This window comes from Lissotriton helveticus, chromosome 3_1, assembly GCF_964261635.1.
Source record: "Lissotriton helveticus chromosome 3_1, aLisHel1.1, whole genome shotgun sequence".
Lineage (NCBI taxonomy): Eukaryota > Metazoa > Chordata > Amphibia > Caudata > Salamandridae > Lissotriton > Lissotriton helveticus.
Genome location: NC_136061.1, coordinates 370,617,918 through 370,762,096, shown reverse-complemented (window position 1 = coordinate 370,762,096; position 144,179 = coordinate 370,617,918). Strand labels below are relative to the sequence as shown.

Here is a 144,179-nt window from a genome sequence, read left to right as displayed (position 1 = left end):
ACGCTTTGCATCAAAGGTCAGCCGTGGCTGTTTTTAGTAGCTGCTTTACATATAGCGCTGTATATGCTTGTGAATTGTGGATGGCGACGTGGCCTAGTGCCAGTACGAAACTGTGTGAAAAGTGTCTATCAGGTCTAAGCTATATTCGCTTACTCTTCATGGATCAGTGTCAGCACCACTTTATGGAGTAAAAGTTGTGTAAGAAGGTTGAGTACTGCAGGAGTCTGTGAGCTACATTTGTCAGCTTGGCCATTATAGCGTAACCATGATATCACCGAGGCCCTTGCCAATATGGCAGACAGGCCCTACCTTTCTCCTCAACTGTTTGATCAAAGGGGCATGGGTAGACCCAGGACGTGTGGCAAGTTAAGAGTTTCAAGACCAAATATTCCTTATAGTTGTAGGGCATCTGGAGGAGATTACACATATTTCTTTTATCGCATGGGTACACTTTGCCTTCATCTGTGGTGTGCCGGCGGGGGGTGGTGGGGGCTGCAATATTAAGGGCATCCCATTGAATGAAAGCAGGGTTGGACATTGTGTGTTAAGAGCCGACCGGGCCTGAGCTATCCCCGCCCCCCTCTCCTTAAGGCATTCGGCAGGCCTCACCCGCTGCACAGGTCTCGGCATTCAAGCCTCGGCTCAACTGTCTCTTTGAAGCTCAGTCTCACCCACCAGATATGGCAGCTGCAAGTCTGTCGGCCAGGTCTTGTTCTGAGTGTGGCCTATATCAGACGTTCACGGCAGCACCGCCCAGTATCCCAGCTCCCGCCACCGCAGACAAGCACAGCCTCCATGGCACCGCCATGCACACAAGGTGGGTCTTGGACGGCTCTTTCACCAACCAGACCTCCGCTCTGCCTCTGATGTTTTTGTTGGTGTGTCTTCACTGAGAGGCTCATCATGGGTACTGTGCGAGCTTCTTAAACCTGTGAGTTGCCACCCTGAAATGTGAATCAAACTGTGGGATTGCATGCCTGACTGCTGGAACCTCACTATAATGCCGCCATGTCGGCTGTCAGCTCCCTAGCACCCCCAAATTGTTTGTAATTTTTAAGAGTGTGTTGTACTGAAATCAGATTGAGGGGAAAAGATTTTTATTCAAAAAGTAAAGTTTAATTCATGGTATGGAGGAGGCTTGAGAAAATGTTCTGATCTTGGTGCTATCACGGGCGCACAAGGAACTGCATTCAACCTGCAAAAACACACACACACTGATTCTTCACAGAAGTGCTGTAGATCCAAACTGTTGAACAAAATGTTGCAGTTTAAACCACAAGTGATTGAAAAGGGTAATGCCTTTACTGTCCTGACTTCTGTCTGACTTGGGCATCATATCCTGGTGCATAGGAAGACCACCCCTGCACATAGGAAGAACATGGAAGCAGGAGAAGGTGGGCCAGTCAGTAAACATGCGAGTACCAGTGATATAAGATGCTTGCAGATATGCAGAGAACCTCTTATGCTAATCCTTGAGGAAGTGTGAGTCTGTGATCTGTGCTCTGGCCAGAGCTGCCAGGCTGATTGATTGTAACAACCTTGATAAGTCCTCTGATGTGATAATATGGTAATAAAGACTTTGTACATACATCTACCTTCTCAGGTAGTGCCAACTCAACCAGGCCGCTTGTTCTTCATTGATATTCATTCATGATGCTCAAAGTGCTGGCTGCGACCGTTGTAAGTGAATTCTCTAAATTCTTGACCTGATGAGAAGAAATCTGTGGTGAAGCTGAGCCTTGAACTTCGATGATTGTAGATGCTGCCTAAGACTGTGAATACAACCACTGATGCCCTGTCTCTGTGTAACCCTTTGATTTTCAGCCTTTTGGACAGAGACAGTCTTAGCCCTAGGTGGTGCAAATGGGCAAAACAATTTTAAAATCTATTTGGCCACCATAGATTTTGAAAATGTCCAGTGACTGTTCTGCTTTTTGATGGATTGTGTTGGCCCCTACACCAGGAACATAATCTTCCAGTTTGAAGACAGCAAAAGTTGGAAAAAGGGGGAATAAACACTTATCAATGGCACAGGTCCTATTTCCCTCATTCAGACATATACCTTGGCATCAACAATAGAAGGCAAATAATTTGTAGTTTTCAGGGGACTTAGTCACCCTTCTTTTGACGTGAATGGAACACTGAACCTGTGGGAACGTTTTCAGGAATCCCAGGGAAATGGGGGTTACTGGGATCACATTGTGTCAATGACTGCCTATTACCCCTGTGCTCTTGGAACTCAAAGTACACCTCTTAGCACATGGCCTTTGATGGTTAGGCAGGGCGGACCGAGGCTAACTCACGGAAGTTGTTGTTTTTAATCCAAACAAAGGGGGAGCGGTAAGAGTGTGTCTGGATTATTAGGCTTTAAATGACATCAATATAAAGAATAGACACCCTTTACCACTGTTTCCAGTTCAATTAGACCAGATCAGACATGGAAACATATTGACAAAATTTAAGAAGGGCATATCATATGGTCAGAATATGTGAGGGAGACAAATGGAAGACAGCCTTTCTTATTAAACATGGTAATTTGACTACACTGTCAAGCAATTCAGACTCTGTAATGCCCCTGCAGCCTTTAATTTTTTTATTAATAAGCTGTTGCCAAATTGTTTGGGTCAATTAGCTCAACCATATCTTAATGATATCTCTATTTATTCTGGGTCTGAAGAAGAGCATAATCAACATGCGAGGGTAGGACTTGAGAGATCAAGAGCACATACACTAATTGAGACATCTTACACAAAGACACTGTTGAATTGCGGATGTATGACGTTACAACGCATACATTTGCAACGCCTACCTTTACAATGCAATTTTTACAACGCAAGAACCATTACAACGAACTACCATTACAATGCATTTTTTTACAACGCAATAATGTTACAACGCATACCATTACAACGTAAGTATTGGTAAGTATATAGTATTTTTTATAATGTAATTAATTAAAATTAATTTAATTTATTTTAATTTAATATTATTTTTATTTTATTTTTACCCTGTACCCCTGTATCCCAAAATGATAAGTATATAATAATTTTTTTAATTTAATTAATTAAAATTAATTTAATTTATTTTAATTTAATATTATTTTTAATTAATTTTTACCCTGTACCCCTGTACCCCAAAACCCAAACCTAGCCCTGAACCCTAAAAATACCCCTTTACCCCAAAACCCAAACCTAGCCCTGAACCCTAAAATACCCCTTTACCCAAAAACCCAAACCTGGCCCTGAACCCTAAAAATACCCCTTTACCCAAAAACCCAAACCTGGCCCTGAACCCTAAAAATACCCCTTTACCCAAAAACCCAAACCTAGCCCTGAACCCTAAAAATACCCCTTTACCCAAAAACCCAAACCTAGCCCTGAACCCTAGAAATACCCCTTTACCCAAAAACCCAAACCTAGCCCTGAACCCTAAAAATACCCTTTTACCCAAAAAGCCAAACCTAGCCCTGAACCCTAAAAAAAAAACCTTTACCCAAAAACCCAAACCTAGCCCTGAACCCTAAAAATACCTCTTTACCCAAAAACCCAAACCTACCCTGAACCCTAAAAATACCCCTTTACCCAAAAACCCAAACCTAGCCCTGAACCCTAAAAATACTGTTTTACCCAAAAACCCAAACCTAGCCCTGAACCCTAAAAATACTCCTTTACCCAAAAACCCAAACCTAGCCCTGAACCCTAAAAATACCCCTTTACCCAAAAACCCAAACCTAGCCCTGAACCCTAAAAATACCCTTTTACCCAAAAACCCAAACCTAGCCCTGAACCCTAAAAATACCCCTTTACCCAAAAACCCAAACCTAGCCCTGAACCCTAAAAATACCCCTTTACCCAAAAACCCAAACCTAGCCCTGAACCCTAAAAATACCCTTTTACCCAAAAACCCAAACCTAGCCCTGAACCCTAAAAATACCCCTTTACCCAAAAACCCAAACCTAGCCCTGAACCCTAAAAATACCCTTTTACCCAAAAACCCAAACCTAGCCCTGAACCCTAAAAATACCCCTTTACCCAAAAACCCAAACCTAGCCCTGAACCCTAAAAATACCCCTTTACCCCAAAACCCAAACCTAGCCCTGAACCCTAAAAATACCCCTTTACCCAAAAACCCAAACCTAGCCTTGAACCCTAAAAATACCCCTTTACCCAAAAACCCAAACCTAGCCCTGAACCCTAAAAATACCCCTGTACCCAAAAACCCAAAAATAAAACATTTTTACTATAATTATATACTTACCAATACTTACGTTGTAATGGTATGCGTTGTAAAGGTATTGCGTTGTAAAAAATGCGTTGTAATGGTATTTCGTTGTAATGGATCCTGCGTTGTAAAAGTTGCGTTGTAAAAGTAGTCCGTTGTAAAAGTTGCGTTGTAACGGTTGTATACCTTGAATTCCAGGGTATAAACATGAACCCCAAAAAAGCTGAAGCAGTGATTTCCTGACCCTCTCCAAAAACCGTGCAAGAAATATAATGTTTTAAGGCTTTTCCTAGTTCTATAAGTAAGTCATTCTAAATTTTGTTCCACAATAATACCTCCTCTTACTCAATTACTAATGAAAAGAGTATGTTTGAATGGAAGTAGAGCCAGAGAAAGCCCTTCAGAAGTTGAAGGCCTATTTTACTACTGCTTCCATTCTGCAGCACCCAAGGAAAGAATATCCTTTTGGTGTTGAGGCTTATGCATCAGATTATGCAGTGAGGCAATATTATATCAGAGAAATGAAATCCCAATTTAATTACAAAAAGTAGCATTCTTTTCACGCAAATGTAATCCTGCAGAAAAGAATAATACCATCAGTGAAAACTAATGTTTGGCAATTTAGGGGTCTATTAGGATGCCGGTCAGAAAATCACTCCGACCGCCATGGTAGCGGGAAAACACTGCCCGCTAGGACCGCGGCATAACCGCCGGTCCTATTACTATGCTCAGCAGTTGAAATCCGACTGCGACAGTACGATCGCGGCATTTAACATTGCGGTGGTTGCTGCTGCCAGCAGCACCGCCGCGATGTCCAAAAAGCATGTCCTGCATATCCGTGCACTGCGTGGCAGGCCCTGCACAGTGCCTGCCACCTGGTACAGGAACATGTAGGGGGGTACCATAAGTACCCCCTCCTTTACACCCACACCTCCCCAAACACATTGTGGGCTCGCAATGGGCCCCCGGAGACATTATCCGCATGCCTTTCCATGACGGTTCCACCGCCGCGGAAAGGCTGGCTACCGCAAGCATCATAATCATGCCGGCGGAGCCTGGCCCTGCAGCGGCCCCATTTTAGTAGTCCAGCTCCGCCCCCCAGGCAAGTGTGCGGTATGTTACCGGTGGAAAAGTGGCGGGTGGAAAATCTTACCGCCGCGGCCATCACCGCTATGCTAATGGGACTGGTGGTTTTCTGGGTTGCGATCACGGGTGGATGACCGTCGCCAGTCCATCGGCGGCCATCCGACCGCCATTCTAATAGACCCCCAAGTAAGCCATTTAAGACTATGTCATTATTTGAGGTATTCTTAGCTCCCTTTTGCTGTATTTACTGACCATCATACTTTCACGTTTCTAAAACCTGCATGAGCAGTTTCAGCATGACAATTCAAGAGTGTTTCATTCTATCCAGAATGCAATTTTCTTTTAACTTTTAAATATGGATGTAAAAATGTGAAGGCAATTGCCTCAACCAATCAAGTAGAACGAAAGATTGAAAGAGAGATTGGAGATAAAACTATGATTATTCCAGTTGAAAAAATATCGGCAGTATTAGATAAAGAAGAAGTATCAGGCAGAGTTTGAAATATAATTCCTGTATCCAGAATGGAGAGCTGGCTTAAAGGAAAAGCTGAAAGAGAAATCAAGGATGGACTTCTTTATTTTCAACAGAAACTTTATATTCCTCCCTTGGAGATATGAGGTAAAATCCTCCATGAAATGTATCAATCCTGCTTAGCATGGCATTTTGAGATGGAAAAGATATTAGATTCGCTCTAAAGATATTACTGGCGGGGTGGCAAGAAAAAGGATATTAAGCATTATATTGAAGCTAGTGAGGAATTCATTAATGCTACGTCAGAACACAAGCCACCATTGTGATTATTACCAAATTTTGCTTATTCCTAGCTAGATTTAGCAAGCTATTTCTATTGATTTCATCACAGGAATACCAAAAGATCAAGGATGTGATAACATCTTGCTGGTGGTGGGTTTTTTCTACTAAATGGTATATTTTATTCCCTCTGAGGATTGCCTACTGCTAGTGAGACAGCATCCTTATTTCTAGAATACATTGTCAAATTACATGTGTGATCTGAAAAGGTTATTTGTGATAGAGGATATTAGTTTATACAACATTTCTGAAAGTCTTTTTGTAATTTTTTGAAGATTCGAGTTGCAGTAATCACCCCTCACTATCCTCAAACAGATGTGTTAATCAAAAATGTAAAAAATAGTTAAGCTGTTTTCTAAAAGACCAAGAAAGTTTTATACAGCATTTAAAGTTATCAGCATTTTGTTATAATAATATAAAACATTCAACTTCTGAATACTCACCTTTCTATATATGCTCAGGTTTTTTTAAAGTGCACTTTTTTCACAACAAGTAACTACCTTCTGTTTTATGAGAACACTCCCCGATTAGAAATTACATTCAATTTTGTTGTTTTTTCTTAAAATTGTAATGCAACAAAGATTCCTTAAAATAACAATCACTTTTCCAACCTCACTCACTCTCGTTTTACAATACGTGTTTAGGAATAAAATATATCAAAGTCTCTGAATTGATAATGATCCTTTCTGGTGAACAGAGGAGAAAAGTAGTGGTTTATAATCATTCACTGATTGTTCTGAAACAGCAAAAAGAGTATCTCTCCACAAAAATGAATGGATTCCTAAAAATACTTTTCTGTATTTTGTTCAAACTTCCAGAGATTATCACGAACAGTTGCCATCGTTTATCGTAACTCCGGAATACAGGTCCTGGCTATAGCACCAATAGATCTCATATGTCTGGCAAATACGCTTTTGACCAAGGCAGTTTAACTTCAAAATGCCCATTGCTACTCTGTGACTTCACGGGACTTGTGGTTTCCTTTTACTATATTGAGGCGTCTCGTGTTGTGTGTGGATTGAGAGAATGTTCAATAGGAGTTTGGAATGAGGAATGCTGTGAAGAGGAGGTCATGAAGTGGTAACGCAATAGGAAGAGTTGGAAGGGTGTATCTTTTGGAAGGGGTCTCCTGTATTGCCTTTATCACTTCCAGTTTAGGAATACACTTGTTTCTACCTTCATTGAGCATCTGACTCTCATAGTCTTCTGGCTTAAAACCAGTCTTTGCTATATCCTTTTTGGTATTATAAGATGCAGTTTTTGGCATATTGTGCCCTCATAGGTGCAGCTCTGGAATTGATGTTCTACCTCTGATTGGTATCCTAAAATGCAGGTCTGGGATTAGGGTGTCTGATTGACCTCATAGAATGAAGTACTGGGCCTCTGCTCTAACTGGGTTCAAGATACACTCCCTAGCTTGGTATGATCCCCATGTTCTAATGGTAAATAGCTCTGGCCTAGATGTGTTCTGAAAGGCATCGTGGGATACTCTTCAGGCTTTGGCATGCTATGTTGAGTATGATAATGCGAAACTGTCCTGGGTATGTACACTCTGATTGGTGTAATAAGATACAGTCCTGGGAAAACAGTGTTTTGATGAGATTTATAAGATGCATTACAAATGTGTTTATATATGGCCCTTAGGACTGGTGTTAATTGCTCCACTTTTCGGGAGACAGGAGAAATTCATCAAATTCCAGATTTTCTGGGCTCCGTTTCAGGACCTGGGAGCCAATCAGAAAGGCTCTTCACGGCTCAGGAAATGCAGCTGCTCTGTATGGGCTGCACTCCTGTAAAATCCAACAAGTAAAAGACAGCAGAGTTTCAGAGCGCCTCCTCCCCCACAGGAATGGCTGTGTTTCCCCTAAGGCTTGAACGCTTATTTCCGGCTGGTGGTTCCCCTTACCCGACCCCGCTCAGTCCCGAGTGAGTCACTCCCTGGTTCTGAAGCAGGATCCTCGCCACGGTGAGATCCGAAGGATAAACGGCTGTTAAACCCGGCTATCCCGTTTAGATACACCCTTTCCCTGATTCCTCTCTTCTTTCGTCGTGTTTTTCTGTTTCGTTATTCGTTTTTGTAAAGAATTAAGTTCTGCTATAAATCTGAAAGCACATTCTGTGCCTAAAATATTTTCAAAAGCAAGATACAGATTCTTGGTGTGCTGACCTCAAGTCCCCAAAGTGAAGGCAAAGTTTGAGGTCAGGTTTGTGGATCCATGTCATAATGATGTCAGGTACCTAAATCCAAGCCACAGTGTGATGGTTCCTGCTGTGATGTCGGGACATGATGTCATGATTCACAGAGGGATGCCACAGTTAGATGCCAGGTTCCTGGAGTGCTGTCATAGGCTGATGTCAGGGTCCTGTCGTGATGTTACAGTCTGATGTCAGGTTCTTGGAATGATGTTACAGCCTGATATCCAGTTCCTGCTGTAATGTCACGGTTCAAAGGCAAGTTCCCAGAAAATGTCAACGGTGGACGCACTATCTCTGGAATGACAGCTCCACTCTCCCTCTCCCCCTCTCTCCTCCTCTTCTCTTACTCCTTTTCTTTGCCCAGAACCTCGCCTTACACTCCTATCCTAAGGTCGGTTTGCAGGGATCTTCCCATGCATATCTATTTATTGACTTCTCTTTGTTTCTTCTAAAGTACTGCACACTCCTAAGCCGGCTCGGAGTGCTTGTGGGAATGGTGAGATAACATGTTCCATGTGTGGGGAAGACATGGAGCATGCTTGCCCCCATACCCATTAGCATTCCAAGATGGCTTAACAGCAATGCAGTTCTCTAGAACATCTGGAGAGAAGTACATAGGGTCTGCCAATTATTACAGCAGGTGGCAAAGACTTGACCGTAGTGGCCATTGGAAACCCTCTGATGCCAACTGTATAGCAGGGGTCAGGGCTGGACCCAGGCATATAATCAGCAGGTCCAGAGGGTGGTGGGTAAATACGTTTCTTTTTATTTTGTTGCATATTTATATAGCACAAACTCGACCCGAAGGTATTGGAGCACTTTACATGAGCACCGTATTTACATTACACATTCAGGCACGGGGAGATTAAGTGATTTGCCCAGAATCACAGGATGTGGACGCTACCTCGAGGCTCAAACCCTGGTTTCCAGCACCAGAGTCGGCAGTTTAAGCCGACGGACCACATCCTCTCAATTCGCTTCCAATGTGAGCAGCATCCTGGGTGGATACTAAGTGGTGTAAGGACGATGAACAGGTCCGTCTCCAAGTCATAAGTAAAGAGGAAGAGTGTATTAAGGTCCCTGACAATTTAGGTCTCTCTCTTGGGTCTGCAATGTGCTGGTAGGGTGGCTGAGTGTAGAACTTGTAATATGTAGGTACTTTCCACTGTATCTACCTTATGTGCCTTGGCTAATGGCTGATAGCTTCTGAGCGGTTGGTCCCAGAAAACAGGGTAGATGGTAGGGCTAGAAAACTAAGAAGAGATTTTTAAACTTTTGACATTAGTAGAAAATTCCTAATGTTTCTGGAATTATGAAAAATAGAATTAATAACTAAGACCCATGGACACCTGCTCCAGTGCACCTCAGACACAAACCCAACCCTGAATAGCTTCTCTTCTTTCAGTGATGATGCCCATTGCCAACAGAGCAATGTAACAAGGGTCAGAATGGGATAGAAAATAGGTCCTGGTACCAAAAACCACTTGGCAACCATCAACTAAAAAAAAGTGGCCACATTTACAAATGGATGTTTTGCGAGGTATGGGAGACTGCATGCATTTGTGCCGTGGCCCTCACTCTACTGGATCTTTCCGCAGCCTTAAACACCATCTCCCACTCTATCCTTATATAATGGCTGCACAAACCCAATATTTAAGGACCTGCACTTCATTGGATTTGCTCCTTTCAGACAGGCCGCTCCCAGTCGGTCAGTCTGGCTCCCTTCACGTCAGTTGTCATCAACCTCATCTGTGGAGTTTCAAAAGGATTCTCACTCAGTGCACCCCTGTTCAATGCCTACATGACCACACTGCCAGCATCATCAGCACCCATGGAATCAACATTATATCCTACGCTGTTGACACCCAGCTCATACCCTCCCTCTCCGACAAGGCACAAATGCCCAGAGCAATTTCTCTGTCTGCATGACCAAAGTCACCAGATGGATAACAACTAACTGCCTCAAGCTCAACACGGACAAGACGGAAGTAGTAATCTTTGGCCAATACACCTTGCTCTGGGACTCCACTAAGTGGTGTGTTGAACTCGGACCCATTCCCACAACGGCAACTCACAAAAAGAACCTCGGAATAGCAATCAATATCCAACTCACCATTACCTGATAATAATAATAATAATAATAATAATCCACATTTGTAAAGCGCACAATCACCCGTAAGGGTCTCTAGGCGCTGGGGGCCGTCGGGAAGATTAAGCAAGCTATTGCCCAGAGTCACATGGTGCTGTGCTAATCTGCCACCGGTGCTGGGGATCGAACCATGATCCCCAGAAGCCGGAGTCAGTCGCCCTAGCCGCGCGCCACATCTCTTCCACCTGCCAAGTAAACACGGTGTCAATCTCCTGCTTCCACACACTCAAAATGTTCAAGAAGATCTTCAAATGCTTCCCACCAAAACTAGCAGAACTTACACCCAAACTCTCATCACCAAAAAGCTAGACCACAGCAACGCACTCTATGATGGAATCAACACACAACTGACCAGTAGACTCGAGAGCATACAAAACTCAGCAGCCAAGATCCCCTCAACCTCCCAGCCCGCACCTCAAAAAACTTTGCTGGGTCCCAGTCCACAAATGAGCACTCTTCAAACTACTCACACACACAGACAAAGGCTTACACATCATTGGCTCAACAAATGCATACATTTCCACAAACCTAATCACCAGACACCGCTCAGCCGGACTCCTACTTGCACACACCTCTGCATTTCCAGAACCAGATCCGGCAGTCCTGCCTTCTCTTACCTCGTTCCTAAAGCCTGGAATGACCTGCCCCATCACATCAGAGCTGCCTCTGTTCTTGAATTTTCTACCAAACTGAGAACTTGCTCTTTACCTAGACCCGCCTCTGGCTCTGACCATATAGCTCCTGCTTCAGTGCTAAAACACCCTTTATGGTGAAGAGAACATATAATATAACATAACATAAAATAACATAACATACAAGCCGGCCCAGCAGACCTTAAAACACTCCCACAAACAGCCAGAAAACTACCCCATATGCAAATCAGTCTTGACCCTGTGCCTCATGGGAACAGTCCAGACCGACCTGCCGAGACGTGAGTCCCGTGCTCACTGCGCCACTGGAATTAAGCTATCCTGGCTGAAGACGGCTGATAGCAAGAAACCGGTCCTATGATGCTTGATTCCGGTCCAGGGAAGACATGGCTTGGCAGTTCGGGCTGGACTATTCCCATGAGGCACAGGGTCAAGACTGATTTGCATATGGTCACGTCTGAACTGGGGTGGCTTAGTGAGCAAAATAACGATGGATTAAACCCAGATCTGTGACTGGGGATGAATGTTTTACCATTGTGCAACATTCCGTCCATCATCTTGTTTGTTTTGTTGTTCACCCTATGTGGGAAGGGTATGCCCAGACGTGGGTTCCATGCTCACAGCGCCACAGGAATCAAGCTATCCTGGCTGAAGGCAGCTGATAGCCAGAAACCGGTCCTAGGATGCTTGATTCCAGTCCATGGAAGACATGGCTTGGCAGTTCGGGCTGGACTGTTCCCATGAGGCACAGGGTCAAAACTGATTTGCATATGACCATGTCTGAACTGGAGTGGCTTGGTGAGCAAAATAACGATGGATTAAACCCAGATCTGTGACTGGGGTGAATGTTTTGCCATTGTGCAACATTCCGTCCATCATCTTGTTTGTATTTCTGTTCACCCTATGTGGGAAGGGTATGCCCAGACATGGTGGGTCCCGTGCACAATGCACCACTGGAATCAAGCTATCCTGGCTGAAGACGGCTGATAGCCAGAAACCGGTCCAAGGATGCTTGATTCTGGTCCAGGGAAAACATGGCTTGGCAGTTCGGGCTGGACTGTTCCCATGAGGCACAGGGTCAAAACTGATTTGCATATGGCCATGTCTGAACTGGGGTGGCTTGGTGAGCAAAATAACAATGGATTAAACACAGATCTGTGACTGAGGGTGAATGTTTTGTCATTGTGCAACATTCCGTCCATCATCTTGTTTGTTTTGCTGTTCACTCTATGTTGGAAGGGTATGCCCAGACGTGGTCGGTCCCGTGCTCACTGCGCCACTGGAATCAAGCTATCCTGGCTGAAGATGGCTGATAGCCAGAAACCGGTCCTAGGATGCTTGATTCCGGTACAGGGAAGACATGGCTTGGCAGTGCGGGCTGGATTGTTCCCATGAGGCACAGGGTCAAGACTGATTTGCATATGGCCATGTCTGAACTGGGGTGGCTTGATGAGCAAAATAACGCTGGATTAAACTCAGATCTGTGACTGGGGGTGAATGTTTTGCCATTGTGCAACATTCCGTCCATCATCTTGTTTGTTTTGCTGTTCACCCTATGTGGGAAGGGTATGCCCAGACGTGGGTCCCATCCTCACTGAGCCACTGGAATCAAGCTATCCTGGCTGAAGACTGCTGATAGCCAGAAACCGGTCCTTTGAGGCTTGATTCTAGTCCAGGGAAGACATGGCTTGGCAGTTCGGGCTGGACTGTTTCCATGAGGCACAGGGTCAAGACTGATTTGCATATGGCCATGTCTGAACTGGGTGGCTTAGTGAGCAAAATAACACTGGATTAAACCCAGATCTGTGACTGGAGGTGAATGTTTTGCCATTGTGCAACATTCCGTCCATCATCTTGTTTGTTTTGTTGTTCACCCTATGAGGGAAGGGTATGCCCAGACGTGGGTCCCGTGCTCACTGCGCTACTGGAATCAAGCTATCCTGGCTAAACACGGCTGATAGCCAGAAACCGGTCCTAGGATGCTTGATTCCGGTCCATGGAAGACATGGCTTGGCAGTTCGGGCTGGACTGTTCCCATAAGGCACAGGGTCAAGACTGATTTGCATATGGCCATGTCTGAACTGGAGTGGCTTGGTGAGCAAAATAACGATGGATTAAACCCAGATCTGTGACTGGGGGTGAATGTTTTGCCATTGTGCAGCATTCCGTCCATCATCTTGTTTGTATTTCTGTTCACCCTATGTGGGAAGGGTATGCCCAGACATGGTGAGTCCCGTGCACAATGCGTCACTGGAATCAAGCTATCCTGGCTAAAGACGGCTGATTGCCAGAAACCGGTCCTAGGATGCTTGATTCTGGTCCCGGGAAAACATGGCTTTGTAGTTCGGGCTGGACTGTTCCCATGAGGCACAGGGTCAAGACTGATTTGCATATGGCCATGTCTGAACTGGGGTGGCTTGGTGAGCAAAATAACGCTGGATTAAACCCGGGTCTGTGACTGGGGGTGAATGTTTTGCCATTGTGAAACATTCCGTCCATCATCTTGTTTGTTTTGCTGTTCACCCTATGTGGGAAGGGTATGCCCAGACGTGGGTCCCGTCCTCACTGAGACACTGAAATCAAGCTATCCTGGCTGAAGACGGCTGATAGCCAGAAACAGGTCCTAGGGTGCTTGATTCTGGTCCAGGGAAGACATGGCTTGGCAGGTCAGGCTGGACTGTTCCCATGAGGCACAGGGTCAAGACTGATTTGCATATGGCCATGTCTGAACTGGGTGACTTGGTGAGCAAAATAAGGATGGATTAAACCCAGATCTGTGACTGGGGGTGAATGTTTTGCCATTGGGCAACATTCCACCCATCATCTTGTATGTTTTGCTCTTCACCCTATGTGGGAAGGGTATGCCCAGACGTGGGTCCCGTCCTCACTGCGTCACTGGAATCAAGCTATCCTGGCTGAACATGGCTGATAGCCAGAAACTGGTCCCAGGATGCTTGATTCCGGTCCAGGGAAGACATGGCTTGGCAGTTCGGGCTGGACTGTTCCCATGAGGCACACGGTCAAGACTGATTTGCATATGGCCATGTCTGAACTGGGGTGGCTTGGTGAGCAAAATAACGATGGATTAAACCCAGATCTGTGACTGGGGGTGAATGTTTTGCCATTGTGCAACATTCCGTCCATCATCTTGTTTGTCTTGCTGTTCACCCTATGTGGGAAGGGTATGCCCAGACGTGGGTTCCGTCCTCACTGCATCACTGGAATCAAGCTATCCTGGCTGAAGATGGCTGATAGCCAGAAACTGGTCCCAGGATGCTTGATTCCGGTCCAGGGAAGACATGGCTTGGCCGTTCGGGCTGGACTGTTCCCATGAGGCACACGGTCAAGACTGATTTGCACATGGCCATGTCTGAACTGGGTGGCTTGGTGAGCAAAATAACAATGGATTAAACCCAGATCTGTGACTGGGGGTGAATGTTTTGCCATTGTGCAACATTCCACCCATCATCTTGTTTGTTTTGCTGTTCACCCTATGTGGGAAGGGTATGCCCAGACGTGGGTCCCGTGCTCAATGTGCCACTGGAATCCAGCTATCCTGGCTGAAGACGGCTGATAGCCAGAAACCGGTCCTAGGATGCTGGATTCCGGTCCAGGGAAGACATGGCATGGCAGTTGGGGCTGGACTGTTCCCATGAGGCACAGGGTCAAGACTGATTTGCATAGGGCCATGTCTGAACTGGGTGGCTTGGTGAGCAAAATAACGATGGATTAAACCCAGATCTGTGACTGGGAGTGAATGTTTTGCCATTGTGCAACATTCCGTCCATCATCTTGTTTGTTTTGCTGTTCACCCTATGTGGGAAGGGTATGCCCAGACGTGGGTTCCGTCCTCACTGCGTCACTGGAATCAAGCTATCCTGGCTGAAGATGGCTGATAGCCAGAAACTGGTCCCAGGATGCTTGATTCCGGTCCAGGGAAGACATGGCTTGGCAGTTCGGGCTGGACTGTTCCCATGAGGCACAAGGTCAAGACTGATTTGCATATGGCCATGTCTGAACTGGGGTGGCTTGGTGAGCAAAATAACGATGGATTAAACCCAGATCTTTGACTGGGGGTGAATGTTTTGCCATTGTGCAACATTCCGTCCATCATCTTGTTTGTTTTGCTGTTTACCCTGTGTGGGAAGGGTATGCCCAGACGTGGGTCTCGTCCTCACTCCGTCACTGGAATCAAGCTATCCTGGCTGAAGATGGCTGATAGCCAGAAACTGGTGCCAGGATGCTTGATTCCGGTCCAGGGAAGACATGGCTTGGCAGTTCGGGCTGGACTGTTCCCATGAGGCACAGGATCAAGACTGATTTGCATATGGCCATGTCTGAACTGGGGTGGCTTGGTGAGCAAAATAACGATGGATTAAACCCAGATCTGTGAGGGGGTGAATGTTTTGCCATTGTGCAACATTCCGTCCATCATCTTGTTTGTTTTACAAAAGCAGTACTGTACATGTTCTTTTCAGCAGGCATATTAACCCTCTGTGCTATATGAGTGGAAACTGCCACTAGACAAAACTCGATCTTTCTCCAGCAGGAACATTCGTCACCATTTATCTTGACATTTGTATCGCTGACTCCAAACCTGCCGGCCGCATAAGGAACTCTGTAGAAGGTGCTTTTTTAAAACCGCGTTATTTCACAACAGGTCCCCCACACCCGAAGTCAGCGGCAGCCTTGTATGATATGATGCAGAGGTGCTGACTTAGTAAAGGAAGGGGGCGCTCTCGCAAAGCCAAAACATGAGGCAATCGTAACACAAGGTACAAAATGGAGGACAGGCAGCCATGATATATCGTGACGATTACAGGAAACTCGTAAAAGCACTTTGTCCAGATCCAATCAAGTAGGGGCCCGCTGTTCTCTGTAAGGAAGTGCCCAGGGCCAGCTTCCAGTGTGCCCCACAGTGACCGGCCACATACCTGTGCGAACAAGATCAGAACATCTTTGGGTAGAAAAATCAATTCTATTTGCAGTGAATAATTATCATTGCAACGCTTTTTTTCTGCATCCTGTCTGTTTTGAAACTTGCATTGTTCTTTTTTGTGTATGCATTTTTATATGTTTGTAAAGTTGCTTTGGTTCACAGGATGGTCCTAAATAATGTCAATTGTCCCTAAAAGTGTTATTTTAAACACAGTAGTGGAAATGTGTTAAGATGTCAAATTGAATTAAAACGAGTGGAAGCAAAAGGTGGTGTTTGGAGGGAGCATGTAACCTCATGGGGTGCCCTGACAGGCCTTGTTAACAGTGTGAATTCCCCTCCCCGCTGAGACAGCAATGTTGTGCTAACACGAGCTGACACCCAGAATGCCTTGTTGTTATTGGAACAGCTGGGAGCCCAGCAGAAGGGACTGAGAACAAAGACAGACCCTGGGAAAAGTTGAGGTTTGTACAAGGTCCGGTGGGTGTGACCTTGGCAAAGTGTACGGGTGGATTCACACTGCAGCGCACAGGGAGGGACGGCGTGGGGGGGCGGGGCACTGGGTGGTTGATAATATGGGAGGTGTTGTTGGGTGGTCTGGGCCTTCGAAGGACAGGCAGGTTTTGGGGCACAGTCACTCAGACGTCAGAAGGAAGCTTGGCATGTGACTGGCTTCGTGGCAGGCATAAGAGATGTTTCTGACCCAGGCATAGCTGGTGTTTACATCTGCAGGGCTGCCAGGACACCCTCCACATTCTCTGTAACCTGGCATGTGATTGACTCGTTCCGTTCCAAAAGACTGTCACATACCTGTGCTTGACAGGGTCCTGGCCTTGCCAGTCCTACTCTGCTCTGATAGGTTGTCAGAAGCGAGTAGGCAGCTCGTGCTGACTCCGTCCAGCCCCTCGTGGCCTTTGTGGTAAAATTACATAGACTTATTATTTCTCATCTTCCAGGGCTTCCCTATCAGAGCCTGCAGGCTCTTGCCTCTGTCAGAACCCTAACAACCTATTGTAGTTTGGTTCGGCAGATATCTGACTCTGCCCCAACCCTAACGGCCTCTTAATGTCGAGCCTGTCATGCAACTGACTGTGCCTCAACCCGAGCCGCCCTTCCAGGTTGGGCCAAGCCTGTGACTGAGTGTCCAACCTTGTCGCCTGAGGTGTTTTTTTGGAGGAGGGACTGATCTGAGGATAATCACCCAACACCTGTGTAGTCAGGCCCAGCTCTGCTCCAACAGCTCTTCGCATCCCGTTTACCTTGGGAACTTCAGGCCTTGGGCGGACCACCAGAGTGAACTCATAACTAACTTGACCCCAAATGGTGAAACATCGTGAGGTACGTATGCTCGGGAGAACTGATGGGGTGCACATGCCTGACCAAACAGGAGGTTGTGTCATCCGTGTGCCCAGCATTAGAAAGGCCTCATCTAGAGTTCTGTCCATTTCAGAAGGTTTTATCTGTAATATTGTGTCCAGTTCTTGATGCCTCATTTACATATTGTGTTTATTTCCAGAAAGTTCACTTGGATTATTGTGTCCGGCACCGGAGACCGTGAGAAATGGTCACGGACCAGACCTACAGTACTGTGTTCAATTCTGGAGGACTCACTTGGAATATTGTGTCCAGTTCAGACGGTCACATCTGAGCACTGTGCCTACTTCTAGAGCTTTCATGTGGACTATTGTGGCAACTTCTAAAACTCTCATCAAGAGATTTGTGTCCAGGCTTGAAGATTTAATCTGGAGGCTAGTATTTTGTCTTATTCTGAAGGCATCACTTAGAGTACCGTGGCCACGTGAGGAGGATTAATTTGGAGTAAAGTGCTCCCGTTTTGGAGTTTTCATATAGAGGTCTGAACCCATTATTTAAATGTTCATCTCTGAGTAGTGTGCCTAGTGCTTGGGCCCTTGTCTAGAATATGGTGACTATTTCTGGATGTTTAATTTGGAATATTGTGTCCAGTATTCATCCTCATCCTGAGAAATGGTCAGTGAAGCCACACCAGTCCTGGAGGTCCCACACACACTATTGTGCCCAGTTCCTGGCGCCACATCTTGAATACTTTGTTTAGTTCTGGAGGCTTCATTTGGAGTATTTTAACAGTTTCTGAAGGAGCCCTCTACAGCGACATGCCAAGTATTGATGACGTAATTTGGACACCAGTATTGTCTCATGTTCTAGAAATATTGTTTGGAATCGGGAGGCCTGATCTCGAGGTTTCATTTGGAGTATTGTAAACTCTTATGGACATCATATCTGGAGTGTTGTGCCCGGGAAACATCCTTTACAACGAAACTTTTACAACGCACTACCATTACGATGCAACTTTTACAACGCAAACCATTACAACGCATAGCGCTGGGGGGCGCTCTAGGATAGGGAATGTATTTAATATACTATCCAACACCTTCCCTACTATCCACGGGGACTGGAGTTGGAATAGTAAATTAAATAAATCACTATCCAGTGCCTAAAAGCACTATGCGTTGTAATGGTATGCGATGTAAAAACCGCATTGTAAAGGCATGCGATGTAAAAGTATGCGTTGTAACGTCATACATCCGTTGTGCCCAGTTTTGAAGACCTCGGTGTGTCCTGTTTTAGGAGCATGATTTGGAGATTTGTAGCAGTTTATGTTACAGAATCAAATAATCAATAGAGTCAGGCTTCCCCTTTCCAAGAGGACATCAATTCATGTTCTTATTCCCAGGTCATGAAATGCATATTATTTTGCTTTTTTTTTTTATTTTGGAGTTTTGTAAAGTGTTACTAATCATCGTGCAATGGCCTTGGGATGCTTGGAATATGGAGATGAATAGGAGATAGTGGTGGATAATGTTATAGTACACTTGCAAAAACCAGTGGTGGCAACCATGGATCAACCAGCTGCAAGTGATAGAGCCTAGAGATAATCCACTGTGACATATCTACCCAAGATGAGGACAATGCCTTGATTGTAAAGGCGTCAGAGTGGCATCCAACTTTTTTCATACCCGATCAAATCTGAAACCCCAAGATTTGGAATTCATTGGATGTGATAAACTGGACATATTCGGAGTGTTGCCCAGAAAATGGATGATAACCTGTTGGTTTTGGTCAGGGCCGGACTGGGAACGCAAACCGGCCCTGGCAATTGAGTTGGACCGGCCGTGGGGGTAGGTTTGCTCGTGAAAAACACTGCAGCTGCTTTTGTTACATGGGCCGATAAAACCGCCCCTTGTAACAAAAATTGCCCTTACCCTGGCGGCCCACGGAGAAAACGCCCGGTGCCCGCTTCAGCCAGTCCGGCCCCGATTTTGGTGATTGCTACACCAAAATCTGAGGTCCCTGTATTTACTGGCCTGTTTCACAAGATAAATTCTGGCAGGTTTGACCTGCTGAAATGTTTCCAGAGGATGCAGGCTTCATCACACCTAGTAACAATTGTAGGAAACTCTGATAAATTCACTATCCTATTTCAGCAATGATCAAAGATAAAACCTTGAAGTTTAGGAGTCTGGCGAGCCTTGTCGGAGTAGCAAAGAGGTCCTCAGCATCTGATCAAGCATGACTAATAGACAAATGAGAGGGCTGTCATAGAGAGGGTGTAAAAAAAGGGTCAGCCCCGATCGCACCCGATGCCCAGGCTGCTGGTGCAGGGCGACTCTTTGTTTCCTTCTTGAGTAGTTACCAAATAAAGAGACGGGCACTGGAAGTAGGAAGACAAGGAAAAAGGTTTATTACTCATGAGGAGAGCATGTCCTTTGGGACACTCGCATGGTGTCTTCGGGAGGTGCTCTAACAAGTTTCTCTGAGGCTTCGTCCTTTATACACAGGTTTATGACACACACACATCCTTCATTATAATCAAGGCATTGTAAAGCATGGAGGTATTCCAACACATGGCTACAGTAGGCCCTTATTCTCCATGCAATGGGAGGGGGCCGTCATGCGGCTGAGTGTTCTGCTGATTCCATTGGAATGTGTGCTCCTGATCGAATCTCTGGGGTGGGGGTGGTCATGATCAATAGCGGCTCCTTTCAAGAGAGACGAGTGCATACAGTAGTGGACAATGAACTGTATCCTCAGGCTAAGGGATGACCAGCGGTCCGTGCAGACATTCAGGCTCAGAGGAAGAGGTCATCAAAGGAGGGGTATTCATGGAGGGACAGGAGGTGTTGGTCAGGCGCGGGGTGCGATTCTTTAGGGACAGAGTCATGCGGGAGGGGGGAGGGCTCATGACTCGCGCATGTGGGAGAGGGGGCAGTCAGGGGCATGGGGAAGCTTGCAGGGTCAGGGAAGGGGCGCTGGCGATCGACCGCAAACTGAGAGACCATGGTACCTAAAATGGCTGTCGTGTACGTGTGTGCATGGGTCTATGCTAGTGGGACAACACAGTCAGAGTTTTAGCGATACCTATTCTGTTTACACCAAGGGGTACTGTGAACATAAATGAACGCCGCTTATGTACATACACATTGCTATTTTTAACAGTCGCCACTTTTTACATAAGCACGTTCAATTTCTACACAGTCGAGGTGATAGGCAAAATATAATACATGTTAATTTACATTTGTTGAGTTCTAAATACAAGCCTAAAGATGGGCATAATATTTAGTCAGGGTTTAAAAGGACTTTTTCTCCGACGACATCAATATACAGTAAAGTGCCGTATGTGACCTTTGGGCTTGAGTGATCGATGAAACATTTTTGTAAGCAATAAAATTGAGGGAGAAATGCAATTTGATGTAAACAACTAGTCAAGGGGTGAGTAGAAAGTTCTGGAAGGGGGGGTCTTTAGCGAAAATGTCTTTTTCAACGACGAGCTACCACTGGTAGACTCTGTTAGTCCGTTTTTCTTTTCGTTGGCGCTTTTGAGCACCGGCGGTGGAGCTATAAATCCAGCTCGGAATCATCCCTACGCGTTGCAGGGTGCGATCAGTCCTCTGCTGTTAGATCACAGTCCTGTTTCCTAACTCATTTTCTTAGGGGTGCCTCATGCTGGGCACCTGCGTGTCTTTCTGTTTTTCCGTGGCAAAATCCCAGTCCATAGTCAAAGTTTATATGAAAAAGTTTGTTGAATAACCGAGGGAAGAGAGGGCGGAGTGGGGCCAGATCTTCGAACACACCAAGGGACCAAGGGAGCAAAGGATGATGAGCAAGCAAGCCCAACAGTCGGACTCGAAAAAGGGGACGGGGACTTTCAGGCACAAGTGGGTCAGCAAGTCGAGGGCTTCAAGACAGCCCTTCATTCTTTCATCTGCCGAGATTGAGAGTTGTGCCTCGTCCCGCGTCTCGTTGCTCTGCGGCTCCACCTTTAGTTGCGGTCACGTGTGCTTCATGATCTGTGGCCAGGCTGTGCGTCGCGTCCAGCTCCTCTCCTCCGGTTATTATATCTTTAAATGAGTAGAAAACAAGTTTTTAGAACAACTGGCAGGAGAAGACATTTATACATCTTAATTCCGTCCCCAATCCTGTGTAGGTGGGGGATAAGTTCATCGGTCACAGTCAGAGGTCGTTATTTATGGAGACTGTAGGAGTGCATTGCTATGGAATTCATCAATGTACAGTGCTCATTCGTGGCGTTCGTGGAGAGAAATTGGACCTTTACACACAGTGCAACATTATAGACAATTCAAAGTCGAGTCCTTATGTAGAGACTCGTTCTTCCCTGTAACCCAAGTATCGACAATCTTACATTTCCCTTCGGGGTTGGCTAACTCTTGTATGTGGGGCGTTATCGTCATGAAGAAAGGGGGTGGACGTAAGACATGCTCTTCTTGGGGAGTGAACGTTAATCTGAGTCATTAAATTCGCTTTCGAGGGTAGATGACATGAAGCTGGGGTTAATCGGGGGAATGGGGACGTTTGGACAGGGAGCTGGGGTCGATCGGGAGAAGTGGGGTACTCTGGACATCCATGCTTAGGTGCAAGGGGTGGGGCAATCGAGGCATTGGGGATCGCATTTTCTAACGAGCTGAGAGACAGAAGACCATTGACGTTATAGTTTCCTTAAGAAGGCCAGATTAGGGGACATCCGTCGTCTTACCCGTCCTTTCCTTCATTACCAACTCGGGTTCTATTGTTTGCAGAAGGGAGAGGTAGTAATATGGCAAGTCTCAATCGTTTTGGGTTTGGTCAATTTTGCTGAACACCTTTGCGTTCGAGGGAACCCAATTATGTTTTGTGCCGGAGGGGCACAATGTCCTTGCATAGGGGGGGGCTTTAGAGAGAGAGAGAGAGTGAGAGAGAGAGAGAGAGAGAGAGAGAGAGAGAGAGAGAGAGAGAGAGAGAGAGAGAGAGAGCGAGCCTAAATGGTCCATTCAGTACACGTATGACATAGAGAGAGAGAGAGAGAGAGAGAGAGAGAGAGAGAGAGAGAGACGTGTACAATAATGGGCCGTTCAGTGCGCACACAACACAGAACAACAGGGGTTAAGTAACACAAAAACACGGGCAGAGGGGTGACGTATATTCATGCATCATGTACACACAAATTCAGACGGGGGAGACAGCACATGTATCACACACAAAGATCCAAGACAAGACATAAAACAGTTATTGGCCAAAATTATCCTTTCCTGTACGTTTGTGCGCCTCTTAACATCCTAAGCTCTTTTTACCTTTTGTTCTTCTCTTTTATCGTTCGCTGTCTTCACTAGTGGCTTTCTTTGTACACACTCACGCCGTTGGCAATTGGTCACGAACTAACCTGGTCGGGCTAATGCTCACGGTGGTTTATCCGAGTCATTTTTAGCAAGTGCGTTTCCAGGCTGAGACAACAGTTGGTGTCAATTGGAGAGCAAGGGGGCAGCTTTTAGTTATATGCCTATGTGGATGCGAAAAAGGCGATAGTAGGTTTTCAAATATTGGCAATATCCCTAGTCTTCTCGGCGGGGGATACTTGTGTAACCCCTACCTCGAAATACCCTAAACTTTTCCCTACTTAGTTTAAAACGTAAGAATGCTTAATCATGCGTGTACATTATTCTTTTTGTTTTATTCGGGGTTTGTCGCGGTCAGGTACTATAATCAGACTCTTTTTCCCGTCTCTTCGTCCGCTGGATCACCATTTTCGTCGGCATTTCCGAGGTGACCTGCAGAGAGAGGGAAAAGAAGGGAGGGGAGAGCATGCTACATTGATATGCACTCGCGCGCATAAACCCAGAAAGGTTTTTACTTACTGCGTACTCGGCCTATTTCCACAGGATGCTGTCACTGCCAACTGGGGCGTTTAAGCCCAGGTGGACCGTTAGTGTGATTTTTCTTTATACAGGTAGCATATAAAGTGTGGGCTAAATACCTGGATCTTCAGCGGTTGCCTTTGGCTGTATAAAAAGGAAAAATACACAACTAAAATTCGACCCTTCATATTTGCAATATTTCTACGTGTTATACCTTTTCAACCCTTTATGTAATCGAGCTTGGTCATTCCACCTACATTTCAGTTATATCGAAAAATAGGGGTTATTCATTCAAGACTTTATCAATTTACACGGACAATTATAGTTGTTTTCTCAAAAAATCTTTAATAAGAATGTCGATGCATAAATACGGGCCTACAACCCCGTGGACCGGCCACGGAGCAGGCTGGAGCGGAGTCGGTGGTCGTTTATTTCACATAAAAGGTGCAATAAAATCATATCGAGACTTCAGTGTGAGCGAGTGTCGTAAGTGTTGGGCTTCCAACTTTCAGTAATCATGATGTGCAAAATTCAAACAACAGTTCATTGTCCGAATGTTCAATTCATACCCATCTGATGTCAATTTACCGTCTGAACACATAATCAGTACCCATCCAATATCAATTCATTGTCCGAACCTATAACCAGTACCCATCCCATATCAATTCATTTCCCGAACTGACAGTACACATCTTGAATCCCTTAATTACCCGAACACGTAATCAGTGCACATCCTATATCAATTCATGCGGTTAAAAAAAAACCTTCATACATAACTCATGACACCAGGGCCGAACAATCGGGGTACAACAAGGAGTTGAAAGTTTCATTTGCATCGGCGCCATTTTGAGTGCAGTCAGGCAGAACCAGGCATAGTCTAAATGTCTATTAACTCGTGGTTGGCCCAGAGCTTCCTTTGTTAGTCCAAAAGTTCCGTTAAAGGGCAAAAGAATGGATCGGTGGTTCGAACCATCAGTCAAAAAGGGGAGGGAGGCAACAATGTTCCTACCGGGTCATACTGTGCTTTCACCGGAACTGATCCGAATTGTGGTCTATAGGACTCTAGTCATTCAAACTGAGGCTGGCGCCAGCATGGGAGCGCCGACGTCCTGCGGCTACATTTCCATCGTTCCGTGGGCAATCATGGCAGTCACTCCCCATCGGGGGTATTTGCGGGAGTCGGGGACTCCCGCGGCTCCTCTAGAATCTTCAAGGTTGTGGAGAACTATGACGGTGGAGTCAGTAAGTGACCGGGCCATTCCTTCATGCTGGGCCCGCTCTTGCCAGGTCGATCGCCATTTTAAGAGTTCGGCAGCTACCGGCGATCGCGGGGTAAAGTGAGCGGACGGGCTCCACCCTGCCGGGCAAGGCGCCGCAGCATCGCCACAGTGGAAGAACCCTTTTCCGGGCGCCTGGAACGTTGAGGGTGCAGTTGGGAAGCCTCCACCTGAGGAGGCGGGAGAGGCCTGTTCGCACCGTCTCTCCCTCCCAGTGCACCCCACGGCGTCTTGCTTGACATTTGTTATGGCCGGACCAGGCGATGAGGACGGGGGGGGGTCGGAGGCATGTGCAAGACATCCCCCCCAGTGTTGTCGCAGCCATTATAAAAGAAAGAAGTGGTGTCTGGCGTGTTGTCGCCGCCATTACGAAGGAGAAAAGAAAGAATGTCCCGTCCGTCTTTGGGCCGGGCTTCCGGTGGATGTCGGCCGGACGTCCTTTGCTCTGGCCCCATGAACGGGTTCCTTGGCTTATCGGCTGCTGCCGGATCCATCGGCCCCAGCCCCCGGCCGTTGGTGGCCGGACCGGAAGAGCATGTGGCGGGACTACCTGCAACTCTCAAGGGCCACCACGGCCGGACTGGGAGAGAGAGGGGAGGGTCGAAGACATTCCCCCCCCTGCAACTCTCCGGTGTTGTCAAGGCAATCCCCTGGCCGGATCCCGCTGGCCTCGGCCTCTCCTCCGGCTACACCCTACGTTAGGATCTCCTGGCCAACTGTTGGCAGCAGGACCCGCCTTATATGGGTTGCTTTCGGCTGGGCGTGGCCGCAACTCTGCTCCACTTTGGAAGGTTCCAGAGTGGGGGCGGATGTTCTGTTGACTTGCATTTTCCCCAGTTTATCGTTCTTATTGTTTTCCGGTTTCTCATTACGGGTTACTAAATAGGTTTTACCATTAAGTATTGGCATCGTTTTCCTTGTTCGTTATTTAATAAAAAGTTCATTTTTCATCAGTGGCCTACTGAATTCGTTTTCCTATTCCCTTCTTCCCAGGTTGTTTCATGCTAAAGTTTTTCTGTTAACAGGTTACAGTGATCACTTTATTATCTCATATGTCCTTTTCACTAGGGGTGCTCTCTGGTCGGGCCAGATGATCTTCCTCTAGTAAATGGTCCGGGTGAAACTGGCGTATCAGTCAGTGGGGAGTAGATAGGCATGACAGATTACAACGGGGGACAAAGGTCCGCATTACCTACACTTCACTATTTGCAAAGACTAGAGTATGGCGACTTCTGTGCTTGTTTGCGAAATAGAGAATACCTCCAAAAAGAACCAATTCCCAAACAGTCAATGTTCAGGCAAACAATCAATCAATGAGGAACGAAATAGGTACGACGTGTTAAAGGTTTGCGTTACCCACCCTTCGCTCTCTGCAAAGGGAGAGAGAATATTCCTATTCTTCCCCGTTTGCAGGCAGAGAAGATTCCTAAGAGAACCAACTTCGAACAATTCAATGCTCGATTCAATCAATCAATCAATGGGGAGAAAAAAATAGGCACGACGTGTTAAAGTTTTGCGTTGCCTACCCTTCACTATCTGCAAGGACTAAACAGAGTCTGGCGACTCTGTGTTTGTTTGCAAATAGAGAATCTCCCAGAAGCAATCAATAGGCAATACTAGTATTTTCAAACAATCAATCAATCAATCAATTTCGCAATTTGTGGTGTGTCACGACCTTACCCGGACCGGACCATGTGGGCAGTTCTTCGCCTTCCTTTTTCCAGCGCCCGATCGTTCTCTTTCTCCATGTTTTTACCGCAGCATTCCTGTGGGATTCCAGTCAGGACAATAGGTCACTCGAGAGAGGTCCGTTCGGAATCGGTGAAGCTCATTCAATCGGCAGCCGGACGAGGGCCCTCTCAAGGCAGGTATACTCCAATCATTTAGATGTTCACCCCATCGTCTGGACCTCTCTTACCGGATCTTATGTCGCTGATGGACCCCGCGTTTGGGGCGCCAATTGTAAAAAAAGGGTCAGCCCCGATCGCACCCGATGCCCAGGCTGCTGGTGCAGGGCGACTCTTTGTTTCCTTCTTCAGTAGTTACCAAATAAAGAGACGGGCACTGGAAGTAGGAAGACAAGGAAAAAGGTTTATTACTCATGAGGAGAGCATGTCCTTTGGGACACTCGCATGGTGTCTTCGGGAGGTGCTCTAACAAGTTTCTCTGAGGCTTCGTCCTTTATACACAGGTTTATGACACACACACATCCTTCATTATAATCAAGGCATTGTAAAGCATGGAGGTATTCCAACACATGGCTACAGTAGGCCCTTATTCTCCATGCAATGGGAGGGGGCCGTCATGCGGCTGAGTGTTCTGCTGATTCCATTGGAATGTGTGCTCCAGATCGAATCTCTGGGGTGGGGGTGGTCATGATCAATAGCGGCTCCTTTCAAGAGAGACGAGTGCATACAGTAGTGGACAATGAACTGTATCCTCAGGCTAAGGGATGACCAGCGGTCCGTGCAGACATTCAGGTTCAGAGGAAGAGGTCATCAAAGGAGGGGTATTCATGGAGGGACAGGAGGTGTTGGTCAGGCGCGGGGTGCGATTCTTTAGGGACAGAGTCATGCGGGAGGGGAGGGCTCATGACTCGCGCATGTGGGAGAGGGGGCAGTCAGGGGCATGGGGAAGCTTGCAGGGTCAGGGAAGGGGCGCTGGCGATCGACCGCAAACTGAGAGACCATGGTACCTAAAATGGCTGTCGTGTACGTGTGTGCATGGGTCTATGCTAGTGGGACAACACAGTCAGAGTTTTAGCGATACCTATTCTGTTTACACCAAGGGGTACTGTGAACATAAATGAACGCCGCTTATGTACATACACATTGCTATTTTTAACAAGGGTATGATTATCAAAATGCCAGGGTGAAGAGGTGGTTCTTTATTGTATTGTACTTGTATTCCATACCCCTTGTGAGATATAAAGCATGGCGAGTCTTTATAGAAATAAACTGGTAGCCCCATATACCTGCATTGTTCACATTACAGTTCTGGAGGCCTCACCTAGAGTGTTGTGGCCAGTTGCAGAGGCCTCACCAGGACATAGAGCCTAACGGCTGGAGCTGTGGACCTTGAAGTTGGGGAACCCGGTCCGAGTATCAGCAGGGACACTCAACATCCTGTTATTCTGGCAAATCACATAATCTCCCTGTGCCAACCAAAATGTATGTGTCCATCTGTAACGCAACTGGTGCTCATGTACAGTGCTCTGATACCTTCAGGTTGAATTTGTGCTATATAAAACTCCCCAAAATATATATATAAATGTATACATCCCACTTTTGGTTTCAAAGTATTTCCCTCGAGCAACCTGAGTGTCCGTGGTGCTCTGTATAAAATCTCACAAATTTACGGTTTCCTTTACATGCAAAGGACTCCACGGCAGTCTGGTGCAAGTTGACATAAATCCAATTTATTGGCTTTTGGCAGAAATTAACATCAACACATTTCGATACAAGCACCTTGGCCGTGACTACTAAATTAGAAACATTTGCTATGTTGAATAAATATATAAATGCCTAAACTGTAAAGTGTCTATTCGGAATTGAAATCTGAGTGCTTTAAAAACATATTAGCTAATATTTGGAGAAAAATGGTTACATTTCCAAAATATATTTAAATCTAATATTTGAGTAATAAATCATGTGGCCTTGGCCAGACATTACATATATATTAATTTGGTGCCTGGGGAATTGCAGCTATCAGTGTTAATATATTACCCTTGTAGAGGCATTCCCACTTCCCAGCCTTTTTACAATAGTGCCAGCAACCCTGCTTAATGCACTGAGGTGATCTCTGCAATGTTATCTTGTCTGATGTGGTCACTAATACAACACTAATAATTTCAGTAGCTCGGGAGGATTTCATTCAACAACATAAGTAGCTCTTATTATAGAAAAGGTTGGAGAACCCCTGGTCTAGAACCACATAGTGCATTGTGGTCATTTTGTTTCCCACGGAAAGGGGTTTACTGTCTAAAGCCAGTTTTCTCTCTGCAGTTTACTCTGGGTGTCTATTTTCTTTGTGATTGTGGAAATGTTTATTATTGTTCTGTTACAGTTCAGAATACCTATGTCTGAAGAAGAGATACGTGTTGCCTCTAAAGTGCATGTTTATTTACCTCATCAGTTTTTTTTTTTTACTTAAGTTGCTCCTATATTATTATTATGATGCCATAACCTAACAGAGCAGCTGATACTAAATCAAGTCACGAGTTTATCAGAGTGTACTTGCTAAATTAGTCCAGCAGAGAGAGCCCTTAGCCAAGCCACGGACTACTTTATCGCCGATGTGACTGTATTTGCAAACAGCACATGGGTAACGTAATGGATTTTACTGTCACCCAATTTGATGGTACTCAGTTAACGAACTCAAAAGAATAAACCCATCTGAGAGATATGAAAGCACCCACGATATTTAATTTGAAGCGAAACTGTCACTGCACAAATTAGTTTATTTTTTATTGAGGCTTAATGGCGTTTCGTCGTCTTCATAATAATGAAAGTGATTTATGATTTTCACTGTGGCTTATGGGTTTCACAGTGGCTCGTTGTTTGCCCAGCGGTGTAGATTTTCATGGTGGTTCGTGGTTTTTAACTGTCGCTTATGATTTTCACAACGGCTTATATTTTTTTTGACAGTAGCTTGGGTTTTAGAAGTAGCTCGTGATTTTCATATTTGTTTTTTTTTCTAGGTGCCGGTAGTTCCTTGTTTTTCACTGTGGCTATTAGTTTTCTCAAAGGCTTATGGTTTTCACTCGGTTTGGAAGGGAGACTTTTGATTTTAAAGTTGGCTTACGGTTTTTAACGTAACTTTATTTTTTTGTTACTGAGGATTATGGTTTTCAAAGTGGCTCATGTTTTTCACTGCGGATTATGGTCTCAGGGTGGGTCGTGGTTTTCGAGGTGGACCTTGGTTTCCAAGGAGGCTCGTGGTTTTCAGAATGGCTTATGAATTCTTGTGAAGATTCCTGCTTTTTTCACGGTTGTTCATGTTGTTATTGATAATTGTGGTTCGTAATTTTCCGTGGTGGCTGTCAGTTTTTATGATACTAGTTCATTAATGTTACAGTGGGTCAAAGTTTTCATGCTGCCTCAGTACAGGGTTGATAGCATGCCAATGAAATAGCACCTTGCCAGCACTAACTCTCAAAAAATGACAGTGCGGACAATGTTAAAGTGACAGCGCGTGGACACAGATAGCAGCGAGCTCCATCCAAGCATGGACAAAGATGGCGGTCGCGCGGCCCTCCACGTGATCGATGTTCATGAGCCGTCAGCCGTGTAACCAATCTTCCAGCAATCTGGGTGTGCCGGCTTGGGTTCAGAAGAAATGGCTTAGGATCAGAGGTGTTCCATAATTAGGAATTAGCCATGCGTAGGAGCTATGTCTAAGGTGACCGCAGATGGGCAGGCGGAACAGTCGTGGGCACGCTTTCCAATCTCTCTAGCCCCTTCCGGTACTCCTTTCCCCAAGGTGAGGCAGGAGTCAGGCATCCCTGCCAGCTAACTAAATAGATCTGTGAATTTAAAGTATCCACCGCCATACAGGCCAAAACTGGGAAATTGGATTATACATGTTCCGGGGGCACTGGGGTAGTTGGCACCATACCCACAAACAAGGGAGCAAAGGGCATCATGTCCAATTATAAACTCAAGATTGATAGAGCCTACTGTCATAAATACAAGGAGAGGGCCAACGGGTGCCCCAGACAGTACAAATAATATACCCACTATGAATAGATAGATTTCTGAGTGAGGCAAACATTTTTTTAGTAACGTTTGGTGCCGATTGGTTAAAGTGGTCAAAGTTCTAGGTCATCACTTTACCTCTGACAGAGGATCACTACTGCAGACGGTGTATGTAGCTGGTGCAAAGCTACTCCAATACCACCTCAGGGGGCTGCTGATGTGCACGTAGAACAGGTCTTCGGAGATGCTTCATGTCACCAGTCATGGCATTATAGTAACTTTGTAGGTGGTAACTCGCTCGCGTTTGTTTTGACAGAGTATGGTGTGGTGCCTTTTACAAGCATATAGCATAGGTTGCTCTCGAACATGGGAACCCAGTTTACCCAGCCCTATCCAAGAGCACCAAGGATCCCCTGGGCATCAACTATCTTCAGAGAAAAACCTCAAAAAAGTCGATTCCAGATAGGCAGAGACTCCCTGAACTCAGGGGTACCTGTGACAGGTAAGCAATCCTTATGGCAGTTTACAAATACAAATCTCTCTTAACCCGTTTGCTGCTGCCGTCGGCCGTTGGATGTCACGCGAGCTACCTCCCTGGTGCTGCGCACGTCCAACGGCCGACGCGGACCCACCCGTTTCTTCGAACGTTCAGCACTGGCGCTGAACGTTCGAAGCAGCAAACGGGTTAAATGGACACATCTGTATACAGTTTCGCTGAAACTGATTAAGAGACAACAAAAGTCCCAGCTATGGGTACAATTACATGGATGTATGATGTTACAACGAAAGTGGGTACAACGAGTACAATTACATCGCGGTCGTTACAACGACTGCGATGTTACCACGCTATGCCATTACAACGCAAGTCTATACATCGACTTGCGCTAGATGGCGTGCTAACATTAGAAAAGTGTAATTTACTATTCCAACTCCAGTCCACTTAACAGTATGGAAGGTGTTGGGATAGTAAACTACACTATTTGTAATGTTAGCACGCCATCTAGCGCAAGTCGATGTAAAGACTTGCGTTGTAATGGCATAGCGTGATTACATCGCGTTAGTTTTAACGACCACAATGTAACAACATCGCAGTGTACTGACCGTGATGTTGAGGATGTTTCCCCAATTACATCACACATCCCTCAAACGGATGCAATTACATCAAATCTTCATGTCAAATGTAATTTCTTCAAAACTGGCTTAAAAGGATATGGTTACAACAAACATTTGTGATTTGAGCATAGTTCACCTATAAATCAATGCAATGGATGCTTGTTATGTTATGTTACTGCAGGCTATAGAGCGCACATTCACCAAACGGTCTCTTGGTGCTGGTGCTTAGACATGCTTTCTCTCTGAAATGGGTAGAGCTAAGGACATCCACTTCCCAAAATCGACATAGCGGTATGAAATACATCTGAAATTTCAACAATTACCTCAGAGCTCCCATACACGGATGCAGTTATTGAGAAACCTAAGTTGAATATATTTGGAAAAGACCTACCTGTAATTTAAGATCACCACCTCCAACACTACCCCCTCCCAGTGCAATACATAAAAAAGAGTGATAGTACTGATGTCTTTCTCAATTTTCATTGTTCGACTTGTGCAAGGTGAAGATTCTGTCCCAGGATGACGCAAGGCGTATTTTATGTGAGCTGCATGTTTAAAATAAAACCTAACTCAATGGGGCCAATTCTGATCTGGATCTGAAAGCTCACCGACCAAGCAGGATCCAGAGTGTTTTCCGACCGAGTCAGACTCCTGCAGTCCGACCGAGCGAGTTCGATGCGGCCGGATGCTGCCTGACTCGGTTCGGTCAGACTCCCATAGAAGTCAACGGGAGTCGGTCGTACAACACGTACATGGGCTCCCATTGACTAAATCGGTATGTCTCGCAGAAGGGTGCCCTCTACAGTGGGTACGCATCGGTGCCATCCGCATCGTACATGCCTGTGTTGGGGAGACGCTTGGGTCTCCCCCTGTGTCCGAGTCGTAAGGCTGCGGGTGATGGGGTGTCCGACCCCCAAAGGAAGCTATCCGGATATTTTCCAAGCAGGAAACTTCGGCTCGATCCGGCTGTCCGACACGTGCATCGTACTGGCTCGGTAGGAATTCGCCTCCATTTCATGGCACGGTTTGTTTACGGACAAGGCTTATGGAGCGGTTTGGACCCGAAACGATTCGGTCGGCGATTTTGCGTTTCTCGCATCGTATGTGCTCGCTCGTACAGCTGTACGAGTCGGACAGAGAACACGCGTGAGGCTTGTACTATTTACGGCCGGATCGCGTTCGGGGGCCTTCTGAGCGAGATCGGAATCGGCCCCAATGTGGTAAGCAGGAGAGGTGGAGATGGAGGGAGCCACTCTCACATAGAAATGCATTGTCGTGGCCGGCGGCCACCCCTAAGAGTTGTACGAAGTAGTTAAAGTGTATGGGGAATAAACCCCAAGCATGTTTTAGAAAACTGAGCTGGAAATCTCAAGTACCCTGGTGTCCTGCTACTTCAGGTATGATGCTGCACGCCATGGGACTGAAAAACCTGACATGCTTACGTCAGCTTTGATGGACTGATACTTCCGACATGATGCTGAAGGTTATGGTGGTAAAGGGGTTGTAATCCAGACATGTCTCGGAATAAGAGACTGCCACTGCTGGTAAGTTTGCACAGATCTTGGTGTCTGAATGCTCAGGTAGTCTCAGTCCCATGTGGCTCAAATCCAGATTTTCAGGTGATGTGGGACTGGTACTCTGACTTGTATCGGGTCATCAGGTCCTGGGGCACGTCACAGGACCTGGAGGCTGAAAACCAAATCATGTCTCGGATCAAAGAAGCTGAAATCACAGGTGTGGTACATTTCACGCCATGGAGGCTGAAATACCAGCCATGTGTCAAGTAACAGAGTCTGAAATTCAACCCATAAATTCATCCAGGCCACAAGACTGAAATCCAAGCTATGTCTCAAATTATCATGGGGCAGCCATTGAAGCCAAGGGGAAGGCTCTGTGGGCTGAAACCCTGTGCATGGCATATCACAGACCATAGAATTGAAATCCCTTGCATGATTCCACCTCCTGACCAAGGCGTCGCTGTTTCTTTCTGGTGTAAGAAGTAGGCAGGAAGGGGAGGGTGTTTTTGGGAGACAAGCTGGGCTGACATTGGGGGACACTGCATTCATCCACCCGTGCACCCCCACCCACCCATTACTCAATGTCAGAGGCGTAGCAATGGTACCATGGGCCTTAATGCAAACAAAGTTTAATGATAGAATTATTGCTTGAGGGAGTCACAGTTCCTAAGAAGAGGTGGTAGAAGAGGTTGTTCTCTTAAAGTAGTGACAGGGAACAGTGTGTCCTTGCCTTGATGCCCTCACATACCCCGAAGGATGACATGCTTCATCATTAGGTGATGCCCCTCATCGGGCCAGCACTGCAATGCCCTACAGATCCCCCGAAGGGTCGCTTTTTCAAAGATCTTTTAAATGATTAAGCTGTAAAGGTGGGTGCGGGGCTGAGTTGGAGCGCTGTCCAGTGCAGTGTTAGAAGATGGCTGGAGGGGGGTAGAAGTAGTGTTTTAATAAGAAAAAGACCTCTGTCATCAGTAAAAAAAAAAAAAAGGTTGTGCTGCTCGAAGGTGATAATGGCCCTCAGTAGCTAGGCAGGTGTAAGTCCATTCTGGACATGGAGAAGGTTGACATGTTTTGCGCAGTGTAGTGGTCTCAGGGGGAGATCCTATGCGCTTCTTCAGGACCACGATAGACAGTGAGGTGAATATTAGTGCAGTGTAGGGACATAGTGGATTGTTGTAGTGCCACTCTTATTGGTTGGAGATTGATACGATCTAGAACGACAAAAGAAAATGACAAGAGAAACAGAGAACATAGCTCTGTGGGTAAACAACGTTTACCATGAAACGTTTTCCCCACAGGGAATCACAACGCAGTTGCTACAATGACCGCGTTGTAACCACGCACACCATTACTCCGCAAGTCAGAACAACGACTTGCGGAGGGGTTAGAAGGTATTGGATTTAAAATCCAACATCTTCCCTACTGTCCTCACAGACTGGAGTTGGAATACTAAATTATACTATTCCAATATCCAGCGCCCCCCCCCTTCGCAAGTCGCTGTTACGACTTGCGGGGAATGGTATGCGTGGGTACAACGCGGTCGTTATAACAGCTGCATTGCAGTTGCCTGAAGGGAAAAATAATGCGGTAAAAAAGAGGTAATTCAGCTCTGTGTGCAGCTGCGGTCCCCGATGGGTCGACCGTGTGCTCGTAATATAGCCGACTACTCTTCTCATCCAGTAATGCTGTTGACGGGTGGCAGGAGTGGGCTTTATGTGGTAAAAATGTTGTGATAGTATTCTAGGCAGACGAACAAACATATAAAAACATCTTGTTAAAAAGCTAAATTGAGCTAGCATCATTTTGATGGAGTCCAAACGACCCCACCATGAAAGAAAGAGGGGATGCCATCTAGTAATAGAGTCACTCAATTTTTTTGTAATATAATCAAAATTAGCCTTCAAAGTGTCTGATATGGAAGGGGAAAACCATAATCCTAAATATTTTACCTTAGTTGACTGCCAAGAGAAACCAGTATGATCGAAATAATGACGTTGACATAAAACATTAAGGGGTAAAACTTCACATTTGTCACGGTTAAGACGATATCCCGAAACCTGTGAGAAGGCGTCAACTTGGAGTGAAAAGGCAGGAAGAGTGGACTCAGGGTTAGAGCAATAAAAAAGAATGTCGTCTGCATAAACCGACAATTTAACTTGATGGGGACCAGGGTTGAAACCGGTAATGCTTGCTGTCTATCACACATTGTTTTATTTACATTCATTATTTGCATACAATGTTACGTTTTATGAATTGTCATGCTCCATTCCCCCTTTTATTTTGTTTTCTTTTTCCCTTCCTTGCTATTTCTTTTTCATGATTTAGCTATAGGTGTTTATTGATTCCGTTTTATTATACCTCCTTAAATTTCATTTGTATATCTCTTATGCCTCTCATTGATTGACTGTATTACATTTTGTATTTATGCTATGTTTTTGGTTTCAATAAACTTGAACTTAAAAAAAAGCTAAATTGAGGGCATGATCACTAAGGAGTATCACAGTACATTTCTCTATGAGCGGTTCAGAGGCTGTCATATGAGCGTCAAAGGGTGCAGAAAAAGACCACACTGGGGTTGTGGTTGCGTCATGGGTAGATACACATATAAGGTTGACCATTGATGGCAAGACCGCTGGTCGCACTGTGCTGACAGGAGGTTGTTCTATTCAAAGAGGGTGCAATGAATAGGTAAGCGCAAGCCACGATAACAACCTCCTGTCAGCCCAGAGCGACCCCAGGTCTTGCCATCAATGGTCTCGGAAATCAACACAGAAATGAACGATTATACACAGAAGCTTTCTCGCCCTTCTGGTCGCCGTGCCACTGCACCCTGCTCCACCATATATAGCAACGCTTCTGCTCAACACCCCTCTTTCCTAGCACTATATTCTAATACAAACCCCTATTCAGAGCGCTTTATATTAAAGGTTGTGTATGTACATAAAGTGAAATGCGTTTACGAAATATATAAGTCAGAACCCTTGATCTCCCCAAACCTCCTGAGGACATAGTGTTACTACCGCGTCCGCGATTGCTTCACTGCCAAACCCTTAAAGGGACGCCACTGAAAATAGGTGATATTGCCTTATTATAGCGCCCACTGAGAACCTTCTGTGGGTATTTGCAATGTAAAGAAGAGGTGCTGTTATTGCACAACTCGAGAAAACCCAATTAACAATAGCAAAAGTACTTACCAAACGACACAATTGTGTAATTTTTAACGCACTGTTTGTGACTCGTTCAGTTCGCTATTATATATATATATATATATATATATATATATATATATATATATATATATATATATATATATACATATACACACACACACACACACACACATCTGTGTTGTTATGCTATTAAACCAAATAGTTTCTAAATGTCACAAAAAAACCTATGACATAATCGTATACGTCATGAATATTTAATTAAGGTGCATTAATAAATACTGCAACTCTTCCATTGGTTGCAATCAGTAATTTATACTTTACACCATGAATTATGCGAAAATAAATTCATGGGTATGACATCATTCACCACTGGGGATTCGTGCTTTGGAAGTCGGCGCTCTACCTAGTGACATTGCCTGCATCTTCCCTCCATTCAGACAAAGAGAGCGGCGGCGCTAGGACCCTGCGCCCCGCCCGGTGTCTGCCAGGGGGCGGGGCCAGCTCCTGTCCTGAGTCTCGAGCAGCCGGGCAGGGCCGGTAGCTCAGTCTGAGCGCTGGAGCCGGCGGAGGCTGGGTGCAGGGGGGGAGGAGCAGTAAAGCCCGGCAGGAGGAGGGGACCCAGGGCTGCCAGTGACACCCCGAGAGAGGAGACCCCTGTGCACAGAGCCGGAGAGGCCCCCACCCGCAGCACGCACCCCCTGAGCAGAGGGAGGGCTGGGCAGAGAGCGCCTGCAGCCGGAGGGGCAGGACTCAGCCCTGAGAACAAGAGGGAGCCAGGGGACGGACGGGCGGGGGAGTCTCTCTGGGACAAGGAGACCGGTGCAAGCGCGGTGGAGGGAGCCCCGAAACAAGGGAGTGCACCGGGAGCAGCTGCGGGTCTAGGCGAGAGCCCCCGGGGCGGGGAGAGAGGCACGGACCCGGGCAGAGGAGCCCAGGGACAAAAGGACTGGAAGCGACCTCGGGAGGACTGAGCCCCCAGGAGTCTAAGACACCCCTCCGTGCCGGACCCGGCGCCCCCCAAGATGCCCGGCTATGACTACAAGTTCCTGGAGAAGCCGAAGCGGCGGCTGCTGTGCCCGCTGTGCACCAAGGCCATGCGCGAGCCCGTGCAGGTGTCCACCTGTGGGCACCGCTTCTGCGACACCTGCCTGCAGGAGTTCCTCAGGTGAGAGCCCTCTGTTCTTGTTCCCTGGTTCACAGGTGGTGGGGGCAAGCCAGGGCAAGTGCGGCGACGAGCCCTGACTGTCCTTGAGCAGTGGGGGCCCTGCAGAATGTGGGAAGGGTCTCTTGATACCCTGACAACTCAGCATCGATAGGCTTTCGGTTTAAGTGCGTGCCCCTCCTGCACCGCCAGGGTTGCAGGGACATGGCTGCACCAGCCTCCATGCACTCGGACAACTTAATCATGTGGGCATGGTATGGTGGTGCAGAGATGCCCCTGCACGTGTTGCGTGGCATAGAGCACCTCCAAGGCAGGGGATGGGGGGGGGGGGGAGGGGTCAACAAACCCCTGCAGGTGCCCTTCACGCTGCCACAAACGCGCGATGTTGCATTGTTGCATTCTAGGCGTATATCCCACCACTCTGGACAGTGTATGGAATAGTTGAACAATTCGCCCTCACTTCAGAATAGAGACAGACGTGCTATTCCTCTCTCGATACTCGCCCCCAATTCTTTATATAAGTGCACCCCAACATCTCCCTTTCCCCACTCGGGTGTCTGTGTTTCTTTCTGGAGACCATGCACAGCTCCGCCGGTGCGCCTCTTTTGTAGCCTGCAACGTCTTTATTCCAGAACTGTATCCATGCACAGCTCAACCAATCACCGATCACAGCGCTCTTTCCTAAAAGCACTGGAGACTACACTCCGCTCGGGTAATAATGTACCTCAGTCACGTTTGCAGCGACCCTCTTCCCCACCATACACCCTCTAACGCAGTGCTGGCCGCACACACGGTGCCTACAGACCCCTTCGCCGTTAAATTGCCACTGGTGACCAAACATTGCGCTCCAGTGCACCCCGATCTTGCCCACAAGCACCCTTTTCTAGATACTGGAGACTACACACAGATCTGTCTGTGCGCCCACCTCTTGTCTGCTCTGCCGCGTCATTCAAATGTCCCAACATAAACCCTCCACCCTGCCACAGAGGCCCTCGGTTTATTCCATTATAGGTTCCACGTATAGCGCTCTGCCCAGTGCCTATGCACCCTAATCACGAGTCACGACTTCCTGGGGCCTTGCCTGGATATTCCCGTCTTGAGTCCACAGTATAGCGCTGCCGATGCACCTCGACCCGGCCATCTGCATTTCATTATGCAGCACCGGGGCCGGCCGCCGCAGCTGTGTCCGAGCCGCTCAGCCCTCGGGAGCAGAGTACAGTGAAGCACAATTGCTTTCAGATGACAGTCCCGGGACAGGATGTGAGCGGGGGTGGGGGTCGCGGGGAGACACAGGCCACATTGTACATTTTGCCGATCATTAACGCATTAGTAAGCTACTCATTTGTCTGGGTGGGGGAGGGGAGGGGCGGCTCTGCTGTGAAACTTGGGACGGGGAAGTAATGGTGACTGCGCTCTCGAGACAGTCGGCTTAATGTTCTGGTACGTTTCAGTGGTCCACAGTGTTTGTCCTCATTTACTGTTTGTTGCACTTCATCCGATGCCTCTTAGTGTAATATTATCTGTTACTACATAAGCCCCCTCTACTCTATGCACGTTTTTGTCTCGGCATCACTTCTTCGGTGCACACAAGTTTCTTGTTTTGACCCTCTCGTCGGTTTCTTCCCTTTCCCTGAATTGTTACTCTCTGGCAGATATGACCCGGAGGTAGGTTGGTTCAGTCCTCCGGGGCTGGGCACAGCATGCCTGCATTGGATAGTGTTCCAGGGCTGGACACTTGTAGGGGGCCTTCAGAACGGGACACGCCGTTTTAGTGGCAGAATCAACAGGTGTGGTCTCCAGTGCGGGTCACAGCGCTTCAAATGTGGCCTCCAGAACTGACATCATCTTTTCTATGTGACTTCCAGCTCTGTACATGGAATACATAGAGAGAAATAACTTTGTTTTTCTCCATTCATTGCCTTTTTTGCGATGTAAACAAAGTGTTGTTTTATTTTTAAGGTGGAAATGGTCCAGATATCTTAGGCGGGCCAGGAGGGTCACCCCAGCGTCTCCCAGTGCAAGGGGTGCTGCCATTGTCGATCGCTCCAAGGGACAGGCACGAGCGCTCTCTCTGTATCGATCGCCTGCTGTAGTTCGGGCATGTTCTGTGGCCCAACCCCCCCCCCCCCATCCTCCCGGTCGGAGGGCGTAAGGCAGCTCCCTGCGGTGTAAAGGCCTCGTTCCGCCCAGGGCCAATTAATACACCTGTGAAATGTGCGGGAGTCATGCCCCCCCCCTTCATGTTCTGCATCGCCCGCGCTTAACTTTACACCACTGCACTGCCTTAGTCTCCGGCAACAACCACCCACCACCAGGCCAGGGAGAGACGGGGTGAGGTGTAACATTAGAGTGTTTAGAAGTTTTGTAGAGTGGTGGTCGCAATCTTGCCAAAATGTCATAGTACATTTCATAGTTGGAAAGTGTGTGTGTGTGTGTGGGGGGGGGGGTGAGGGGTGTGTTGCTGACTGCGGTCCACAGGAGAAGGAACAGCAGTGAAAGGGGCGGTTTGTGTACCATAAGCTCACGTTACCAGTTGCTTGTACTTCACTGGTTTTTCCAAACGTCTCTCCCCCTCCCCCATACACACCGCGTTTAAGCGCTGCCAGGCAATCTGACGTGACAGGCCCAGTGACCCTCTTCAGAAGGGTGCCCTTTAAACCTTCCCCTATCACCGTGTCCTTACTAGAATCATTTGCTACTCTTTGTTCCTGCCCCCTTTGGCTGCATTGACCTGCGGTGCCCTCTTCTCGTTCGCCTGGTCAGTTTCTTAAAGTTAATCCAAGGAAGTTTTTTTAATCCTCTACATCTGGACAGCGCTCTCCTCCAAACTCCCTCAATGTGCTGCAGCGCCACGCATGGGTGCTTTGAGGCGCATTGGTCCGTGTCACCGGTACCCAATAGACTTTGCTCCATAAGACGCTGACACGACTTCCGTGTGTGTGTGATGTTTGAGGGAGGGTTCGTGCTTGACGGGGCATCTCTCACCTGTTGCCAGCAACCCCCCCGTTCCCCGATTTCCACTTGTAAAATTACCGTCGAACCAAAAGGTACCCCAAAAGCAGGACAGGGGTACCCTGGGTCGGCGGAACTCTGCACATTTCTGCGATATTACGTGTCATTTTGATTATGTTTGATGTACTTATGGAGTCTTCGCTACAACTTGCAGTTGTACAGATGCTGAGTAACTGCTTCAGTTTCACGGGAACCAATGCTAAAATGCTTTACGTTTGTTGTGAGTCCGGATCGGGAGAAAGCTCCAGCGAGAGTCCCCGGGACTCAGGAAGGCTGTTGCTGCCCGGGGCTCCGCCGGCGGAGGCTGGAGGCTCGGCGGGCTGACTCAGCTGCTTGCCCAACCCGTGGCCCGTGTCACGGGCACCGCCTCTCCCCGCTGATGTCTCACGCTGAGCTGCCCCAGCCCGAGCCAACACTACCAGCTTTGCACCGTGGCCTGCCTGACACGCCCCCACCCCGGCTGTCCCGGAGATCCCTCCCATAGTATGGTGCAGAGCATCAGACCCTTGCCCTCCCCGCTGCTGCCAGGCTCGGTCCTGCAGTGCCCCCGGACCCCTGCAAGCCCGACCCTGCTCTGTTATCCTGCAAAGCCCCGAGACCCTATCCCCGCCAGATGTCCAATGGGCCCTAAGGGGGTGTTTGACAGGTGAGGGCCAGCGTCTGCTTTAAATGAGCCGTCATCTGGAGGATTTGCATCTGACGTGGCTGCTCTCGGCCCAGGGTATTCAAATATTAATATCTTTCAGTGAATATCTCTCCGCCCCCTCCCTGCCTACCCGGCTTCCGTATTTACCCAAGTCAACCCTCCTTCCCCCTTCTTTGTTTCCCTTTCCCGATGTCTTTCATCGCTTTCTTTTGGCTTGTGTTTGCACCTGGGGTCATTTCTAGGCCTACTTTGTCACAGGCGGTAATTAGAAGGGACCGGGCGTGTATGCAGCGTTTGTCACAGTGCCAGCCAGGAGTGTACACAATGTTTAGTGGCAGCACACACGTTGTCGGGCTTTGGTGTACGCAGCAGTGTTTACCAGTGGGATACAGGGCCGGCACTGGGTTTACTGTTTTTACCCGCAGTGCATGCCATGACCTGACACCGAGTTTAACAAGGGCGCATGGTGAGTGGACCGGACGTGTGTACACATTGATTCTCAGCAGCGGGACCAGGAGTGTACACAGTGATTGCAATGAATTCAGTGTGAGCTGGGAGCATGCGCAGTGTTTAACAACAGTGCATACCACGTGGCCTGGTATGCACACAGTGAATGCCAGCAGCGCTTTCAGTGTCAGCCGGTAGTGTGCTGTGTTTAACTACTGTACAGGGTGTGCCAGGCAGGCACGCGGTGTTTGCCGAATGTGCACACCGCACATTTTGTCTGGGCCAGGAGTCGGCACCGGCACATGGCGCTGCAGACGTTTAAAGCAAGCACAAGAAGATGATGGACGGAGAGCTGAAACTTTTCAGACACTCACTCCCAGTCAAGAGATCTGGGTTGAATCCACCATCCTTCTACCAGTTCAGACACAGCCAGCAAAACGAAAAAGTTTCAGCGCTCTATTCATAGTCTCCTTGTGTTTTGCTTTGTTCGCCCTAAGTTGGCAGGGTATGCCCAGACGTGGGTCCCTTGCTCGCTTTGCCACTGGATTCAAGCTAGCCTGGTGTTACCCTGAAACAGGTCCCAGGATGCTTGTTTCCGGTCCAGGGAAGACCTTGCTTGGCATTTCGGTCTGGACTGTGCCCATGAGGAACAGTCCAGACTGATTTGCATATGGCTGGGTCTGAACTGGGGCAGCATAGTAAGCTAAAGACCGATGAGGGATTCGACCCTAGTCTGTGACTGGGGGTGAGTGTCTGAATAGTTTCAGTGCTCCGTCCATCATCTCTTTGTGGCTCCAGATGTGTACACAGTATGGGCAGCTTGTGTTGATGCATGACTAGCTAGTGTACCCGGTGGGGACTGCAGATGTATACACTGTGGGCTAGTGGTGTATACCGTGCACTGTGGCATGTATAGGTGAATTGTGGGCAACAACGCTCCCACAGCTCACATCTTGCTTCAAATAAAAGGGCTTGTGTTGTGTGTCGGGCTGGATGTGGTACTGAGGAAGCGGTGTGTGGCAAGATATATTCGCAATGCCCGAGGGGACGAGAGCACGGGACACCTTCACTCGGTTCTCAGGGCTGCTGTTGTAGTGGTGACTTCTTCCATAGAGGCAACAGTGGCTACGGTGATAGGACACATGCTTACAAAGCACAGTGGTGAGGCCAGCTCCTCTCCGGTGCCCCGTGAGGTCTTAGCTGTGACAGTGAGTGTGATACAGCGTTGTCCACTATAGTAGTACAGGCAGCTGTGGCCAGGGACATCTTAAAAATGTTGGGGGCCTGTTCAAACCAGCTTTGAATTTATGATCCAATTTCAGCTTTTTTCACGCCCTCTTTAGCCAGGTGCCCTGACAGGGCCCAGGCACACGCCTCCAAATGTTAAATTTACTACTAATATTCAAGGATAGTGACTTGCGTTTTCAATATTTAACACAGCAGCAGCTCACTAATATTACTGCAAATAATTTCTGTGACGCCCTCCCATTTTTAATATGTGAGGTTCTGTTTTGATCTACAAAAAAATTTAATGGATGTTACATGTAACATTAACACGTAATTTCTCTTAAAAATGTCTCTTATAGACTCTCACACATCATCCACATTAAAGGCAAACTGTATTTAAAATAATTAGTTTAAGACTTACTGAAGGTCATTTGGGGAAGTGTCTCTGCAAAATAGAGCTGGCTTTATATTGGGCCCCCCGAAAGGCTTAAAGCTCAATCCGGACAAGACCAAACTTATTCTTAAAGGGGGCACTAAGAACCCAAGCAGCTCCCATTTTTGGAGAGCTGAGTTTGGCTCCCCCCCCCTCCATCCCCTTCATCCAAGAGCCTCGGGGTGGTTATTAACAGCGACCTTACCATGAAAACCCAGATCGGATTGGTTACCTCGACCTGCTTCCTTTAGTTAAGAAAGATATGGAAGATCAGTAGATTCCTTACTAGAGAAGCACTGATACAGGTTGTCTTAGCCATGACCATATCACATATAGACTGTGCCAATTCTCTAAATGTTGGCATACCATTATATCTCACTAAAAGACTGCATTTGGTGCAGAACCAGGCAGCTAGATTGATCTTCCAGCAGCCCAGATGGCAACACGTCTCCCCATCCCACACCGATCAGCATTCACAGTTGGTTGCCTTATCTTCAAGGCCTTCATCTCTAGCCTTATTCAAAGGCATATACCCACCTACAACCTACGCTCATCCCACAAGAATCTCATGGTCACACCCTCCTACAAACTGAAGCGACAAGGTGGATGCAGGTTTGCACTGTGGCACCCAGATTCTGGAACTCACCTTCCATCTGACATTTTGAGATTCCGAAGGCTCCTCATGACATGGCTATTACCCAAGGTGATGACTGAAACTCAAGCATAAGATAAACCAACAGGGCCTGGCATATCCTAGAATCAGTGCCACGAAACCAAACTGGGTACGTACGCTCTACAAGAAATTTTAACATAACATATATTGCAGGGGGCGGGGCGTACGTTTTGTCACGCTACTGCCTGGATATCGTATCAGCACTCTCCTCAGTGTTCTTGTGCTTTTCTATAGGGTGCAGCAGTGCCTCTACTTTAGTGTACATGTCATGTAGGTCTGTTTTAACGTGTGGCATCTCTCCTACTTGTTTACACTGATACTGTCCCTGGCTAGCACTTCACACCATAGCGCAAAGGGCATCCTTTTCACAAAGAGGTATCCCTTTCCAAGATGGCTGCGTTCTTATCAGTGAGACAATCTATTTATCAAAAGTACTGGCGAGAATGTCCTTACATCAGAGTGCAGAAGTCCCGAACGCGTACATGTTGCTGGGTGTCTCTGTGTGTCTGCCTGTCACCCTCCCCCCCCATTCTATTCCTGAGGTTCTAGTTCCATAACATTACATCATTACAACTCTGATCTGTCTGTTTCCATGGCCAGGTGTGTTTGTCTCTCGCGGTTTCTTTTTCCATCGCGGTGCCCTTCTTTGTGTGTCTCTCGCTTTCTTTTAACGCTTTCAGTGTAATCCCTCAGTGGTTGGTTTAAAAGTGTTCAACGCTCTGTAGGCTCCTGGGTACTGTAGATTAGTTTTCCACTGATTGTGGTACGGGGTGACAGCTGTCCTGGTGCCCCTCTGCTGTACTGGTTCTTCTTCAGCTTTGAGCTATGCGGAGTCACTGCCCTTGCAGGTCAAATCACCCTGTTTCCTTCTTCCCCGTTCCCACTATCAGCGTTATCTCTGTATTTCTCTTTGTCTCTGAGGATCTCTTTAGCCGAGTCTGTACCTCAACGTCTCCCACAGTCTCTCTCGTTCTCTGTGTACACCTGCCTGTCTCCTGTCTCTCCGATTCTGTCTGTCTGTGTATGTACCTCTGTCACCTTCTGTATGTCTCCACGTCTCTCTCTATATCGTCTTTGACCTTCTCTCACATTCCGTGGCTCTGTGCATCCTCTTCGGTCTGCACGCCTCTCCTCGCCTGCTCCTCGCCTGCCTCTCGTCTGCCTCTCTTGCCTGCCTCTCCTCGCCTGCCTCTCGTTCGTAGCTCAGTGTCGCTTCGTGTGTCTGTCTTGCTTTCTCTTTAGACCCACCCCGCGCTCCCTCAGCCGCCCTGTCAGCTCAGATTACACTTTGTATATGTTTACTGCTGGTAAGGGAAGGGATTGCCCTCTGTAACTCGCTTTTATACAGGCAGACACATTCAATAAACCACTCAACGCGAGGATCCGCCGGCGCCACGTCATCGAGAATACATCAATGTCACGCAGGGCTGTAAAATCGGCACTGTTTTACATGAGTGACACCAGCAGAGGCCAATTACATCTTGTAAAAGTGTCCACAGAGGCAGCTCCCTTGACAACTCCATGGCAATCTGAAGTATGCCATTGACCTAACACGCGCATTCATTGTGGTGGCAAACAAAGGCATTCACAAGAGTCCACACTCTCGGATGGTCACACGGTCTCGTGACGACACAGCTCCAGATGCAAACAGTTGAGCCCAGAGCCTATCCCCAAGTGAACACTGGGCCTTCTTGTGACAACAAGGCCTTATCTGTGGATTGATGCTGTCTTTTTGGGCACGAGTATCTCTTCCCCATTGTACATAGTGCATGACTAGTGCGTTCATGCATAGGTCAGCAACTTTTCATTACTATTTGTTTGAGTCCCGGGTACATTTTTGTGAAGGTATCTAGTCAGATCAGAACTGAACAGAGTTTTGGCCCAGGCCTCTACGTTGGCACCTAAAACCAAGGATAACTGATAGAAAGAAACGAAGAAAGTGGGCAACATGCTTGACCACTGGTGAAAAGTCCCCCATCAGAAGATGGTTTCAAGACCTTGTGTCCGTCAAGATGCTGTGATTGTGAATCTTGGTGCTACAAAAACAACCACCATTGTTAGGCTGATGAGGCCCTCTGGGGTATAACCGCAGATGGAAGAAGGCAGTGGTTGAGATCAAACAAATTGTGTGCAAACTGTCTGTTACAGTTGGCGATATGTAGGTGCTTTGCCCACGCTAAGTTATCAGCATTAATATAGCGCGTCTCTAAAGTTAGCATGGCTTCGGTGGCCCTTCAATAGATTTCAGGGGGTTTTCATGGATGGGAGTCATGGTTATCTAGTGTCATTGTGTTTGGTCAGTGCTGATTGGTTGCATACCTATATTGTTTAGTAATTACCTGTGGTGGATAAAGGGAAGTATGTGGTATATCCGACTCGATCGAGGGTGAATTGCATGCATGGATGCTTGTTAAGGTAGGACTTTATCTTTGTTTTTTCCCCTCCTTTTTCTCCTTCTCCTTTCTCCTTGAATAATTGTTCATTGCTTGGCCTGAGGTGACTGTTTTGTTGAGCATCATCCTTTCTGACATCTGTGGCTTTGATGCAATGTTGTGCACCAGTGGGTGTGATGTAGACACAGTGATGTGTTCTGAATGGCAGTGGGATGTAGGTTATTGTGAAGAGAAGTGTGTGCTGTTGAGGTATCGACGGTTTTCCGAATATATGGATTTGGTGCTGTTTTATGCACATGGACATGTGAGCAGGCCCAGCGTGCTCGCTTGGTAGATGTTGTATTTTGTACAGATTTCTACACAGAACTACACTCTATCCAGTCCTACATTGTAAGTGGTGTGGGAGTCCTGCAACGGCTGACTTTGTGGCTATCATAGCTGCTGTTTTATCTGAATATGTTGATATATTTGGTTGGCTGTTTGTGTGGAATTTCTGGGTCTTGGATGCTGTTGGGTTGTCTTAAAGTATATCCATGCCGTGTTGAATGTATGTTGGAGGTTCTGTCTACTGTGTTTAGGGTTATCCCGTGAAAGCAATGCCAGCCACACACTGCAAATTGCGCTTCTTGATGAAGACTGCCTGCTGTTTCTTCCCAGACCCTTTGCACCACTTGGTCTTGGGTGCATTCTGTACATTAATTGCCCTGAATGATTATTTAGGACTCCCCCCTACTCGGCAGGCAAAACATATGGCTTGTGTATTAAAGTGAGTGGGGAGTGGGATGCAGAAATGGTGGGCAATGACAAGTTAAGAAAACAATTTTCATTGCTCATAATTTGGATATTAAAACGAACATTCAGACATTTGTACTCACTTCTCTGTGGTGAACATATACGATTAAAACCCTGTAACCTTTTCAGCTAAGCTGGGTTGTCAGCGAATAAACAATTTACAAAGAATATTTTAAAAGATTTGAAGACTCACATTCTGTACTGTTTGGACTCTGTTTATCTTTGGACCGCCTTCATTAGGATCATGACCCTTCAGACATTAGACTGATAATACTTGGGTGTGATTTAATTCACCTACATATTCATTAAATCAGGCCAACCGAACCTCCTTTACTGCTGTCAGAAATCCTGTTTTTTCTATGTTTAGTAAAGTACAACTGTTCTTCAGTTCTTGGCTTCCTGCTTTTATTTCTTACAATGTTCCTAGAGTTGCCATCCTTTGTTATTGTTCGCAATAAGGCTTAAAATGCAGTACTTTTTCTAGGTTATTTTATATATTTATTTTTCTGTGTCACTTGTTCTCACAGTTTGAAGCAAGTGAATTCAGTGCCATGTATTCTTTTCTTTACACTCCATTCTTACCTACAGGTTGATGTACAGCACACTGACCTATGCATGCCATGCCTACACAATACAGGATACAACACTTCTCCCATCTTGCCCCGGGAACAGTGCTCTACCAAAGAACATGTGTGCAGTGCTGCACGGGTACTCGCATAAGTCACAACACGCTCCTCTCTTAGGGTACTGCTGGACCCCTTCTCTCTACAAATATGGTGGTTGTTCATTTTAGGTGACCGAAGGGGCCTGGTGTATCCTGGTGTGCCTCAGAGACACCTCTTCTCTTTTACCCCCGCCTGTCTGAATGCCTGTGATCATTGTCGGGGAGGGGCGGAGGGGAGATGGAAGTGGTTTATTCTTCAAAGTTCAGAATTTGAGACCATTTCCTCCAAACCCTGCAGGCGGGTTCTTGAATGAACCCCGCCACCCCCTCCCAGGGGAGGAGGCACAGTGACAAATGAGCTTCTTAAAGCCTGCTCTGAGGTGGGGTGAAAGGTCAAGTTTAACTCCAGGAATCGGCTTGTTTGCTCTCTTCCCCGTTCTCTGGGCTCAGGTTTCCTGCTGTAAACATCTCCAGGCCTGCTGTGGTTAACGTCAGCGTGCTCCAGGGCTGAGTGGCTCCCTGTGGCTCGCATAGGATGCTTCTAGGTAGATTGGCATACAGGCACGACCAGTACTGGGTGGCAGAGGAGGGCGTGGGTGTATTTGTTTATTATATTAGTGTGGTTCTCTGAGAGGTCACCGGGATGGCAGAGAGGGTGATGTGAGGCAGGAGTGTGGCCTGTGGAGGTTCCGTTCTTGAATAAAATGGGGCAAGGGAGTGAGAGTTGAATACAGGGCAGGGGCGCGGAGGGTTGGCTCGGATAGCTGCAGCGGTTGAGAGGCAGTGATGAAAGGGTAAAGGAGAACAGCTTCTAGGGTGAAGGGTGATAGCCCAGGGGGATGGCAGAGAGAGTCGGGTGAGTTTAGGGGGTGCTGAAGGAGGGATGGATGAAAGGGCAGGGGTGAAAAAATTCGAAATGGGGGAAATGCATATAAAGGCGACGGTAGAGTAAACGTTTGGGCAGAGGAGAGAGACATTGAGGATTGCGAGTCCCTGCCAGCGCCACACTGGAACCCACAAACCGGTATCTCTGAAGAGCTGGAACGGGCCCTAGAGAGGCCTTCATGCTGGGATGGTGCTGGAGAAAGCGATGGAGGGTGAGAAAGGGACGTAGAGGGGAGATAGGTGAAGGGGGGCAGAAGCGCATTGGACAGCGGTAGAGTAGTGATAGGGAGAGATGCTGGGGTCGCAGCTGGAAGGGTGCAGAGATGAAAGGCCTGCTGAGATAGTTGAAGAGGGTCCTATAAGGGGGAGAAGCAGAGAGGGAGGTGGAAGGTGATTGGGAAGATGGTGTGGAGAAAGGATGCTGATGAAGCCAGTGCTGGAAGGTTGAGGAGTCGGGAGGCAGGGAGGGATGGAGGAAAGGGGCGGCATGGAACAGGGAGTGGATTGGATGCTAAAGGGGGGAAGCGAAGGGAGGGGGCATGGGCCGGGCTGCGTTACCTGGGCTTGCTGGTGCAGGCAGGTGCAGGATGTTGTCACTGAGGCGTCTCCGTTCTTCCTCCCAGGCATCTCCTGCCATCTCCCTGGCGAGCGTGCCCGGGCCTGCAGCTCGGAAAGATCCCGTTTCACTTTGGATTGAAATATCTAAAGTTACAGAATGTTTTTCCTAGAAACTAGCTTCATAGAAGACACGTACAGTGCCCCTATCCCTGTGGGCTCTATTGTCTCCGATGGCCTCGGTCCTGGGTGCGTGACAGACCTTTTACTGAATTTGTTTTCTGACTTCCCACAAACACCCTCAGTACTGGGTGGCCCTTGACTGCAGGGGGGTAGCTGGGCGGAGGTATGAATGCCAGAGCCGGGGAGCTTGTATGATCTGAGAAGAGCCATTGTGTGTTATTGTCTGACATGGGCTTCAGGCTCTTAATATTTTAAGAGATGTCTTGGTACACGTGCTTGTTCTTTGATATTGGTTGGTAGAAGGTGCAGCCTGTTTACGTAGTGACCCCTTGGATAGTCAAGAAAGAGGTGAGGTCTAGTTGCAGAGCGGCTGGCCTTCCAGTCTGGGGTGCTTGTTCCAGTCTCGAGGGTGGACTCGCTTGGGGCTCTGAGCAGTCTCTGGTGGTTGAGATTAGTTTAAGCTCAGGCCCTCTTTCCATCAGGTTGTTGTTGGTTGGAGTAGACTCCCTAAGCATGGCCTGTAGGCCCAGCCTTAGGTCCTGTGATTACTGCCATTTGTTCCAATTGGAACAAAATCACCACCGACCAGCTCTTTACATCGCTTCTCCAGAACCCCCCTGCCATTTCATCCGACCCTAACCAAGCAGCCACCAACTTCACTCAGTGGATCACCCACAGCGCTGACGAACTAGCACCCCTGAAAAACCATCTAATCAAGCAAGGCAGCAAAAAAGCCCCCTGGTTCAACGATGACCTTAAAAAATCCAAGAAGTTCTGTCGTACTCTCGAGAACCTGGAGAAAAAACCCAACCAATGACAACCTAGCCACCTTCAAGAACGCCACCCGCAAACACCATCGACTGATCCGATTCACCAAGAAATCTGCATTCAAGGATCGACTTGACAACAATGCCCAAAACAGCAAGGAACTATTCAACATCGTCAAAGAATTCACTAACCCCACCGCCGGCACAAACGACATTTCTCCCTCCCAAGACCTCTGCGACTCTCTTTCCTCATTCTTCCACAACAAAATCGCCGAAATACATACCAGCTTCGACAACCAGTCCGACGACATGCCCACTCCACCCATTTCCGAACCAACACCGCCCTCTAACATCCTTTCCGCGTGGAACACAATCACCACTGAAGACGCCATCCGACTGATGAACTCCATCCACTCAGGATCGCCTACCGACCCATGCCCCCACCACATTTTCAACAAAGCAGACTCCATCATCGCACCCCATCTCCGCGACGTCATCAACAGTTCTTTCAACTCCGCTACCTTCCCGGCAAGCTGGAAACATGCCGAACTCAGCGCCCTTCTGAAGAAACCCACAGCAGACCCCACTGAACTTAAGAACTACCGTCCCATCTCGCTCCTCCCATTCCCTGCCAAAGTCATTGAGAAAGCCGTCAATAATCAGCTCGCCGCCTTCCTCGAATCCAACAAATCCCTCGACCCTTCACAATCCGGCTTCCGAGCCAAACACAGCACCGACCGCCCTCATCGCAGCAACAGACGACATCCGAACACTACTGGACAACGGAGAAACAGTTGCCCTCATCTTACTTGACCTCTCCGCAGCCTTCGACACAGTCTGTCATAACACCCTTATACAACGCCTCCGCGACATCGGAATACAAGGAATTGCCTTGGACTGGATCATCTCATTCCTCACCGGAAGAACCCAGAGAGTTCGCCTTCCCCCCTTCAAATCAGAAGCCAAAGAAGTCATCTGTGGCGTACCACAAGGATCATCACTCAGTCCCACCCTCTTCAACGTCTACATGAGTCCCCTCGCATCCATTGCGCGCTAACACAACCTCAACATCATCTCCTACGCAGACGACACCCAGCTGATCCTCACCAAAGACCCGAACACAGCCAAAACCAACCTACACGATGGAATGAAAGAAGTAGCCGAGTGGATGAAGAACAGCCGTTTAAAACTGAATTCGGACAAAACGGAAGTCCTCATCTTAGGGTCATCCCCCTCGGCCTGGGATGACTCTTGGTGGCCACCAGCCCTGGGAACCGCACCCATTCCAACGGATCACGCACGTAACCTGGGCTTCATCCTGGACTCCTCCCTCTCGATGACCAGACAAGCCAATGCCGTCACATCATCCTGCTTCAACATCCTACGCATGCTCAAAAAAGTCTTCCGCTGGATCCCCACCGAAACAAGAAAGACGGTCACCCACGCACTGGTCACCAGCCGACTGGATTACGGAAACACCCTTTACGCCGGAACCACAGCCAAACTACAGAAACTCCAACGCATCCAAAACGCATCAGCAAGGCTCGTATTGGACATCCCTCGGCAAGCTCACATTTCCTATCACCTGAAAGATCTCCACTGGCTCCCCGTCAACAAGAGAATAACGTTCCGTCTCCTCACCCACGCACACAAAGCCCTCTATAACCTAGGACCCGAATGCCTCAACACGAGACTGTCCTTCTACACCCCCACCCGCCAACTACGTTCATCCAACCAAGCCCTCACCGCCATCCCACGCATCCACAGATCCACCATGGGGGGGAAGATCCTTCTCCTACCTAGCAGCCAAGACCTGGAATTCTCTCCCCACCCACCTCCGCCTAACTCAGAACCACCTCTCCTTCAGAAAGCAATTAAAAACTTGGATATTCGATAAGTAAATACTCCCGCCTCCTCAAGCGCCTTGAGACCCTCTGGGTGAGTAGTGCGCTATATACATTTTTGAACTTGAACTGCCACAGTGATCAGCTACACCTCACCGTAGAGGCCTAAATAGGAGAACGGGTCTGGCTTTGCTTGTGTTCTTATCTGGAGGGGACTCTAGCAGGTAGGGGTGGACTGTTCTTGTTGGACTGATTTGCATATAGCTGGGCTCTGTCTAGAGTGGCACGGTGGGTGAAAACGATGGCCACGATCACTGGTGCTGAGATTAACCGCATGCGTGCGGGCGGAATTCCGCCCGTACGCTGGGTTTTGCGAAACCGCACTTTACGTGACGAGCTGGGCTCGTCATGAGCGTGCGAGGAGGCTACGCCATGACGAGCCCAGCTCGTCATGAGCGTCGAAGGGGTTAATCCAAGCTAATTTAAGATCCCTTATCTTGTTGTTTGTTCCAATCTCAGCCTCCACATTCAAACAAAAATCGTCTAATTATGAACAGTATCACTTTATCTCTTTGTCTCAAGCTGTAAATCTATGTCATGTTAATATATAAAACCCAGCGTATGTCTTGCAATAGAAAAGAGAACAGTGTTTGCTGGTTATGTAAGTTAATGAGTTCACTGGGCTTGGCTCTTCCACAGAGACATCTAAAGGATTTTGGGTGCCCTGGGCCAAACATCATTTGGGGGCCCCTTACTCGGAACAAGTCTGAATTTATTATGCATCTTCTGCTCATTCACACCCTTTGCAACTGTTGTGGGACCCTCTTCCTTGGCCAGTCTACGCCTGGGCCTAACGTTGCAACAAATATCTCTCTCTCTGGCCGGCCAGCACTAGAGAACCGGAAAAACTAGTTGCGTAAGCAAGCCTACTGCATGTGGTGCAAAAGACTGCCGTCTCACCTTTCGGGCCTGTGCATACGGAGGGCGCAGTTTTTATATAATGCACTCCAGGCCTTGCTCTGTGAGGGACCGGGGTTCCGAGACAGTTGGCACTAGGCTGTGATCGCCCCAGTCAAGCAGCAGTTCAACATGGATGGTGCAGTCATGAAGGGAACATATAATGCTACTCTGCATCATTAAAAGGTGGCCTATCCAGGGACCCTACTACAGCACAAGCAGTCTCCAGCTGCACTGTGCCAGAAAAGCGGAAATGTGTGTTGTAGTTTGTAAGCACCATTCGGGTAAGCAGGGGTGATATGTTAAAGGGTGCTTTTGTGTACTGCGCTGCCTCTACTGCGTCTGACTGGTATTCAGAGTCAGGTGGCACTGGGCTGGAATCACACTGGTCATGCAGCAGCTCCATAGGAGTGATGCCGTCACAGAGGGAGCACACAATGCCAGTCTTTACTGCACTGTAAGTGGCACATACTGCATAAAGGCAAAGGCTTGTGCAGTGGGCTGGGCCTATGCACTTGAAATCCTTAAACGCTTACTGAAGCTACCCAGCATCTAATAGGTGTTTTTCTGTAATCCACATTGTCCCTTGCGCAAGGGCCTGAATAGCTCTAAAGTCTGCGCTGGTTAAAAAAACCAAAAAAACAGCTAGGTATGTAAACCAACTGGTCATTTAGAAACTTTAGACCATTTATGACAGTTATTTAAGCATAAATAGGGGGCCCTGGGCCAGAGCCCACCTTGCAGATGCCTTAAAACTTCTCTGCTCTTCCAGGATACCAGATTCATCAATCTGGTTGAGACCGGATCCCACACCCTTCTCTTCTTTGCAGCACCTCTTTCTTGAGGTGCTCCTCCTGCAATAACCACCACATTCCCCACCAAGGCCTCCTCTGGTCTTCGCAGCTAGAGTTACCTGGTATCAAATAAAAAAAATAGTTCCAGCTCCGTAGGTTCCGTGTGCTCTTTAATGGTCTGAGGTTTCACTGCGCCCTCCCTGTGTGTCGATGGGTGGGCCCGGCGCTTAACCTATAGTAGGTCTTACCATGCTCAGGTAATAAGTTAGAGGTACCCGCGTTAGAGATGTATGCTGGCCATAAGATAATGGGTGCGGTGAAGCTTTCTATTGTAGTGTAGAAGTTAGGGGTGTCTGTTGGCTGTAGGTTGATGGGTGCTGTGCGTCTGTCTCTTCTGGTGTACGAGATGCCACTGAGTGTTGGACAGAAGTGATCACATGCAGTGAGACTCTTGTGTATGAGATGCCTCTGTGTGCAGTGTACAAGTCGTATGAGGCAGTCTGCTGTGGTGTGGGCACTCTGTGTGTTGGCTCTATGTTAGTAAGTGCAGTGGGATAGTCTCCTATGGGGCGGGAGGTGCCGTTGGGTGTTGGCTATATCCTAATATGTGCTTGCAGACTGTCTCGTGGTGTCTGGTGTCTTCGTGTGCTCTCTGCATGCTATGAGATGCTGTCTGTCTGTTTCTCGTGGTGTCTGGTGTCTGCGTGTGCTCTCTGCATGTTATGAGATGCTGTCTGTCTGTCTCTCGTGGTGTCTGATGTGTCTGCGTGTGCTCTCTGCATGCTATGAGATGCTGTCTGTTTCTCGTGGTGTCTGATGTGTCTGCGTGTGCTCTCTGCATGTTATGAGATGCTGCCAGTCTGTCTCTCGTGGTGTCTGATGTGTCTGCGTGTGCTCTCTGCATGTTATGAGATGCTGCCAGTCTGTCTCTCGTGGTGTCTGATGTGTCTGCGTGTGCTCTCTGCATGTTATGAGATGCTGTCTGTCTGTCTCTCGTGGTGTCTGATGTGTGCGTGTGCTCTCTGCATGTTATGAGATGCTGTCTGTCTCTCGTGGTGTCTGATGTGTCTGCGTGTGCTCTCTGCATGTTATGAGATGATGTCTGTCTGTCTGTCTCTCGTGGTGTCTGATGTGTCTGCGTGTGCTCTCTGCATGCTATGAGATGATGTCTGTCTGTCTCTCGTGGTGTCTGATGTGTCTGCGTGTGCTCTCTGCATGCTATGAGATGCTGTCTGTCTGTCTCTCGTGGTGTCTGATGTGTGCGTGTGCTCTCTGCATGTTATGAGATGCTCTCTGTCTGTCTCGTGGTGTCTGATGTGTCTGCGTGTGCTCTCTGCATGCTATGAGATGCTGTCTGTCTGTCTCTCGTGGTGTCTGATGTGTCTGCGTGTGCTCTCTGCATGCTATGAGATGCTGTCTGTCTGTCTCTCGTGGTGTCTGATGTGTGCGTTTGCTCTCTGCATGTTATGAGATGCTCTCTGTCTGTCTCGTGGTGTCTGATGTGTCTGCGTGTGCTCTCTGTCTGTTATGAGATGCTGTCTGTCTGTCTCTCGTGGTGTCTGATGTGTCTGCGTGTGCTCTCTGCATGCTATGAGATGCTGTCTGTCTGTCTCTCGTGGTGTCTGATGTGTCTGCGTGTGCTCTCTGCATGTTATGAGATGCTGTCTGTCTGTCTCTCGTGGTGTCTGATGTGTCTGCGTGTGCTCTCTGCATGTTATGAGATGCTGTCTGTCTCTCGTGGTGTCTGATGTGTCTGCGTGTGCTCTCTGCATGTTATGAGATGCTGCCAGTCTGTCTCTCGTGGTGTCTGATGTGTCTGCGTGTGCTCTCTGCATGTTATGAGATGCTGCCAGTCTGTCTCTCGTGGTGTCTGATGTGTCTGCGTGTGCTCTCTGCATGTTATGAGATGCTGCCAGTCTGTCTCTCGTGGTGTCTGATGTGTGCGTGTGCTCTCTGCATGTTATGAGATGCTGTCAGTCTGTCTCTCGTGGTGTCTGATGTGTCTGCGTGTGCTCTCTGCATGTTATGAGATGCTGCCAGTCTGTCTCTCGTGGTGTCTGATGTGTCTGCGTGTGCTCTCTGCATGTTATGAGATGCTGCCAGTCTGTCTCTCGTGGTGTCTGATGTGTCTGCGTGTGCTCTCTGCATGTTATGAGATGCTGCCAGTCTGTCTCTCGTGGTGTCTGATGTGTCTGCGTGTGCTCTCTGCATGTTATGAGATGCTGTCTGTCTGTCTCTCGTGGTGTCTGATGTGTGCGTGTGCTCTCTGCATGCTATGAGATGCTGCCAGTCTGTCTCTCGTGGTGTCTGATGTGTCTGCGTGTGCTCTCTGCATGTTATGAGATGCTGCCAGTCTGTCTCTCGTGGTGTCTGATGTGTCTGCGTGTGCTCTCTGCATGTTATGAGATGCTGTCAGTCTGTCTCTCGTGGTGTCCGATGTGTCTGCGTGTGCTCTCTGCATGTTATGAGATGCTGCCAGTCTGTCTCTCGTGGTGTCTGATGTGTCTGCGTGTGCTCTCTGCATGCTATGAGATGCTGTCTGTCTGTCTCTCGTGGTGTCTGATGTGTCTGCGTGTGCTCTCTGCATGCTATGAGATGCTGTCTGTCTGTCTCTCGTGGTGTCTGATGTGTGCGTGTGCTCTCTGCATGTTATGAGATGCTCTCTGTCTGTCTCTCGTGGTGTCTGATGTGTCTGCGTGTGCTCTCTGTCTGTTATGAGATGCTGTCTGTCTGTCTCTCGTGGTGTCTGATGTGTGCGTGTGCTCTCTGCATGTTATGAGATGCTCTCTGTCTGTCTCTCGTGGTGTCTGATGTGTCTGCGTGTGCTCTCTGTCTGTTATGAGATGCTGTCTGTCTGTCTCTCGTGGTGTCTGATGTGTCTGCGTGTGCTCTCTGCATGTTATGAGATGCTGCCAGTCTGTCTCTCGTGGTGTCTGATGTGTCTGCGTGTGCTCTCTGCATGTTATGAGATGCTGCCAGTCTGTCTCTCGTGGTGTCTGATGTGTCTGCGTGTGCTCTCTGCATGTTATGAGATGCTGCCAGTCTGTCTCTCGTGGTGTCTGATGTGTCTGCGTGTGCTCTCTGCATGTTATGAGATGCTGTCTGTCTCTCGTGGTGTCTGATGTGTGCGTGTGCTCTCTGCATGCTATGAGATGCTGCCAGTCTGTCTCTCGTGGTGTCTGATGTGTCTGCGTGTGCTCTCTGCATGTTATGAGATGCTGCCAGTCTGTCTCTCGTGGTGTCTGATGTGTCTGCGTGTGCTCTCTGCGTGTTATGAGATGCTGTCTGTCTCTCGTGGTGTCTGATGTGTGCGTGTGCTCTCTGCATGCTATGAGATGCTGCCAGTCTGTCTCTCGTGGTGTCTGATGTGTCTGCGTGTGCTCTCTGCATGTTATGAGATGCTGCCAGTCTGTCTCTCGTGGTGTCTGATGTGTCTGCGTGTGCTCTCTGCATGTTATGAGATGCTGTCAGTCTGTCTCTCGTGGTGTCCGATGTGTCTGCGTGTGCTCTCTGCATGTTATGAGATGCTGCCAGTCTGTCTCTCGTGGTGTCTGATGTGTCTGCGTGTGCTCTCTGCATGTTATGAGATGCTGCCAGTCTGTCTCTCGTGGTGTCTGATGTGTCTGCGTGTGCTCTCTGCATGTTATGAGATGCTGCCAGTCTGTCTGCTGTTGCGAGGGAGATGGTGTCGTGTGTTGATTTCCAGTTATTAAGGTGCAGTGGGGCTGTCACATGTAGTGTCAGAGATGTCATTGTGTGTTGGCTGCTTGTTAGTGGGCGCGTGGGGATCTATACTCCCCACGCGTTGACGTCATTTGGTGCTTGTTACTGAGGGGCCGCGTCTCCTGCGGTGTTAAAGTTGGCCTCTCACTCTTTAAGTGCATGGTAACGGGCACTGCTCGTGTGTGGTGCGCGAGGGGTCACTGCATGCTTGTGTCCCCTCCCATGCCATGTGTGGTATGGGAGACCTCCCTGTCCGCTGCAGGGCTAGGGCCGGGCGGTCATACCTGCACTAACCCCCATGGAAGGCTGCAGACGGCTGGTCTCCCTGCAGGGCGAGCTGTTGACACAGCCCTAGACTGTGACCCTTCACCCCTCCCCTGCTCCCTCCAACCTCCCTTCCCAAGGTGACCCTGCCCCGTGGGCCCCCTGGCAGCGCACACCGAAGGTTACCGTCAAGGAGAGCTCCCCAGAACTCCCCAAAGCACCTTACTCAGCACATTCCTTGCCCAGCCAGCTGGGGATAATGGTCCAGGCATTCAGTGGGATTACAGCGCGAGCGCAGCCCGACACCCCGCGCGCCTCCCCCTGCTCCCCACCCCCGCCACTCCTTCGTCGCTCAGCTGTGGAAGGAGCGCCGACCCCCTCTTTGTTTGGGTCTGGCTGCGCGGGCACTGTGCCAGCAAACCTCGGCGAGGCTTTGTCCTGCAGCTGTGTCGGTATGCACATCTCCAAGAGGCTTGTGGACGGCTGTGTGGTTGTGTAGGTCTGTCCCTTTGTCCTGCAGCTGTGTCGGTATGCACATCTCCAAGAGGCCTGTGGAAGGCTGTGTATTTGCACATCTCCAAGAAGCCTGTGTACGGCTGTGTGGTTGTGTAGGGCTGTCCCTTTGTCCTGCAGCTGTGTCGGTATGCACATATCCAAGAGGCCTGTGGAAGGCTGTGTGGTTGTGTAGGTCTGTCCCTTTGTCCTGCAGCTGTGTCGGTATGCACATCTCCAAGAGGCCTGTGGAAGGCTGTGTGGTTGCGTAGGTCTGTCCCTTTGTCCTGCAGCTGTGTCGGTATGCACATCTCCAAGAGGCCTATGGAAGGCTGTGTGGTTGTGTAGGTCTGTCCCTTTGTACTGCAGCTGTGTGCGCCTCCTAGGGGGTGTGTCTGGTATATACTGTACCTCTTTATGTAGGAGTATGTCGGTGTGCTCTACCAGTGCCTCTCCAAGATGGATGCCTCTGGTAGGGTCATTGGGGTTTTGGCTGCCTCTCTCTGCCTTCAAGAAACCTCTGCCTGGTGTTGTACTGCAGCTGGGTCTGCCTCTCTAAAGCGAAGGCTGGGCCTGGCTTTGTACCACAGCTCTGCATGTTTCCATTGTAGTTCTAGCAAACACAACAAGATGATGGACGGAGCGCTGGAACTTTTCAACCACTCACCCCCAGTCAAGAGATGTAGGTTTAATCCGTTGTTCTTTTGCTCACGATGGCATCCCAGTTCACACCCAGCCATATGCAAATCAGTCTGGACTCAGTGCCTCATGGGAGCAGTTCAGCCCGAACTGCCAGGCCAGGTTCTCACTGGACTTGAATCGAGCATCCTGGGACCGGTTTCGGGGTATGTCACCCCTCATCAGCCAGGCTAGCTTGAATCCAGTGGCACAGCAAGCAAGGGACCCACGTCTGGGCATACCACTGGCTACTGGCGAACATAGCCCACGAGGAGCAGGGTCGACGCTGTTTCCATTGTAGTTCTGGCTGCATCTCTTCGGTGACCTGTTTCAAGCTGGGTACCACTCCTCTGTCTGTGTATCCCCACTGAGACCAGTGTCCGGCTGTGTGGGACGCTCTCCTGGCGCCTCTCCTTTGAACCTGTGTCTGGCTCGGTCCTGCAGCTCTCCTTGTATTTACAACAGTTCTCTGCCCGTGTCTCTACAGCCGCGATGCGTCTGGTTTTGTCCTCTGCGACTCTCTGTGCATCTCTGCCCGCCAAGGCCTTTCTCTGGCTCCTCTCCGCCTTGGGTGTGTCCTGCATACTGATGTCATCCAAGAAGGCATCACACCTGACCTGCAGGTCTGTATCACTCCCCAGGGTGGCTCTTCTGATGCGGCCTGTGGCATTGGCCTGAGTGAGGCTTCTGATTCTTGTGGCTGATTTACAGTCTGCATTATATAGTTGTGCCGAACTCCTGGGTGTGTCGTCTGACCTCCGCTGCCCTGGGAGTTTTTCCGTACATGCAAGCCTGTCCTCGGTGTGTTGGTATGTAGGTAGCACGAAATCGTGGCTCTACCACAGTGTAAAACAATAGTTCTGCGAGCTGCCAGGTTTGATCCACCTGACCTCTGTGTCTCAAGCAGGGCACAAGTCCTAAAAAAAGAAGTGGGGGGACGCTGACGTCACAACAGGAAGTTACGTCATGAAAGGTGGCTTGCACTCAGTTGCAGTTTATAGTTATCGATCTACCGGTAAAATAAGTGGGGGGACGCCGTCCACCCGCGTGGTACCCCGACTCGAGCCCTGGTCTCAAGCCTGAGAATAAATGGAAGAAAGCAACCAGTCTGATCTGTAAGAGGCTTCCGGGGTGGCAAGGGATAGGAGGGACGGTCCAGGCAAATGTAGACACACTTTGGGGCTTGAAACAGGGAACTTTTTAAATACTCGTCCAGTTTTGAAGGTGTTTTATTTCCTGTCTACTATTCGATTTCCCCCCCCAGCCTTTTGCCCAAGAGTGCTTAAATTGAATTATTTCTTATTACTTTCTGAAATAAAACGAGCCATTTCTTTTTAATTAAAAAAGAAAAAGTTTCTTGGGGGAAGGAGGCTGAGTGTGAGGTCCTTTGGCCCCTACCAGGCTCCAGCGAGTGATGGAGTGGACGTGAGTGAACACAGAAGTCACAGAACAGACCCTCTGGAGACCCGGTGGGCGTTGATGGGGACGGGAGGAGGCGGCACAGGTCTGATCCGGGTGACTAGTCCCTTTTAAGAAGGACTGTGCTCTAATTCAAACTCACCTGCACCCTCGTTCATTAAAGTTTGGCGTGCCCTTCTGATGCAGACATTAGACCCCCGCCTCGGAACTCTCAAGCCCGAGGGGGTGTGCTTACTGGCAGGCCCGGACTGGCCGTTGTGGGCACCGGGCAATCCCCCGGTCGGCTGCATGGGTGGGGGCCGGTTTTGGGCCCCAGGGGGCCGTTTTTGTTACAGGGTCGTTTTTTGCAGCATAACAAAATCGGCCGAAAACCGGCCCTGGCAAAGAGTGCGGTCGCACCCCCAGGGGAGAGGGGGGGGGGGGGGGGGGGGGCTGAGCACTTTGCCAGGGCCGATTTCGGTTCCCAGTCCGGCCCTGCTTACTGGGCTCATGTTACACTCCTGGTGAAGCAGTACAAGTTGTCTCCAAGGATGGAGCGAGTTTATTTTGTATATCTCGAACAGCAGAATTAATAATCTGAAGGTGCTGGGCAGAATCAAAGGCGTGAGCCTCGTGCTCTTGAAAGGCGGTATCCGGATTCAATCAACCAATCATAGCATTTGTAGAGCGCACTACTTACCCGTGAGGGTCTCAAGGCGCTGGGGGTGAGTGGTGCTGCTTTTGCTCGAAGAGCCAGGTCTTGAGGATTCTACTGAAGGTCAGCAGGTCTTGGGTCTGCCGTAGGTGGGTGGTGTTCCAGGTCTTGGCAACGAGGTGGGAGAATGATCTGCCATCAAGGGCAGTTGTTGTGCGTGTTCACGCTCTGGGCTCCCTGGACCCTGGCCACGGCGGCCCGACAGCCAGGACGGTAACAGCAGCGGACATGGGTGTTTGGGGCTGCCTGCCCTGGTACTTCTTCTGCCTGCAACCGCAGGCTCTTGTGCTATAGCGCAGATTTTTAAGACCCTGAGACTTGCAATCCTTGTTGGAATGAATGCAGTGCCACCCGCCTGTTCCCCAACCAATCTGCGTCCTTGAAGTGCAGTTCTGTTGGATTGACTGCTTGCTGTGTGAGCAGTTGGAGACCTCCTTATATCCCGGTTATGGTGACTGCTGCAAGCCTTTCTCTTGACCAGGCGGGGGCCTCCCTTCCGATCCTGTGGAGAGGTGCTGCTGCCTGCCTGTTGCCTGACTCAGCCTGCCGCACCCTCTCTGCCATCTCTAGCACCTTGGCTTCAAGTGTACTCTTGAGGGCTCGCCGGGTGTTAGTTGAAGGAGGTTTGCTGGGAGGCGCGTGCACTCATGTTCCTTATCCTTTCTCGGTGTGGTTCCCTTGTTCTTGTGTGTCCTGTTAGTACGTCGATGCCAGCAGCCCCGGTGTTATACTAAGGGCAACAGACCCAAGTGTACTCAATGTAGGTGATGGCAGAGTGAGTAGTGTTAAAGAACACTACATCGGCTCGCAAACCTTTATAACTCGCTGGCTTTACGCTTGTATTTGACCCTGTGCATCGCTCTGCTGCCATGTGGCTAAGCTGGCCCTATAGAAATGCACAGATACATAGTCTCCAGGGGGGCCATAGGGCATGCATGGTGAGGTGGCGTCTTGCTGGAGACTGGTAGGCCAGCGGCTGGTCCTTGTGAGGCAGATCCTGGATGTGCAAAGTGGGGTGGGTCCTGTTTGAGTCTCCTGTAGTCCAGTTAGTGAGTGCAGTGAGGCTCTCTGGAATCTGACAGGTGTGTGACTGGGTGGAGTGAGGTATGGTAAGTGGTGAATTGATTAATCGCAGTACTCCTTCTTTATGCCAAGTTCACAGAGACCCTAATTTATAAGCAATTTAGCTTTGGGGAGAAACTGACCTGGGAGCTCTCTCCCGAGTCCTGGTCCGCCGCAGCACCAGCGCTGCCTTACCGCCGCCCATACCGGGCTTCCTTGCAGCAGGAGTCCAGGGACTACATCCCCCAGCACCACTAGCGCAGAGGAAGGCGCGCACATCCTGTCCCGCCCCCGGAGGTACTGAGAAAAACAGCGCGAGCCCCGGGGGAGCGGGGGACACTTCAGCTTTGGGGAGAAACTGACCTGGGAGCTCTCTCCCGAGTCCTGGTCCGCCGCAGCACCAGCGCTGCCTTACCGCCGCCCATACCGGGCTTCCTTGCAGCAGGAGTCCAGGGACTACATCCCCCAGCACCACTAGCGCAGAGGAAGGCGCGCACATCCTGTCCTGCCCCCGGAGGTGCTGAGAAAAACAGCGCGAGCCCCCGCGTCGCGGGTACGCGCGCGGATTGGCGCCCGGGGCTAAGCCCGGGCAAAGGGCGGGCCCTCTGTGGCCCTCCGAGGCCTAAGGAGGACGGGACGGGCCACCCCACTTGGCTCCATTGGAGAGGAGGTACCTATATTTTTAACCTTCCTATAATTCCGCCATTTCATTTGTCCATTGTCTCCTATGTAGCAGTGTTTCCCACTAGTCATGTCCATTTGGGAGGAGCTGAATGCCCTGTGTGCCACAAAGTATGTTCCGGAAGCCTTGACTCCTCCTAAATTGGGTAGAGACGCTGACCAACTTAATTGCACTCTATTGGATGTACCTTTATCGCCCAATAAAACTCATGCTCAAACCAACACTCTGTCCCGGGGATCAACCAGCAAAAGGGAGCATGCTGAGGACAAAAATAATGCCAACGATGATAATCTACCTAATGTTGACGTTGAGGTGGACAAAATGTGCATCAGCCCCCATTACCTCATCGTCCCTCCCTCGCTTCCCTTCCTTACGAAATTGAGGCATCCCTGCCTCACCAGACACCCGTACCCACGTGATTTGTCACGTGGGGACTATATATAGCCCCCAGCCCCCTCATACCTCCTGTTTTTTTCTGTCTCACCACTGTGAGACACGCGTCCCACGCGCTGGCCGTTCTGCGGAGCTGCGGTCATTTTCTCTTTCTTGAGGGCTTCTCCCTCACTTGCTATCGCCTTCCTGGGTCTGGCGGCGCCGTCCTGGTGTATGCGAGCCTTCCCCACCGCGTTGATGTTTTTGCGGTGCACTTCTCGGCGGCTGGGCGGTCAGGTTCCGGGTGACGGAGTCACCGGCCCTGAGTGGCTGGGGCTGTGGTTCCGGTTCGGATGACCGGAATGGAGGCGGCGGCTGGCGGATGTGCTGTAGCTTCTCGGCTGGCTGTTTCCGATGCTCCCATGCGGTAGGGGCCTCGTTTGGGGTCGTTTTTTATAAATTTTCATGTTTTTGATGATTGGTTTCATTGTCTGCGAGGCTTCTTTATTGGTTGCCTCGTGTATCCTTTGTTTCTATTGGTTTTCTCCCGGCTGGGGCTGTGTTACACTTTATTTAAGGGCTTGCCTCGGCTTTCTGCCCTGTCAGTTTCACTATGGCTAAACGGACTTCGAAGCGCTTGAGGGTTTTGTCCTCCTCTGAGGAGGATGATGAGGTGCCTGTCCCGGCTCGTAGGACCAGGTCCCAGGGTCCGGTGGATTCTTCTGCCCTCCTATCTGCTTCTGAGGTGCAGTCCATGATTGAGGCTGCTGTGTCTCGTGCTTTGGAGGCGAGGGGTGCTAAGCCACGGCGCAGGTCTTCTCGTGTTGCGGGGGGTCCGGTGGACTCTCCCTCTGAGGACTCGTCTTCTTCTTCGGACTCTGCCATGCCTTCTACATCTTCGGGGAAGTTTGTGCGTAGGGAGGAGGTGCCTGCTATTCTCCAGCACATCAGGGAGAACTTGGGGTTTTCTCCTTTTTCTGCTCCCATGGGGTCCGAGGACATTTTTCCCCAATATGTTAAGCCTCCTGAACTCGCTATGCCCTTTCATGGCCGCATCAAAGACTTGATTTCGGGGGAATGGCGGGACCTTGAGCGCTCCTCTGTTCCTCGCTTTTTACAAAAGCTTTATTCCCTGGAGGAGGGGGAGGTCTCTCTTCCTCACTCTGTGAAGGTGGATGCCATGTTGGCCACTCTTATTGGGCGCACTTCTATTAATCCTGAGGTTGTTCGCCTTCGGATGCCACGGATAAGAAGGTGGATGGTGCGCTGAAGAAGGCCTTTTCCGCTGGGAATTTGTCTTTACGTGCTGGCATCTACTCTGCATATGCGGCGCAGTCTTTGGTGTCTGACTTTGGCAAGCTGGCCACGGCTGTTCAGGAGGAGTCGGACTGCTCTGGCTTGCTTGTCCACATGGAGCAGCAGGCTAAGCTCTTGGCTGACGTCTCTTCGGATGTTCTTCGCTCTGCGGCCATGGCCTCTGGCTCCTTGGTTTTGGCTTGTCGGAACTTGTGGATGCGTGACTGGAAAGCTGATTCTTCGGAGAAGTCCTCACTCCTTAAGATTCCCTTTGATGGCAAATTGCTCTTTGGTGACCAGCTGGATAGTATGGTCACTAAGGCGTTCAAGGACCGTAAGCATGCTCTGCCTTACAAGGGCAAGGCGTCTGCCTCTGGTTCTCGACGTTTTTGGAATCCTGCTCCTTCCTCCTCTGCATCTTTTCAGTCTTCCCGCCAGTCCTCCAGGAACTTTTCTGCTCGTCAACGCCATTTCAGGCCCAGGATATCTTCGGCCTTGCCTGGTCCCAAGCTTCCGGCGGATACCTTCAAGAGGAAGTCCTGACGTCGACTGTGTTTCGCCCTCAGGTCCTGTGGGCGGGAGGCTGATGTCTTTCCTGGACGCTTGGCTGCTGGATGTGAGGGATCGCTGGGCATTGACTATTGTCAGGAGAGGCTATCTTATCGACTTTGTCGCCGTTCCGCCCGGCTGGGGCACCATCCTTACTCCTGTCCCCAAGTCTCCGTCCAAGCGGGAGGCTCTACTGGAAGGGGTTCGGGATCTTCTGTCCAAGAAGGCGATTGTTCCGGTCCCGCTGGCGCAGCGAGGTCTGGGATGTTATTCCATTTTGTTTCTGGTCCAGAAGGTGTCAGGGGGATTCCGGCCGGTTCTGGACCTGAAGAGGGTGAATGGTTGGGTTCGGACCGTTCACTTCAAGATGGTGACTTTGCAGTCCATCATTCCGTTGGTGGGGGTCCGGGACTTCATGACGTCTATCGATTTGCAGGACGCCTACCTTCACGTTCCTGTGGCTCGGACTCGTCAGCAGTTTCTTCGCTTTGCGGTTGGCGGCTTCCACTTCCAGTTTGCGGTTTTGCCATTCGGGCTGAAGTCCGCCCCTCGGGTCTTCACCAAGCTCTTGGCCCCCTTGGTGGCCCTGGTCCACTGTCAGGGGATATTTTTACATCCTTCTCTGGACGACTGGCTGGTTCATGCTCCCTCTTTCCAGTTGACTGTCGATCACACAGACTTGGTGCTGGCCGTTTTGAGGGGGCACGGCTTTCTTGTCAATCTGGGAAAGTCGTTCCTTGTTCCTTCCCTGGATCGTCTCTTCATTGGGGCCAGGTTTCGGACAGATTTGGGAGTGGTCACTCTGCCCGAGGCTCGGGTGGTCAAGATTCAGTCTCACATCCTGTCTCTGCTGTCAGGTCCAGTACAGGTGGCGGCGCGTTGGCTGCAGGTTCAGGGGGATATGGCTGCCACGGTGTTTCTGGTTCCTTGGGCCAGATTTCATTTACACACGCTGTTGGCTCATGTTCTGGCGCATTGGTCTCCCCATTGCCTTCCCCTCTCTTCTCCAATCCCGGTTTCCCCTCAGATCAGATCTTCTCTGGGTTGGTGGCTGGTTCGGGGTAATTTGCTGAAGGGTGTCTCTCTCTCTCTCCTCCGGCTCCGGTTGTGGTGACGACCGATGCCTGCCTCTCGGGTTGGGGGGCATGGCTGGGGGTTCATCAGTCCAGGGGCTTCTGGTCTCCCGCTCAGAGCAGGATGTCATCGAACTGGAGGGAGTTGGAGGCTGTCCGTTTGGCTCTGTTGGCCTTCTCCCAGTTTCTGCAGGGTTCCGTGGTCCTGGTCAGGACGGACACCGTCACGGCCATGGCTTTCGTCAACAGGCAGGGGGGGACGAGGTCCTCTTCTCTGGCCCTAGTGGCGGGGCGGTTGTTTGTTTGGGCGGAATCTCATCTGTTGGCTCTCTCGGCGATCCATATTCGGGGGGTGTCCAATTCCCGGGCGGATGCCCTCAGCAGGGCCATTCCGTCGTCTGTGGATTTCTGCCTTCGTCGGGAGTTGTTTGTGGCTCTGACGTTGCGTTGGGGTGTTCCGGTGGTGGACCTCTTTGCGGATGTGGGAAATGCCTTGGTGTCCCGGTTTGTCTCCCGCTGTCGGGAGGGGTCGGCCTGGGCGGTGGATGCTCTCTCTTGCCCTTGGCCCCGCGGGCTTCTGTATGCGTTTCCTCCTTTCCCCCTTCTTCTCCGCTTCCTGCTGAGGGTCCGGTCCTCGGGGGCTTCTGTGATTCTGGTGGCTCCGGCGTGGCCTCGTGCCTCCTGGTTTCCTCTCCTGGTGGAGTTGAGGTCGGAGGTGGAGTGGTTGCTGCCTCTGTCTCCTCCCCCTTTGGTCTTCCCGGCGTTTCAACAGGATGTTCTGGGCCGGATGCGCTTGGCGGCTTGGAGGTTGAACGCCTAGGTCTTCTGCGACGTGGGGTTCCGGCTGGTTTGACCTCTACTCTGCAGGCGGCTAGACGCGCTTCGACCAACAAGTCTTACCTACGGCACTGGCGTTCTTTCAGTCGGTGGTGTCTTGTCAAGGGTTTGGACCCCTCTTCCTCTTCTTTGTTTGAGGTGATGCTGTTTCTTCAGGAGGGTGCTTCCTTGGGCTTGAAGGTGTCTTCCCTTCGTTTGCAGTGGGCTGCGATTCGGGCGTTTAGGAGCTCTTGGGGCAATCTCTCGGATTCTGAGGGGCTGGTCAGTCGCCTTTTTAAGGGTTTGAATAACGTTCTTCCTGCCCCTCGGCGGCATTTTCCATCCTGGGATCTTTCTCTGGTCTTGGACGCCTTGATGTCGTCTCCCTTTGAGCCGTTGGTTTCTGTGGATCTGCGCCTGTTGTCCTTCAAGACTTTCTTTTTGGTGGCCATTACATCTGCTCGCCGCCTGTGTGAACTGGGTGCTCTTTCTTCCAAACACCCTTTTTGTCGGGTTTTTGATGACAGAATCGTGTTGCGACCTATTCTTTCCTTTCGTCCTAAGGTGGACTCTCAATTCCACAGGGATCAGGAGTTGGTTCTTCCTTCCTTTTTTGGTTCCCCGTCCTCGGAGTCTGAGGTGCGGCTTCACTCTTTGGATGTTAGGAGGGCTCTCCTGGTCTATTTGGAGCGGGTCGCTCCTTTCCGTCTCTCAGATTCCCTTTTTGTTAAATTTGGTCCTGTGAATAGGGGTTTGCGTCCTTCTACTCCTTCCTTGAGTCGTTGGGTTCGTTCTCTGATTTCTTTGGCGTACAAAGAGGGGGGGCACCTTTCTCCTTTGGGGGTTCAGGGTTGTTCCACTCGCTCCATGGCTGCTTCCTGTGCGGAGGTCCAAGGGGCTTCCATTTCGGAGATCTGCCGGGCTGCCACCTGGGCTTCCCCGCTGACCTTTGCCTCTCATTACAGGATTGGCCAGGAGGTTGACTGTGCGGATGTGTTTGGACACAGGGTTCTTTCCACTATGATTCCTGAATAGTGGTTTTTCCCCTGGTCTTCTGTGTTTTTTAATAAACCTGTTTTCTGCATACCTTCTTTGGTTGTCCTGTTTGGCTTTGTACATCTCAATTTCGTAAGGAAGGGAAGCGAGGGAGGGACGATGAGGTAATGCTTCAATTACTTACCGGTAATTGCATTACTCTGAGTCCTACTCCCTCGCTTCCCTTACTTACATCCCTCCCTCCCTCCCTGATGGTCCAGGCCAACCTTTTGGTATGGTTTCGATCTGTGTGGTATTACAGGAGGTATGAGGGGGCTGGGGGCTATATATAGTCCCCACGTGACAAATCACGTGGGTACGGGTGTCTGGTGAGGCAGGGATGCCTCAATTTCGTAAGGAAGGGAAGCGAGGGAGTAGGACTCAGAGTAATGCAATTACCGGTAAGTAATTGAAGCATTATGCCCCTCCAACTCAACTATACTAACACCGGCTAAGAACTTACTGGCTCAGATTGAGCAACTGTTAATCTCGGCTTTATCACCTTTGATCACAAAAATCAACGATCTAGGGGACAGGTTGACCCTTATTGAAAAAACAATAAAAAAGAACTATTCATCAACCGATAAAATTGATACACCTATTTGCCCTACTCCCTCTATCAACTACGAAAAGTCCAAACCCACTGCATGCAGAAAAAATCAAACTCTTGAACCCCCCTTCACTACACTCATTCCAAGAGGCCGGAATGTTACTCTTAACCCCGTACTCGTACCTCATAGAGCACCTAGGACCACACCTGATAGAAGGCATTGCATCAATCTACCTCCCGAAGCCGCCCCATTCGTGACTGTTCTCTCTGGGGTCCCTGCATTGAGTCACGGCAAACTTGAAACACACCAGGATTTGCTTAACAAAGCGATTTTTTGGCTAAAACACAACAGACCGTTGCCACCTGCACTAGATGGCGGAATTCTGAGTGTTAGGAGGGTGGGGTGGCTAGGTACGCTGCCCAAAGACATTTTGGGGGACTTGATTTTAATAAAATTTAAGGATAGGAACATTGTCCCCTACCTCCGTTCCTCCCAGCATAAAGAAGGAGATGGCCCCATTTGCATTTGGGATTTGCATGATTTTTATCCCAGCCCCCGGTACAATTCATTACCAAGACTAATGTCATTGAACCATAATTCTTGGTGAAAGGGAATTCTGGGTACCTTGTGCTATTAATTCTGTACTTTTTGTTTTTGTCTTTGACTATTCACGTATTTTGATTACCTGAGTAGTTAAACTGTTTCTTGTTCATTTTAATAGTTGATTTTCTTTAATCCTGTAAATGATTTGATGAGTTATCTTTGTATATATGTATTTTTCCTTCTTGTTGCTTTTATGGTTTTAAACTAAAAACCGAATAAAGCTTATTTGATTTGATTTGATTTGATATAAGCAATTTAGTTGCCCATCAGGAACTCCACCACTTTCTATCTAAAGCTCAATCAGGCTTCGGCATGGGTCTTCCCACGGAAACCGTTCTAGCAAATGTAGTCCAAGACTTTGGGGATATCCTGCATAGCAGAGGACTCTGGTATTTGTTAGATCTTTCAACTGCTTTTGCCATCCTTTCCCACTCGTTCCTATTGCATAGACTGAAGGCAGTTGACTTAGGGGGCACGGTACTCGTCTGATTTGTCTCCTTACTTTTGGACAGTACTTGAGCTGTAGCCATGGAGAATTTTAGATCCTCCCATAAGAAAACTCCCTCTGAAGTCCCACAGCACTCAATCTTTTCAAATCTTTTCAATCTTTGTATCCTCTTAGGGCAGCCTTATTGAATTGTTCAGCATTACTTTCTGCTTCTATGCCAATGGTGCACAAATAATCCTTAGGCTAGATGTCAACTCAGAGGAAATGGCCAGTAACCTTAGAAACTATTTGCTTCAAGTATCAGCCTGAATGGTAAATTCTGAACCGTGGGGAAACCGAGATTGTGGTATTGAACCGGGGCTGACTGGTCTCAAAAATAGAGATCGGACTCTTTGGTCCCCTAGCTTGGGTATATGGGTGGATTCTGAACTGTTTTTCAAAGAACATATTCCCATCACAATCAGAACAGGTTTTAATCTTATAAGGATCATCAGAAAGATTATTCTCTTTACTCCTGCTTCCTCCAAAAAGATATAATTCAAGCCGGCATCCTCTTTAGAATTTATTATTGTAATTCTCTTTACGTGGGCTTACCCAAATACCTTTTGCACAGACTACAGCTTCTGCCGAAAATGGCAACCAGGTTGATCCTTGGCCGGAAGAAGTTCATGCCCATCTCAAATGAACTGGCCAAATTACACTGACAAACCAGTTTAAAAAGTGTGTCAATTTAAGGCACTGTGTCTCGGCCTGAGAACTTATTTATTTATTTATTTATTTATTTATTTATTAAGCAACTTGTATCGCGCAAACTAAACCCGAAGGTGTCAAGGCGCTACTATCAGATGCAAACGGCTTACATGGTAATGATGTTCTCATGGTACCAACTTGCAGGAGACACAAGTTCACCATATGCTTTTATGGTCAAAGTCCTTAAGTTATGGAAAGCTAGACTGGGTGGACGCCCCTTTGCCATGATCGCAGCCAAACTATGGAGTGCTTTTCCCTTAGCATTGTGCTCAGGAGATCATTGCCTAGAGTTTCAGAAAGAAACTCGAGACATATCTTGCCTTCTGTCCCCCCAGCTGAGGAATGTTAGGGGTCTTACCATTTTGAACCTATAGTTTTTTCTTATTCTATTTCCAGGACACTTTGTGTTCTTCAGTACCTGTAAAAAGTATCACTTTTCAGCGCTCTATACGTTTTCAATCCTATCAAAAAGATTAATCCGGGGTGTACAGAGGAAGTGTTATTGAACCTGTATGTGGTAAGGTAAGTTTAGGGTGTACTGGGTAAAGTAGACTGAGTGTGTGTGGAATGAGGCCGGCTGTGTGTGGGAAGGGGTGAGGCAGGCAGAGGGTGTGTGTGTGTGGGGGGGGGAAGAGTGTGTTGGGGTGAGGTGATGCGCATGTTGTCACATAGGCAAAAGTATGTGGTTGTGTTGAGGAATGTTCTCGAATTCACCAGTGCTTCCCCTGAAGGCAATGGCGTGTGTTTACTTGCGTCCTCACTCTACGACCCTTCTCACTGCTGGGCCCTACGTGTTTCCGGTTCGTTGATGGTTACAAGGAAGTCCTTCCTTCGCCAGGATTAGAAGGGGGCATTCGTTTTTTCTGCCCTGAGTTGCCAGGGCCCTGCTTCCTTCTGGCTTCCTGAGCCCCGCCCTTCGCTACGACTGCGCTTTCCTTGGCTACCAGGCCGTGCCTCCAGGCGCTATTGTTTTCTCCATCGCTATAGAGACTGGGCTGGGCCTGTCAACGGCGACAGAGTCCAGAAAGGTGCGCAGCGCATGCTGGGTAGGAAAAGCTGGAGCCAGGTTAGATCGGTCGGGCATCCACCACCCAGCGAGGGGCAGGCGTCTGCGGGGCAGTTGGTGATGGTGTGTGCCCAGAAAGGGGCAGGTGTTGTGCATGCGGCTGCCGTGCCGACAGAGCACTGGGAGTCTGGGGACGTGGACGTTGTATCAAAACGCTGCGTCATACAAGGGCATTTGTTGAGAGCCCTGAAAGGTTTACATTTGAATGCGTGCCCCCACATGCAGATGCCCCCCCGAGAGGGGTGAACCTAGCTGTGCACGGCATTTTCTGTATCCACACAATCATTCCCCATTCTAACCAGTTCTGTAACCGAAATGTTATGGAAATTCTCGGCTTTCCCTAGCACCACGGTCTCACAGTTATGTCATCAGTCACTCCTACCAGCGGAGATTTTTGTTGCTGTATAGCTTGTCTCGGTGTTGTGTGTGCGAGCGCGCGCGTGTTCCTGGGCGCAGCTGTCCCCGTGCAGCTGTCTATGGAGTCTTATGCATCTCTTGTGGCTGGTGACACCAAGTGTTCTGTTAGACCACCTTCCCCTCCGACAAAACGGGTTAAAGACAGGCAGGTGAGGGGGGGGGGTGGGAGCTAGTGGGAGCGGGCAGAAGTCACAAAGCTGCCCTTTCTGGCCTGGACCCGCCTGGCCTCCCCTCTCTCCTTTACTTTTGTTCACCGGTTCTGCATTCCCAGTTTGCCTCTCTGCGCGCTGGTTGTTCCTCCTCTTTTCACCTCTCTCTGTCCCCGCATTCTGTCTCTGCCCCCATTGCTCTTGAGTTTGTGAATTGGGGGAAATAATTGTAGAATCTTTCTCTTCCGACCTGTATTCTCTTCTGCTGTTTCCCCATCCACGTGCCTCTTCGCCTCCTCCAACACTAGCCTGCCAGTTATGTCGGACCCAATCTTTACCCTCTATAAAGCCCCCACAGGTCTCTGGTGACGGGCCTGCAAATCACCCCTCAATTACACCACTGGGTACCCATCAAACACTCATGCCGCAAAAGCATCTGTGCATAATGTGACCACATCCATCAAAGTAATTACAGACACCATTGCCAGTCTTGGACTTTTGTCTAAGAGCCTACAGCATTCTGGGTATTGTGCTCTTCTTTTGCTTCCATTGTTCTAATTAGACTAACACACCTCACACCAGCGATATGTAGGTGACAAGTTCGGGTCTAGAGACAGTGTCCATAATGTCCTGGAGTGAGGTGCTCAACCTGTCTCTGCATCACGCTTCAAGACCCTTCACCTGGGGTTCTCATACTTTGCAGACAAAGTATCCTGTGCCGGCCAGAGCCAACTCACCAGATCTTCCACCACTTACCACCCCTGGGATCCCTCCCTCGCCCCAAAAGTTCTATACTTCAACTGGGCTAGAGGGCGACCATACAACACCCCATAATCCAACCTACCCCAGGAATGCACCCCCAGTGCAATGAGCCACATCTGTTCATTCTGCTCACCTTAAAGGTGACCGTAAGAGGTTCAGTCAGAGCCACTGTTGTTTGTCTCTAGAGTGCACCACCCCAACACCTCTAGGCCAACACCAAGACTTCAGAAATTAGGTCAAGCGAAGGACTCATCCAGTATCTAAAATATGTGGGTACCCGCTCAAATAGTCCTGTGGCAACACCTCCTAAAGGCTCCCCCCCCCTCCCCCCCCCCCAAATCAAAAAGCGACTGCACGGATCATGGTGCTGGTCCTGTGGCGGCTGCAGTCATGATACTGCTCCGCCATCCTGCATCTCCACCACTGTATGGGCGCGGGCTGAGGGAGGTATGGTGATATTGCACCACATTTCATTTGTCAAAGTACACTTCTATTGCTATGGCCTTCTTGCCTGCACTGTGTCTGTATCAATGAGCTCAGAAGCTTCCACTCTATATCCTACATTAATGGGCCCAGCAACCCCCTCACTGTGGCCTGCAGAGTTGGGCCCATCTGCATCTGACCTGCATCCTCTGTTAATGGAGTCAGCAATACCTGTACACAGTCACACATTGGAGTGGAAAGACAGTAACTTTGTGTTATGGCAAATCACAAAATTGTAATCATGTCCCTCTATGGCACATTTATATTGTCCCACGCTCTTGGATTCCTGGCACACATGCATTTCTTTTGCACCTCATTGACAGCTAACAGTATAATAATTGGTGAGTTTATCTTCTGGATGTATTGCTTCTGTGATGGACTTTAAACAAGGTTTTGTTACCAGTATTTCGACTTGGAAGTTTTTAAGATTAGTCAGTCTTCAGGGACACACCTAAAGTCTTATCTCCTCTTGAGACTGACTGTCCTGGAGAAGCTTTCCCTCCAGGTCGGTCATACTGCTTCTTAATCCTGTTTCAGACCAGTTCCCCTGCTTCGCTTATCCAAGGACAAATCTGCTAAAAGTGTAGAGTCTGGAACACTCCGCATTTCTTTCTCTCCTTAGTGACCGAAAAGCTTCTGTGGCTCTTCCAGTTTTCTGCGAAGAATGCCATAGAGATGCTTGTCCCACTGCGCCTCACAGACCGGTAAGATCCAGCCCTTTATGAAGGAGCTGCACTTTATGAAGGAGCTGCAAATGCAATAAAAAAAAAAAAGCTTTGTGTTTATGATGCATTTATGAGATAAACCATTAAATGCACGATGATTGTGTATTTTTGAGATACAAAATAGTCGCTCATTCAAGCACTCCATTGGCAGTGCACCAAACAGCGTAAAGCATGAGAAATACTCCTCTGAGTGGAGACAAAGCTTACTTTGGAAGAATCTGTAACACTAGGTCTTGCAAACAACTGCGTTGTCAAACCATCCCTCAAAAGGAGGAACACTGTTGGCGGGAGACTATTTCTTTCATATTGTTTGAAGTAGACTACATCAAGCCAAACAAGACGACTGCCTTGAAAATCTCACCAGCGAAGAAAAATGTCTATATGTTCTCTAAATGTAAATGTCTTCCTTGCCCTCAGACCAATTGTTTTATTGCTTAACAAGAGTCCCATGCAGGCCAACCGAAGCCAATTTTCTCAACTTTTAAGCGCAAACAATATGCGCTGTGATCTCAGTGACTGCTGAACTAGACTCAAATGATTCCTCCCTCAATGGTCTCTGTCTGCTCACCTGACTCTAGAATCTAGATCATGGGGGAGGAATCTACCAATCTATTCCGTGGACAAAAACGATCTGATGGTGTGCTGGAGTGATTTCCAGAGCTTGGATGATTAGTCTCTCCACTGTTGTCTGTTTTCTTGTGGGTTTATGGATTAATTATTCTTATCATGCACTCCCATCGATTGCTAAGGGCACAGAGAAGCTGGTAGTTATCTACCCTTGGGAGGTTTGTGGGGGGAACAAGCCCTACTTAATCAGCTGCGGAAGACCCACACCTTTACTAGTTTGACAGAAGACTCATTGGTGATAAGACAAAGATGATAGGGAAGACCAATCCATAGTTTGAATGTAGGAAAAGGAGCTTCCTCCCTGTGTGGCGCGTTTCACATGCGGCCTTGCTAAGTGCTTGTTGGCCGAACTAAGACCGCGAGAGGAATGTATAGCTTGAACTGAGATTGACTGACTGGTGAACCTGTATCATGAAGTGCTGGTGGCACATATAGAGACTTTACAGCTAATCCTTCTAGCGGCTGGCGGCCAGTAAAGTTTCTCCAGGTAGGACTGTTGAGAGTAGTTGTGTAAGACCAAGTTGAGAGAATCAGCAGAATTGAGCGGAACACTAACCCAGGATTGGACAACGTTTTTTTTGGTCTGAGATGAGGAACAAACTTAAGCTGTAAAAAGCAAGCTAAAATCAGTTTGCTAATCTGGGGTTTATATGATATGCCCATATTTGGCAGGATCTTTTGAGATTGTTAACCTTATTCACACACATTTCACAGACTACATTTAGTATTGTTTTATTAGATCACTTTGAGCAGAAAATGTTGGTTTGTGCTTCAAGTTTCCCACTATGGGACACAAAACTTGCGCTTCCAGACCAGAGTGGCCTGGAATGGATGCTTTTTTTCCAATGTTAATCAGTGATTGTTGAATCGTGTAGGAGGCTTGTTGCTGGATAACGACACACCCAAGGGAGGTTACCACATTGCCTCTGGGACAGTATTCTGACGTCGAAGCTCTGGTTGCACTGTTGTCATGGCCTGGTCGAGCTGGTGTACCTGCCCCTTTGGCACTTGTATCGGAGCACTTCTACTGTTGGTATTTGGGCACCGATGATCCTCCCGGTGGCACAGACCCAATGTCATTGGAGCCAAGTTAACAGTGTTGGATAACAGTTTGCGTAAGACTGTTTCACCAGAGAGATAATTAAAGCCTTGATTTGATCTCATTAATTAGTCAGATCCACGCAGAGTATGGCCGCCTCCGCCATTTCTGAAAGCAGATGTTGCACCCTTGCACACAGTACATCGATGTAGGACTGGCATCGCCTGACAATCACCTGCAAATTCAAAAGCCTCCCTTTGAGCCTACTAGATGGAATGAACTTCCTGAAAAGGATGGTGTTGAAGATGAGGTGGTACCGCGATAATACGACAAACTGTTGACTTCAATGTTCTTGAAGAGCCCAGTCTGGCTAGACTTTTTGTGGTAGGATTTCTTGTACGCGACTTGAGCTCGTGGCAGTGATTTTCACATACCTGTCCGACATCCCATCTCTGACCTCGATGTCCCCACCACAGGGAACGCGTGCTCATTAGATGAAATGTACATTTCGCTTTCTCCTCCTCCGCCCTTCCAGCCTCATTACTCACAAGTGTCACTTTCTTTGTAATGTGCAACTCCAAATTTGCCTACGTGGTATGGGGGTACCTCTTTCCTTGCTGGCCCCACCTGTCCTCTCAGCGAGTGGCAGATTTGCTGTGTTTTCTGACACATTTCTGATCTTCAGAGCACATTCCAGCCGGCTCCGCTCCTCACCAAGGGGTTGTTTGGAATGCTCAAAAATTCCGACTTGCAATTTTTACTTGTTCCTACCGCGTTGGAATCCTTTCCAGGGGCTCCTGCCCTGGTCCAGTGGATCCCGCCCACAGCTGTGGAACTGTACTCTCGAGCACTGGAAGGGGCTGCCAGGGGGATACAAAAGGGGATGATGGACGGGGTCCCTGGTGCTTGTGTGAATGAGAGGTGCTTCCTAGCTTTGAGCATCTAAGATCAACCAATGAGAGCCCCGGTACCTTTCAGATGAGAGGTGCCAGATCAGATCTCCTGAGATCAGAGATGTATATCTCACCCTGGAAGTGCTTGGGTATCTCCATCCCTTCCCAGCCTGGAAGCGCCCGGGTGGGGTGGAGGTGGGGGGGTTCCAGCAATTTTGCCCTCCCTAGCCTCCATGCGCACTTAACTGAGCAGTCAGGTAAAACAGACAGGTACCCTGGAACTCCTCTGCTGGCGCTGGTGAACTGAGATGGTTTTGTTATTGTTCACTGGCCCCGTGTAGCTCACACACTGCCATGAATTTGGCATCACAGCGCCTTTACAGAGAGGAATAATGCGGGGTTTGCTTATACCCAGAGATGAGGATACTACCTGACATGGATCCGGCTGTGGGGTGCGCCAGGAGGGCCGTTTGTGCCAGGGCAGGGGGGGAGGGGGCACGGTGCCAGGCGAGGGAGCTGGCGCGTGCTCGGTGCCTCGATAGTGTACTCTGGTTGTACCTTGCGCCAGCAGCGGGATGAATTGTGCTCTCTGTGTCAGGTGCGAGAAAGTCCGTTTTGAGTCAGTCCTTTGTATAACTGTGTTGCCCTGTGCCAACCATGTGCGACTGTTGGTTCGGCTCCATGCCAGGCGGGTGGATCGAACTCTGTGCCAGGCTGTGGGCGGGTTAGTGTTGCCACCAGGCCGCTGCCTCTGCTCCGAGCTGTCTCTTCCAAGTGACGGGTCTTATCTCTTGCTGTGAGTTATCCTGCCGAGATGTCTCGTGTGCCCCTGTGACGCGCGCACTTCGCTGGAGATGGACGGAACTGTTTGAACTTTGCCCAGGCGTGACCCTGGATGCGGGCAGTTAGAGGGGCGGCACGGTTGACCTGCGAGGGGGAGGGATGTACTGTTTGCTCTAAGCCTCGGGCAGTGGTCTTGATCCTGCCCTCCCCGTCCCGTCGCTCCCCGGGGTGGTTGGCGTTGCATTCTATCTGTGTTTGCTTTCCTGCTGCCGGTTTGCACAGTGTTGACTCAGTGGGCCCTTATCAGCAGGGAGTGGGCGTCCTCCCCTGTCCAGGGGGGCTCCCGTCTGCTCCCCGCTGTGCTGCTCTTCCTGTCTCCTACCTCTCGTTATCTCTGGGTTATTGTTTGGTGGTGAAAGCTGTTGCCCCTGCTGCAGCAGAACAAACTTTGGGAGAGTGTTGATCTCTGCCCGCGCACCTATGGCACGGACAGGCACCTACTGACGCGCTTCCGCTCGTACCCTGATGAGTCGGTGTGCGCGGGTTTACTCAATGAGCAAATGAAATGTGTCCTTTTCTATACGAACTGGTCGTACAATCTATAATTCTGCAATAAAAATATGTTTAAAAAAAAAAAATGAAATGTGTCCTTTTGGGAAACAACTGCACATAAAGTTATTGTGAAGCACTTCCGGGGTCCGAGACTAGTATTGATTTCTCCTGGCTCTTAAATGATGCTTGCTATTGCCAGTCGGCGTTACTCATGTTATCGCCCCTTGGACGATGAAAGGCTGAGTTACTCTGAAGGGGTTCGGACTCTTGCAGCACGCAGGCAGCTCACCGGCTGCTGTTCATCACTGGCCCGTTTCTTGATGTTAAATTGACTTATTTCGACAGCTAGAAAGACGTTCTAGTGAATCGGGGATGCGAGCTGAGCATTGCAGCGGAACCTGCAGCCAGGAGCAGGCCAGAGCTGGCATTGCCACCCCCGTGGAAGCATATATTTAACAAGGACCCCCTGAGTACACGGAAATACAGTTCCTAGACCAGGGAAAAATAAGCGAATGATATGTATCCATCTAGGCAACGAAGAGAGTAAGAGTAGTCCCTTCCTACTCTTACTCTCTTCGTTGCCTAGATTGATACATATCACTGCCACCCCTGTGCCCAGGGGGTCTGGGACCGAGGGTGGTCCTCGTGCAGGGCTGCACGCAGGTCACTTTTCCAGGGGACGCCAGATGGAAGAAGTCTAGCACTGCAGGTCTCTCTCCCTCCACCAGGCCCTGCAAGTATTGCCCGAGGCTGGAGGCCGGAAACCACAGAGGCGAGTTTACTCTCTACGTGCCCGGCATGTGGCATTGAGGGGGTGCCAGAGCGAGGCCGGAAACCAGGGAGGGAAGTCTGCTCTCTGTAAGCCTGACACATGGCCTTTCCGGTGCAGAGAATTCCTCACGAGACTCAGTAACGAGGCAGGACCCTAGGAGGGCGAGTCTATGGTGCGCGTTATTTGCTTTTTTGTGTAATTACGCAACATTTTCGCGAGATCACAAGGACTCGCAGGACGTGCAGAAGTGGTTCTTGGGGCTGTATTTTAGTGCAAAATGTTAAATTTGAATGTAAGAGTGCATATCGAGCTAACAAATTAGTGCAAACACAAATGCAACGCAAACAGTAGCAGCTTGTGCTCTGTCCTTCGTGTTCTTTCTGTTTAGTTGTGAACATTTTTACAACGAACAGCGCGTAATTACACAGTGTGGCTTAACGACATAACTGCAGGAATTTTGCAAAATAAAAGCAATATGAAATTATTATACACATGTATCTTGGGCCTGCTCTGTCCATGGCTGGCATATGGCATTTCCTGCCCATCAAAGGCATCCGGAGGGTAGGGTGGTGGACAGGAGGGAGGCCAAATCCCATGGAGCAAGACTCTTGGGATCCATAGTAGCATCATACAGCCCATAAAGGCCGTCAACGCCATGTCGGGGTAAGAGTTATATAAATCCAATAACAAGATAATGCATGTGGCATTTCTTGGGCATGGAAGGCTTCGTAGTGCAGGAGGAGGTGAATCTGCCCAGTGTACACGTGGCGTTTCCTGATGGGCCCAGACCGCAGCAGGTGGAGGCAGTACCCCGCAGCCCGGCTCTGATATTGTACTTGTGCCCAGGGTTCAGTGAAACAGGTTGTTTTGAGCGAGAGCGAGACCTTCTGGGAGGGACCTCAGCTGACATCCAGCCTGGTATACGGGTTACACGGTAAAGAGCACACCGACCTACCCTTCCTGCCCGAGCTATGCCTCCAAACACCTACTCCCTACCTGTGAAATACCTCTGCGCTTAAACAATGAGTGGGCGGGCATTGTGTATATTTAATCCCACCTGTGCCTTTGTTTCCTTGGCATCTTAAACCCCAGTGCTGGCCCCATGTTGAGTTTCGATCCCGGCTCCCACTGGCTCCACTGTGTGATCGCTGTCAGGTTATGCTATCCTCCTCTAAGTCTGTACCAGTTGAATTCAAGTGGAGGCGTCTATATAAAGGGGCCCTGTGCACTGGACCTGTGCTGGTGCCACCGAGAGTCCCCGATGCCCCTCTTGCCCCAGAGGGATGCCAGTCATGGAGTTTGGGCACTTCTGTCACTTTCCATTCCTTCTTTCCCTTTCTAACCAATCCCTCTGTACAAATCAGGACACAGACCACACTATCATCATTTATAAAGCGACCCTCCACTTCCTGGAGAAACAGGGGCCACACCGCCAGAGGGGCACAACGCCATATGTTTATAGCCACCTAGGCCACCCTCTGTACAGCTTCCTACCACCCGTGCCTATATGACCACATACCACCCATTGAAAGTCTTTGGGAAGGCTTCCTTCCGCAGAGTCTGGAGGGCACAGACCACCCCTTATAAAGGCCCTCTCATATAGGCCCTCAGAGCCGCCGCACTGAGGGCAGTGTGACCCCCGTCCACCCCTCAATGTCACTAGAGAGACGTAGGGGCTTCCGTTGCGTCGCCTCTCACATGTTTTGAACACGCTCAAGCGCCTAGAGCCCCCGGGTTGTAGCGTGCGCTCTATGCACATATTCCATCTCTCCTGTGACATGTTTATGACCCCGCCCCCGCCTTTCCCCGCGCAGCTGTGACTCTCTGCTGCTCAGGGACACTTTAACCTAGTTCAGGTTTTATCCTCCGACCTGGCTCTCTGCCCGGGGCTGGAAGGCTGCGCCAGCTGAGCCCCGCTGTTCATTTTGTCCGTCAAATGGGAATGTAGCTCAGTAGGTTAGCGTGCCTGCTGCAGATGCGTGTGTCTGTAATCTCCTGGGCACAGGTTCGAACAGTCTTTGGGCACAGCTCCTGATTTCTCGTTTCTGTGAGAAATTCCATATTTATGATAACATAGATGACAACATAATATTATTCGGGCGCCAAGAATCAGCTGCGTTTGCATGGAAGCGCTCGATGACTGCTTGCTATTGCTAGATTTTGTGTTCCTTGCAGGGGCCTAGTTAGAGCAAAAACTGCCATTTTGTGAGGATCTGAACCCTCGCTTGTTTAAGCAGTTGTCGACTGACCGTCACCATCCGTAGCCTGGGCACATTCTAAGCACTATCCAATTCCAATTTTGTGTTTTTTTCAGTTGGATTGCTGTAATGTAAAGTGAGCCCTGCACTGCTGCACCTTTGTTGCTACTGTTATTCAGGGCCCCTGCTGCGTGGGTCCAGCACCACTTTCTGCACCCTTTGTGCATTACCTTATGCAGGAGTGTAAGCATTCTTTTGTGATGCTATGCACGGAGGCGCCTGTTGTATTAGGATTACTTGTACTGCTAACAAAAGATGCTGCTATCCCAGTAACGTTGCAGAGGTTTTCCGCAAAGACTCACATTAATTTTGGGGGTTTTGCCTGCTGGTCTAATTTTTCATTCACTCATATAGTTTGGGCTTTGTTCGTGGTTTTAGGTTTTCAAGTTGTTCACACAAGTGAGGACAACGATTCGAGTATGTGTTCTGTCACCCACGGGCAACCCCTTCATGTCTGAGGTTCTGGCCAAAAGGGTTGCATAAATGACCAGTTTTAGCTGCCCAAGGAAACGGTGCCCTGGTGCAGTGCAAGGTGGAATGAGCCTGGTTCGGTCCTTGCCAGGTCGGAAGGAGCACATTCCAACCTATTCCAGTTTTGCACCTCAGACAGGGGTGCCAGCGTGGAGCTGGAGGTCTCGGTTCTGCTTAGGAATGCAGCTCTATGGTGCACGCTCTATGGTCAAGAAGACTGGTTTGTGGTCGGCACTTAGCAGAGCCAGCCCCACCAAGGGGGGTCTGTGCCTAGTGCGGTGACGCCAGGGCCCGAACCAGGGGTCGCGGCGACCTTTGGGGCAGGGGCAGGTGCGGGATTGGTTGACCGGGCACGGCACCCAGAAGCACTAGAATGCTTCCGAGGTCTTTCCCAGTAGCGCGGGAGGCCGCAAGGTGGTGGGCAGGTCTCTTTTCCGCTCCCCTCCTCGGACACAACAGCACCTTGTGACCCGCCCGCATGCCCCCAGGAACGGCATGCTCCGCGGCTGCAACTCTGCAGCGACAGCCTTTGCATTCTTTCTGTGATTGGTGCCCACGGGAGCCGCTGGGTTACAGGGTTGTTTCCCCCTCTCACCACCCCAGAGCTGAGGGCACAGGGGTGCTCGGTTCTTGAAGCTCAGCAGGAAGGGCGCATTTAAGGCTTTGCAATCTTGCTTGCTGAAGTCTCCTGGGCTTCATGGGAAATTGTGGTAATTGTTTGTGTCATGTCTAACACAACGTGTTCTCTTGTAGGTCAGTTTGCCGTATTTATGTTCCTCAGATCAATATGTTGTATTTATGTTGGTTAGGGGGTGAGGTTATAACTGGTTGGACGGTTCGGGTCCATGTAAGGCCCCTTTAAGACCAAAGTAACAGCAGCATTGCTGGATCACCCAAGGGGTGCTGGCAGGTTGCAGTGGCGCTGGTGGTGTTGGGCGGTTGTTGACACGCGGCCCTTACCCCACGCCCACCCTCCCACGCATGCGCAGTGGGCGCACGCTAGCCCTGGCCCTTGGGGAGTGGAAGAGGAGTGTGAGGGGTGCCCAAGGGAGGTATCCTAGGGGGCAGGTGGACCCCTTGCACAGGCACTCCCGGTATGGGAGATCGGTTGGTGGAGTCCTCCCAATAGGAGGAACTCATTCACCTCCAATTTGGTATTGGACAAGGGGTTCTAAGAGGAAGGGTCCTGGAACTAGGCATTATGTCACTCAGGGAAGATGTTTGTGATGGTTGCACATGAACAATCTTAGTTATGGTTGGGTAACTCCCTTGCATTAGCGACTCTGTTAAGGCTAGGACGCAACTCTGTAAGCAAAATGTAGAATTATGGGTTACTGTACATAAAAATGCCGATATGTGTTTTCCTATTTATGTTATGTTATGTTACGTGGATTTGTACTGCGCACAGCTGCCCCAGCTAAGGGGCGTCCTGGTGCATGGCAAGGTAACACGCAACAGCCACAAGAAACACAACAGCTAAAAGAAGGAACCAAATTAAAATAGGAAAGTTTTAATGGCCTTACGAAAAGAAAAGAGATCCTCCAACAACCGAATCCCCACCGGAAGGGAGTTCCACAGTTCGGCTGCTTTAACCCGGAAAGAACGACCACCAACACGGCACAGCTTGTATCTGGGAGTAATAGTAAGAGCTTGGCCCAGAGATCTCAAATGCCGAGTGGGGACGTACCAGGACAGGAGGTCCAAAAGAATTTGAGGAGCCGTACCATTTAAAATCTTGAAGGCTAAACACAGTACCTTGAATTGGATTCTGGCCCTGACTGGCAACCAGTGCAGTGCTTTCAAAGTACTGGAAACAGGGCAGGATCGAGGAAGACCAACAATTGCTCTCGCGGCGGCGTTCTGCACCCGCTGGAGGCGGGTGATTTCGGCCAGGTTAGCGCCCACCAGAAGAGAGCTGGCATAGTCCAGGCGCGATATGACAGTCGCCTGTATTACCAGCTGCCGGGTGCGGGGGTCGAAGAACTTCAGGACTGGACGCAGGGCCCGGAGAATTCCAAAACAGCAGGCAGCCGTTTTCTTCGTATGCCCCACAAAACTGAGAGTGGGATCCATCCACACTCCCAAGTTTTTCAATTCCGTCACCGGAAGAGGGGCCGACCCAAGCTCCGAAGGCCACCACCTATCCCCCCAGAGATCCGCCCTTCTGCCGACGATCATGATCTCGGTTTTCTACGCGTTGAGCTGGAGACAGTTGGCCTTCATCCAGCTTGCCACCGCCCTGAGTCCACTCTGAAACCTGGGGGCATCCTGGTCCACATCCCGCTGATCGTAACCGCTAGCTGGGTGTCATCGGCATATGACACCATGGTCATACCCCATTGCCTGACAACCTCAGCCAGCGGTCTCACGTATAGATTAAACAACGTGGGACTCAGCGAGGATCCCTGCGGCACTCCCTGTTTCAGAGGATGGAACTTGGACTGGAACGGTGGCACCGCAACGCTGAAGAAACGACCATCGAGGAAGGACCGGAACCACTGAAGGGCGGATCCCCCCACTCCTATCTCCTCCAGGCGATGCAACAGGATAGGATGAGAGACAGTATCAAAGGCGGCGCTTAGATCTAATAGTACAAGCGCCGCCGTCTGTCCTGCATCCATCACTGTGCGAAGATGTTCAGCCATGGTGAGAAGGGCGGTCTCCGTGCTGTGTCCAGCACGGAACCCGTTCTGGGTGGGGTCTAAGATGTTAATTCGATTAAGGTGGTTGGAAAGAACCTATGTTTTACTAAATACGGCTGGGGGTTTACAATCCCTAACCCAGGGAACTTTAATTCATATCCATGGTCTCTTATAAGGAGTGTGAAGGCAGGTGGGGGCTTTGGGGAGGGGGGTTTCGCCAAGGGACATCGGCATTTACCTGACCATATGTGCCAGTACTCGTTTATGTAGAATGAGGCTGGCTCCACCCTTGCTGGGTTTATTCCACAGATGGTGACCCCTTGGTTTAAAGTGGGCTATCCTTCAGAGAAAAGGTGGTCTTGGGCGCTTGGTTGGGCCCTAGGCAAGCTCAACGCAGCTGGTAGGGGTGACTACAGTTTCTGTTCATGGAGGCGTGTTGCTCCTTTGCTTTTTAAGAATAGAGTAGTATCTGGTAATGGCTAAAGGGTTCAGACGATTCCTTGCTCAGCTGGAGACTGTGCCCACTCTTGACGGAGGGTGGTGTGGGTCTTCTCGGCTCTAGGGAAGCATTGGTGCGCTCCATAGGACAGGGGTGACTAGTCCTGGCTTTGCCAGTGCAGGTGTGACCGTGCATATTGTAGTTTATGAAGACGGGTTACTCCTTGACCACTTAAGAACCAACAGCAGTATATATTTTTAACGGAACGAGATTATACATTAGTTTAATGATGGATGGACTAAAAGTTCAAAATAAAACTTTCTGTACCCTTTACACAGTTTACCTCTGCATACAACATGTATTATTTGTACGTATTTGTTTCATGGTGATCTACTTTCAGTATTAACAATGACTCGATTCTTTTGACACCAACACCCATATTTGAGGGGGGGGAGAGGAACTTTCTTTGTAAACTTACTCCTTCATGAGTTGTATGTTTGGCTTTAAACCGGCCCAAAGAATACACCTTTCTGACTTTGCCAGCACCGATCACGCTGCGGTGCCGACCCTAAAAGGATGGCGGCTCGGCCCAGTCCTGCTAGAGGAGACCGAACTGACCGCCTGATGCCTGGCCAGAGGTGGGTGGTTTAGACTGACCAACTTCTAAGTCAAGATGCGGTCCTGAGGGGAGCTGTTTGTAGGTATTTCCTCGCGTTTTCACGAAGAAGGAACATTGAGTCCATTTGGTGAAAACGAACCCTTAGAGAGACCATGAAGTGCCATTGAGCACAGCATCAATTTTTGGAAAAGCCAAAAAACGTATGTATTCTATTATGAACGCATGCTTTATATTTGTATTATTTTAAGTATCACAGTCTAATTAAAGACCCAGGAGTGGCATATGTAGGGCTGGTCCCTACATGGTCCTGAAGAAATGCTAGGGGTAGCATGAAACATGTCGACCTTTCACTGAACCAATCCCCATTATAGGTTGATTATTAGTGATCTCACCCCACTTTTAATATACCTGACTAAGAGCAAAATAAAGTTATTGAGGCCCACTAATCACGGTATTCTTAATTCACCCACACCCACTCCATCACCTTGCACTACACATAGTCTCTCACATGAAAGTGCTCCTGCGTAGTTCGCGAGTCGTAGCACGCCCCTTTTCGTAGAGAACTGGGATGGCCCCAATGATGAAGCATGTCACCGTGAGGAAACCCCGGTGAGTGAGGGGACACTAGAAAGACATTTTTCTTTCTTGGTAGGCACCACTGACCACACAGGTCAGTTGCCACAACTTGAGCTAGGTCTACGAATTCAGCAACTTGGATTCTTGGTTGTATAGTAAGTCTTTGGAGGACGACCTAGTCTCTCATTCCTCCTTCTCCCCTAGTACTTTACCAACTTCTAAGTAGCACTGGTGCCCGTTTCAAGCCACAGTCGGCGTGCAGGGGGCTTGCAATTTTTGAAAGAGATGTTGTCCACCCTTGGCACAAGGCTTGTTCACAAGTCAGTGTGGCCTGGTGTGTGCTGCCCGCCTTACCACACTCCACTGCATGCAGCGAGCAGCTGCTCCTGTGCCAGCTGTTAGAACTCCCGCAGTGCACAAGGGGCCTCTGTCCTTCGATACCCAGCTCGGGCAGCTGCTGACGATAACACTTGGCAGCAGCTGGCACCAAAAGCGCTAAGAGCTGCAATATTTCCCTCTTCACTGCCTCCCAGGTCATAAGAATTCAGGCAGACGATTGGCCGATTCACGGGGAGTCATTGCCTCCCCGAGACACTTGGCAAGGCGCATCTGTTGAGGACATAAGAAAGTCACCAGGTCAAAGTTTTAATCATGATGGCGCCTTCCTATCTTCCCATCTTCAGAACTATTGGGCTGGGTGGCAACACCCATTATGTAAGTCCCAGGATGGAATACAGCAGTGGCACGCAGAGAGTAATAACCATAATGATAATAGTGCTTATAATAATAGTGCACTGCTAGCCTGGGGCACGGCTGGCTTTCGCTGGAATGAGACACCATGTTCCATCGCCAGTTGATTTACTTGAAAGAGCTGTGATTACATGTGAGAGCCGGGCTTGTTGTGTGATATAATAGATGTATTCCCCACACCGCCCTCTGCCCCAGTCCCCGTAGCTGCTGTGGGAGGAGGTAATGAATGCGAGGCTGAGGTGTGCGCCTTAGTTAGGCCTGGCACCGCTAGGGGGGTGGTCATGGATGGGTGCGAAGGTGGGTTCCTCGCACCAGGAGGAGGTGAGGGGTGTGAGGTGGGTATGTGTAGGAGTAGCTAGGCCTCGCACCGCAGGATGAGGTATCATGAGCGTGTGCAGGAGGCTCTAGGCCTTGTACTACTAGAGGAGGTAGCTAGCGTGACGTCAGCGTGTGCACTGAAAGCTAGGTGTGCACTGCTAGAGGACAGGAGGAGCGTGATGCGATTCGGGCACGAGGAACTAGGCCTCGCCTCCCTGCAGGCGGCGAGCAGTGTGAGGTGAGCCTGTGAATGATGAGCTAGGCTTGTGAGGTGGTGGGCACGAACAGCTGGCCCGCACCCCTGGAGGAGGTGGTGTGCGCTTTGAGCTGTGTTTGAGCTTTTACGACCCCCCCCCTAATCCAAAGCGCTGTGGTGCTTGAATTGTTTGCCTTGGGGGTAAAAGGGACGGGGGGCATGGGAGCCGGGAGGGTGCCCACCGCAAGGGTTGAGGGTGAAGGAGGGGGGCTTTAGGCAGGTACCAGGCCATATTTGGGCTGTGCTAGGAGGCCTCGCACAGTCCCGTGAAGGCCTCGCACATTCTCTAGTTTCAGGCACAGCAGCTCACGAGGAGACTCCAGTCCACGCTGCGGCTCCTGGCAGGGCGTGTGATGCAAGCTGTGGACACGTGGTTGGACCTCCCGGTGACGTTGCTTCATATTCTTGCCGCACGAGTTAGTTACTAAAAGAAGACCGAGACGAGGCACAAGCACACCACAAGACGTTTGCATGAAAGAAGCTCTGTGTTGGCAATAAAACCACGAAAAGTTCTATACAGGGCTAAAACGGGCTTTGGTTACAGCCTTACGGTCTTGGGCAGTAAACCAGCCGCAAGTACGAATGTGTGCTGCAGCTGTCCCGCCTTTCATCCCCACCCTATCTCCAAACCCTGTTCAGTTTAACCCGGTGGTGTCTGCCCACGCAAACCACCCAGGTGCCAGCTGAAGGCATCGACGCTGATTGGCTGCTCACTCAAAGTGCCCTTTGTGTAATCTGGACGAGGACCTTCCCACCTAGAGCGTGTTGTAAGATTGTAATCAAATACAGAGCGCATCCCTCCTCGAAGGCATGCAATTGTAACGCGATGGCGACTGCTCACTAGAGGGTTGTTTTTGGCCGTGACCGGCTGTACCCCAGAGCCATTATCCGCATCCTGAGTGACCATACAAGAGTTGTCACTGACCTCTACCCGGCTTGGGGCTGTTTAGCATTCTGCAGGCCCAAACCATGTTGCCTATGAAGAAAGCCTGTAAAAGCCCTATTAATTGACACTTTCCTCCGGTAAACCCTGAAACCAGACTTCTTGCTGTTTGGGATCTCTGTAGCCTGGTCCCCCACTCCAGAGCTGAACTAATACTGGGTCTCTGCAAAAAGGACTACAGCTGGAAGATCTGAATAGTCCTGAGGACTGCGTCCTGGACCTTGAAACTATGTGCTCACTGCCCTTCCACCCTGCAGCTGGAAAAACATCGACCATGACTATGGCGTGAAATGCCTGACTGACGTACTTCTCTGCAGACCGAGGGTCTCCAGCATTCGGAATACCTCTTTGCCAACCAAGAAAGAGTATGCCAGGTGCCTCAAAACGCAAATTTGCCCTAAGGTAGTGCTACCCACCGTGCCAGGTTGAAGATTCGAAAAGATAAGTGCAAATAAGCAATAACTTTTGTCTGGTGTACATAGTGCCTAATTTGAACCAGTGGTTTCCAGGTGCTCAGGACCGCACTTGACTTAATCATCAACACCAGAGCTTTTCATGAGCACCAGTTAAGAACACATTAATTTACGGGCCGATTAAATGATATGCCCAGAATCACAGCATGTTGAGCTGAGGCCAATACTCTAACCTGGTTCCCCAGCTCCGAAGTCGGAATCTCTGGCCATTACACCACTCCTCTCCTCACTTTCATGGTTAGTAGTTGGTTCTGTTTTAGCCGGTGCTAACAGGAGAAATGGGCTGGTGCAAGGTGCCTCCCGACGAGAACCGAGGCACTTATTTGTTTACAAATTGACCACTGTGTGTACCTGTTCGTTGTACACCACCAAATTATTGTAGCCCTACCCGTCATTTACCCCTCCCCAATTCTTTCACTTTCAAACATCGGGTGCTACTCATTGCTAGATATTTTACAAGCTTTAGCTGGTCGTCTTTCGGTTGTTGAGTGCGGCATTCGTTGCTTTAAACAGGTGACCGTTTTGCCTGGATGGTGTTCCATCCCCACTTGATGGGTGTGGCAGGAACTAACCGTACATGCTGAAGTGTAATTCAAATTGGGTTGAAAGAATGATTGTTTCTTTGCCAAGACATTGTTTTGTACCATTTTTCATGCAAATACATTTTAACACCACATACTCTGTTCTCAAAGCTGAATTCTTTCAAGTGGGCGCCAAGAGTTGAGGAATCGCAAGCATCTTGCGTCTCTGTCTAGACGCTTGAATTGTAAAGGGCTAGAATTATAAAGGTTGATGTTCTAATGAGCCTCTTGGGATCCCAGGTAAGCACTGGAATCACCTTTGTATCCATGTGTCTTACAATGTAAAAATATGTTGATAGTGACACAGAACGTGCCCTGGAATTTGTTTTAGTGAATTAATATGCAAACAATTTTGCCTTTTCTTGAAGGGTGATTTAGTCAACCCTGTCTCATTATATAGACCCGTGTCAAAGTGTATTTCCAATACTCTTGGTTATTTTGCTTTTTTACCACATTTCATACCTCATCCAGAGTAAATATTGACTGCTCAATCACGGCAACCACTCGAGTTAAGAAAACGAATGGAGTGTTAATTGAGCAACGGGGTCGGTTCTATTATCATGAATCCCAGGACAGGAGAACGGGCAGTCTCCGTAATGCTAGGTACTTCCTACGGACCGGGCTCTGGAGTAAAGTTCAGACCCCATGCTAAAGTACAGAGGTTTAGAACCACCACACATTGTGCCATGTGCTCTTTATTATTGGACTGGTAACACTTTACCCTCTCTAGCCAGCATCCTAAGTAGCCTTCTCTGCTAGCCCTCTCTAGTATTCAGATCCACACACTGGTTTCAGAGGGTTCTTAGGAGACAGTAATAATCTCTCTTGGTGTCCTGGGGAATTTGAGCTGGAGAAAGAGGCATGTCTTATTCACAATAGACATGTGGCTCTGATTGGCTGTTTGTTGAACGTGGCACTGAAAGTAAGAGGATAATTGGGTGGCCATCTTTGCACGGTTGCATTACCTAGTTTGAAAACGGTGCCACTGCAGCAAATCGGTATCATCCAGTTCCAAGCCACTCCTGAGGAGAGGGGATGACTGGAGAGGCACTCCTATTAGACAGAGCTTGTGGTCTGCATCATATTGCCTGGCGAGCCAAGGTAGGCCGATGCAATTTCAGGTTGCGTTGATGGGTGTGGTGTGTGACCAGTTCGGAAAGGTGTAGAGGGATGGCTCCTTTGAAGGTTTTAAATATCAGGGTGAGTGTCTTGATGCAGAGCTAAGGGAGGTGGCATAGAGAGTAAAGAATAGAGCTTCCAGGGCACAACTTGGGGTACACCAAGCGGTATGGAGTCAGCGAGGAGAGCAAGGTATGTCAGAAGATGGAGAGCGGATAGAGGGGTGGAAACACGAAGTATTGATTTATCTGTAAATGTGCCCTAGAGGGGCAAGGCTCTGGACCTTGGGAAGGGACTGTGCATTCAATGCAGCAGAGAGTTTAAGGAGCATGAGATTTAAAGGAGAGGGCATTGTAGTGGTCATAGGAGAAAGTTTGTGATGTGGCTGAGCGCTGTTTCTGAGGAGTGGGGCTTGCAATGTCAGATTGTTATGTTTTGTACCTTGATGAGAGTTATTGAGTGAGTAGATTGAACATTAGCTGTTCAGGTCTTCTTTAGAGAAAAATACATTTTGAACATATCTTAAGCACTGCGGAGTAGGCTCCAGAGGAAAAAAAAAAGCAGGGAGATTTATGATACGGTTAGCTGTTTAGCAGTTATAGGGGGGTACGTGCTTTGATGGAGTAAATGAATGGTTGACAGTGAAAATTTAGGTGACCAGATGTTTGGTTGACCAAGTCAATATAGTCGACATGGGTGGCAGGACTTACCTGGATATTGGACAGCAGTTGAGGATGTGCATTTAAACGGGTGCCGTAAAGTGTCTTCTTATGAGCAAAGATTCTTGTTCCAAATTCAAAAGGAGCTTCAACTGTGAAGCCAGTTTGAGTTGCTGCATGGAATGGTACAAAACGATGATGCACTCCGCCTTCCCTCCCTCGTGCGCAGCAAGAATGCATTTCACACACATAGACATGTTGACACCGCCTCATATGTTTTCATCTTAAATATTTTTTCTGTATGGTTCCATCCGGTTAGTCATGGTGGCCTCAAACAGAACGGTCCTTATTTACTAAGGAGTGAGCTTCTGATGAGTCTTTCTTTAATAGGCCAGCTTTTTTTTTTGTTCCTCCTATTTGGACGGTCTGTAGTATTCTTGTGCATGTCTTTTCCAAAGTTTCTTAGCTCCTATCTTTTGAGCTGTTGCTAAGAAAGTTGTGAGTTTGTTAGTCCATTTTTGATAGCAGCAGCAGCATACATTTGATGATAGTAGTGTCTTGAGGGCATGAATGGTTAAGTGTGATCCATGGCTGTTGGAGTGGGGCGGTGTGTTTGAAGGTGTGAGAGACATGGTGACATTGAAAGCTGGTGTAGATGGAGTATTGAAATGGTCGAAAGAGATGTTTTCTAGGCGTGGAGTGAATTTACTGTGTGTGTAGGTCAGGTAATTGGATATTGAAGAGCGCAGATTCCATGCCTGGAGACGGGTTTATAGAGGAGCCTGTTGGTTAAAGTATATGGTCTAATGTGAAGTAAACATTAAACGTGATGCTAGAGAAACTCTAGTTTCATCCCTGAGTAGGCACACATTGATTGTCGACCTCCCTTAAAATGAAGAAAAGACGACTTGAATGAAGTTCCTTATATTTCTCCGTTTTATTATATTTTTTCAAAATATTCTTGTTTGAAAATTTCTTAGAGTACGGCAGATTCACATAACTGAAAATTAAGTCATTTTTCAGCGTTACAGTTCAGGCATTGTCTAATGGGTGTGTCCAATGCATTTCGGGCATTTAGAAACCTGCCCTTCATCAGGGACTTGACACTAGGAGCAAAATGAATATAAACATGATTTAGTAAATTTATAATGATGAGATAGGCATACATATATGATTGTTAGCATTATATCCTAAAAACATTTTGTCCACAAGAAAGATTAAACAGCAAGCGCTATGCAACACAGTAATCGTTACAGTTGGTACAAAGTTGTGCTTCTGACCGTTGGGGCAGAGTTATACATGTGACAAAGAAAGTAGCTCAGTGTATCACTTACATGCCTGTGTTCTAGATGTTAGGTGAAACCTAAAAAAACAAAGGTGGTAGAAAAGCGGGATTAGGACCACTACGCTAGATATAAGGTGGTTCAAGGTGGGTTATTTAACCTCGCAAAGGGATAAGAACTAACCTGTTTGAGATCGGTAAATGCTTTCGATCCGGTACTCGTCTCCGCCAAAACGCCGGCTGAACACTTTGGTTTGCTGCGTTCATTATATTCAAAACAACTAAATCATGTGACTAGTCACATGGGTCTCGAGACACTGTGAAAAGACTATGGTCTAGAAAGGTCTGCTCGTGTTGCAAGAAAACTCGCATATGGAGTTTATTTTAAAAGAGGAAATGTGAACAGCCTGCTTGGTTACAAGTATATATTAAATCCTATTGTCAACGCGGGAACAGCAAACGTATAAACTAATCGTTTGTTTATAAAAAACTAAAAAAACAAAAAAAACTTAAAAAATATATGAGACTGAGGGAAGGTTCGAACTGCAGTAAGAGCAGTCAGAAGTCCTGTGCGCTATTAATGGAGCCATGAGGAGGGTAATGAGAATCGGTTTAAGAAAATCGTGTCAGTGTGTGTGGTGATGGGGAACGAACACAATAACAGGAAGGTATTCAGAGCAATACAATCATAAATCATAAATAACATGAGAATTCAATCCTCTCGTTGAGTCCTGTAGGTTTCTGGGTTGATAATTTATGAATCCAGTAGTTCTCTCTTTGAAGCAAGAATTTGTTGTTGTCTCTACCTTCAGTTTTCAACACAGTTTCAAGAACTATAAACTTGACTTGGGAGACATTATGCTGAGACTCCACAAAATGTGCAGATAAAGCAGATTTTAAGTTTTTCAGGCGAATGTTTGATTTGTGTTCTGTTAGGCGTATTTTCAACTTGCGTTCTGTTTTTCCTACATACAGCTTCCCACAGGGACACTTAATGCCGTAGATCAAATTGCTAGAATCACAGGTTGCACTGACTTTAAGTTTGATAGGGTATCCTTGTGTAGGATGATTAATGATGTTTCCTTTAATGGTGTTATTACAGTTACCGCAGTTTAAACAAGGCTTTGTTCCAGAGAATGAACCTGTCTGTGTTGATTTGAATTGAACTATTTCTCCCAGATTCTTGGCCCTGGTAAATGCAAAGATCGGTGGTTGACAAAATGAATTTCTGAAATCTGGTTCCATATTAAGGATAGCCCAATGTTTGTTGATGATTCGCTTGAATTTTTTACTGCTAGTTGAGTATTTTGAAACAACTACTGTTCGTGTTTGTTCTTTTTTGATGGTAGGTGTTAGGAGTTGGGCTCTATCCATATTTTCAATTCTCTTTTTAGTTGTTTCAACTAGGGTCTTCGGGTAGCCTCTGTTCGTAAATTTGGTTGACATTTCCAAAAGTCTCTGTTGAAGGGTGGTTGAATCTGAGGTGATCCTTTTGACTCTTGCCATCTGAGAATATGGCAAATTACGTATCAAATTTGGTTCGTGAAAGCTGGAATAAAGAAGCATGTTATTCCTATCTGTTGGCTTGACATATAGATCGGTAATGAATCCTTGTGGAGTTACTGTGATTCTGGTATCAAGAAAGTTGACTGAGGTATCCGATATGTTCCAGGTTAGCTGAATACGTGGATCGATTGTATTGAAGTTGTTCAGTTCTTTTTTCAATGATTCCTCCGAATCCGTCCAAATGATGAAAAAATCATCAATATATCTTGCAATCATTTTGAGATGTTTAGTCCAGTTTATGTTGTTGAGAATGTGTTGATTTTCATACCATTCCATGAAAATATTGGCGTATACGGGGGCCGCTGAGTTTCCCATAGCCATCCCGGTAAGCTGTTGGTACCATTCATTTTTGATCTTAAAATAGCTATGGTACAAAGTATAGTACATGAGTTCCATGAGGAATAGTTGAAATCGTTGGTCTAAATCTGTTTTCAGTAACGCTGATTCAATAGCCTCAATCCCCATATCATGGGGTATACTCGTGTATAAACTACAGACATCCGCAGTGCATAGGAGTACTTTTTCTGTGATGTTAAAAGGTATTTTTTGTAGTTTCAGTAAGAAATCTGAAGTGTCCTTGATATAAGTTTGTGCTGCTTGTACTGACGGTTGTAAGTATTTGTCAATAAGTTGACCAATGGGTTGATGGAAACTCCCTAATGTGAAGTAAGCAATGGCTGGAGAGATGCTGTTGATGATAAAGTAGACAGCGGGTGAGTGAATTAGAGGCTAGGATAGGATCCCATGAGCTTTCTTATAAGCATTGCTTGAAATGATTGCGGTGATGGTGTTTATTGAAGCTCAAGTGGAGGACGTCTAGGAAGGTACCAGTGGTAGTTGGAGGGTGGGAGAGTATCTATAAATCAGCACAGCGGTGTTGGTTGTGCTGACGATGCTCTTCAGGGAGAGAGTGGACAGGGCATGAGAGGCTGTTTTAGGCGCTCCCAACTCTGCATCCCTTTTATGATATTTACTGTCCATGGCGATAGGTGATGCAAGTCTGCTGTGTCCTTTTAGACAATACGTTAAAGACACCACAGAGAAGTGAAAAGGGGCTGATTGAGTCCCATAATAAATTAGTTTTTTTTAATCTGAAAACTGGAATGACCGGGAGCCAGTGCTGTGAGTAGACTTTGTTTTCTATGTAGGGTGATGAAGGCTTTGAGGTGCAAGTAGGTAGGGGAAGAGTCTACTGGTGAGCTTAAGGAGGGTGGTGTGGTGACTCGGCAAAGCCATGGTGTCTTGTACCATTTATATAGCGCTTACTAGCCTTGGGTGAAATCCTGAAGCGCTTTCCCTCATGGTTAGCATGCTATAGAGTGTAGAGTATGTGATTGGTAGAGTGTTTTAGTATTAAGTCTATGTGCAAACTATTTCTTTGTTTGGGATGACCACTGAGGTGGGTTATGGGATGCAGCGCTAAGCGTTGAGGTGAATGGGGAAGAGATGCACAATTTATGGTTTGAAGCATGCTGACAGCAGTCGTTTGTTCTACAGGTCTCTTTGTTGTGGTTGAATTTATTGTATAAGAATAATGCCTTTTTCTATACTGGTTACTCTATTAGGGCCTACCACTGCGATTTCAATAGGGCTCTCCGCGGATGATGGAAGGGGGAGGTTGCTGGAGATCTGCCCGGATGGACTGTGATATAATCCTCCTTTATAGCATTATCAGGGTGATGACAGGTGGTGGTGAGGTTCTATAGCTAGTTGGGTCCTGCAATGGTCACCATTGCTTAGCAAATCTTTTTAGAGTGTGGCTGTATCTTCAGAGTCTGCTTGTGCAGTTGAGTGGTTATTTGCAGCGGGCTGGAATAGGTTACTGACTGGTAGATAAGTTCCGCAGCAGTTTTGTCTTATGTCAGTTTATCAGGGCCGATATGCTATAGTTATTTATCGTGTGGCCTGCCTTGGGTAAAATCTGTTGTGGAACCTCTGAGTGTTTGATAAAGCAGCAGGACCGCAAGAAATTAGTGACCCGGAGTGACCATCTCCTCTCAGAAAAAAAAGTCACTACTGTAGCCAGTAGTGTCTATTCATAATATGTGGAGTGGTTGTGGGTTGTGCTAAGGATTGGACACCCTCCATCTTTAGGTTGTGTGCCCAGGTGCATCTGTTTCAGCCCAGGAGTATGCTTTTTAAGCCTTCAGTGGGCTATCAGCGCCTAGTAGGGAGCTGGTAATATGCAAAATCAATGGCACATTGTAACCGTCCACAAAGTGCATTGGTCCTGTATTGGTCACGTAAGTGCTCGTAATGGACATGTATCTTTAGGCAGCTGCTCACAAAGCATTGCAAGCAAGAACATTCCCTCACGTGTACAGGAAGCTGTTGCTTTTCTCATGATTTTGCAGGTGAAGTGGTCTGTTGACATTAGTTAAATTGCTTTATGGTACATATAGTCTAACGGGCTTCTGTTACTATAGTAAGGTAACTGGTTTCTTGGGCGGGTGGTGGGTGTTCTGGATTCAACTGCCCAGTATTTGTTTTTCAAGATGCCTATATGTATAACATATCTTGTTGATGCATTTTTCTATGCCACAACGCAGTTGGTGACTGTCTCTTGTTTTCTCTTTCAGTGAAGGCGTTTTTAAATGCCCAGAGGACCAGCTGCCCCTTGATTACGCCAAGGTAGGTGGTGTGCCAGTTCTTTTTCGTTTTTTTTTTCCATGTCCCCAGATTTCTGGGTGTGCTTTGTGTTCAGAAAGTGACATCAGTGTCTTACAGGAGACCAGTAACTTCCCTCATCCCTGTTCCAAAATGGCGGACTTGTTTGATAGTCCGTAAATAGCAGTCTTGTATGCCCCCTGCCTGTGACCACTCATCAAGTGGGTATCTGTTCTAATGCAGGCCTGCCAGGGAGGCCCGGTGCCAATGCAAACGGACTTCCAAGGGGTCTTTGTGCAAGAGTGCGAGCCGCCACTGCCAGGCCAACAAAGCTCCTTCTGTCCCGGCTCCAGCATGTAGTGACACGCAGGAAAACGGGTCCCTTCGCTGCCAAGCCCCGGGGGGTGTTTGGGCATGGCGAGGAAACCCTGGACACCGAATCTGTACTTATGAACCCTCTATCTGTGCTTGGGAGAAGACCCTTTCTTTCGGAGGGGTCTCACTGTGGGGGCAATTGGCAGGAGGAGGGCACATGGATAGATGACGGTATCCAGAGGGTCGTGGTTTAGCTCAGAAGTCATGCTTTAAAGGAAACTCTGGACACAGAAGGGGTCCTCCATCACTGGAGGCATTGGGCACATTTGGGAGTTAGGGTTGTGGGCCCTAGACATAGTACTAGGGGGGCATAGATGTACCAAACAAGGGAAGGGTTTTTTGTATCTCAGAGTAGCACCTGGGCGCTCTGCCAAAAGTGGACGTAACAAAGGTGTAGGACAAAAATCCTGATGTGGTGCAACTGGGTGAGCGGAAAAAGACCCTCACACCACTCAAGAGTGTGTCAGAAAACTACTAACACACAGGTTCCTTTGGAACACGGTGCCCCGGGAGAGGAGTGAACATGAAACACATTCGCCAAATAAAATATTGAAAAGGAGTTATCCGCTTCTTTATAGCACTCCGCTACTACCGACCTGGGTCTACTGCCTCTTGAAAACGCCTTTGGCGTGATACCTTTCCACCACAATCTTTTTTGAAAAACACAATTTGATATTAGGACAACTGCACCGAGATACCGTTTTACCTGATTTAATGAGACATCTAAGAAGCCATTTCCTTTTGGGCCTTCACTCCCTGGACTACACGAGCTAGGTTACGGGCCCTGCCGGGTCGGAATTATCACCGGCGGAGCGACCTCCTTTTAGAGTCACATTTGAATCACAGCCCTGAAGAGTCGTGGAATTACTTTTCCAAAAGACGAAACACGTGTCGGCTGGCTGGTTTTGAAAAGATTAAAGAATTGAACCGTTGTGATACCATATAGGAATTCCTTTTCTATTCTGTTTGCTCTATTTCTGTTCATACATGTGTCCACACAGACACAACTGTTTCATAATTTCTCTGTTGCGTGCATAGGGTATTTTGTAAACACAGAGGGGGCATAGCACTGAGGGCAATGGACGCAGTGGGTACACCATTTATGGGGCACTGGCCACAGCAGAGAAGTAGCATTAGCACATGACACATGGAGAGTTTAGTGATGCAAGACCACAGTGTTAGTTCCACAGGGCACATGGTGGTTTGGGGGTGGGGGTGATGCTGAGGAAACACTGTGCCGAGTCACTGTAAAAAAGCTTGTCAGTGGCAGTCTGTTTGAGGCACAGGAGAGGGCGGAGTTACTAAGGTGGTTCCAGGGCCGGACTGACTACCGGGCAGTTTGGATTGCCTCCGAGCTGGGGTCTGATTTCGTTCATGGAGACCTGCGTGTGCCTCGAAATAATTAAAGCTAAACGAATTTCGTTTAGCACACGCAGGTCTCCATGAACGAAATCAGCCCCCAGCTCAGCAGCATTCCAAACTGCCCGGTCCAGTCTGGCCCTGGGTGGTTCGGTGCTGAAGCACAGTACACACACAGGGTCAGGGCCGTAACACAAGCCTCTGCAGCACCTGCGGTGCAGGGGGTTTCCACCCCTCAACCCTTCAGGAGGGCCCCATGCAGGCTGTTGGCGATGAATATCTGTGAGATATGGGAGACTAAGGGGCCCCCCTCACATTCTGGAAGGGGCCCCATCACTTTGTGCTACGCTTCTCCATAGGACTTGGCACTGGTATCTTTCTCTGCTTCTGGTGCACGAGTTATTGCCCATCGTGAGGCATGTCTGGCTCTGGTACGATAGTCTATGCTGCTAAGGCAGTTTGTGCCCTAGTCCCGGCCCTTGTCAAGGGCATCAGTGCCTCACCTGTGCCACTGGTAGCACCCGGGCATCTCTCCCCCTTGGCTGTGGCTTCGCTCCATTTCTCGGTGACATGGATACCCTCCAAAGGGAGACCTGTGTTTTGTCTAAATGCGGCTGAGAATTGGAGCCCTTTTATACAAGAAACCGGTCCAGCCACCAGGGCCTCTAGTGCCCTTGCTGAGATGAGGACTTTTGTTCAGTAATTGTGGCACTGCCACACCCTGGTATCGCAGTCTGCACCACCTGACTGCACAGGGTGCTCGGGTGTGTGGGGTACAGTCTGCAGCAGTTATGAGCCCCCTCTCCAAAGAGTGAGGTTTCCAGCACTTGCCTGCTGTTCTACATTTATGAGGCCAACCCCTGCCCATACTGCAGAACCCCCAGCCCGCTAGCTGCACACATTGTGCTTCGTAGAGTAGAATGCAATATTCAGCAGTCCTCCATTTCTATGTGCGCCATGTCGTCTTTTCTAATTTCCTGTCTTGTCACTGTGCTTGGGGTGGGGGCGTGCCCGTGTATGTGTGTGCACGCGTGCACGGTAGAGACTTAATCCATTCCCTCTGTTTCCTGGTTGTATCTGGAATGTGACCTATCTAGTCTGTCCACGTCATGCTTCTTTTGCTCTTGAGAAGCCTCGGGCCATAATTGCCATACAAGTATCTGAGGTGTGAGGGCTCACTTGGCACCATCACTTTTGTAAGTGCATCCAGGCTGTGTCATGCTCTGCCCACTACCAGGTCTCATCTAGTTGGCCGATGTCCAAACTCTGATTATTGTGAAGAATACAAGAAACTCTATGGACTTATTTTAGTGATTTTGACTTCTTCTCTAGTGCACCCTCTACAACGGAAATATCTTTGCTCTGGATGCCAGTGGAGCGTCACTGCGGCAAGCTCTCGAGGTGTATTGCACAGAACTTTCAATATATATTGAATAGAGATTGATGTGCGGAGCGTATGGTCAGCCGCTTACTGGTGCTTTTGTATAGGTCTCCCTCAACATTCTGGGTGTCCCTGGAATATGAGGCAACAACTTGGTCCCTCATTGTTGTAGCTGCACCTGGGGTCAGAGGGTCTCACTTTGTGCCCTCCTTGTTGTAGATGTATCTGATGCGGAGGAGGGGTGGCCTTGCGTGCTCCCCTCACTCGCCTGTGTGTTCTTGTCTCTCTCTCTGCTCTTGCTGTGCTCATTGTCCTGGTGATCTTGGTTGTGAAGCACGCTTTAATGCCCCCTCCTTGCCCCTTTCGCTGTCACAGACGTTCAGGGTGCCATTCTGACCCTCGCTGTCCTGGAACGTGAGGCGCTCACTTGCTGCCCGCACCTCGAGGTGTACATGGGGGTGTGTGACGTTTGAGGGTTTGATTTAGCACCACTTATGGCCCTGATGTTACCCTGCACCTGGATGAATCGGCAGCGCGAAGCTCTCCTGTTCGGGGTACTCCTGTTGTGGGTGTATCTGGGGTGTGACATTTTACCTGTAAGACTTTGTTCTCCTGGGCAAATCTACGGTCCTCACTCGGTACCCAAACTTCACTCTGGTTATCTGGGGACTGAAAGCCTTGCTTTGTTTGTCCTAATAGCCGCTTTGTTCAAGTAAATGTCCAGTATTTATACAGTCGAGGGCAGCCCTTTTCTCATATCTTCCTCGGATGATAGAGGAAGCGAGAAACCTGGAGAAGACGAGCCCAGGATCACACGTGCTGATTCAGAAAAGGGGGTGGTGATGAACAGAGTGCCTGAATTAAGCAGACCACTCTTACCCAGTCCAAAGATCAGGGCTTGATCCATCACCGTTTTTTAGCTCACTGCACCATCCCAGCTCAGAACTTGGCTACATGCAAATTAGTCTGTTCCTGTCCCAGTGCATGATGGGAACAGGGCAAACCAAACTACCAAGCCAATTCTTATACTGGGAAGGAAACAAGCTTCCGGGGACCGGTTTCTGCCATTTCAGGCGTCGTCGGCCCGGCTTGCTTGAATCCTGATGGTGCAATGAGCAAGGGACTCACATCTGAGTATACCCTTCCACGCTTATGGTGGACAAAATGATTCAGAAAAGGGGGTGGTGATGAACAGAGTGCCTGAATTAAGCAGACCACTCTTACCCAGTCCAAAGATCAGGGCTTGATCCATCATCGCTTGGCAGGGTATACTCAGACATGAGTCCCTTGCTCACTGCTCCATCAGGATTCAAGCAAGCCGGGCCGACGAGGCTGAAATGCCAGAAACCGGTCCCCGGTAGCTTGTCTCCTTTCTGGTGAAGAATTGGCTTGGTAGTTTGGTCTGCCCTGTTCCCATGATGCACTGGGCCAGGGACAGACTAATTTGCATATAGCCAGGTTCTGAGCTGGGATGGGGCAGTGAGCTAAATAACGGTGATGGATCAAGCCCTGATCTTTGGACTGGGTAAGAGTGGTCTGCTTAATTCAGACACTCTGTTCATCACCACCCCCTTTTCTGAATCGTTTTTGGCCACTATAGGTGTGGCAGGGTATACTCAGACATGAGTCCCTTGCTCACTGCTCCATCAGGATTCAAGCAAGCCGGGCCGACGAGGCTGAAATGCCAGAAACCGGTCCCCGGTAGCTTGTCTCCTTTCTGGTGAAGAATTGGCTTGGTAGTTTGGTCTGCCCTGTTCCCATGATGCACTGGGCCAGGGACAGACTAATTTGCATATAGCCAGGTTCTGAGCTGGGATGGGGCAGTGAGCTAAATAACGGTGATGGATCAAGCCCTGATCTTTGGACTGGGTAAGAGTGGTCTGCTTAATTCAGACACTCTGTTCATCACCACCCCCTTTTCTGAATCGTTTTTGGCCACTATAGGTGTGGCAGGGTATACTCAGACATGAGTCCCTTGCTCACTGCTCCATCAGGATTCAAGCAAGCCGGGCCGACGAGGCTGAAATGCCAGAAACCGGTCCCCGGTAGCTTGTCTCCTTTCTGGTGAAGAATTGGCTTGGTAGTTTGGTCTGCCCTGTTCCCATGATGCACTGGGCCAGGGACAGACTAATTTGCATATAGCCAGGTTCTGAGCTGGGATGGGGCAGTGAGCTAAATAACGGTGATGGATCAAGCCCTGATCTTCGGACTGGGTAAGAGTGGTCTGCTTAATTCAGACACTCTGTTCATCACCACCCCCTTTTCTGAATCGTTTTTGGCCACTATAGGTGTGGCAGGGTATACTCAGACATGAGTCCCTTGCTCACTGCTCCATCAGGATTCAAGCAAGCCGGGCCGACGAGGCTGAAATGCCAGAAACCGGTCCCCGGTAGCTTGTCTCCTTTCTGGTGAAGAATTGGCTTGGTAGTTTGGTCTGCCCTGTTCCCATGATGCACTGGGCCAGGGACAGACTAATTTGCATATAGCCAGGTTCTGAGCTGGGATGGGGCAGTGAGCTAAATAACGGTGATGGATCAAGCCCTGATCTTTGGACTCTTAATTCAGACACCCTGTTCATCACCACCCCCTTTTCTGGATCACACGTGCAGCCACCTTTCAGGTGATGCTAGGGTTAAAACTCTGACTTTCCTGGAATGGGGATGGGTTAGCTACCTCCTCTCCAAACTCTGAAACACACTTCTTATTCATAATTTAAGATCAGACAGAATTTACTCCGCTTTAAGAAACGGCTGAAAACGTTTTTTTTTCATCCAAACAGAGTAATACTTTCCACATGCCCTCACTGTGTGCTGTTAGCGTCGGGAAGCCCGCATATGGGTAGCTGTGCGCTCTATAAATAGTTTTTATTATAACACTGATTAGATCTGAAGCAAGCTCCCGCGTTGCCAAACTCAGGATTGGCCAATAAGGAGAAAGCTTGCCAGCCAATCAGCTGTTTGTTTTCACCTTACCTGTGCTAGCTTTAAAAGTAAACATTGACGTTGTGCCGCGAGGGGAGAGGCATTCCACCTCCAGTTGTTTCCGACCTTGTATAATGAGTCACACACCCGGCGCACGGTGACTTGCTGATTCGAAAAAAACTCCCGCGCATACTGGTTAGCTTTGTGCAGCTCAGGGACAGCGTGCGACCGAGGCGGGGCCCGCCCCCACGAACACCTCCTGCCAGCCCCCAGCGCCGCACGGCCAGGGCCTGACATGGAAATCCAGAGGATGAGCCCCCCCCCCCCCCCCCCCCCCTCGCTGTCCCTGGCCAGCCCATAGGGGACAGAGCAGACCACAGACACTATTTGTGGAAAAGGGCGCTATATGGACGCCCCGCCCTACTAATATAGTCCAGTCATATAGGTCGCCTGCACCGTAGCAATGGCCCAAAGCTGCCCGGGGCACAGACCCCCCCCCCCCCCCCCCCATCGGCTGCCCCACAGACCCCCATTGTTACTAAGAAGCTGGGGTACTCCTCTATTAAAATAATTGCACCCCTGCTGGTACTCGCCCTTTCGAATGGCGGAGCTGCACGTCATAGAAGAATGTGTCCCCTTCCTGCCTGTCGTCGGCCCTCCCACTCTCACCCGCTCCTCTTAAGCCCCGGTTACAAAGGCTGACGGAAGGTGACCGCCGCTTAAAGTAAACAGTTTTGAGGATAAATAGCAGGTGTTGAACGTTCTTTTGTGCACACTGGGAGCCACGCCTATTATCTGCCGCTAATGCAGCCTGAAGCGTCGAGAACACCACGTCACCTTGCCCGGTTTGTGAGGGTGGGGCGCAGAGGGGGAATTTCCCCGCTAGGGACAAGAATCTCCAAGGCCCGTGTGTTCTGGTGATTGGCAGACGGTGGGCTTTCCTTCTGGTCTCTTTTGCAGCGGGACCGTGTATCTCTTGGCGCTCTTTCGTCCAGCTCTCCGTGACGGGCCCTTGCAGCCTCTACATATGTTGCACCGATGCTGCAGGAATACTTTCCAAAGCAAAGGATCTGAAAGCCACAGCGCATCGCCCACCTCTGCAATCACCCCGACATGCTGAATCCTTGATGGATTCTCATCATCATGTACCATTATGAATCCAGACTGTCTTTGCGGTCAGACCCCCCCCCCCTCCAACTCCCCCCCCCCCCCCCCCCAGAACCGCATTTCTCACTCTGAAGTACCATCACTGATTCTACAAACTTCACTGCTACTACACGTTCGCTCAAGGCTACAAATACATCAACTTCCCCATATAAAGACAATCTCTCCTTTTCAGCAGTTTTTTCAGTGAATCTACTTTATTATACACAGGTTATCTTTGTGAATCTACTCCATCATCATGCAATCGTGGGTTGTCCTCGTGAATCTACTCCATCATGCAAATATGGGTCTTTCCAGTGACTGTTCCATCATGCAGTCATTAGACGACTTTTGCCACAAACTGTATAGCAGCCACCATAATTCGTCCGAGATACCCATGTCGACAGCACAAATTCTACTGTGCCGCTCTTAGAAAAGCAAGAGACTGATCCACCCCCACCCTGTGTCTACGCCATGTACTTGTGGCACCCAACTCGTACTTCAGTGCATAGCCATCTCAATGCGTGCATCTTCAGCAGAGGTGCCACATTCTCCAAAGTTCTTGTGGGAAGGCTGCTATCTGCCTTGTCCTCCTCAACTGCCATCCCTTGAAAGCCGTCCATGTAAGATGAGAGCATGTGCAAAACCTTCCTATAAACAACACTTTAGTTAAAAAAAAAAATACACACTTAAAAACAAAACGACGACATTTTAAATACAGAACATATGAAGGAAACATTTAAGGGTAATACTTGAAGCAACTTGAGAATGTGCAGGCACGTTGCCAAGTGTCTCTTTGGTGCTTGAACTATTTACTAGCTGCCTGGACAAAAAAACAGCAAAAAAAACTTCATGGGCACCCAGCACAAACTTATTTTGCGCCAGGAGCTTCTCTCTGACCAATTTAGTGACAAACTCTAAATGATCCTGCAGGCTTCCTGAAGTTCGAGATCACTTTTAAAACAAACCGTGTCAATAATTAAATAGCTGTTTATTTACAAACACTATCAGAATCTGTATGTAATTGGAGGGAGATACCTGTCTTTAACAACATTCTGCACTGACGGATTATATTGATTTACGGCTCACCTTGTTATCTTTACGCAGCACTGCAAGGAATTGTAGCTGCAGACCATTATGTCTGAGCCTTTTTTGTATTTTTTGATTCTGATATCCCATGCTTGACCCCATGATCGTCAATTGTATCTTAATTTAACAGCTCATACCTTCTTCTTTCCATGTCCAAGCAATGAAGAATGGACCTATTTCCAGTGGTCTGCCATTAACCGCTGCTTCTACTTTCCATGTCTGACACAGACGCTTCACCTTCCCGTCTCATCCTGTCTTCTCCTGTTTTGTATGTCTGTGCCCTTGTGTCTTTTCATATATATGATATTTGACTGATTATGTCCAGCCTCTGGTGTAGTCTCCTCCTTATGTCCAATTAATATCCTTTCCATCACACCTGCAAGTCTGAACGTTGATGTCTGCACCCGTTTTCCACGTCCACTGTCCTCGCCTGTGTCTCCAAGCCTCAATGCCGGCATCTGCTGTCTTTGCTCTTGTCCAACAGCAGATATCATCCCATGTTTTCTTCTCCTGTTTCATCAGATTTACCCTGATCCAGATTTGGAAGCGCAGGTGCTGAGTCTGACCATCCGCTGCATCCACAGCGAGGAGGGCTGCCGATGGAGCGGGCAGGTGAAGCAGCTACAGGTGAGCAGAGCGGGCAGTGCTGGCTAGCTCGCTGGCAAGCTAAGGAAAATGGGCACGAGGGACTCCAAATTTACCGAAAGTAGTAACCGTACAACACATACATCTGCATGCCAGCGAACCAGCAGGCTGTGTGGCCACCCACATACCTGCACTCTGCATTTGGGACACAAGACACACTAACCCCTCCACATACACACCTGCATTCAAGCAGATGTATTAAGTTGCTACGAGACTCTTCTATTTCACATGACTCTCTGACCCTGACACGCTCTCTCAATCCTTGACCAGAGCATGACGTTGCAGAGACCAGCTAGCAGTATCAATGGTGGGAGTGCATGGTTTCCCTACTGCCAAGATGTTGAGTAGTTCACCTGAGACGGGTAGGTGGGCCTCTAAGGTCTCCCTGACCTTCCAAGATATCTTTGGTCAATCAGTCAAGGCCAGGCTGATGGGAGGTGGTGTTAAGGTTCAGCCGGCTAAAGGATAAAATACTCATCACAAGTGCAATAAATCTGTATTACAGTAGGCCTCGCCTCTAGATGCCACAGATTGTGTCGTATCACAAAACAAGTAATCTGCCATCAATATGGCGGACATACATACATTCAGATAAGGGTGGTCACTCGACTGAGAAAGGTAGTCGTAACCAAAGGTCAGAGAAAAATAAGGCCTTATGTGGTATACATCAGAACTTGGCACAGTGCCAGGTCTGTCCGTTTCAGATACATGGGGTCAGGGTTACAATCGATGTGCATCAAACAAGAAAAGTTCAAAAATGTTAGTGACACTTAAGCTAAGCACAGTTTAGGCCTTCAATGTTACCCATATTGACGTATATATCCATCCAGGTCAAGACAGTGGCATACTCGCTTATAACTGTTACATAAATATATGTGCATTAGCAGACTGGGCTCGAGACATAATGCACATACCTTTATCCCCATAAATAGAGAGTGGCAATCCAGTATTCCTGAACCCCCCCCCTTAAATCTCTCATTATTCACATGGTCCCCTCTGCTGACCCAAATTATACTCTACTCATGATCGTCTCTTCTCTCTTGGACTGTTTTCTCTCAGGTGCATCTAAACACATGCAGCTTCAACGTCATCCCCTGCCCAAACCGCTGTGGCGTCAAGTTAAGTCGCCGGGATCTGCCCGACCATCTGCAGCATGACTGCTCCAAGCGCCGCGTCAAGTGCGAATTCTGTGGCAGTGACTTCAGCGGCGAGGCACACGAGGTGAGGAGGGAAAATTAACTTGTTTCTTTTAGAGGGGTTAGAGAGTTGGTCCTAGACATATGCAGTTGACTTCCAGATTTTTGTCCTTTAAACATTTTTTTGCAATTGTTTTTTTTACCACCCACTTCAACTAGGATCCGTAGGTAACCGACGAGTTTAATGGTCTGGACAGGTCTCCGTTGGAGAGGCACTCTGACTCCACTGGCATGCATAGTTCGATAGCCAGTGTTGGGTAGGGAGTAGATTAGGGTTAGGTTGGACTTGGTGTCCTCTTGGGTGGTACAGGCTATAGAAATGATTTCAACAGAGAATTGGGTTGGATATTCACCACAACGTCATTACAGAAAAATCAGCTAAACACAAATTTAGTTTCGAAAATTAATCTCAACAACTATTCTAAAACTTTAACATAAAATGGCAAATGTTTTTATAAAATCACTGCAGTTTGTGGCACAACCTGATAAATATACATACCTGTCGCTAAAGAACTTAAAAATACTAGTAAGGAGTTTGGGAGTTTTTCCTAAACAGGAGAATAATTGAAAGACTGAAAACGCTGTCTGCAAAGTCATTGCAGTTTGTGGCAAAAGAAATAAAAGAAACTCATTGTTAGGTGAAAATTGAGAAAATGATGAGTATTGGGTGGAGTTTTTATTCTTTTTTAAGGTAGAAATATTTTATAGGGGATAACAATTTTGGAGATTTTTCAGCAATGTCCCTTTGAAGGTATTAAAAGAGATATGAATGGAAGAGCGATGTGAGCTTAGTTCTTGTGTGCACGCCACATCTGAAAAATAAATAGTTAGCCAAGTGATTACTCATTTAAAAAAAATTATAGGTGCTATATTCTAAAATGAAGTCTGGCATGTTTTTGCAAAGTCATATTTTAAATGATTTTGAATTAATTGAAAATAGCAATTATGAATTTGACCAGCTTTTGTAAAGTTCACTTTTAGATGACTTTGCAATGACACTCCATAGACACAGGCAGGGCATGATGTCCGGTTGTGCAATTCATAGTGTCAGGTTGGACACTGCCTGATGTCTGATCGGACAAGATGTCCGCTTGTGGATTCTGCTTGGACAGTGCGCGAGGTCAGCTTGTGGAGTCTGATTGGTCAGGTTATGATATTGGATTGAGCATAGTATGGCACCGGGTTGTATTGTTGTCTTACGGGTGCAGTGTAGCATTGGAATGTAATGATTTCAAGTCTTGGGGTGTTTTGGGCAGCGAACATAGGTACAGCAGCTGACATACTGTTTCCCTTGTGTCCAACAGGATCACCAGGGCATCTGCCCTCAGGAGAGTGTGTACTGTGAGAACAAATGTGGTGCCCGCATGATGAGACGGCTGCTGTCCCAGCACTCGCTGGCCGAATGCCCCAAGCGCACCCAGCCCTGCAGCTACTGCACCAAGGAGTTTGTCTTCGACACTATCCAGGTGAGAGAAACGCTCCCAGTACCTTTACCCTGTCTGCACCATTTATGTCTTCTCGATGACGACCGGGGGTCCTTCTCCACACCTTGGTGAATTACCTGCATGTCTCACTTGCTCTCGCGGTCTGTGGGTCTTTCTCCCTCATGGTCTCGGTCTCCACCAGTAGGACTCGCCCTTTCTCAGTGGCTCCCTGGTTTCCTTAGCCTCTTGGTACAATCGTCATGTGGGGTGCAGGAGTTGGGGGGGTGGGGCGCAGAGGGCTGCAAAAAGAATCAGTTGAACTTCCTGCTCTCCTCACGAGGTTCTGTTTGTCAGTGAGTCGTGCACAGTTACACGATTGGCCGCCAGCACTAGACACGGGCTTCTTTGTGAGCCCACCCTGTTTTCAGGGATGTGGGGGGAGAATCTATATGGATGGCCTAGTTTGTCTCTGCTTTCACTCCCATCCTCGCAGGGTTGTAAACATCTTATTAGTAATGTCGTCAATGCGGATGAGAGACACCGCCATGTGATGTGACCATTGACATCACATGATCTTCTCCAATCTGCCCCAGTGCTTGGTTGCCGTATGATGACCCGAGCACTTGTCAACACCTAAAGTTGGACCAGAAGAGACATTCCGGTGGCACATATTCGTAAACCCTCCAGAGCCCCTTGCCAGAGTTAAGTTTTCAGCCACTAGCATGAAAATACCAGGATTGATGGGTGCTCTCAGCACCACTTCCTCTCTCTTTCCTTCAAATCCACAGCCTTACTATTTCCCTTTTGCTTTGTCTTTTTTCTCTTCACTCCTCTTTCATCCTGTTTTCTTAGCTTATAGACTCCTCTCCATGTCTCTCGCCAGTTTGTTTGCTTCATCCGTGATGCCCAGACTGTTAGCTCCCATGCTGTACCAGTGTACCCCAATCTTCCAATGTGATACCCCAACTGTTTTATTTCTCAAAATACTTTCCTCTTTGGACCTAGCACAAGTCCTTAGGCAGAGCCACTGAAGTGTATAAATTCTAATCCTATGCTCCTGTATACCCCCCACAGAATCACCAGTACCAGTGCCCGCGACTCCCAGTTTCATGTCCTAACCAGTGTGGCACACCCAACATTGCCCGCGAAGACCTGACCGGGCACCTGAAGGAAAACTGCAGCACAGCCATGGTGCTGTGCCCCTATAAAGAGGCTGGATGTAAATTCCGGGTGAGTAACACAACATGGGTGCAGAATCAACAGCATACACTGTAAGCCACTGCACCAAACCATCACATTAGCAACTGGGTACTGGGGTTGTTGCAAGTACTGTGCCAATCCTGAAGGTTTATGCAAACAGTCTACTTTCCTCACACACAAACACATGCCACCTAGAGACGCACCACTTCTACACACGCCACCTAGAGATACATAGACGCACCACTTCTGCACAAAAAAAACTATCACCCTGCAAAATCAATAGCCACCATAAACAATCCCTCTATCATGCCCCGGACAGATGTACAGCACATCTGCCATAATCCATATTCTACCACACGCACTGCCCACACACTTCAAGTACTGACATCCATCTCCACAAATATTTGTGTGCACACATACACACCCACATACACACACATGCATGAACACACAAATCCACATACACACACACATGCATGAACACACAAATGTATATTCACACTCATGTTCTCCCTTTGCCCCCTACAGTGCCCCAAGATTGGGATGACCCGGCACTTGGATGACAGCGTGAAGCCCCATCTGAATATGATGTGCGCACTGGTAAGCCGCCAGCGGCAGGAGATCCTGGAACTGCGGCGCGACTTGGAGGAACTCTCGGTGAGCAGTGATGGCGTGCTGATCTGGAAGATTAGTGACTACGCGCGCAAACTGCAAGAGGCCAAGGCAAGGAGCAATCACGAATTCTTTAGCCCAGCCTTCTACACCCACAAGTATGGATACAAGCTGCAGGTGTCGGCCTTCCTGAATGGGAATGGCAGCGGCGAGGGCAGCCACCTGTCCATCTACATCCGTGTCCTGCCTGGCGAGTATGACAACTTGCTGGAGTGGCCCTTTTCCTACCGAGTGACCTTCTCGCTACTGGACCAGAGCGACCCTTCCCTCTCAAAGCCACAGAACGTCACCGAGACCTTTAACCCTGACCCCAACTGGAAGAACTTTCGCAAACCAGGCAGCTCTCGTAACTCCCTAGACGAAAGCACGCTGGGCTTCGGCTACCCTAAGTTCATCTCACAGGAGGAGATCAAGAAGAGGAACTACATCCGTGACAATTCCATCTTCTTGAAGGCCTCAGTTGAGATCCCACAGAAGATCATTGCTTGAAATCAAATAGTTGGGCCCCTAGCCCAATGGGGTGACAAACTCTTGAAATATTATTTCACTTACTCCTTGCTGGAGTGCCACAGCTGTGCCCACAAGAAGGCAGCCTCTGGCTCCTACATTTCATCGTAGAAACCTCTGAAGGAGTCCCTGGAAGAATTTGCCAGTAGACACATGCTGGATAGGAGACAAGTCTTCCGCGCATCGGTTGGTGGTTCCTTCACCTTCCTTGAGTTTTGAACTTTCTATCATCATGTAGGTCACTTTACAGAGGGTCCCTTAGAGCACCGACTCTTATTGGTGGAACTGGAAATTGGAGTTCATCCAGGAGAAAGACCCAGCGCAATCTGTGAATTGGTTTCTTGGTGATTGGACTGATACTAGTGGCCATAAATGGCAGAAGCACTGCTGTCCCAGTTGGGACTTTGGGCCGCCTTCTACCTATGGCGTAGACTGGAGGTGCAGGCACCTGATGCGCAGGGGGAATTGGTTTGGTGGACATAGATGAAGTGAGGCTTACTGCCTTCACTTTCAAAGCATATTGGCTCTTATGGGCATTTTCTAGTGTCTACATCCTCCATTGGTATTTTGGGGAAAGTTGAATTGGCAGAAATGTTTGGGAGTTCCAATACAGGCACTATCGTCATTTGTGACGGGTTGGGAGAAGTGGATAACTCTCAAACTAAGGGCTGGAAGTCGTCGAGCCTAGAACCGGATGGATAGACTTTTAGTGGCCTCCAGAGTCTGAGAATCCTTGCACCAGCCTGAATTTCTCACACTGAAGGTGCAAGTTTCTTGGGCCATTGACTACATGCTCTGGATCCACGGGCACATTAGGCTGTAAGCGGGCCAGTCCTAAGAAAGCCTTGCCAAAAAATACAATAGGAAATTACTTCAGAGGATTTAATGACTATGAACCGAGGGAAGTGGTTTTAATGAAGAGGTCCTGGTGGCCGGACATGCGGTACCAATGTGAGCTCGAGGACCCCAGCAGCTCACACCTCAGGGCTGGCTTCTGTGATGCCAGAAGAAAACAAAAAATGGGCGGCATTTGTGCACCTCAGAACATATGCCTACCAGGTGCTAAAAGAAGATGTGATTGTTTTGTTGCTTAAAGTTTCTATTTGTATTAACTTGCGGAAGGTGGGTGGCATGTTGTCTGCGATGGTCTTGTGAGAAGGAGTGAGGGTGGAGTACCTCCCCCCCCGTGGTCCAGTCTAGGTACACTATTGGACTCCACACTCACATTCCTTCTCCTTTACAGTCCCGGCCGTAATGCAGTTCTGTTTTTAGAACATCATCATCATCATCATCATCATCATCCAGCCAATGTCAGTAAGCAGTTTTCAGGCATCCTCCAACTGGATGAGAGCAGGAGGCGGACTCCATCAATCCTAGCCAATAGACATGGCACAACTTTGTCTTTTGGGAGGCATGGGTCGTTTTTATAATTTATTGCATTTTTTGGTATTCTCTCCTGCTGCACCTACAAAAATACGCTGTTGCTGGTGTAAGGGTGGGTAGCTTTGCTCCGATCCCTGAAAGGTTGTTGCGTCCTTTCGTATAACTCTTACAGCTCACTTTATAACCATCTTAAATCTTCAGCATCACCCTCACTGCTGTCCATTTTGTATGTTCTGTAAGTGATTGTATGTCGTACAGGGTTTTGTAAAAAAAAAAAATATATATATAAGAAATACAGATAATGTAAATTACCTGTCACTTTCACACTTCCATTAGCAAAAAGCGTGGTGATCGTGTGAGCATAAGGGTTCCATCCAGTAGCTGTATCAAGAGGTTCCAAGGGGAATCAGAAAGTGCAGTGGCAGCGCAGCAGCTGTCGGATCTACCTTCCGCTTTCACTGACATCCATCAGCGCACTTACACAACCCAAGAGCCAACCCTAATCATTGCTTCTCTGTGTACCTTGCTCTGCTTGTTGCAGTTGGACTCATGACTACTTCATGAAGGACTGGCAAAACCAATAGGTCGTTATTGACTTTGCCAGTGATTTTTACCCATGCTGTACATCATCCCTGATGCCGTGAGGTATGGCTAAATAAAAAGAAAACTGACCGCGGTTTATTTTTATTTGCTGCTCTGATGTGGATCAGCAAATAGAAATAAAGTGCACCAAATAATTTTTTTAAGCGTGGATGGGGTGAGGGAAGAGGATAATGTCAACCTTAATCATGCTCTATGCCCTAATCTTTCTTCCAGTGACAGTAAATTGCTTAGCGTAGTTTGGAGGTGATTTGAACATGAAGTTGCAAGTTGTTTCAGGCTACAGTTCCTCTTTCTTGCTGCATTATCCAGTCCCGTCGTGGTCTTCCTCAATCCCTTGTCTGACGGAGCCCACATGAGTGGTCTTTGGTGATTTGCAAACCAGACTACGGTAACTCCATCTTTATCCTGTGTTATATTTATCATGGGTTCATTTGTCTTTTAGGCCTATTACTAGTCATCAGATATGCCAGAGTAATTATTTAGTAAAGGGTCAAAAACTGTTGTCACTGCTAAAGAAAGATATTAACATCAAGCTAAAAAAATACTGTCCGTCCAGGCTTTTGTTTCAGGTAAAACACTTGCTTGATGGATGTGATACCCTCCTGTCTGGCATTTAGACCTGTCAGGGGTTACTGGGCAGCATCCGTGGTGGGCACTGTCGTTAACCACTGGTACAACCATTTCTTGGATACTGCCACTCTTCAAATGGATAACCAAGTTACCCCTTTGTAAGCTTGACTTCCAAAATGTAGTGACTAAAACAAGTAGGACTGTAGTGGGATGTACGACATTACAACGCATGCTTTTACATCGCATGCTTTTACAACGCGAGTTTTACAACGCATGCCATTACAACGCATAGCGCTTTGGGGTGCTGGATAGTGAATAGTTTAATTTACTATTCCAACTCCAGTCCCCGTGGACACTAGGGAAGGTGTTGGACAGTAAACTAAACTTATTCCCTATCCTAGAGCGCCCCCCAGCGCAATGCGTTGTAATGGTTTGCGTTGTAAAAGCTGCGTTGTAAAAGCATTGTGTGGTAAAAGTTGCGTTGTAAGTGATGTTTCCCACTACAAGAGATGGTAGAATGTTTGGAATCCTGATATGACAGAAGTAGTTACACTAAGAAAAGCAAATGTGAAGTCTGAGATAGATCTTATAAAACGTGTTGCTGGGCAGTTGCCTTGGGACTGGCATGTGAAGGAGCCTTCACCTTATTTATCCTAGGCTTCTGGATTAAGGGTGGCCTCTCCACACAACTTAGGGAGAGCTAACACTTTGTGTAACGTTCACTGCATGTTTCATAGAACATCACTGAGACCGTCTCGTATCCATGCAAAATATGTAACTTTCCTCACACGCTCCGTACACATGCCAGAGATACAGGTAAAATGTCATGTGTCTCTGAACCTAGAATCCACTTTCATGTCTGCCTCCACCTAACCTGGTTTAAGGGGTCAGCAGCTACAATTGAAGATGGGTGGACGTGTACTTTGGGTACTCTCTCTTGCCAGTAGCTACTTGTCCTCTCTGAGGAAGGCCTTCAAAGCAGGCAGCGCCTTCCATGGACTCGCTGTCTTCTCAACCAGGGGTGGATGGGAGGGAGAGGATTTGAAACTGAATTCCTTTTGTTGAGATGAGTGTACGTTTGGTGTGATGGGGCTTCAATGTAGGAATTCATTTAATTTTCCATAACAAATAAACACTGTCATTGTAAGACCATAAAACCATCCTCTCCCTCTGGGGAATTTGCATCATATTAAAGGATTGTTGGATCATTGAAGACTGTCGTCCTGCAGAACTCAAATTAGCCTATGGATTTTGAGAAGCTCCACCGCACCTCTGTCAGGGAGTGCATCCTAAGAAAGAACTGTCGGCCACCTCCACTATCCATGCTCGCCTTCCCGTTTGAACCAGAACACACTGGAGAAATAATTTTCATTCTTCCCACACCCGCACCCGCACAACCTTCTCCCAAACTTTAATCCAATACAAACACTGTGAATCTGTGCCTATCTAGATCCCTCACCCCTTCATCTAGAGTCCTCGCAGACCTCAAGCGGTGGGAAACAGCCATATGTCGGGAGAGAAGACTGCAAATTACTCTTTCTATACCTGGGGATTTTACACACGATTTATTCATACGTTTTTACATGCAATTATAAAATGTACAAAAGATCCTGGGATATTTTTACTTGTTCATTTCCTTCAGAGTAACAATTGGATTAATTGTGAACAATTGGATTATTTTGTGGCATTTTTAATCTTTCTAATCCCCTATCAATTTTACTCTGTGATCCTCCCTCCCTTTGGAGTTATTTATTTCTGAGCCTCCTCTATTGATTGGGGCCGAGGTAGTGACCGACTGGAAGGATTGCCTGCTACTGAGTCTATTTGCCTTTTTTTTTTTTTTTATTAAAGATTTTAAGTATTTATTACCTGCTTTTGTCTTCGGCTGGTTCATGCTCTTGTTGATGTGCAACTATGCTTATCAGGGCGTGTTGTCTGTGTGGTGCAGTCTTATAACTTTGGCAATACGCGCGCAAGGGCTGGTACAGGAACATCCAAAAATTCATGTAGCCATCGCGAGACTAGCACGTGTTTGGAGCCACGCAAACAATGGCAGGTTCAGACCACCAACGAGCAGGTGGGTATAGTCCTTTGCAGCTGTAGGAGGAGGTGTGGGGCGACTTCGGATTGTGTTACAAACACACAGAGGCTTATGAATGTTAACACGTTAGTTTGAGCACGTGCATGGCAACATCAGTACGTTTAATTGCATGAACACTTCATAACTGCTAAAAGAGTGTTCAACGTATGGGGTCACATGCAAAAGTACACAGAGTAATTAATTGCTTCATACTTAAGGATCTAGGAATAAATCGGCACTATTCACAGCAGGTGTCTGTGCTGGTGTTTTCCTGAACATCAGGATTTAGAAGACGCTGTGTGTTGCCGAATTTGATTTTTATGGTGGTCTGAATCAAAATCAATTTTTTGAGAGTTAATGTATTTATTCTAGAATCGGTATTTGCGAAAAATGTCTTTACATCTGCACATTACTCCTAAAATAATGGCGATAATTAAGTAGCTTCCATGCACCAATAGTTAAGCTAAGTTAAGTTAATAGTCTGGAGTACATCTCCAGTTACTACTGTCAGATAAAGAAGGTAATCTTGATCCTTGCTCCCAATGTGTTATTTTTGGAAGTATTCTTCTCCAGGTTGAGACTGGTCTTAGTAGCATCATTGTAATCAGCTGACAAGCACTGTGGACGTTCCGGCTGGAGAGCAAGCTATAACTCTTTCCTGTAGGTTTTACAGTAGCATAGTGGTGTGCATGAAGGATGTAGCCTTACGGCTAGAGCGGTCGACTTCAAAGCTTGGGACCGGGTTTGACTTTCGGCAACAAAACTCAACATCCTGTGATTCTGGGCCAACCACTTAATCTCCCCGTGCCTAACAAAAATGAATGTGTCCTCATGTAACACAACTGGTGCTCGTGTAAAGCGCTCTGATACCCGATGTCTTGGTTCTAGTTCGCACTATATAAAACTCTGAAGCGCTTAAACCAATATACACAATAGACAATTACCCTACTACGTAGGCTAGGGTTTGCCATCAATGTGCTAAAATCGCAACTCCAACCATTACAGATTCAACTGTATATTTAGGGGCTATACTAATTGCATACTTTGGGTTAGCATCTCAAATACAGCCACAATACAAAACATTCAAACATTAGCCCAACAGTTTTAAACCAGACTCCAAGTCACGGTCAGGACAGTCATGCGCCTTTTAAGCATGACTGCATCCTGTATCGCAATAGTCTCAGATGCCCGCCCACATATGAGACTGCTGCAAGAATGCCTATCACATCAACGGAATCAGTTGCAGGGACCAAATGCACGTTCTAGTGTTGATAGACAGCCGCACACCTCACCCTCCGCAGTGGTGGAACTCACAAAACCTGTCCAAGGTGCGGCCATTTCTGGACCCAGTTCCCCAGGTCATTCTTACAGCAGATGCTTCTTTGGGGGGGGCTCATCTTCTGAATCTAACTATTCAAGGTGTATGGGTTCCCAAACACAAGGGTCTCCATATCAATTACCTTGAGCTCCTAGCTGTTCACCTAGCATTGAAAGTGTTCCTAAATCACCTGATAAACAAGTTTGTACTGATCCGGAGAGACAACATGACAACCATGTACTATTTCTAGAAACAGGGAGGGACCCACTTTCTACGATCATACCTCCTAGGCCAGACCATCTGGCGCTCTGCTTCACATCACAACATTCATCTCCTAGAAGATCACATTCCAGGGACAAGTAATCAAGTTGCAGACCTCAGCAGGACACAGCAACAAGACCACGAATCGGAACCCCACCCCAAAGTTCTCCTACCATACTTTCACAAGTAGAGTTTCTCACAAATTGACCTTTTTGCAACCCCACAAAATGTAAAATGCCCAAACTTCACCTCCAGGTTCTCACATCCAGTATCCAAGGGCAATGCTCTATGGATGAACTGGTCAGGGATATTTGCCTGCACTTCTCCACCTCTCCCATTACTTTTGTTTGTGGTTCGGAAATACAGGCACACCTCCCTCACCCGAATCCTAATAGCTCCAACATGGGCTTATCAAGCATGTATCACCCTACTACTGAAACTCTCAAAAGTTCCACACGAGAAACATCCCCCTCAACCTGGACCTTCTCACACAGAACCATGCTGAAATCAGACATCCCACTCCCAAAGAAATGAATCTTACCATATGGCTTTTGAAGTCGTAGAATTTGAGTATCTAAACCTCCCTTAGCAGTGTGTGGATATTCTTAAAGAAACTAGAAAGCCTACAGCCAGAAAGTGCTATGTAGCCAAATGGAAACGATTTGTCCTCTACTGCCAGCGTCAAAAAGTAATCCCAAAAGATACACCAGTACAAACAATCATTTGTTATCTCCTGCGTGGCCAACACTTCAGTTTAGCCTACACTTCAAAACACTTACACATTGCAGCCTATCTACAAAACAGACAACCATATATATTTCTATTTAAGATACCAGTCATTAAAGTGTTTATGGAAGGACTTAAAAGAGTAATTTCACCCAAACGTGCACCAGCTTGGAATCTTAACATTGTGCTTTTGAGCCACTACATTCCTGCCAACTCCAACACTTATCTTGGAAGGTAGCATTTTTAATAGCTATACCTTCTCTCCGACATGTCAGTGAGGTCCAGGCACTCACTTTAGAAGAACCTTTCTTCCAACTCCACAGTAAACAAAGTAGTGCTCAGAACAAACCCAAAGTTCCTTCCCAAAGTAGTCTCAGCTTTCCATAATAATCAATCAATGGAATTACTGGTCTTCTTTCTGTAACCTGAAACAGTTGCAGTAAGAGCTCTTCATATTCTAGATGTCAAAAGAGCTTTAATTGTACTATATTGACAGAACCAAAACATTTATGAAAACCAAGCAATTATTTATTGCTTTTTCACCTCCCCACACTAGAAACCCAATCTCAAAACTTGGGATTTCTATATGGATAGTCAAATGCATTAAAACTTGTTATGCTAAAGCTAAACAACATGTACATGGTTCCCCTAGGGCTTGCTTATCTTGCAAAATAGGAGCTTCTATGGCATTGGGGTACACATTTGCAAAGCAGCAACATGGTCCACACCGCACATTTTCACAAAGCATTAATGTGTAGAAGTATTAGCACGTCAACAATCCACTGTTGTACAAGCAGTGCTACTTACTCGTTTTCAAACAACTACTACCACCACAGGCTGGCCACCGCTATGAGAGAGGGATTGCTTTACAGTCTATGTTAAGCATGTGTATCTACAGCCACACAGATCTAGAACGGATTATTTTACTTACCCTATAAGCATCTGTTCTTGGCATGTAATGCTGTAGATCACATGCGCCCACCCTCCCTCCCATGCGCCTATGTAGGTCTCCATTTACTTTTATATTCACTTACATTCATATTATTTGCATAGATATCACATTACTAACACTTACTAACTCCATTCTCTCTCGCCTTCAGCAAAACAATCTTAACAATGGAGTCGATACCCATGTGCAATATCACAAAGCCCTGTGACTCGAAAAAACTTCTAACAAAAACAACTTGCAATCTTCCAAGCCCAACATTAGATGACGGACTTTTGCTAAACATATAAATCTACAGCACTGCATGCCAAGGAAAGATGCTTACAGGGTAAGTAACATAACCCTTCTCAACCTCCTTATATCACTTTTGTTACAGTCAAATTGGTGCTGATGACTCGGGCCGCCTTTCTGCCAAAGTGGTGTTGCCCTTTCATGTTCGACAGTTGATTTCCACATCGAACTTCTTCACTTCACCCCACCTCTGTTGATAATAGGAAAGGCTCCATCGACCTGCTCCTAAAAGAGTGTTCTGCTTTTATATTGATCATACAAGCAACCACCAAGTGGACAACCAGCTCTTTGTTGGTTTAGCTGGGACCAGAGCAGTGCAGAAGAGGACTCTTTCTAGATGGATTTTCCTTTGCATTGAGAAATGTTATGTGTTGGCCACGAAAGAGCCCCATGGAGACTTGCGGACCATTCCACCAGGGCAAAGCTTCAAAAACTGCGCTGGCAAAGGGAGTGCCTGTCCTGATAAGGCTGCAACACAGGCATTGATGCATACGTTCACAAAGCATTACTGCCTTGGCAGCCAGGTTCGAAGAGAATGCCATTTTGCCTCAAATGTTATCTGCAGGTAGGAAACAGCAGATACGTGACTTGTTACCCTCCTCCCTTTTCTGTAGAATGAACATCAGCACAGCATAATAAGGTCCCAGTTAGATTTCAGTACACTGTCATCTACAATTTGTTTACAATGATGCCCTTTTGAGAGTACAGAAGGAGAAAGCTGAACAAACTGATGGAGGGGTGACCCCAATATGCGTCCCTCTCCCTTACCTCCAGGGTGGTTTGAGGGGGCCATACTGTGGCATCTATTGGCATGTAGGTGTAATTTCTGGGAGAATTTTTCAGATCCTGTCGGAAGCCTGCGAAGTACCTTTTTTTTGGTGCAGAGACATACAGGGCTTGGCTGCCCCTCCAAAGTAGGATGACACTCTGTTAATGTCCATACACAGGATGCCAATATTGATTATTTTCTTCCCCTTGCAGAAATGTGCAGCAGTAGTCATTAGCCCTCCCTTTAAAGGCTGCATATCTCCTTCTTATGCATTGACTTCAAATGCTGTTTCTCTGTTATATAATTCAATTGCCATAATGACAGTCGCAATCTGGATTTCTGTTCCTTCTGTGATTGGGCCTCTATGTGAACACAGCAATCTGCTGCCCCTCCACTACATTGGGACTGTGTAGATTTAGATAACTATACGTTTTGTTCTTTCCCACAAATCAAAACAACTGCAGTCCAGCTAGTCTTAGTGGACAGAATCACTAGTTCTGTAGTAGGGGATCTCTGTGTATAGTCATAATCATGTGAATAGGCCCGTCCATGTGCCTGGACCCCAGAGCAATCGAAATAGTCTCTTAAGTTGTCCTCTACTGCAGCCCTGCACAGATACTTTCACACATAGAGAAACTCCCCTTCAGAAAAATCATGATAGAGAGGAAGGGTTGGACAGGCAAGCCCCATAGGCTGCCATTATGTGCCTGTAAATGGATACTGTGCCTTTAAGGAACCCTCCAGAGACCCTCGGTATCCCATGATGCACAGCCAAAGGCTAGTTACTTTCAGTTCTTTTTTCCGGCTCCTGCTTGCAGGACCCTGGAGCATTGAGCTCTACCCTTATTGGTATTTCTTCAAATATTTGAGCTTTTTTGATAGTTTAAGTGTTTCATTCGACGTCTGGGGCTTTTTTCTTCCCTTTGCTGTCTTTTTTGGGCAGTTAAGCCACTTCTTTATTGTCAAAATGGCAGCTTTATTTCACAAGTGCCCTGAATGTGGCAGGAAGAAGGCCAAGTCGGACTCTCACAGGGTTTGCATACTCTGTCTTCCATCTTCTCATGTTCCTGACTCCTGTGGCTTCTGCAAGTCATTCTTCAGGAGGACCCTGCGTGACCGGGAGAAGATCCGTCTTCAAGGCCAGGTGCAGAGAAGGCAAGAGACCGCAGGTGGGACCTCTAGGCATGGAGAGAGCTTTTCCTCTTCCACAACCCATGCGTTGGCCTCTGGGGGGCTCCCCAGTCAGAAGAAGGCTTGGAAACGGAGCCTGTCCCGGTCGACGTCGATGGCTACGCCGTCAACGGCAAAATCGGGTATGACGACGATCTGCTCTCTGTCGACCCAGGGCTCTGGGTCGAAACAACGTCATAGATCAGCATTGAGAGTAAGGAGGTCGAGACCTCAGACGAGGTCGACGTCGAGGACATCACAGACGACGCCAACACATCATTGTCTTCGATCTGGGTCCCGAAGGCATCGGCGCTCGCCATCGAGGCAACACCGACGCTTGCCGTCAATGAGGAGATCAACGCCGTCGAGGAGAAAGTCGACGTCGAGGAGGAAGTCTACATCTAGAAGGAAGTCGACGTCCAGAAGCCGTCGTAACACGTCGTCGAGAAGTCTGTCACCCTCTGTGGTCCGCATCTCCACATCGGACAGTCCTAGGTCACGGCAGCACCGGCGTTCGCCTTCAAGGGACACTGCCTCCAGAGCTCCCTCTTCGAGGCCTGCCTGCAAGAGGAGGAGAGTGATCCATACCGCGGACTCAGAGTATTCCAGGACCTATTCACCATCTAGGTCTCCGGTACCAGCCCAGGCTGTGGCTCCTCATCTGTCGTCTCCAGGGCCTCGGATGCCAATGCTCATCCCCCTCCTCCTCCTCCTCCTCCTCCTCCGCCTCCTCCGCCTCCTCCGCCCCCACCACCACCACCAATCATTACCAGTATACAGTACTTCAGTTCAGACTGAAGTCTGTGCCCAGGACTTTTTCAAAGGAAGAACAAGGGGTTCGTTTATCCATACCTGGACGACTAGTTGATCAAAGCATCCACGTTCCAGGAAGCTCAGCTACATTTCAACAGGACAGCCGCTCTGTTGATTCAGTTGGATCTACACATCAACATGTCAAAGTCTGTCTTGACACCTGTTCAGTGTCTGCTGTACCTGGGAGCCTCCATCGATACACTCAAGGCAAGCCTGTGTCCTTTGGAGGAGCGACGCTTATTGGTCCTTCGGAAGGCTCATACTTTCATGTCAGTTGCCCTTACGACGGTGAGGACAGTGTCCTCTCTCCTGGGGTCGATCTTTCTCACTCCTCATGCACGACTCCATATGAGGCTGCTGCAGGAATGTCTGGAGGATCAGTGGGACTAGAAGCAAGGGAGCGAGGAGGACAGGATCCGACTGTCTCAACACGCTCTACCAGTGAATCTCCTCAAAGGAATTCTGTTCAAAAGGAAGGGATCCCGACTCAGACCATTGTGACAGATGCATCTCTCCAGGGCTGGGGAGCGCATTCGGACCACCTTCTGATACAAGGCACGTGGTCTCAGACAGAATTCACGTATCACATCAATTTTCTGGAACTCAGAGCGGTTCATCTGGCGCTGAAAGCCTTCCAGCAGTCCTTTTGGACCAGTTCCCTGCTTGTACAGACGTACAACACAACAACAATGTATTACCTCAACAAGCAGGGGGGCTCGAGATCGCGCACACTGTCTCAGGAAGCACAAGCGATCTGGAACTGGCTGCTGGCCAGAGGACTGACGATAACGGCGACCCATCTGCCAGGTGTGCAGAATGCTCAGGCAGATGCGCTCAGCAGGTTCGTTCAAGAAAATCACGAATGGGTCTTAAACGAGGAGGTGCTAAGACACATCTTTGCAAGATGGGGCACACCAGACATCGATCTGTTTGCCACCGCAGAAAATAGCAAATGCTGAGACTTCGCCTCCATGTTTTACCAACCAGGGACACTGGGGAATGCACTGTTGATCAACTGGTCGAACAGCTTTCTCTACTTTTTTCCACCCATTCCCCTGATCCCAGCAGTGTTGATCAAGCTGCATCAAGTGTTGATCAAGCTGTCCCAGTTCAGGGCTATGATGATCCACATTGCTCCGGAATGGCCTCGGCAGTGGTGGTTCACCAACCTACACCGGTCTCTCCTGCCGCATCTTCAGCTTCCGTGTCGGCAGGACCTTCGCACGAAGTTTGGAGGGCAGATGGTGCATCCCAACCTCTCGTTGTTGAGTTTGGCTGTATGGACATTTAAATATGCCTCAGAACTGCATGGAGATATTGGAAGAGGCAAAACGACCATCTACAAGGACTTCCTATGCATACAAATGGAAGAGATTCTGCATTTGGTGCACGTCTCAGGGTGCAGACCCTACATCCTGCAAGAAGGATGTCATCCTCCCGTACTTAATGCATTCAGCTCAATCTGGCCTTAACTTTCATTCCATTAAGGTTCACCTAGCAGCTTTAACTGCGTATAGGAAATACACTTTACAAACTTCTTTTTTCCAAATCCCAGTCATCAAAGATTTTCTGGAAGGTTTGAAGAAGGTGGTTCCTCTCATTAGGCGTCCTTTGCCTCTGTGGGAGCTTAATGTGGTGCTGTCTAGATTAATGAAGGAGCCTTTTGAGCCTATTCATAAGGGTTCTCTACAGCATTTATCCTGGAAGGCAGCTTTCCTTGTGGCTATAACATCGACTCGCAGGGTAAGTGAGATCCAGGCTCTCTGCTGCCAAGAGCCCTATACTGTATTTCATGCATTTAAGGTTGTGATGAGAACTCACCGGAAGTTCCTTCCTTAGGTGGTGTCAGACTTCCATGTGAATCAAACGATCATGGTACCCACGTATTTTCAGCATCCTTTCTCTCCGGTGGAGAGGTCCCTTCATTCCCTTGATGTGAGAAGGGTGTTGAAATTCTACTTAGATAAGACCAAGGAGATTCGTATATCGATCAATTATTTGTTAATTATGGATCGGTCAGGACTGGTCTTGCCACCTCTAAACAGTCCATCTCTAGGTGGATTGTGTCCTGTATTCAACTGTGTTACCAGAAAGCTAACAAGACTCTTGGGGTAAGCCTAGGGCTCATTCTACCAGAGGCAAGGATGCTACAGCGGCTTTATTGAGCAATGTGCCCATTGCAGACATCTGTAGGGCTGCCACTTGGAAGTCAGTCCATACCTTTGCTAAACACTACTGCCTGGACTCTGATGCCAGGGCAGGTGCTCAGGTTGGGCAGGCTTCGCTGAGAAATTTATTTGCACAGTAGTGGTTCTGTCGGTTTCTTCCACCCCTGGGTTTGGTTTGTTTGGGGTGGACTTCCCATTCTATTCACATGATTATGACTATAGACAGAGATCCCCTACTACAGAAGGAGTAGTTTCTTACCTGTAACTCCAGTTCTGTAGTAGGGGTATCTCTGTTATAGTCATTAGCAACCCACCCTCCTCCCCGGTGGATGAAACGATAATATCCTGAATGCTACAGGCCTGGCTTTATACACCTTCAAAAAGAACTGAAAGTAACTAGCCTTTTGTTGTGCATCATGGGATACCGAGGGTCTCTGGAGGGTTCCTTAAAGGCACGGTATCCATTTACAGACACATAATGGCAGCCTATGGGGCTTGTCTGTCCAACCATTCCTCTCTGTCATGACAAAGGATTTTTGTGAAGGGGAGTTTCTCTATGTGTGAAACTTATTAAAATGTTTACATTTCTGTGTTATCTGGCTATCCTTTTTCACTTCAGGATGACGTGCTGGCTAGTGTAGCCTTGTTAATGTTGGGCTGCATTATTTGTCTTTGATTTTCTCTTAAGTATGCAGGACTGCAGAAGAGGACAAGTTAAGAGACTATTTCGTTTGCTCCACGCACATGGGAGGAACTATTCACATGATTATGACTATAACAGAGATACCCTTACTACAGAACTGGAGTTACAGGTAAGAAACTACTCCTTATTCATCCAGCATGGAAGATTTGACATACTGCACCTCACACCTCTAGCACACTCCATATACACTATATAGTTGGGTATCACCACGCTCACAATCATATACCATACAAACAGCAACACCTAACACAACACAATTGACTGCACTCTGCAATAAACAGCAGATCTCTTTGTGCCTAATTTGTATTAAAAGTGCAGAGCGTCAATAGGTCTCGGACACTGAATTGCAGAGGTAATGAAGACCAAGGCTGCCTTGTTTTGATTTCATCTTGTGTCCTTTTTCTTTCTCCACAGTACAGATCCTGACACTTTATCTCACTCATGAAGGTAATTTTCTTTTAATGAATAATTCTAACTGCTGATTCTTCACCATGCGATTGTCCTCAAGCACCAGGCTGGTACCAGAAACTCAAAAACCAGTACTCTTGAGCTTCACATGTGCATGCTGGCATCTGTTCCTTTTTTCCATGCTTCAAATGTGGACCTGGAGCTCCACTCCTTTCCTTCATGCCTCAAAGAGGTTTTTTTCACACTGATTTTCTCTCCTAAATTCTTCTGTGTGCAAGCACACATGTCACTCCCTAAGACTATAGAGTTTAAACCTTGTAGGGACTCTTGCAAACAGATGTTTGTGATAGATCCCCACCCAGGAGTGCCTCTGGTGTTTGGATTCAGCTCATGACTGCAAGGCGTGTGATGACTGCACCGTGATGAATACATAAAACATGTTATAATGTGAAGCAAAGCTGTATGTGGCAAATCACTGCAAGACTCCATGCAGGTCTCACTCATGGTTGAAGGTCAGCATGCAGAGCTGCCCCTGAAGTTGTTTCCGCACCAAATCTTCATGGTCAAAGTCTTTGGTAAGTCCAAAAAGAACATAAGGTGTCCAGGCTGAATGCAGCCTCTTCCCACCTCTTGTTTTCCAGAGAAGGTTGCCTCCATGTCTCCCATTCCAACAAGGAGCTGATTCCAACCATGGTCCCAATGCACCCCAAGTTTTTGGATGAGGCCGTTACATCGAAGCAGGTTGAAGCTCTTAGCAAGGTCACACTGCACATCTTCAGCACAGTTTTGGTTCTCTGGCATGCCTTCAGACCCCAAAGATCTCCAGGGGCCTCCAGTCAGGTTACCCCCAGCAGACCCATCATCCGCGCAGTCTGTGCCCCTTAACACCTCTGTCAGATTCAGCACCTACATCAGTGCTGGCTTCGAGACCCGGGCCAAAATCTGTACTGGTTCCTTGGACATTGATGCCAGCACTGACAGGGTGGAGCTGGAGGAGGATCCACAGCCTATTGTGGCATCTGACTCTGAGCAAAATTTGTCTTGACATTGATTGAGGCTGCATCTTGATCCCGATGTGGTTGCAACCAATACTGAATCCCTCTGGCTGCAACGCTATACCATTACCAAGCAGGAGCGCACAGACACAGTACCAACTTATTGGCTCTTAAGTCAGCCATATGGAGATGACAATGGGGTGATGGAGAAGAATGTGCCACTCCCTATGCCGAGGATAATTTGCACATAGATCTGCAAGATGCCTGTGGGCTGGATACCTCACCCAATATTTGGCTGGTACCGTCTCCTTGACCAGCAAGTGAGGAAAGCATATCCTTTCAACATTCATTAAGAGAGCTGCTGAAGTCCTTGAGTTGTATCTCCCCACTATGGAGGTAAAAACAAATGTTCTTACACAGGTCCTTCCGTCCGGCCAGGCTCTGACTGAACCTCTTCTACCTTTCAATGAGGCCATCACTGATATGCTTCTGGGCACATGGGCAAAGCCATGTTCTGGTCCTTCGGTCAATTGCCAGGTCGCACACCACCATAGACCAGCTCCAGGCAAGCCTGAATTTTTTAACACAGTATGCAATTCCTGAGAGTTTGATGGTGTAGGTATCCACCAGCATAGGGAATCCTAGCTCCTTTCTGACAACCCCTCCTGAATGAAAGTTCAAACTTATGGCAATGGTTGGCAAAATAATGCTTTCATCAGTTAGCCTTGCCTTGAAGTCGGTCAATGGCATCTGTCATCTCACCAACCATGCCCTAAAGTGCACCAGGACATGGTTGGTGAGATCTTACTGGCATCCCAGAAGACTTGCAGACTTCTTTGGTACAAACTAATCAGAATGGCCGAGATGTGACTAAGTTCATCATTCGCTCGGGCCTAGACGTCACTGATTGTCTAGGAAGGCCTATTGGGACAAGCTTAGTGTTCTGGTGCCATGAATGGTTGAGAGCCACATCCAGGCATACCTAATGTACATGTTCTTTGATGTTTCCAGCCTGTCTTTTGAGAAGGTGGATTCAGCGCTGGAGTGTTTTAAAGAGAACCTAGTCGGAGCACGTACTTTGGGCCTTTCTGCAGCAGTCCAGCAATATTTTTGCTCTTTTTGAGGATATGCCAGGGTCTTTGCATATCAACAATGTAGGGCCAGGGGCACTGCAGATCAACAGCCTCGGGCTCTGCCTCCCACATAACACGCCTGCAAGCCCTTTCAAGGTTGAGTCGTGGGCCCAACAGATAACAACCAAGCTATCGGGGGCAGCGTATGTCCCAACCTCCCTCCCAACAACTTCCAAACCTCTTTAGTGTACCCTTAGAGGCACACAGCCATCTGATAGGAGCCAGGGTCGGCAAATTCCTATAGAGGTAGCAGAGAATCCTATTCGACAGGTGGGTCCTTCAAATTGTCCGATGGGTCTACACCCTGCCATTCCTTTTCAATTTGCCGCATCTGACACCTATATCTGAGCAGCTTTCGGAGGACCAGCTGTCCTTTTTGCACTGGAGGGGCAAGTTCCTTTGGCTAGAGGAACTATAGAGTGGGTATTGGTCTCTGAATTGGGGACTGAATATTATTTTTTCTACTTCCTGGTGACAAAGAAGGACAGAGGCCTTCGTTCAATTTTGGAACTCTGCCCTCTTAATGCCATCCTGCAAAAGGACCTATTCAAGATGCTCATGCTGGTCCTGGCCCTGGATTCCTGGGACTGGATGGTGGTGTTGGACCAACAGGATACTTATTTTCACATATCTGTCCTGCTGGCCCTTGGGCGCTACTTGCGGTTTAAGGTGGGCCACATGCACTTTCAGTTTGCCATGCTCAATTATGGCCAAACCAGTGCCCCTCAGGTGTTCATAAAGGTGATGGCAGTGGTCACTGCGAATCTGCAGAGATCGGGAGTCACAGTCTTCCCCTACCTGTATGACTGGCTGTTGAAGGCAAACTCGCCACAGTCATTCACGGAGCACCTCCAGACGATGGTAGCCTCCTGACATTGCAGTGTTCTCAATCAACTCACCGAAGTCACCCGACTCCTCCGCAGAGGGTAAGCCATCTTGGATACAGTGCACTATTGTGCCTTTCATCCGGACCAAAGAATTTAGAATATTAGAACTATGATCCCAATTTTCCAGCCTCTGTCCTGGGTCTCAGTAAGGATGACTCGGATGCTTCTTGACATACTGGCCACTGGCATCCTGCTCACAGACCAAGCCATATGGCACATGCGAGGCCTGCAGTGAGATCTGAAGATTCAGTGAGCCCAGCACCAGAAGAGCCTGTCGTATCTCATCCAGGTTTCAGATGGGACTGAAAAAGATCTGCAATGGTGGCGGCTGGACTGCAGTTGGACCAGTTGCAGATCCCTTTCCCTAACCCCCCCAGAGCAGACTGATGACTGAAATTTTACTACAGGGCTGGGGAGGCGATCTGGTAGAGGTAAAGATTAGAGGACTCTAGTCTCCATTGAAGGCCCACCCCGCATCAACTTGCAGGATTTGCAAGCAATTCACTTGGTGTTGAAGGCCTTCTGTCAACCATCAATGGGGCACAGGTGCAGCTTCTCATGAACAACATCACCGCCTTGTGGTATTGCAACAAGAATGGCGGGTGGTGTTCTAAGTCCTGTACCAAAAAGCTCTGCATATCAGGAAATGATGGAATCTGCAAAGCATTTCCCTCATTGTAGAGCACCTTGCAGGATCTTTAAACAGCAGTGCGAATGAACTCAGCCGATGATGCCTAGTCACACATGAATAGCAATTATACACAGAAGTGTGCACAGGGTGTCCTCCAATATTCAATCTCTTTGCGACCACTGAAAATGTACAATGTCTATGCTTTTGCGCTCTGGAGTTTTTAAGAAGGACCTCACTCAGAAAAGCATCCTGCACAGAGTGGATTACAGGACTCCTGTACTCCTTCTGAAAACTATCTTCCCTGCTTGCCATTACTTCTCCTGCGTTGAGTTCTTGAAAAGATCAGGACAGGCTGTGCTCAAGTCATCTTAGGGGTTGCAATCTGAGCCTGGAAAATGTGCTACCTGAATTTTCTGGGCCTGTGCATCCATCCTCTGATCAGGCTGCTGCTTTGGGAGGATCTTCTGTAGAAGGGGATAGTCTTGCACACAAATCTGCATAACCTTTACCTCCATTCATGGAGATTGGGAGGCCGCAGATGATCTCCCTTTCAAAGTACTTCACGTAATCCTGGCAGCCAAACCCCCTTCCATCAATCTGGGTACGCTTGGCCTTTGGAAGAACTTAAGAGAGTGGTGCCACATCCACCAAACTGTCAGAAGTTGTTTGGCAAGGCCTCAAGTACTTACTGTTATGGGTTACCTGTCAGCCCTATCAGCCTTTTTATGCTTGCCAGACCAGGCATCCTTGTTCAACTTGCCTTTTGTGATGCATTTTCTTAAAGGTATGTAAATATGTTTCCACCAAAGGCCTTTGTGATACCACGGTGGGACTTAAATTTGGTTTTTACTTTCCTTATGCATACCCTTTTCGAGCCGATGCACAGTTGTCCATTGCACCTCCTGACTTTGAAAAGTTTTTTTCTGATAGCAATTACATCTGCAGACCGTGTGAGTGAGCTTCAGGCTCTCTCGGTCCAGCTACTTTATACTGCTTTTTCTTCTGGACTAACTGGTTTTAAGAACTGTAGCTGCTTCCCTGCCTGAGGTAGTGATGCCATTTCATATCAGACAAACCATCACTCTTCTGACCTTTACTCTGCCACACCCCTCGAAAGAGAAGTAGAGACTCGATCGCTCACACCACAAGAGAGCCATGAGCCTTTGCATCGATAATACCAAGGAGCATCAGGTGCAGGATTAGCTCTTCATGATGGTCTCTTGGGCAAAGCAGGGTGCAGAAGCAGACCATCTTGCAATATATAATCCTCTGTATTAAGATCTGCTACACAGTGGCTAAGAAGCAGCCTCCTGAAAGTCCGAGGGCTCATTCTACCAGAGCTAAGGCTGCTACCAATGCGTTTTAACGCCGAGTGCCTGTCCTAGATATGTCATGCTGCGACGTGTGCATCCGTGCACATGTTTACCAAGCACTATAGCTTTGACAGTTAGGCCTATTAGGGTGGGCAGTTTTTTTTGTTAATATTTTTATTTGCATTTTAATCAAACAAAACAGATTACAATGTGGCTGTGCAGGCAGAAGAAGTAATGCAGTAAAAATTACGGTAAGCGGTACCAGTGGCATAAGGCCTAACAAACTAATAATACTAAAAGAAAAATATGAAAGAAAGGTCAAGTGGTTGGGGGCCTAGTAGATATATTACATTCACAGTGGTAGTGCAGAAGATTCTCAGTCCAACCCAGTGACCCGGGTTCACGCTCACCCATAGCTATCCGAAAGCTTCCTGCCCAGTCTCACCCTCACACTCTAAACTACTCAAGCAGGTTCCTCCATGGTTGGGATCGTCCTTGTGTCGTGGCACCTGGTGAGGGAGCCCCCTAGAGGGGCCCATCCTCCATAACAGGCCCCCGGGGTCCAATTTGGGGCAAGCCCTAGCCTACTCCCTTTGAATCGCCTCCTTCTTGCATTCCGCCCATTTTACCAATTCCACCCCCATCTATACACATCTGGGCCATAAGTCGATTTGAGCTCATTGTTAGTTACCTGCGGGCGAGAATCAATGCTAAATCCATAAATCTATCCGTCACCTTCCGAGTCGCACCACAGTCGTACAGGACCAGCAGACACATTTGGAGGGTGAGCTTGAAATCCCGATCAGTAGACCTGCAAGCCACTTGGAGGCCAGTAGGCCAGTATGGGTGCAACATCGAGATGGACCATACCATGTGGAAAAAACCCTCATTCTGTGCATAGCATCTAGGACAATCTGACACAGCGTTGGGGAGCATGGCTTGTATTCGCGGTGGGTTTAGGTAGGCCAGGTGCAAGTAGTAGAATTGGATGAGCTTGAAGCAAACGTTGCTAGACACCCTGGGGGTGACCTCCAGCACCCCCTCCAGCCGAATCCGATGGAGGTGCCTCCAAGTCCTCCTCCCAACGCAGACTGAGATGCTTCGGGTCAAACTGCGCCCTCTTCAGCAGAGCCCTGTATATCACCATGAACTCCCTCGTCTGTCTCATGAAGAGTCAGAGGTGATGCAAGCATTCATGCTCTGGCTGTTCTGCAACTCAGCAGCCTCACCATGTGCGTATCTCATACATAAGAACTCAGTGAAGAAAAAAGTGCCCCACAGGAAGGTCATATGTCTTCTGGAATTCTGAGGAAGGCACAACCCCCTCCCCAACAAATAAATCACCCAGTATAGTGTTCCCCTCCACAATCCACATGTGAAGCTACAACATCTCCAGGTCGCTGCTAACAGCAGGCAGGCAACAATGGGAGCTTGCACTAGTATGGTAATTTAATGTGCAACCTCTGGGGTGCGCTAGACCAAACTGAGCGTGGCATTCTAATCAAACGATTCATATTTTGCACCATGGAAGCAGAAACGAGCCACACTCACAAGTGACCACGCTGTCCCACAGATAAGACCTCCAGTGAGCCACACACTGCAGTTGTGCCGCCGGATTGTAATGCTCAAGATCGGGTGCCGCCAGGCTACCCTCCGTTACCAGTGAGCGCAGCTTCTGAAGCACCACGCGGTGTCGCAAAGTGCCCTAATTTAGCGTCCACAGCATTCCATCCAGTTCTCCGAAGAACTTCTGCGGCAGTTCCACCAGCAGGGCCGCTAACAAATAAAGGCGGCGAGGCAGCACAACCATTTTCGAAATAGCCACATGGCCACTCACTGACAGCGGTAGCGTGGTCCAGAAGTCCACTGAACATCGTAAGGAGGCTAGTGCACGACATAAATTTCCTTCATACAGCAAATCTGCAGAGCAGTAGATGGCCACTCCCAAATACCCAATAGGGCTCAATTCCCACCGCAGTGTTGGGGCAGTCAGGATAGATCTCCACCCCTCGTCGTTACCCCGGAGGGAATGGACACAAGGCTTGTCCCAGTTTACCTGCAGCCCACAATGGTGGCCAAAATCTTTTAAAGCAGCCACTACTCCCCTAAGATCAGCGCCTTCCCCTCTTATGTACAAGAGCATATAATCTGTGTATAAGGAGAGATAGACACAACCAGCAGAAAGTTGCAAACCCCGCTTGTGCATCCCCCGTCGGCCCGTCGAGAAAATGGCTCCATGGCCAGGGCAAATAACCGCTCCACTGCACACGCCTCGTATACTACCGTGCCCGTGTGAACCCTAGCCAACGGGCTAATGTATAAAAGGTTCATCCATTTGATGAAGGGTAACGCAAAGCCCATGCCAAAGAAAACACCATATACAAACTCAAAATAGAGCGAATCAAATGCCTTCCGGATATTCACAGAGATTACTTAGGCAGCTGGTGGTAACTGCTCCTGCTGGTCCAAAGCCAGAAGCAATTAACGAATGTTGGGAATGGTGCTTCACGTGGGAATAAAACCAGTTTGGTTGGGGTGAACCAGGGAGCACATGTGGGGAGTAGTCGGGTTGCCAGGACTATGATCAGCATCTTGTAGTTAGTGTTGAGCATTGAGAGGGGGTGATACACATCAAGAAGTGTGTCCCAATTCTTCTTAGGCTGGGACACTATATTGGCCTCATATAGTGGATGAGGAAGTACACCCCACTTCAGGGAGTTATTAAATAGGGCTACGAATCTAGGGAGAAGGTCTGTGGCACACAGCGTAGGATTCTATGGGCACTGCTCCGTAATATCCACACCCAATTGATCCACCATTAGGGGATCGAGGGTCATCAGGGAAGAATCCGCAAAGTAGTTTAACATGTCTACCTCACCACACCCCACCTCCATTCCTCATGGAGTACAAATCGCAATAGAAATGGAGAAATGCCGTATTGATCCCCCTCCTGCGTAAAGACATCCTGTCCCGAAGTGTTGAGTATAGTACAACCTCGACCCTCTGCAAGAGCCACACAAGCATTCTACCTGATTTGCCTCCATCAGTGTGGGCCCAGGCCACATAGGTTCTATAATCTTAATTGCTGCAAACGTGCTACCAGATTGAAAATGTAACTTTTATCCATAGTGAACTTCCTACCTTCTGGGGTCCTCTCCAGCTCATGGGGAAAACCATCAAACACTGCTTCCTGCCGCCGTACATCAGGTGCAACTGGGAACGCTCTTCCACTTTGTAATAGATGCAATATCTCGGAATTACCACTTTCATAGCCTCTCATTCCAACCCCACCGACGAGGGAGAGGCTGCGTTATCAAGCCAAAATTGCATGGAATGTTCACCCAACAGAACCCAAAAAGCCTGGTCCTCAAGCATCATGGGATCTAGGTGCCAAGTGGGGACGCTCATTCTAAGTGTGTACCACTGGAAGGAGCACATTATAGGTGATCAGAATATGTTTTCTCCAAATACCCCGCGCTCAGCACTTTGCTGTACAGCGTTTTGCAGGCATAGATTCTGTCGAGCTGGACCTCGAGGCCATGCAATCCAGAGCCATAGGAATACACTTCTCCACACTCCACCAGTCAACAACATTCCACTGTTCAGCCCAAGTGCGGCCGCTTCCACCAACCTACCAACATGCGCGGTACGCAAGAGCGGGTGTGATCTATCCAAACCCAGGTCCAAAACCCAATTGAAATCTCCCCCCGCCCACTATTCTCAGCAAGAGGGCCATCAACGGGAGAAGAGGGGTCGAGCCAGACAGAATGTACATTGGTTCACATTCGGTGTATAAATATTCAGCAGAGAACATCTCTACTGTTCTAGCGACCCAGCACCAATACATAATGACCATCTGGGTCAATAACTGCCCTATGTAAATGAAAGGGAACTCGAGCCTAACCCAAATGAGAGCGTCCTTCAAAAATGCAGAGTAAGTAGTGGTGTATAACTGCCCCCTCCAGCGCTCACGGAGGGCCTGCCCTTCAGATTTCGTAAGATGAGTCTCCTGTAGCAAAGCAATTTGCACCCCACTTCGCATCAAATAAGACAGCACATTATAACATTTGAAGGGGGTGGAAAGGCCCTCACGTTCCATGTGATCAGTTTAACCTGAGCTGGCATCGACATCTTACCAAGTAGGGACGCACAAACTCCCCTCCCACAACCTCCACCAGTTGATCTGCTTCCACCTTACCACTCGGAGCTTGAAAATTCCACACCTGTACACCCTCACTGCAACGGGACAATACAAAAAACGACAAAGAACAAAACTGAATAACAAATCCCCCAAATCCCCTAAGGACTGTGCCATAAAACAATCCATCCAAACCACACCGGGCCCAACAAGGAGCCAACTAAAGTCCAGCAAGGACCAACTAGCTCCATAACGGAAATATATAATCGGGGGGGGGGAAGCTGCCAGCCAAGCGGGAGAAAAGGCAAACAAAAGGACATTCAAATATGTAGGACACACCGCACAAGCTTCCCTCCTAGCCCACACAGCTCAGAAAATAAGGTAAACCAGAAGAAATCGACTACGTTATAAGAGATGCAGCCACCACACCACCACAGAACAGTCAGGACCAACGTGACATCAATATCTATCAGAAAAAGAGAAAAACACTGGATAACTGTGGGTCTAAACAACATAAGATTATGTGAGTGTAGCTGGCAATTGGTCTGTTTCAGAGTGTAAGATAAAAACAGACTAAAGGACAAACAACCATTGTGAAAATATGTCCATCAGTTACGTATTCTGTACCACCCAGTACATCATTTGGTCTACTTCACAGTAGGTAGTCCTTAGTGTATCTCCACAGTTAGTAACAGGAGATAGTTGTTGAAAGTGGATGTCTGGTGGATGTTATTTAGATCGTAACTGAAAGCAGTGCGTTAGTGATAAGTGAAAAAATGAAAATGTGTATAGTAAAATTGGATAGTACATGCAATGTAACTTTATTCTGAAGTCATGTGCCTCCAACGCTAAAATCAAGAGAGTGCAAAAAAGTCAGATGGTTCAAACAAATAACTTCTGACTGGGTAATCTGGTCGACATGTTTCTGCGGACATTTAAAGGCCAAACATTGTACCTGCCGCTTCAATATCTATCGCCATACAGGCAGTTGTTAAACAAGATTGTCAGCCATGCCCGGTGTAGCACCCGGAAGTGTGTTCTCCAGCCCTGGTACAACAGAGTCATCCGAGTCAGAAGCAGAGCTGTGATGGTCCAGGGATGTTCTTTGTGGAGAGCCATCACTTGCTCTGAGAGAGGCAGCGGCCTCCACTGCTCTCATTCATTCTAGTGTAACCTGTGAGTTGGTGGACAGAGACTCCTCCCCCACCCCCTACGCCGAGATCTTCACCACTGACGGTACGGTGGCCTCTGCTGCTCCACCAGTTCTGGCAGCACGGTGCCCTTGTCGTATAACTCGAGCCAATCTGATGCTGCGGCCGGGTCTGTGAAGAAGTGCACTTGATCGTCAGTTTTGACTCTCAGTCAGGCGGGGAACAGTAAGGAGTAAAGCATACCCAGATTGCACAGTTTTTTTCCTAACCGCAACAAACCATGTCCTCTGGGCCTGAACCCTGAGGGTGGCGTAAGGATTTAAAGACAACTTGGCATTGTCCCCCACAAAAGGGCCATGCGCTGCAGCAGATGGTCTCTGTCATGAAAGTGCAGGAAGTGGGCATCCACTGGGCAAGGTGGGGCCACAGGATTTGGCGGTTACGCCGGTACCTGGTGTATCTGTTCCAAAGGCATAGAATCTAGATAGGCCATCCAGTCCTACCATCTCTTGTAACTAATCCTCCAGGTAAGCCAACATAGAGTAGTCTTTAACTCGCTCTGGAAGTCCCATGTATCGGACATTGTTCCGTCGGGCCTGCCCTTCCTGATCATTAAGTTTAGCAGATCAAAACCGGTGGTTAACAAACTGACCAGCTGGAGCCAAGGACTGCACAATGCCCTTTAAAGTATTGATCCTATCAAAAATGTTCAGGGATTCCTCTCAGATAAGGCAAAGTTCCACTGCAATAGATCTAGTCCTACCCACCAATCATTCCTCATGGGAAGCGCTTGTGGAAGCGTCCTCCAAGGTCCACTGTGTACGCCCCATGTTAACCCCAATAGTGGAGGGTGAAGCGTAGGAAAGATGACCAGTCAAGCATCACCACCCAAAAGCAGTCCTAGGACAGTGTGATCCAGCTGTGGGGTCCCAGCAACAGTCAGGGAGGACCCCAGGCAATTGCAGCACAATCCACCAACTTAGATCGGAAGGTAGTAGGTGACAATAGCAGTCATGCCACTATCGCTAGCAGGCCTGTACTGAGGAGAGCAGGGTGGGTATAGGCTTGGAGAAAAAGAACCACTAACTGTAGAGTGACCAGTCGTAGCAGTCTACCCACCAAATCCTGCTGGCACCAGAAAGTTGCAGAAAAGTAGAGCCAGTGATTCTCCAGGCATCCAACAGCACACATACAATAGGCTGGTCACCAGACAGTTAAGAAGCAGTTTATAGTTGCTAATAGCTTCTGTAGTGTCCACTTGGTCTGAAAGCAGCACTCTGCTTCCAGAGGGGTAGGGGGAGGCGTGCAGCAAACTCACTCTCCCAGGGCTACTCGGAGTGCCCCCTGCCAGCGAGAGGCAGAAAATCAGGGCGGGCCCCAGCAGTATCCCCCATTGATAGTGAAGGGCGCAGGAGCTGTGAAAGAAGCCAATGCGTACGGTAGTAAAGAAGCAGCAAAATGGTCAGTGGAGACCCTCACTCAGACTCCACAGATGTAAGGGCCCTCCATGGGGTTAGTCACGCCCTCCTCCTCGTGCAAACTGTCCTCAGGAGCAGTGCTCCACTTGAAGGCTAGATCCGCAAGGTACTCAACCCGCTTATTGCCAGTGGGGCCGCCATCTTTGCCGGAGAGGGCCGATCGCCCGAACAAGGTTTGTCATCAGCCAATGTGGAGGGTCAGCCCCCACCGAATTTAGTGCCCCCACTGGGGCCCAAATACAGGCAACATTCCTCCGGGCCCAGAAGTGTATCATGTAACCATGGTCATGATGTGTCAGGCAGCAGCACGGTCTCAGCTTGAAGAACAGGGCCTCCATCTTGAGCTGTGCGAGAGCTGGCCGTGGTCTTCCAACCCCTCTCTCCTGCGCTTCCAAGTCATCCAGAAGGTTCCCTTGGGCTCCACTGGAACCACGACTGCCTGGGGGCACCTTTTCAAAGGGAGGGTGATGCGTGTGGCGGCTTCAAATAGCCGGGGGTTCATGGCGGTGAGGAGCTTGTGCTGTCAACGTCTCTGGTTATGGCATCTAGCTTTGCCCCTTTTGGATGGCCAGTTTGACTGTTCATCACTGCAGGACTTTTGATCCAAGCCATTCTACAACCCACCACCTTTGGAGGCACTGCTGTGGCATCTATGAATAACCTGAGGAATCTATGATTAGAAGTAGCCATCAGAAGAACAAGTTACTTGCCATCAGTAACACTCTTTCTGGTGTATACTCTATCTAACTACAGACTCCCTACTGTTCTCACACCTCCCTGTTCAGTGGAATGGTCTCCTCTTCCATCTAAAAAGGTCCCAATTTAGGAATCTGCACGCTGGTCCTTTTCAGCTGATGATGGGTTCAGTGTCTGACCGTGTGTATAAGTTTCAGAAAGCAACTGACGTCGGCATGCATGTATGGCACTTATATGCAGTGGACCTGTGTGTAAAATCTGGATTTAGTCCATTGCTTGACCTGTGGAATCATAGAAAGACCAAATCCATGGTAGTAATTCCTAGGTTCTGTACCTGTGAGAAGGTATTTGGTGGTTGTAGCTCTTCTGGACAATTCGTTGCAGTAGTGTTTCCATTCGCTGCATGTTGGGATTTCTGTTTATTTAGAATAAAGTTTACGGTGGATCTCTGTCATTCATTGTTCAATGGCTTTGCAATGGTCATCTAAATTTGAGAGCTCGAGGTCATTCAGATTATCCAGTTTGAGGATTATCTAGGTATCAGCGTAATTGGAAGAAGTGAGGTTGAAGGTGCTCATGAGTTCAGAGAGTGATGTGATCTAGACAATGAACAGAAGCGGTCATATAATTGAACCTTTGAAAAGTAGGGGGGAACAGAAATGATGCTCAACCTGTTAGGACAGGAGACAACCCAGTCAAGTACATTTTCTTTTAGATCAAAATCATTTAGTCTTCCCACTAGTTTTGTGATGCACGGTGTCAAACACTGCTGACAGGTAAAAGAGAAGGAGTGCCGCTACTCCATTTTATCCACTGAAGTTTTAAAGTCATCCTAAATAGAGATCAGGCAGATTCAGTGTCCCTTCCTTGTCGCAGGTCAATTTGTTGGTCAGATAATAAGGAGTTTACTCCAGGAACTGTTAAGATTCTGGAGAATGGGGTGCTTTTTTTTTTTTCCAAGCAATGGGCCATTAGCAATAAGTCTGTATATGCAGGGCACTGTTGAGTCCAAGTTGTTCTTAATTAGTAGACATATGTATGATGTTTGGAGTTTTTGAGCAAACACACCAGTGATTAGGGACTTGTTGAAAATATTAGGTTTGCTGCTGCTGTAGATTGTAAGATTTCCTTGAATATTAGAGGTAGGCAACGGCCTGAATGTGCACGGGCTGGCCTGTTCAAGCTCACTAGCGCCTGAATTTCCATAAGAGTCAATTGCTGGAACAAGGGCAGCATGAACATATTTTTCTCCAATGAACTCCGTTTCTGAGCTCTTTTCTCTTAATGCGATATGTAGGAAAGTGCCCTTTTTGACATGGTCACCCCACTTTTTGCCTTGTATTTGATGTGATTTCGACTGGAAGTGTACTGGGTTCCAGCCATCCAGGTCACCAGTGCCAGATCTCTTGCCCGAAAATTGTGTAATTGTACCCCAATTGCCAAATACCTTGAGCACTCCCTTTAAGTCTCTAGTAAGTGGTACCCCTGGTCCCTAAGGCAAGGAGGCTAAAGACGGTCCTTAAGGGCTTCAGCATGAATTGTGCCACCCTACAGGACACATCACCAAACATATACAGACTGCCACTGCAGGCTGCGTGTCTTGGTGCAGACCAGAGTGTAAACATGACATCCCTGTGTGCCATGTCCACAAACACAGCATGCAGTATAGGTATGTCACTCCTACAGTAGGCCGTATAGCCCTAAGGCAGGGTGCACTATACTACATGTGAGACCTATCTGCATGAGCAGATGTACCCATGTGATGGTCAACTGTATTGCTACCAGTACAAAGAAAAGGGATTCCATTTTGAGTACATGTGCTGGACACTGGTAAAAACGAGTTCCCCAGCTACATGATGGTTTCACTGAAAATAGGGATGTTTGGTATCAAACATCTCATATTAATAAGCCACACTGTTACTGGTGATGGCTTTATTGATACTGCCACTGGAGGGCACCTTAGGGGTGTTCCCAAAAATCTAACAGCTACTGGCGTGCTGACTGACTGGGTTTCGCCAGCATGCCACTAGAGACACATTTCTGACCACCAAAGGTGAGGGTCTTTGCTCTCAGGAGACCAGAAATCAAACCTGCTCAGGCAGATGGTGCTCACATACTCTCCCACAAGATGACCTGCATTTAGCTTTCCTGGACCTGGGAGCTTCAAAGAACCAGGGGTCTTTGTCACATGGACAGATGGGAAAATTAGCTAGTCAGATAGGCGTGTCCACCCTCAGGCCAGTGCCACCCTTAAGGTAGGCTTTCTGAAGGCGAGGCTACTTTTCAGAATTAGCCATCTTGATGATGGCAAATTTAGGATCTCTGTGACAGGGTTATGCGCACTTCCCTTAGGAAGTGGTCATCTAAGGGGCAAGGCAGTACCCCAGGGGTACTGCCTTGCACTCCCCTAAATTCAGTATTTAGGGGAGTCCCTGGCACAAGAAAGGCAGATGTTGTTGACCTTCGAAGAAGGACACTGAAGAGCTGCAGAAGACTGAAAAAGAGCAACTGACTTGGCCACAGCCCTACTTGCCTGTCTGCTTTTCCCCATTGAAACTGTGCCAATGACTTCTCGTCCTGCAGCTGTAATACCTCCAAAGCCTGGGAGGATGGCTTGCCCTCAATAAAGACTCAAGAACTCCTGTGGTGTAGTGGAACTGATTCCCAGCAGGCACCCCGAGAAGAACAGTGGGGACTCCGGATCCTTCAAAACTCAACACCGGAAAGCACCAATGCACCCAAGCCCCTAGCCCGTGTCAAAGTGGGTCAGTGATGTCAGAGTGGGCCTCAAGAGACAGTGTTCACTTTGGGTTCACCCCTCGTGAACTCCCCAACAGCGCCTGCAGCCTTTGTTTGCAGGCTCCCTCATCTGCAAGTGCTCTCATATGAAGAAACCCAACACTCCAGTCACCCCGGCTCGAGGAATAGAGGACCACGCGTCTCCTTGCATCACAAGATTTGAGCCCTTTGCGTGGTTCAACCCAACTGGGCTCCTGGTTAAAACTGGCAGCCTCTTTTCACGAAGGTTGACCTGTTATATTCCATATAGGTGCCCTATATAGGCGTAGGTAACATTGCAACCTTTCACCTATATTCTTCCCTACATTTCATACATAACAGTTCTTAGGGACTGACCTTTTACCTAGATACGACACTGCATTCAGAAAACGGGTTTTCCCTAGTACGAATCTCATACATTATGCATGAGGCTTCTTGGAAGCACAGCAGGACTTCCATCTGCTGTATAATATCTCTGTATAAAGTTCAGGCCCAACGTCATCCATTAGACCGACACAGTAACACAGCAAGGTAGGACCCCTGGGGAGACGCTGAGGTTCCTGCATGCAGACGCTCCAGCTCGCAGTGGTCTAACATCCCTCGCAGGGAGTCCAACTCGAGACCAGTACAGGGTCCCATACTCTCTCATTCTCAGGTAATAGGGTTGACGAGATCCTAGAGGGATTCTTGGTATAACACCAATAAGATGCTAGGTACATTTAGGTACGTCTAGTTAGGGAGGCATTGTAGTAGTACGCATTTTTATCATTTGTTTTATGCCTTTGTATATATTCATGATTACTGCAAGATGATAGAACTGTACCATCCGTTTACTTTCATAGTACTTCTAATCAGATATCTCTGCTACTGTCTAATGGTTGTTGCAGCTCATCTATTCTACACTAGATTAACAACTGTTCAATAAATTCTTATTGAATACGCCCAGCCTGTTTATTTTGTGTATCTCTCTGAGACAAACTAAGTAAGCACGAGTGACTGAGCGAAAGGCAGTATGTTGTTTCCACGATTCTGAGGGAGTAGGGTTGTCATGTTCTGAGGTTGCCAGAATCTATTCTCTCCTTGGTAAGAGGAGATTATAGTGGCACTGTGAGCTAGCTGATACAGACAGGCTATCATACCCGGTGGGGGTGCATGGAATCAGTCTGCCACCAATCCCACAGTTTGTTATCCAAATGCACAGATCCTGTATAGGTCATATAGGAACTACACAACAGACCCCTTTGACTAACATTGGTCACCTGACGCTGTATTGCACCACTGCACCCGGCCGCCCTAGTGCTGCTGGAGGTGACCTGCTGGTGCTGTCTTGGACCTTGCTCGATACTCACTTTAAGTCCCGCAGATTGGTCTTGTAAGTCGCTGAACCTGAATGCCGTACTTGTTTTTCCTCCCATTGGATACAATTGCAGCTTCTGAAAAATGCATTGTCGACTTTTTAAAATGCAAAGTATTTCTCCTGCAAAACGTACTTACCTGATCGCAGTGATTCTGGTGCCTAAAAACATATAAAGTTATGTGTTATTTTTATAAATTGGTCCGGTTCTCCTCATTAAGTTGTGTGCATCATTTATTGACTATTGTGTGTATTTTGCAGATGTCTGACACTTGTCTCTGACAAGCCTAAGGCTGCTCGACCACAGTTCCCCCTAGAGCAGAACCTTGGGATTGGTAAAACAAGCCCCTGTCCTCTCATAAGAAAACCCCTGGACTCTGCACAATACACCTCAATTTGGTATATTATGAAGAGGCAGCTTCCTAAAGATAAGTATACATCCAGTGCTTTGGCTTTGCAGATTAAATGATTGGCCATTTGGTCGCAAAAGCTCTGACCTTTAGGTGCTCATGTTGTTGTGCATTCTGGATTGAGAAATTCTGTTATGATTTTGTGTAGTTCTTTCAAGTGGCATTTGGACATGCTTATTGTGCTTGAATAGTGGGTGTGCTTTGCTTTTTAATTTGTGATGTGTACATCCTGGTGAGTCTTTATTGACTTTTTTTTATTCTGTAGGTTGTTGGGTTTGTACCACACTGTTTGAAGTATAAGTTTTAGGATTTTTCATTCTAATTTCCTCATTCATTCAAAGGTTCTTTCATTACCGTTTATGATGCATTGCTGTTCAGAGTGGTATCATTTGGTTGAAGGCAGAGTTTTTTCTTTTAAGTTTATTCGTCCATGTTTGTCTTTGTTTTTGTAAGATTAGCATCAAGGGTACCCATAAAGAGTTTGTTCCATTGTTTGTATGTTGTCACATAAGACATCGAGTTGTTTGAAAGTTTAGTTGAAATATTTTGATTCATTTAAAAGAAATAATAGGCTATCCAGGAGCAAGAAACAGTCTCTGTAATGATCACTAGCCTTGCTAAATGAGTCAGTCAAGAGGTGACTTGGGTGCCATATTAGGTTTTTTTCTTTTATAGGTTTTTGAAAGCAAATGCTAAAGTCAACTAGGATGGATAAGTTAAGCGTATTTGCTAGGAAGGCCAGTTCGGGAGTTTAGAAATGTATCTGTGAATGCTCTATTAGTTAATGGAGGTCTGTTAAGTAGTAGAAATGTACACAAGAATGTTTGTTTAGGGTTGCATCTTGTCAGTAGAGATTCACATCCTACTATTTTTATGTCTTCCGTTTTGATGACAGTTTTTTCTTTTTTTAAGTATCTTTATTGGTATTTTACAAGGTTTGTAATACATTTCGCAGATGTAAGCACAGCAATCATATATTCAAGGAATTCAATGGCAACAACACTACAGAGCTGAAATAAATTTTTCGGCGTCCAAAGAAATGAACCAAGAGGAGAAGCCGGTTAACAATATACAGTTCGTTGGACCCAGAGGAGTGTTGCCTATTCCATTTTCCAGCTGAAATCTGTCACCTCCAGATTGAGACCAGATTCCTCAGTACATACTTAACAATATTTTGTGCTCGATAATACACAGGTTGAGAGCACCCACTAAACAGATCCAGGTATCAGTATAACATCTTTTGATTTCCAGAATTGCTACTTCCACTGTCTAAAATCCAATAAAGTGAGAACACAAGGAACCAAATAACCCAACTTTAAACAAAAGGAAAAATAAAAAAAAGGAAATGCAAAGAAAGACCTTATGCAGAGGTGGGAAACCGATCATAGACATCTGTACAAGCGTGTGGTGGAGGCACAATATAGAGAAGAGTCACAGAAGGAGGCAAGCAGTACCACCCGGGGAAGGGGTCCATGTCTGCACGTAAATCCACCCAATCCAGGATGCCGGTGGCCAGCAAGTAATCCCACCAGGAAATGCCGGCTCCCTGAGCTCGGCAGAGATGCAATAAGTGATGTGTAGTAAATGAATCCAGGTGGCAATCACAGGAGGATCTCAATAATACTTTATTTGAGATACAGGCTAAGATAAGAGCGGCCACTTCGATGCAGTAGTAACCAGTCAACTGCCACTTGTAGAATACAGAACATGAGTCACACATAGAGAATACAGAATGCATCAGAACAAGATTCTATAAAGACTAGAAAGATAACTAACAACTTACAATGTACTACACATCTTCTCCCTTTCTTTAAAAAAAAAACAAGTAAAAGGAATAAAAAGAGAAAGAAAAAACACAAAAAAAAACTCAATGAACGAAATCTTGAAGATAAATTGATGGTCGGCGAGACCTAGCAGGACGCACACACACCAAATCATTCTGAGAAGGAGCATTGCCCAAAGAAAGAGGAGCATCTCCTCCATCAGAATTACAAATTTCAGTTCGAAGTACAGGTTCCACAGGAATATGAGAGGCTAATAAGTGCCCACCAGTCGAGGAAGGTAAAGAGTTACAATGACATCGTCTTCACAAGAAGGAGAAAGTGGAACATTGTCAACAGCAACAGGCTTCAATCTTTGATAAAGAGCCACCCTCCTAAAGTTCCAACACTCCCCATTGTTGAGAATGACACAATGTTTGAGAACTTTTTTCACCTTAAACGGGCCTTTGAATTTCGAGAGACCCCTCTGTACTGTACCACTCTTGACTTTGACCAAGTCACCTACCAAGAAAGCAACAGAATGACCAGGATTAACATGTTGTGTCTGACATGAAGTGATACCACCCTGTACATTTGTAACAACTTGTTTCATCCAGGCAGGTACCAACTTTGATCCAGGATCACGTCCTCTCATGAGTTGAAAAGGAGATTGACCATGAGGTAGGGGTGTAGTGCGATAGGCCCACAACATTTCATTTACCATTTTCCTAACAATGCCCCCACCAGTAGAAGCCATCTGTATTATACCTTTCACCACTTTATTGGCCCTTTCACACACCGCATTGCCCTGGGAATTGTAAAGCGAAGTGCAGTGATGAGAGATACCACACTCCTTCAAGAAAGATTGCATTTCTCTAGAAATGAGTTGGGTGCCATTATCGGAGATGATGACTGAAGGCAAGCCTTCATCCTTAAAAAGATTTCCCAAGAATCTGATCGTGCTCTCCGAAGTGATATCATTGGTAAAGTTGACAACCAACCACTTAGAGAAGACATCAACAACAACCATAGCGAACCTGTCCTTCTCATTAAGTTCACCCATCGGACCAATGAAATTAAGACAGATAGTATGCCAAGGTACATCTGGACTCTGAACATGCGCATCGGGAATGGATTTGGGTCCAGTTTTAAAACGTTTTTCACCTTCTTTACACATGACACATTGCTCAACCCAATCCACAACATGCGCATCAACGCCCGGCCACCAGAAGTGTTTCTTTATAACGGCATTGAGTAAGGGTCTGTCCCATGTGGCCTTCATGTGCCAATGCTAAAAGTTTACTCCTAAGACCAAAAGGAGGTATGAACTGTTCACCCTTAAGTAAAATATCATTGTTAATAATAAAAAGTTCCTCCAAAATCTTGACAAAAGGCCTTCCCGAAACTGAAACAGTGCTCTCACGCCTAGAACCTAACTTGATGATTCTAATGACCTCCTGAAGAGTGTGGTCAGATGCCATTTCTCTTTTCCAATCATCAGCTGTAAATACTCCCTCGCCTACAAAAACAGCATCGTCAACAGAAGCAACTGCAATGTCATTCATACATAAAGATGGC

The 144,179-nt window shown here is 48.0% G+C and overlaps 1 protein-coding gene across 1 annotated transcript; it reads left to right on the top strand.

The window, feature by feature from the left end:
- The first annotated feature begins 36,527 nt into the window (after positions 1-36,527).
- On the top strand, positions 36,528-114,092 carry TRAF4 (TNF receptor associated factor 4). Its single transcript, XM_078680092.1, has 7 exons — positions 36,528-37,153; positions 95,729-95,780; positions 104,547-104,651; positions 105,729-105,890; positions 107,170-107,331; positions 108,364-108,519; positions 109,018-114,092. Exons 1-7 carry the CDS (start codon positions 37,011-37,013, stop codon positions 109,648-109,650), a joined length of 1,413 nt encoding a protein of 470 aa, XP_078536218.1. The 5' UTR covers positions 36,528-37,010; the 3' UTR covers positions 109,651-114,092.
- The last annotated feature ends 30,087 nt before the right edge of the window (positions 114,093-144,179 follow it).

Coding starts and splice junctions, on each gene's coding strand:
- TRAF4 (XM_078680092.1), top strand. CDS start 37,011: ATGCCCGGCTATGACTACAAGTTCCTGGAGAAGCCGAAGCGGCGGCTG. Junction 107,332..108,363: donor TTGTCTTCGACACTATCCAG/GTGAGAGAAACG, acceptor TACCCCCCACAG/AATCACCAGTACCAGTGCCC. Junction 108,520..109,017: donor AGGCTGGATGTAAATTCCGG/GTGAGTAACACA, acceptor TGCCCCCTACAG/TGCCCCAAGATTGGGATGAC.